Source organism: Scyliorhinus canicula, chromosome 6, assembly GCF_902713615.1.
Source record: "Scyliorhinus canicula chromosome 6, sScyCan1.1, whole genome shotgun sequence".
NCBI classification, from domain to species: Eukaryota; Metazoa; Chordata; class Chondrichthyes; order Carcharhiniformes; family Scyliorhinidae; genus Scyliorhinus; species Scyliorhinus canicula.
Window position 1 is genome coordinate 71414207 of NC_052151.1, and position 144179 is coordinate 71558385.

At 45.0% G+C, this 144179-nt stretch overlaps 1 protein-coding gene across 4 annotated transcripts; it reads right to left on the reverse strand.

The window, feature by feature from the left end:
* Window positions 1-15292: 15292 nt before the first annotated feature.
* tfap2d (transcription factor AP-2 delta (activating enhancer binding protein 2 delta)) lies at window positions 15293-120605 on the reverse strand. 4 transcript variants are annotated; one of them, XM_038799478.1, is made up of 9 exons: window positions 119770-120605; window positions 119300-119440; window positions 116535-117032; window positions 113602-113662; window positions 82863-83028; window positions 49380-49498; window positions 34199-34340; window positions 21475-21588; window positions 15293-17360 (listed from the first exon to the last, which is right to left on the reverse strand). In XM_038799478.1, the coding sequence occupies exons 2-9, from the start codon at window positions 119366-119368 to the stop codon at window positions 17141-17143; spliced, it is 1389 nt and encodes a 462-aa protein (XP_038655406.1). In that variant the 5' UTR covers window positions 119369-119440; window positions 119770-120605; the 3' UTR covers window positions 15293-17140. The 4 variants fall into 4 exon arrangements, with proteins under 4 accessions (XP_038655406.1, XP_038655405.1, XP_038655407.1 ...); XM_038799477.1 differs by lacking the exon at window positions 119770-120605 and having other exon boundaries at window positions 119300-119594; XM_038799479.1 differs by lacking the exons at window positions 119300-119440; window positions 119770-120605 and adding an exon at window positions 118443-118524.
* Between the last annotated feature and the right edge of the window lie 23574 nt (window positions 120606-144179).

The window sequence follows — 144179 nt, forward strand, 5'->3', positions numbered from 1 at the left end:
TCCAGCTTGGTTCACTGTCTGTGTGGAGTCTGCACATCCTCCCCGTGTGTGCGTGGGTTTCCTCCGGGTGCTCCGGTTTCCTCCCACAGTCCAAAGATGTGCAGGTTAGGTGGATTGGCCATGATAAATTGCCCTTAGTGTCCAAAATTGCCCTTAGTGTTGGGTGGGGTTACTGGGTTATGGGGATAGGGTAGAGGTGTTAACCTTGGGTAGGGTGCTCTTTCCAGGAGCCGGTGCAGACTCGATGAGCCAAATGGCCTCCTTCTGCACTGTAAATTCTATAATCCTGTAATGCGCTCACCATTTAAAACAGTGGATGAACCATCCACAGAAATCCTCAGGGGTGCACATGTGTTTGGATTGAAGTTCCTATCTTCCTGGGGGGAGCCTTTGCAACGAAAGGTCCTGTATTGTGAAGTGGGGATATGATCTCACATTCATGGGGTTTTCCTGGGTATTTGAGGTTATCTGCTAAAAAGGTGTGTGTCTTTGTCCGTTTCACAGTGATGTCCCGTCCCTGTACAAGAAGGGTCCATCTAGCTGCTCTGATTTGACTAACTGAACCGTCCTTCAGTCGTCCGTCCAATAGAAGCTGTGTGGGGGTGTGTTCGGTCAGAATCATTATGGGGTTGAGTCCGGTAATGTACGAAAAGTACTGTACTGCCCAGAATACAGCGAGCAGGTGCCTCTCGCAGGCTGAAAATCCTTGCTCTACTGGACCTAAGATTCTAGAGGCATAAGCCACTGATCATAGCTGCTCGTGCCGTTCCTGAAGGAGCACGGCCGAGAGGGTCAGATCTGTGCTTGCTACCTCAATTGCATAGGGGGAAAGCGAGTCTGGAACTTGGAGTGCAGGGACTGCGCTAAGGGCTCTCTTTAAATCGTCCACAGCATCTGTATGCTGCAGAAGCCATTCCCAAGGGGCTCCTTTCTTAAGGAGGTCTGAAAGGGGGGCTGCCTTTGTCGCAAAACCATCAATATGGTTCTGACAGTACCCAACCAGTTCTAAAAATGACCAGAAGGCTGAAACATTTTGTGGAAGGGGCAATTTGACGATCAAGTCAATTCTTTTGTACTCAATCTCGCGTTTGTCGTGCGTGATGATTGTACCCAAATACATCACTTTACTCTCCAATATTTGGGCCTTTCTGGGGTTCACTTGACATCCAATTGCTTGTAGAAGTTGTAGGAGTTCAGACAGAAGCGTTATGTGCTCTGCCTTGGTGTCTGTCTGCAGTAGTAGATCGTCCACATACTGGACCAGACATTCGGGTCGGGAAAATTTTGATAATCCATTTGCCAGCTGTCGGTGGAAAATGGAGGGGGAATTGTGGAATCCTTGTGGAAGGCATGTCCACGTGTATTGCTGACCTTTAAAAGTGAATGCGAATTTGTACTGGCACGCCTTCGCCAATGGGATGGACCAGAAGCCGTTGCTAATGTCCAAAACCATAAAGAATCGTGAATTGAGTCCCTGCTTGAGAATGGTCTCGGGACTTGTGGCTACAGTGGGGGCTACTGCGGGGGTGACTTTATTGAGTTCCCGATAATCGATGGTCAGTCACCATGATCCATCGGGCTTCCTCACTAGCCAAATCGGGGAATTATTACTTGAGGCTACTGATCAGAGTACGCCCTGCTCTAATAAGCTGTCTATAACTTTCGTGATTTCTCCCTCTGCCTCTTGGGGAAATCCATATTGCCGTTGGGGTCTAGGGTCAGGTCCTGTAATTTGAACCAATCCAGTCATTCTGCCGGAGTCATGCCTGTGATTGGCAAATGCTGATCTGTTGTCTTTCAAAACTGCCCTAACCTGTTTGCCTGTGCTGAGCGTGGTCGGATCAAAGCAATACTCTCCTACTGCGCTAATCCTGTTTTCATACTCACCTACTGTGAGCATTGCGGGGGCTCTTTCTGACCTTGCCATTCGCCAGACACACTGATTGACTGGGTCGAATGACAGGCTGTGTGCATTCATAAAATCGATGCCTAGTATGTGTTCTGCTGTGTGGGGCAGATCAACTAGAACAACGGGGTGTCTGGTGGTGATATTCCCTAGCTGGATGGGTACAGGGGCTGTAATGTGTCCCTGCTGAGTGTGATTGTAGCTGTAGTGGGCCACGTGTACGTCTGTTGCTTAGTGGAGGAATTTATGGTCGTGCAGGACCCTCCTGTGTCCCAGAGTAATTCTATGGGCTGTCCCCGTACCTTTGCTGTGACTACTGATCATCCGGACCTGTCCCAGAGGGTGTCACAGACCCAAATGGGGGAGCCCGAACACCGTCAGTTTGTTCCGTCAACATTTGTCTGTCCTGACTGAGTCCCTATACTGTGAATGGGCTTTGCCCTATTCCTGTTCAGAGTGCCTGTCTGTTGGCCTCTCTGAGATTTCTGTGGGGCGTTGCATTCTCTTGCAAAATGTCCTAACTGTCCACAGTTAAAACATTCCTGTGGCTTCTGTGGGGGGTTGTTCTTTCCTTCATTCACCCTGGCGGGGTTTTGGTGTGCTCTGACTGCCTGAATATCAGCCTCTGCTTGCTGATCTTCGGGTTTTCTAGTGGTGGGCTTACTGTGTACCGATTGCTCCCAAGCGCGGGACAACGTTTTCAGTACCCATTTTTCATTATGCACGTCTTCTGATGGGTCATAATTCGCACACGCTTTCTGTCCTGCCTCTGTAGCATGGAAGATAAGAGTGCGGGTCCATTTAGCCATGTTGTCTGGAGGTAGATGGACGCGATCTAAGTTCCCAAATACTGCCGTAAAATGTATCCACAGCCTTCCTGCAAATGCTGTGGGGTGCTCGGTCTTCTTTTGCCTACACTTGTTTAGGCCTTCTACGGGGTCACCTCTGTTATATCCTATCGCATCGAGAATCGATGTATGCATCTCTTCTAGGGTGCCTCCTCCAACGTTCTGTGGGTCTGGAAGTGCTGCTACCACTGAGGGGTCTAGACTTAAAGGTGAGCGTCACCGGCTCACGCTCATCCAGGCCGTACATGGTCGCCCTGCTGTTTTACTCTCGCGAAGAATTGGTCAGGATCCCGTAATTGGGTCACGGTTAAGGGGGTGGTGTAAGTGAAATCGGGTGCGCCGTCTGCGGATGCTTTGCGTTGGGTGGTGATTGGGTTCATGGGTGTGTGAATTGCGCTTTCACGTATCTGATCGTCAGTCCAGAAGTAAAACACTCGAACACGTCAGTAACGAATATTCGTTTATTTACGGCCGGGACAAATCTCTAAGCAGTCGGGTAACTACCTTCGAGAAGTGCCAAAATCCCAGAATAAGGACTGTATTTTTATACATTTTACAGCTTAGGGGTGGTCCCCTTAAATTCCTAGATACACCTATGATTTGGCAAGGATCCAGAACATGTACATATATGGAATTATTTTTCGAGGTCGGGAGGTTATTTTTGACATAATCATTAGCACAAGTCACTATTAATATTATTACAAAGGTTTTTGTATCCCATGGCCATCTGGCTTAACTCATTCCAAAGCCCATTCCTTTTACATTTCAATGTTTATTTGTTCCAACTGGTCAAACGAGCTTAATTACGCTATCTCTGCAATAAAGTAACGCTTCCCATTCATTCCATTCTTTGACTTTTTGACCTCTCTGCTTTCACAGATGCGGTCAGAACATTAAATAGTACTAAAGCCACACTCCCCTCTTTCCATCCCATAACCTTCTGACATCTCTGCTTTCACAGATGCCGGTCAGAACACGCTCCCTTTATTTCATCCCTTGACCTGTTGACATCTCTTTCACAGAGCTTTTCAGAACTGTTATATTAACCCTATCAGCGAAGTTCCAAATGAAATCCACTTCTACAGGTGCGGGTGCTATCTGATCTGTGGGGGGTTGGGGTGCTTTCCTCTTCTGCTGCTTTTCTAGCGCAGATGTTCCCTGAACATATTGCTGTGCTGTCTCGTTCAATTCCTGCCAATCAGGGGCATTTTCGTCCTCTAATTGTGTCCCAAATGTGGTTTGGAACCCATTTTCAACAGAAAGCAGAGATTGTAGTTCCGCAATCTGCTTCCGGCATTTAGCGTGGTCCACTGAGCTTTGCCTCTGCTCTGTGGTGGCAGCATGGAGTGCTCTTAAAGATGCCTTCAGGTCGCTGCATTGTTCCTGTAATGCCTCTACCTGCTTCCTCTCTTATCAAGACTGCGCGCTGCATTTCCTGATAGGCCTTTTCAGATTGTGTTTGGGAGCTGCTTAGGTGCGCCAGACAAGACTGGTGTGCCCTCTTGGCATCATCCACCTCTATATCTTTTGCTGCAAGCCTCCTTCTTAACTCTACATTCTCTCTTTCGACATCACTGATGTCCACTTTGCTCATTCTATTTCTCTCTTCTAAATCTGCGCGGAGCGTCCTGACGACCTCCTCTGTGCCTCGCAATTGTGCCAAACAGGACACGATTGCCATCGACTTACGTGCTTTACTCAAACTCTTTTTGTGAATCTCACACAGGTTCTCCCACCAAGTATGTCCTATACTCCCGGGACCTGTTTCCTCATTCGAACAAAATTCGCTCCAAAGGGGCCATCCCTTCCCTTTGAGGTATTTTCTGATCTCCAGTTCCCAAACGGGACACTGTCCTACTCTGCTGGTCGCTGCGACCACGAATTCCTGGGGGTGCATGAGGCGACACATTGCCTGCATGGCCATCTCTCCTATCTCAATGCTCTCTCTTAAATTTAGAACGAGGGTACAAAGGCGGTGCTATAAATACGGGTACGACTTTCGCTAATTTCCGAAGTATAAACTCCCGACAGTTTTTCGCAACAAATCTCTCAGTTTTACCTTATAATCCTGTTAGTTACGCATGCAAAAACACACTTCCGAATTATGAGGATTGATGTGAACTACTTGAACACTTGTGGTTTTTCCTTTTCCCAATTTGATTTCTGATTCAAATTGCTGGGTTCTCTCGGAGTGGGGGGGGGGGGGGGGGGGGGGGGGGGGGCACTTCTAGTCGAGTCCCGTCAGAGTTCGCAACTAAATGTTGCTCATTCTGGTGAGTGTGCTTTACACTCAATTGGCTCTGTTTTATTCCTTAGCTCTAAAGTCGCCAGGTATCCTTATGATACCGCCACGAGGTTCAAGTTCAAGTTCAGATCAATGACTCAATACACCAGTTAGTAAGGTTCAATCAAACACGTTTATTATTTACACAGTAAATCGATACTCATGCCACTAATACTAGCGGACTAAACTATTCCTACCACTATAAGCCAATACTTATCTTCTATAAGGGAACCCACTGGATCAGGGAACAATGGCCTCTTGTTCTGACACTACAGGCTTCCCAGTTGGTGCAGGCTAAGGGGTCAGGAGTGTCTATTCTCGTAGCGAGCGTTGGTTGACACTTACTTGTCGGTGTAGCTATTGGCCAGGCTTCTCCTTCTCACGGTCAAGTTCTTAGAGAGTTGCTGCAAAGGTGTTCTGCTGGGAGGGCCGGCCAAGAGAGCGAACTAAACTTGGGACCTGACTTTTATAGGTCCCAGGGGCTTTGCGCCCTTTTGGGCGGACCCCGAGCGTAATTTCAATCGATTGGATCTCATACCAATCGATTGGTATGAATCCCCCCAATACTGAGGCTGTCCCTCGATCGCGGGGCGGTTCTTCCTGGCTTATTTGTCTCCTTTATTTCAGACTCCCCTTGGCGCCGGAAAGTCTGACCTGCTATAGAATGTCCCAAATGTAGCTAATCGTTGTATCCATTGTTCCCGGGGATCGCTTCATTAATATGCAAACTGCTGGTTTCGGTGCTGTCTGCTTTCTTTGCAGGCAGAATACACAGGAAGATTCTGCAGCCTGCTTGTCTTACTTAAAGTGTCCAATTTTCCCTGCGTGCTTTGTAAATCGCCATTTTGAGTCAGGAAGTGGCCAACTTCGGTGGCTACAGTGCGGAGTCTGCACGTTCTCCCTGAGTCTGCGTGGGTTTCCTTCGGGTGCTCCGGTTTCCCCCACAGTTCAGAGATGTGCAGGTTAGGTGGATTGGCCATGCTACATTGTCCTTAGGTTTGATGGGATTGCTGGGTTTTGGGGATAGGGTTTGGGTAGGGTGCTCTTTCCGGGGGCAGTTTCTGACTCGATGGGCCGAATGACCTCCTTCTGCACTATAAATTCTATGATATGATGATACTCCATTGCAAGTTTTTTTTTTTAATTTAGAGTACCCTCTTAATTTTTTCCAATTAAGGGGCAATTTAGCGTGACCAATTCACCTAACCTGCACATCGTTGGGTTGTGGGGGCGAATCCCACGCAAACACGGGGAGAATGTGCAAACTCCACACGGACAGTGACCCAGAGCCGGGATCGAACCTGGGATCTCGGCGCCGTGAGGCAGTACTAACCCACTGTGCCACCGTGCTGCCCATTCCATTGCAAGTTAATTATTCTGAGATTGTGTTCAAACTAGACACGGGAGCAGCTGTAATTTAATCAATACCTTTGATTTATCCCAACTATCATCGTCCTTAGATTCAAGAAACTGACTGCCAGTTATGTGACTACAATGGTAACACGATTACATCTTTAGGGTCATGCTATCTCTTAGTGATGTAATTGTCATATCTTTGCGGTTCAAAATTGTTGAAGCTAGACGTTCATCACTATTAGGTGCACAACCCTGTCAAGACTTAAACCTTGTGAAACAAATCTACTGCACTGACACAACTCTTCCACCTGTGCAGGAAAACATTGAAAGCATACTAACAAAGTTTCCTCAGGTGTTTGAAGGTATGGGTACTCTTCCTTCCCAATACAAAATTCAACTTAAAGCAAATGCTAAACCAGTGGTACACCCTCCAAAAGAGTTTCTGCTCTATTACATGACCTTTTCAAGCAAGAACTGGAACAAATGCAGCACCTTGGGATTATTTCCAAGATCATAGAATACACAGATTGGATAAGTTCGATGGTGTGCGTGGAAAACCCAATGGTGACCTCAGGATTTGTTTTGATCTGAAATGCGAGGAAAAACTACTGAAATGGCTAATGTCAAGATATTTTCCAAACGATGTTTTGAGAGGTTTTTAGTATGCGTATCAGTATTTCATGTGATATCATTACTTGTATTATACTGTTTGTTACTGTACAAATGTCTAAAAAAAAGGGGGATGTAATGATATGTGCAATGTAAGGAGTGTAAAGGGTTAACAAAATGGTGTTCATGTATCTCAACATTAAATGGCACCAGAGTAGTCTTATAAAAGGCTGCGTCTACATGTATTCTGGGAGAAGGTTATGAAGACCGATAGTGAGAGGTTGAGATAGATTGTTAGTTGTACTAAAAAGGTATTATAGATTTCTGTGGCATGGATTTTATACTGTTGTTTTATTGGCTATTACTTAGTGACGTGTGCAAACCATTTGAAGTAGTGTAAAATAAACTTGCTTTGTTTCAAATGCATAGCTTCTTTGTCAACTTTTAGCCATGACTTTTAGCCATCTTGCAGAAATGTACAAGGAACATCACATTCCCCTTAGCATGTTTCCTCCTGCTTGGGATGAATTTCTGTTGTACGTCCCGAATAACCCCCCAAAACCACTGCCATCACTGTTCCACTGGCTTCCCTGCTAGGCTCCCCTTCCAATCAACTCTGACCAGCTCCTTCCTCATGTCTTTGTTACCCTTATTTAATTGTAATTCCGTTACATCTGGGGCGAAATTCTCCGAACCCCAGCAGGGTTGGAGAATCGCCCGGGGCTGCCGAAAATCCCACCCCCGCCGTGGCAGAAATTTTCCGCCACCCGGGAATTGACGGGGGCGGGAATCACGCCCCGCCGATCGGCGTGACATCCGCTCCGATCGGCGAGGCCCCTGCGGCGATTCTCCGGCCCGCGATGGGCCGAAGTCCCGCCGCTGGGAGGCCTCTCCCGCCACCGAGGTTTGAACCACCTCTGGTGACGGCGGGATCAGCGGTGCGAGCAGGCCCCCGGGGTTCTGGGGGGGGGAGTGGGGCGATCGGACTCCGGGAGGTGCCCCCACAGTGATCAGGCCCGCGATCGGCGCCCACCGATCGGCGCTGGGCGGCGGGCCTGAAAGGTCGCTGGTGCCGGTTTTGGTGCCAGTCAGCGTGGTGCCAACCTCTCCGTTGCAGGCCAAGCCCCCAAAGGTGCGTTGAATTCCGCACCTTTGGGGAGGCCCGACGCCGGAGTGGTTGGCGCCACTCCCCTACGCCAGGACCCCCCGCCCCGCCGGGTAGGGGAGTATCCCGCCCCTCATTCCAGTTTCTTCCTCTCAAACTTCAGGGTAAATTCTATCATATTGTGGTCACTTCCCTCTAATGGCTCCTTCACCTTAAGTTCCCTAATCAGGTCTGCCTCATTACACATCAGGAAATCCAGAATTTCTTGTTCCATAGTGGGCTCTACCACAAGCTGCTCCAAAAAAATCATCTTGCAGACATTCATCAAATTCCTTTTCTCGGGATCTGCCGCTAACCTGATTTTCCAAGTCCATCTGTTTATTGAAGTCCCCCATGGTTATTGCAATATTGCCTTTCTTGTCGGCCTTTTCTATCTCCTGATTTATTTTCTGCCCCACATCCTGAGTACTGCTAGGGGGCCTGTACATAACTCCCATCAGGGTCTTTTTACCTTGGCAATTCCTCAACTCTACCCACACAGATTCTATGCCCTCCGATCCTAGATCTCTTCTTGCTATTGATTTAACTTCATTCCTTACTAACAATGCAACCCTACCTGCTCTAACCATCTGCCTGTCTTTTCGATAGGACACATATTCTTGGTAAAAGATGTGGTAGTTTCTCCACTCCGGGGAAGTACTGGACGACGAATGGTACTCTGTTGGTCGTGTCCGTTGTTTGTCTTCTGAGGTGTGATAAAAGTTGTGAAGACTTACCGACCTTACCTACTACTGATCAATAGGTCACTCCTACTAAAAGCCCCAAATCCGACGCTGGGGAGCGTTCTTATCTGAAATACCTTACTCTCAGCACTTTCAGTTTCTTAATTTCGTGAAAATTGAAGATCGTGATTGAAAAAACTTCAAACAAATTATTTGGAATAACTAATTCTTCTTTTAAATATAACCTTTGTTGAGTGTTCCTGATTAATCACTTATTGAAAGTTTGCTTGGGCCTGAACTTCTGTGGAGCGGCTATCAGAGTCGGATTGTCACTCCAATTCTGCTTTCTTACCGCCTGTTAGACTGCACTATATTATTGCCACTGAAGCATTATATCATGTAGTATAATATAGTCCATCTCACACAAATCTCTCTGCTTCTGTTTCTTTCCTACTTTATAATTTTATATTTGTGCTAAGTTCTGTCTGCCAAATGTGCTTTCAGCTGTTCAGCCTCAAACTTTGGAACACCCCCACTAAACCTTCCACCTCTTCAAATCCTTCTCCTTCTTTACTAATTGCTTGAAGCCCACCTTTATCACTGAGGTTTTGTCACATCTCTAAATGGGTAGAAATTATTCATGGTTCATTTTGAGCCTAGACATGACACTGTAGAGTAAGTGTATGCCTTAACCTAGACAGTTCAAACAATGAGAGAAATTCATCCTTTGCGTATAAGTCCCAGTAGGGGACTGGAGCAGGTTAGGCAACTGCAGAACTCATGGAATTTGTGGTGCAATCATGCACCTCCTGGTTCTATTTGAGTATTGAAAAAATTCTTAAACTTACTTTTGGTTGATGGCTGCAGGGGCTCCTGATGAATCTACATATCTGCTCCACTCATTGGAAACTAATTTTGCAAACAGGTTCTTCAGAAGGAATTGATCTCTCAGGAAATTAATCAAGGTGCCTAGAGTGTCTACTTTAGGCACCTGCCCTGGATAATAGAAATACCCCACATGAATTTAACATTGGAACCAATACCTGTGCAACTCAGGTAGAGACTGATAATTTGATATGTTTTTCACTGTTTTGCAGCTGATAAACATGTGAAGCACATACTAATTTTTATTCCAATGGCCTCTTCAGTGACTTGTCTCCATTTTTGTCTTGTTATGTTTCTGGAAAGTGCGTTTGGGCAGTTCTCCTTGATAACACTTCTATATAAATGCAAGTTTTTATGACTTGTTGAAAATGAACTCGGCATACTAACACCACACTCAATGATGTTTCACTGCATTTCTTTGGATAACATTTAGAACTTTTGATTTTTATTTGTGACCAAGTGCACACATATATTAGATTACAAATACAACAGTTCATGTACAATACATATTATAGAATGCAACAGTAGAAAAGAAAACAGCCAGTGCTGTGCAAGCTGCTGCATTTCTTCAATTTACAATAAGAAAACCAAGCTTTCAGTCTGCCAAAAACCCTGATTACCACTGTGTGCATTCACCAAATCTCATAGGAAACTCATCAGATCACAAGCAATTTTTAACCCTTTCTCTTCTGGATATTTATTAACCTATAAAAGAATGTAGTATCATCTTATACCATGTAAAAAGTTACAAGTCTAATGTTGATGTCAGATATGGCAATATGTCCTCTGCTGTTTCTGAAATATTTTATTTACATTTTTCTTTAAGTCATCTCCGCTTTCCCTTGGCTCCATTGGCCTGTGTCTTCATGTGGGAGAAGGAAGGCAGTCTAGGCTACCATGCTTTCATGGCCATCACTAACCCAGATGCATGATGAGTGAAAAGTTGGCCAACTTAGTGGAAGGGTGGGATGAGGAGTGCCAATTCTCTGCCTTTCATGGGGAAAGACAAAGGTGCTTCACCCAGTGGCTGGAGGGTTGCTGTGTCAGATTTCTCTGGCATGTAAATCTACCATCTTTGCATTCTCTGACTGTCCTATCTGGGGCAACTGTTTAATGTACTTTGGCATGAATGCCTCATGTTCTGATAATGTAATGTAAAAGTAAAGATACATAATATTAAAGGGCATGGCTTAGAGAAAGGATAAATAAATCCAATACAGCGGGTATCTTTGGGTTCTATCAAACTTACATGCTTTGATGGTGACACCGCTAATCATGCCAAGTTAGCAAGTTAAATCAATTTTGCATGTTACGGTTTTACGAGGTGATTTAATTTAATAAGCCATTGGATATATGAGTATATAATTGGTACAAGACATTGGTGATGCTCACCCCTTACTTCCACGTGACAAGATATTTCAAGGAAATAATCTCATTCGGCAGGAGATACAAAGTAGCAAAAGAGGGGGGAACTATTTGTCATTCAGAATTGTTTCTTAAATGTTCTTCAGTCCACAGATATTAAAGTGAAAAAGCCCCATTTTTCCAGGTCCAAGAGTAGGCCATTCAGCCCCTTAAGCCTTTGAAATAAAACAAAATGAACTCAAGTAAAATAAAGATTGATGAATAGCCTAGAAAGGTTCTAAAATATCATATATTATTCCCCCCGTTAAAGTTTAGTGCTGACATGGCATGCAACAGATGATGTTTTAGCTCGGCATAAATAACATGGAACATTATTATGAGAATTTTAAAATGGTGGGATTCCTTTCAGTACCTAGACATGCATTGCTGAAGTATGTTTTTATGGTAAGAAGTAAGTAGTTGCTGATGTTTTAATGATACTTATGGGGGTCTATTTCCTATTCACTGCAGTCGGACTCAAAGGGCAGCTCCACACTGCACTCTCCATTATTTTCCAGTTACCGTTCTCACCTCCTGAGCTGTCGTTAACAGAGATGACTGAATAAGTAAGCAAGACAATTCAGGTGGACATAGGGCTGCGTCGTGCACTGACACAGGAAGAGCACAGTGGGGAAAGGTAGACTGTTACTTCAAGTTATATTTTATCCATCTCTTCCCCTCTCTCAAGGTCAATCTGCCACCTCATTGCCAAAAGGCAACCCATCAGCCCCCACCTCATTGACCCTAATAACTGAGTATGACTTGCATATTCAAACGTCTAAGGCGGTATTCTCCTTCCTGCCAGCCCCATTTTGCGGCGCAGCGCCCCCCACTCTCACCAGCAGCGGGATTCTCCATTCCCGCTGCCGGCCAATGGGTTTTCCATTGTGACCACCCCACGCCGTCGGGAAACCTGCAGGCGTGGGTGCGCTGGCAATGAAGAGGAGATTCCTGCTGACAGAGAATCACGCAGCACATCTTATAATTGTGATTACAGGGTAGAAAAGCCCCTGGCTGTGAGGCATTACATTTCAACAGATTTATATTTGGTGAAGTGATTATTCTCACTTTTCAGATAGGAATGGGTGGAAAATATGCAGAATGAATAATAGAACTTATCTTGCTCTTAAAGGATATTGGATCCAAGCATTTGCTGTAGAGATGGTGAAATCTGAGTTAAATTGATTGCACCAGATTACTTCAAACAACAGTTTGCATTTGTGCAGTATCTCTATGGACAATATTCTGTTATGCTTTACTCAGGATAGGGTTAGGGGAATGGGAAAGGAGGAGACAAGTAATAGAGAAAGAGAACAAAGTTGTGGATGCAGCAAGATTTAGATATGACTTAAATTGTGGCTGAGAAGATGGGTTCCTGGATGGATTTTAAGGTGCAGAAAGAAGTCGGGAAGGAAACAATTTAGCCAGGAAATTCCAGAACATTGGATTGAAGGATGTGCCACCAATGAAAGGATGGAAAAACACAGAAGTCCAAAGATAGTCAGCTGAAGAGCATGGAAGGCTAGAGTGAAAAAATGAGGTAAATCCAGGATCCAGAGATTCTAAATATGGAGGCAATGTTGGCCAGTGGAGATAAGGGCACTGGGTGAGCAGAACTTGGTGTGGGACATCATACAGGGAGCTCAATTCTGGAGAACTGGGGGTCATGGATACTGGAAGACAGCAGATCAGGATGGAGGGCAATGTAGAAGGAGTCCATAATTGACAAAAAATGTTGATGTAGGGTTTAGACGTGGGGAGGTTTAAAAAGGGTTGGAGGCAGGCAGGTTTACGGAAAGCTTCGTGAGTCATATGATCCGGGGCAGATGCTCAGTTTTGGGTCATTTAGGACACCACGGACAGGATTGTCCGACCCTCTGCCGCGTTGGAGAATCCCCGGGGCGCAGAGTGAATCCCGCCCCGCCGCTCCGACACCAGCTGCTGTAGTCTCCAGCGCCGGTTTTATGGTGGGGGCGGGGATCACGCCGCCCCAATCGGGGACGGTTGGGAGTGGCCCCCCGGCAATTCTCCGGGCCCCGATGGGCCGAACGGCCATCGTTTCCTGGTCAGTCCCACCGGTGTGGATTAGACATGGTCCCACATGGTGGGACCTGGTAGGTAAATTGGCTGGTGCAGTCCTCGGGGGGGGGGGCACAGGGGGGTATCCAATCCCGGGGGTGGGGGTTCCCCACGGTAGCCTGGCCCGTGATCGGGGCCCACTGATCTGCGGGCGCGCCTGTGCCATGGAGGCACTTCTTCCTTCTGTGCCGGCCCCTGTAGGGTTCCACCATGGCTGGCGCGGAGAAGACACCCCTCTGCGCATGCGCCAAAATACGCTGGCCGGTCTGCACATGCGCTGAACCACGCCACGGTTCTGCACATGCGCTAACTCGCACAGACCCTTCGGCACCAACTCCTCCGCCGCTGGCCTAGCCCCCAGAAGTGCGGAGAATTCCGCAACTTCTGGTCGGCCCAACGCCGGAGTGGTTTGTGCCATTTTTTACGCCGGCGTCGGGCCATCGCGCCGATTCAGGAGAATCCTGCACCACATATCTGCATGATCAGGTTCAGCTTGAGCAGCTGGCCATGGAGAAGGATAGAGATATATCACAATTGAGAACAGTTTATATCAAGGAATGAAATTGATGATAATGAATTCAGATACCCTCTCTGACTTGAAACTAACTCAGGAATAGGTCATTTTTGCTTACTATTTATTCTTCCATGGAATATGGGCATTGCTCACTAAGTGAACATTTATTGTCCATCCTTAATTGCTCTTGCAAAGATGGTGGTGAGCCACCGTTTAGAACCACTACAGTACGTATGATGTAGGTACACCCGCAGTGATGTTAGGAAGGGACTTCCAGGACTTTGACCGAGTGACAGTGATGGAACAGTGACATAGCTCCAAGTCAAAATTGTGTGTGGTTTAGAGGGGAACCTGCAGGTGGTAGTGTTCCCCTGCATCTGCTGCCCTTGCCCTTCTAATTGATAGAGGTGGTGGGTATGGAAGGTGATGTTAAAGGAGCCTTGGTTAGTTCCTGCATTGCATCTTGTAGATGATATATACTGGTGTCACTGGGTGGTGGAGAGTGTGAATGCTAAAGGTGTTGAAAGGGCTGCCAATCAAGCAGGCTTCTTTGTCCTGGATGATGTTGAGGTTCTTAAGTTTTATTGGAGCTACACACATCCAGATAGGGGCTGCTTTAGCAAAGTGGGTTAAACAGCTGGCTTGTAATGCAGAATAATGCTCGCAGCACGGGTTCAATTCCCGTACCAGCCTCCCCAAACAGGTGCCGGAACGTGGCGACTAGGGGCTTTTCACAGTAACTTGATTGAAGTCTACTTGTGACAATAAGTGGTTATTGTTATGTGGAGGGTATTCCATCACACTCCTGACTTGTGCATTGTAGATGATGGACTGGCTTTGAGGAAACAGGTGGCGAGTTCTTTGCCATAGAATTCCCAGCCTCTGACCTGCTCTTGTAGCCACACTATTGCAGCACTTTTGAAATACTTTGAGAGAATATTTGAATTCTGTTCAGCTGAAAACTTCAGATGAAATCCCAGATTTTAATTTGTTTTATAAAATTGTGGACCAAATTATCCAGACATTTCTTACAAGTCAAATAATCTGCAAATCATTAGGTCTGGTGAATAAAAGGAAAACAATGACCTGAATGTACTTTTATTCTGAAAGAAAAGATATTGGTGGGATTCTCTGTCAGCTGACACTGGAATGGCGGAACCCGATTGGGTGGGGAATCGGTTTTGAGGCTGAAATGATGACAGGCACCGGTTTCACGTCAAATTGCAGTTTTCCCGTGCCCGAACAGCGGTGTCAATGCGGCTTGCAAATCATTAGCGGGCGTGACCCGTATTCTTTGGGGCCTCAGCGATTCTCTGCCTCCACTTTGCCGAATTCCCAGTTGCGAGGTTCACTTAAAAATCATGAAACAGGCAGCGAGGCTTCTGAGTAAGTGTCCAATATCGTCTTAGTCTGCTGACAGTTGTGCCGCTGGTCGGGGGATTTCTGCCAGGGCTGGGGGGAATAGTGGGGGCATGGCCAGGACTTGGGCTGTGGGGTCGGGAATGACACCATTGCCGCAGCCTGCAGCCTGCTAGACAGCCATGCAGCTGCACACACAGCTGACTACCCTCTGTGAACCCCCACGCATGCGTGGAAAAAGGCCGGTCGTTCTGCGCATGTGCAGAAATACGCCGGCCGGTCTGCGCATGCGTGAGCTCGCGCCGGCCCTTCGGCGCCGGCTGGATCAGTGGGGAGGACTCTGGTGGCAACCTATCCCTCTAGAAAGGTGAGAACTCCTCATTTTCGAGGACCATTGAGGCCGGAGTCATTGCCGCCGGTTTTCCCACCGGCATGGGGACATAGCCCCATTTTTAGAGAATTCCACCCTTAGTCTTACGAAGGGAGAATTCCGCCACTAAGGTTTCTAAAAATGCACGGCATTGGTTGGAAAAAAGTTGATGGATAAATGTTTTAAGGTGCGATCCTGAATACTGAGACCAAAAGACCATAAGACATAGGAGCAGAATTAGGCCACTCGGCCCATCGAGTCTGCTCCATCATTTAATCATGGCTGATATTTTTCTCATCCCCCTTCTCCTGCCTTCTTCCCATAACCCCTGATCCCCTGAGGAAAGGACACATCAAGAATAGGAACCCTTCATTTTATCAAATGTTGCTTGACCAGCTGGACATTTTCCCCTTTTTCTTATTTTCTGTATTGTCTGGATCTGACTTTAATAGGTAAGATAAACACCGGCATGGGGGCATAGCCCCATTTTTAATACTTTTAAAAAAGTATTTTGTGCATTTTACTTTTTTGAAAATGCAAAACTAACATTGATCTAATAATCAAATTCGATTTTATGTCAAATAGTAAATAGCTTTTTGTAGCTCAAATTGGAAAAAGAAAACATAAGAAGAAAATAAATAGGAGCTGTTGAAGGCCATGTAGCCCTTTTAGTCAGCTCTGCCGAGAAATAAAATCATGGCTGATCTGATCTCATCACAGTTTGCTGCCAGTCCTCCATAACCCTTGATTTATCTATGGTTCAATAATCAGTCTATCTCAGCCTTGAATATATTCAATGACTCACAATTGTTCAAAAACTCACTAAGGTTCGCATATGCTGAGATATCAATACTAAACTGTGTTACTGCCACATATATAACAATACCACAAGATGCACAGAAACCTAACCTCATTTTGCCAAAAATTCAAATAATGTAAACAGGGGATTGAATTAAGCTTGTTGTGAAAATGGATAGAGGATATATCGCCAGCCATGAAATATGAATATTTTTTTATAATCCATGTCCTAGTTTAGTCTGGCAAATTGAGAAATTTATCATACCACATGGCTCGCAATGACAATGTGGATTTATAACGCGATCAGTCAGGAAACTAATTTGAATAAGCACTTCAGCAGCTTTTGCTTCTCTATGCTGCCACAGTACATTATTTAGATGATATACCACTGGAAATTTGATGGGCGACAAAAGTCTGTAGCCATTTGGTTTACATCTGCCATAACCTTGACAGACGTCCACCAGAATTGTGGAAATTAGGTCAGAATTCAAATACACTGGGTGTAGGTTGAAGCCACTCATGCAAAACCTGAAGATTTCTGGATGTTAGGAGGAGACTGGAACCATCATGTTCCCCAGATTCATGTGATGGCGCAAAATAGTTACATGAGGTAAATAATGAGCAGGTTTCATGCTGCATCATGTCGACTGTTATCTGCGAGAGAATTATGCACTTTTGAATCCAGTGATTAAATTGTTTAGTGTATCTCTATAAACATTATTTAAACAGCACAAACGTGTGCAGTGAACGTCCCAGTGTTGTAAGATAAGTGACTCCCATGTTGAGCTTTTGTTGCCCCCACCCTTCCAGTCTTCCCACAAGAGGAAAAGAAGCACCTTGTTTAAAATGTGGACTTCAGCAGCAAGAAAGCTCTGGTGACTTTAAAGTTCATTCACTGAGTTCATTCTGTCTTCTCAATTTTGCCATCTTTTTGAGGTGACTCCAAGCACTTCCGCAGTAATGCTTTGTCTGTGTTCCCATTGCCCTGGCCATTCTCTGGCGAGCCTCCATTTTTAGTGGCCGTGTGCTTATCCAGGTAGTTGAGCATTTCACTGAGGACAGTTTGGAAGCTGCTCAGGGCTGCACAGATGGCTGGGGTACCAAATCCATGCGTGATCAGGCTACATCAGATTTAGAAAACAAGAAATATTAATATTTGTGTCCGAGCATACTCATGTCAAGCAAATCTGTTATTACTGTTAACTACTATTAGCTATGCATAATTGTAACCCACTTTTCAACAGAAAAATAGAAAGAGAAGGAAAGACTTGCATTTATTACTTCTGCTTTTCACGCTATCGGATATCTCAAACCACTTTACAACAGTAAATTATTTTTGAAAGGTAGCCACTGTTGTAATGTGGGAAACATGACAGCCAAGTTGCAGCCTGAAAACCTCGTCAAACAGCAACGTGATAATGAGCAGGTAGTCTATTGTAGGCAGCAAAATTCTCAAGCTGAGTAGAGAGTAACTGCTTGATGGGAAAATATGTTCCTTGTAACTAATGTTACAGTTGAAAAATTAACTTTAAATCTTATTCATGACACTGGTGGCGAAAACACCTTGGCTGGATCCAGAGACAGAAGGAAGTGGATCTTTGGTTTGTGAATAAGTTGGGGTGAAGATTGGATGAGGAGGAGTGAGTTGCCTCCCTTTCTATTCAACCCCCTTGGTGGGTCACAACAAATGATTTTATTTTGTATTCCCCCATAATTGTATTTTCAATCCAAATGTACTTACTTTTAATAAGGAGACAATCAAACCAAGTTGTCTTGAGTCAAAGAAAGAATAAGTTCAATAGTTACTAAACCCGAGAAAGAAATCATAAAGATGCTTCGACACACATATACAGATACCAGACGCAAAGAAGTTAGAACCCATTAAAAAGTTAAAAGGACATACGGCTAAGTATATCGTTTCTCTCTGAGGTGCAGATTATTGAACATTATGGATATTTGATGTTAGTTGGTTTGCTGTAGAATTCCGAGTTGACTTGGTTGAAGACACTCTTTTAGCTTGAGAGAGAAAGAAAAACGATATTTCCTGCTCTCTTCCAGCAGCATTTTCAGATGAATCTGTTATTTCTTTCTTCTCTTGACAGAACCAGTTTTTAACATTCTCCTAGATATTCCCAGAAAGCAATTCAATGAGCATCGCCTGCAATCATTGTTGCAGATCACGTAATCCCATTTTTGATTTCGTTCATTTCTGAAAATTTGACACATTTCAGGATTAAAACCAACAGGAGATGGGGTCATTTCATTCCCAACATGGGGTTTTGAATGTCTGATGACTATCTTGGCTGGTTAGCATTTTGCACTGTCTTTATAGAACTACAGCGGATCAAATCCAGCATATTATATTATTATTGTCTTCCTCTCAAAAAGTCCTTGTTTGAAGTGGAGCTTGACACCTCTCGGTGTGAAAATCCATGCAACAGGTTTGCAATGAAATTCATGCAGAAAATTTCGAGATAAGTGGTTAACTTGCAATATCAGGCATCAGGTGACTTGTGGCAGCCATTTGTAGTTTGTCTTTTCTTCTATTTATATTTTAAAATTGGTCTTTTTAAAGCAGTTTAAAATGCCTGTGAGTAGCTGGTGAAATTGTTGGCAGCTCTCACTCCATCAGTTTCCTGTTCATAAGTTCATAATGCATTTTCTCCATTGCTATCTTAATTGCACAGTTTTTTTAGTTGTCCAAGATACTCAACAGTGGAAGGCGGAGCAGAGACCTCATATATTTATGGGAATCCGGGTCATTGTGACTCAGTTACAACTCCAATGTCATTTTCACAAAAATGCAGAAGGTCCTTCCCTCAGCCCAACTGGCTTAGTTAGATTGATCGTTCAGCTCAAGAATAATTAAAATAAGTATCTACATGTTACTGGATCATGGCCCAATGACCTCCACAGTCAAGAGGAGTGGGTTTGCCATTTGCAGCACTGGTTGGCTTGCTTTGTATCCAGAGTATTACAGACTACACAGGACAGGTCTTCAGAACATGAGAGTACCAATCACTGCAGTATTTTTGAATAGGAATGCTCCCATTCTATTAATGTCCTTTCGTCACCTTTCGTCGCATGTTTGTTCAAGAAAGTCTGACTGCTTTCACAATCCATTTATCTTGCAGCGTCCTACCATCTCATCAATACTCAACCCTTCCATAAGCAAGATAGAGTGGTTGTGATCTTGCTGAAGCAGAGCTTCAGATGTCTCAACAGGTCAGTGGGAGTGCTGGCATTCCTTACAATATGCTCAGAAACAGTCTCCTGCCTACTGCATCATAGAGGCATGCTGCAGCCAGGCCACATTGGGAGGCTGACATTTGAAAGAGGCACAACAGTGGAAGAAGCTGCCACTGGATGAGACAGGCCAAGATGAAAGCGTGGAAGTGGCAGAAAATGGAGCGTTGCCTCACTATCCTGCAGAAAGAGGTGTGAGGAGTATTAGTTGCTCAGATATTTCAGTAACTTGATCATTCTCCTGCCCTGAAAAGTGACACAGAGCACATCCGCATAAAGTTGCAACCCATACCATTCCTTTCATTCTGTATTAAAGAACATGGAAATCAATCAGCCAATCATTATATCAATGATATACTAACATTACAAATTCAAAAGCAGTTATAGAATTGCACTGCAGCTCAAAGTGCCAAATATGGATAAGATGATGAATTTAAGCCCCAGCATAATAGTTGGCTGATGCTAATTTTTCATCCAGATGTCAACAAATAGTGCCTTTCTTATTGGATTTACCAACTCCAATGCTCCAACATTATCCCCTCCTGGTAACCTCAGCTCTGCTGATTGGATGGTTGTTTATCGTGAGGGCTTCATTAACCAATTGGATGACACTTGACTGTCAGGCTTTTCATGCCGATGGGAACTTCGATCACGCCCACGGCGAGACCCCGCTGTGGGCTTCCCAGTGCCATGGGTTCAATCCAATAGGAAATCCCATTGACAGCGGCGGTACCAGAAATCCCCGCTGCCAACCAATGGCATGTTGCCTCCCGCCACCGAGGGGGTGCCAGAGAATCTCACCTAGAATTTTTAATATCCCAATGATTTCCCTCCAGGGCTGCATACAGTGGTGACGATTGATCTTCAATTCCCGGGGCCTCCAGACTAATGCAGGAGGGTTATCAAACCTTCCCTCTTGGTGTTTGATATTCTGAGCATCCAGCTTCAGGCTGTTGCACATTGGCAGCTGCCAGTACCATCTGGCTGAGCTGACTGGCTGGCATAGTGATAGATATTGGTTAAAGGAGATGGTGAAGCAGCAGGCAGGTGTGAGATGTCACTGACACCTCTTTGGAGCTCAAGATCCTCAATTTCACTAACCTGTGAGAGAGGAGATTTGACAAGATGAATTACTCCTTGAAATACATTTCAGTGGTTTGAGATTGCAGTGAAACTGAAAAGACTGATGGCACTGAATCACTTTGTGAGGAGCTGACCACAGTGTCTCTGCGGATATCACACAGATGATAGGGGCAGACACCTCATATTTCGAAGTGAAGTGCTGAAACTCCTTGGAGACCATGTTCATGGTTGTTGTAGATGAACACTCAAAGTGGCCTGAGGTAGTTGGAATGAAGTCAACCACTGTGGAACAAAGCATTGCGAAACAACGAGAACGTTGCGAGATTCAGACAACCTGTGGAGGAGTGACTTCTTCTGCAGGGTCGAGACGCTGAATTTATTAGAGGAAATTAAAAAGGGGCAAAGAGTTGGAGGAGGCACAAAGAAGTGACAGGTTAATAGATGGCAGTCTTGAGACTATAGCTTGAAATTGCGAAGATGTTTGAACATTAGCTGAGGTGCATGAAGGGTTGAAAGTAGTATGTAGACACCTTGCTCAGGTAAGCTGTCAACCTCATCTTCTCTGATGTTTGTGGCTTTCCCAGGCCACCAAAGCTCAGGTCTTCTTGCTCCACGTGAGCGAGGGTGTGTTCTTCCCAGCAACTTCGTAGTAAATCTACTGTGATGGGTGCAATATTTGGTGTTAGGTCACAGATCGGCCATGATCTCATTGAATGGTGAAACAGGCTTGAGAGCTATGTGGTCTACTCCTGTTTCTGTATTCCTTTGTACTTCAAATACCAGGCGGTATAGTATGGTTTAAAACAGTGTTTTTATCAAAAGCAGAGTAAATGACTTGCTCATACAGTATCAGGCAACTAAGACTTTTAGTGTAAGTTCAGTCAATATAATAAGAAGTAGAAATACCTAAAATGTGTTAAATGTCTCTGAATATCGAGGTCTAGAATTGGAGTTGGCCTTGACGAGCCCAGGGGTGATCTTTCTTGACTTAATAGGTCCTGAAATTCCTTACAGATTTGCCTGCAATATAAAAAAAAGCACAATTTGTTAATATATTGGATTTAATACGCCTTCTGCCGGTTTGTTATTTGGTAGCTTCCAAGGATCTTGGTGAGGTACAACCTTGAATTGAACATTGCAGGAAAGCTCACCAGTCTGAACTGGAAAACAAAACAGTGTATAAATCAAATGATGTATTGGAACCTCTCACATGGCAGAAAGAAAGAAAGAAAGAAAATTACAGCACAGGAACAGGCCCTTCGGCCCTCCAAGCCTGCACCGACCATGCTGCCCACCTGAACTAAAACCCCCTACCCTTCCGGGGACCTCTATTCCCAACCTATTCATGTATTTGATATTACAATCACACAACATGTCCCAACCCTTCTTTTCTTCCATGCATATTCTGTTGTAACATTAATTCTTCAATTATTTTACCCTTCTTCTTTAACCGTCCTGTATCATACACCTACGACCACCTGCAGCCAGAAGTGCCGAGTGGATGATCCAATTTGGCCTCCTCCTAAGGTCCCCAGCATCACAGATGTCAATCTTCAGCCAATTTCATTCACTCCATGTGCTATTAAGAAATAAATTAAGGCACTAGATACTCAAAAGACTATAGGCCCTGACAACATTCCAGCAGTAGTACTTAAGGCTTGTGTTGCAGACTTAACCATGCCTCAGGCCAAGCTGTTCCAACACAGCTATAACACTGGCATCTACCCAGCAAAGTGGAAAATTGCCCAGGTAAGCCCTGTCCACAAAAAGCAAGATAAATCCAATCTGGTCAATTACTGTCCCATCAGTCTAATCTTGATCATCAGAAAATTAATGGAAGGGGTCGTCAACAGTGCTATCAAGTGGCATTTCCTCAGCAATAACCTGATTACTGATGCTGAGTTTGGGTTTTGCCAGCTCCTGACTTCATTGCAGCATGAGTCCAAAATGGACAAAAGAGGTGAACTCAAGTGGTAGGATCAGAGTAATTGCCCTTGACAACAGGGCAGCATTTGACCAAGTATGGCATCAAAGAGCCCCAGCAAAACTGGAGTCAATGGGAATCAGGGGGGAAACTCTCCACTGGTTGAAGTCATACATTCCACAAAGGAAGGTGATTGCAGCTTTTGGAGGTCAATCATCTCAGTCCAAAGGACATTGCTGCAGGAGTTGCCGAGGGTAGTGCCCTAGTCCCAACAATCTTCAACTGCTTCACCAATGACCTTCCCTCTGTCATTACATCAGAAGTGGGGATGTTCTCTGATGACTGCACAATATTCAGCATCATTCACCACTCCTTACATACTGACTCAGTCTGTGGACACATGCAATAAAACCTGAACAACATTGAAACTAGGATTGGTAAGTGAGGCAATGACCATCTTCAACAAGAGAGAAGCAAACCATCTATCCAAGGATTTCAATGGCATCACCATCACCAAATTTCCTCACTATCAATATCTTGGGGATTACCAGGAAGTTAACTAGGCCAGCCACATAAAAAGTGGAGACTATTCCATCACATTCCCGAATTGAGTCTTGGAGATGGTGGACAAGCTTTGCAGAGTCAGGAGGTGAGTTACTCACTGCAGAATTCCCAGACTCTGATTTGCTCTTGTACCTGCGTATTTGTATGGTTATCAAATTGGCTGGTCCAGGTGCTTTCTGGTCAATGGTAACCCCATGGGATGTTGATGGTAGGGGATAAATGATAATGCAGTTCAATGTCAAGGGGAGATCGTTAGGTTTTCTTGTTAGAGGTGGTCATTGCCTGGCACTTGACTCGTGTGACTGTTACGTATATGTCCCGTACCAATGGATCCACCATTCACCCATTGGTATTTGAGAATTTTATCAGGGTCTTACACACAGTATAGAACTCCAATACAAATTGCTTAGTCAGGATCCCACCTTTTGTCAGAGCCTGTGCAACGTTCAAGGCCAATGGGTCTGAGTGCCAGTTTGTGATGAAAAATAAAGACTTGCATTTTTATGGTAGTTTTCTTGACCTCCAGATGTTACAAGGCACTTTCCAGCTAATTAACTACTTTTGAAGTGCAGGTATTATTGTAATGTAGGAAACCTGACAGCTAATTTGCGCACAGGAAGCTCCGACAAAGAGCAATGAAATGAAATGAAAATCGCTTATTGTCACGAGTAGGCTTCAATGAAGTTACTGTGAAAAGCCCCTAGTCGCCACATTCCGGCGCCTGTCCGGGGAGGCTGGTACAGGAATCGAACCGTGCTGCTGGCCTGCTTGGTCTGCTTTAAAAGCCAGCGATTTAGCCCAGTGAGCTAAACCAGCCCCTAAATCGCTTATTGTCACGAGTAGGCTTCAATGAAGCCACTGTGAAAAGCCCCTACTCGCCACACTCCGGCGCCTGTCCGGGGAGGCTGATACGGGAATCGAACCGTGCCGCTGGTCCGCTTGGTCTGCTTTAAAAGCCAGCGATTTAGCCCGGTGAGCTAAACCAGCCCCTAATGTATTACCAGATAACCTGTTTTTGTGATGTTGATTGGAGGGACAACTGTTACACATAACACTGCAGGTAATTCGTCCTTTCTTCATTGAAATAGTGCCGTGGGAGTCTTTGTGCCAACCTGAGAAGGTAGTCCAGCCCTTGGTTTAATGTAACATGAAAGACAGTGGACATGATTTTTCAGGTCCGTTAGTGGCAGGCGCAAATCCCGTTATGGCTGCTGAACCTCATGAGAAAGCCAAAATGGATTTGCGCTGACCAGACTTTGGTTTGCTAACAGGGAATTGGGGGGGGGGGGGGAGCAGTGAAATGGGTGGGAAGGAGGGGAATGGGAGGTAGAGGGCAATTAGGGGGGCAAAGGAGGGATTGCAGAAAGTGAAGGGGCTGGGGGGAAGGAGGGATTATAGGGAGTGGATGTCCTCCTCCTCCTCCATGGGGTGCCAAGTCTGTGAGGACGTGCACAGGTGCCGCACTGTCTCACTCCTCACAGGAGTTTAAAACTTAAGCTGTATTGATTTAAGGTCAAATGAACTGAAAGCATAGTTTTTATTCCTATCCCAAATTAATGAAATGTCTGGGGCTAATATATCAACATATAACCCTCAGAAATAAATGACAATAGTTACACTGAGAGACAAATGCACCTTCTGGGGTGATATTGAGCAATAAAGACCAGAAAGCTCCAGGTTCAATGGCTGCCCTGAGGTGGATTTGCTGACCTCAGCCAGAACAGAACCAGGACATATCTTTGGCTTCAGTATCCTTGGATTAGAGAGGGGGGAATGTCAACTACACCTGATTGTAATTCACTGTCCTTCCTGAAAATTGTCAGTGTGTAACATTGCGCCGGGTAGTGTCTGTTTTTTCTTTTTTTTTAAAATAATTTTTATTGGAATTTTGTGAAAAATATATAGCAACAAAACAATAATAATAACAATAATAAACACCCCTCGGCACCCGTAACAACGCATGTAACGAACCACCCCACCCCCCCAACCCAATAAGCAACAAAATAAATTAACAATAAGCAATTTAACTTAAACAATACCCCCCTGAGACCCCCCCCCCCCCCTTTCCCCCCCTCCCCCCCGGGTTGCTGCTGCTGCTGACCTAGTTCCTTATCGTTGAGCCAGAAAGTCGAGGAAAGGCTGCCACCTCCTAAAGAACCCTTGTACCGACCCCCTCAGGGCGAATTTGACCCTCTCCAGCTTAATGAATCCCGCCATGTCATTGATCAAGGTCTCCAAGCTCGGAGGCCTTGCATTTTTCCACTGCAGCAAGATCCTCCGCCGGGCTACTAGGGACGCAAAGGCCAAAACATCGGCCTCTTTCGCCTCCTGCACTCCCGGCTCCACCCCAACCCCAAATATCACGAGTCCCCAGCCTGGCTTGACCCTGGACCCAACCACCCTCGACACCGTCCTCGCCACCACCTGCCAGAATTCCCACAGTGCCTGGCATGCCCAGAACATATGGGCATGGTTCTCTGGGCACCCCGAACACCTAATGCACCTGTCCTCACCCCCAAAAAACTTGCTCATCCTCGTCCCGGACATATGAGCCCTGTGCAGTACCTTGAACTGGATGAGGCTAAGCCTCGCACATGAAGAGGAGGAGTTCACCCTCTCCAGGGCGTCCGCCCATGTCCCCTCCTCAATCTGCTCTTCCAGCTCCAATTCCCACTTAGCCTTCAGCTCCTCTACCGATGCCTCCTCCACCTCTTGCATCACCTGGTAGATGTCATACACCTTCCCATCCCCAACCCATACCCCCGAAAGCACCCTACCCCTTACCCCCCACGGGGGCAGCGAAGGGAACCCCTCCACCTGCCGCCTAGCAAATGCCTTGACCTGAAGGTTCCTGAACATATTCCCCGGGGAGAGCTCAAACTTCTCCTCCAGTTCACCCAGGCACGCAAACCTCCCGTCAATGAACAGGTCTCCCAACTTCCTAATGCCCGCCCTGTGCCACCCCAGGAACCCGCCATCCATGTTCCCTGGGACAAACCGGTGGTTCCCCCGCAGCAGGGCCTCCACCGAGCCCCCCACTTCCCCCCGTGTCGCCTCCACTGCCCCCAAATTTTGAGGGTAGCTGCCACCACCGGGCTCGTAGTGTACCTCGTTGGAGGAAGCGGCAACGGCGCCGTTACCAGTGCCTTCAGGCTCGTGCCTCCACAGGATGCCATCTCCATCCGCTTCCATGCTGCCCCCTCCCCATCCATTACCCACTTACGTACCATCGAGACATTAGCCGCCAAAAGTACCCCGAGAGGTTGGGCAGCGCCAGCCGCCCTCTATCCCTGCCCCGCTCCAAAAAGACTCTCCTCACCCTCGGAGTCCCGTGCGCCCAAACAAATCCCAGAATGCTGCTGTTCACCCTCCTAAAAAAGGCCCTCGGAATGAAAATGGGGAGGCACTGAAACAAAAACAAAAACCTCGGGAGCACCGTCATTTTAACGGACTGTACTCTACCCGCCAACAACAGCGGCAGCATGTCCCACCTTTTAAACTCCTCCTCCATCTGCTCCACCAACCTAGTAAAATTAAGCTTGTGCAGAGTCCCCCAGCTCCTAGCCACCTGAACCCCTAGGTACCTAAAACTCCTCACTGCCCTCTTTAGCGGGAGCCTACCAATCCCCTCCTCCTGATCTCCCGGGTGTACAACAAACAGCTCACTCTTGCCCAGGTTCAATTTATAGCCCGAGAAACTCCCAAACTCAGCAAGAATCTCCATCACCTCTGGCATTCCCCCCACCGGGTCTGCTACATACAGCAGCATACATCGTCCGCATACAGCGACACTCGGTGCTCCTCCCCACCCCGCACCAGACCCCTCCACCTCCCCGACTCCCTGAGACCCATGGCAAGAGGCTCAATTGCCAACGCAAAAAGCAAGGGGAACAGGGGGCACACCTGCCTCGTCCGATGGTGGAGCCTGAAGTACTCGGACCTCCTCCCATTTGTCGCTACACTCGCCATCGGTGCCTCGTACAGCAACCTCACCCATTTAATAAACCCCACCCCAAACCCGAACCTCTCTAACACCTCCCACAAGTACCCCCACTCAACCCTATCAAAGGCCTTCTCCGGATCCAATGCCACCACAATCTCCGCCTCTCCTTCTGCCGCCGGCATCATTATCACATATAGCAGCCTTCGTACGTTCGTGTTCAGCTGCCTCCCCTTCACAAAACCCGTCTGATCTTCATGTATCACCCCCGGCACACAGTCCTCTGTTCTAGTGGCCAAGATCTTCACCAGCAACTTGGCGTCCACATTCAGCAGTGAAATTGGCCTATATGATCCACACTGCAGGGGGTCCTTATCTCGCTTCAGGATCAGGGAAATCAGCGCCCGTGACACCGTCGGGGGTAAAACACCCCCCTCCCATGCCTCATTGAAGGTCCTAACCAACAGGGGGCCCAACAGGTCCGCGTATTTCTTATAAGATTCAATCGGGAACCCATCCGGTCCCGGCGCCTTCCCCGACTGCATGTGGTCAATCCCTCTGACCAGCTCCCCCAACTCGATCGGCGCCCCCAGTCCCTCCACCTGCTCCTCCTGCACCCTTGGAAATCGCAGCCTGTCCAAAAAGCTCTCCATTCCCACTCCCACCACCGGCGGCTCCGACCGGTACAGTTCCCTGTAGAAGTCCCTGAAGACCCCATTGACCTCTGCCCCCTGCCGCACCACATTCCCACCCCTATCCTTCACTCCATCAATCTCCCTAGCCACGTCCCACTTACGAAGCTGATGCGCCAGCATCCTGCTCGCCTTCTCTCCATACTCGTAGACCGCTCCCTGCGCCTTCCTCCACTGTGTATCCGCCTTTCTGGTGGTCAATAAATCAAACTTGGCCTGCAGGCTACGCTGCTCCCCCAGCAATCCCTCCTCCGGGGTACCTCCTATCTACACTCAACAGCTCCCCCACCAGTCTCTCCCTCTCCCTCCTCTCCCCCCCTCTCCCTATGGGCTCGGATGGAGATCAGCTCCCCGCTAATCACTGCCTTCAGAGCCTCCCACACCATCCCCACAAGGACCTCCCCAGTATCACTGACCTCGAGGTACCTCTCGATACATCTCCGGACCCTCCTACACACCTCCTCATCAGCCAACAACCCCACGTCCAAACGCCAAAGCGGACGCTGGTCCCGCACCTCCCCCATCTCCAGATCCACCCAATGCGGAGCATGGTCCGAAATCGCTATAGCCGAATATTCGGCCTCCTCCACCCTCGGGACCAGTCCCCTACTCAGGACAAAGAAATCAATACGGGAATAAACCCTGTGCACATGGGAGAAAAAAGAGTACTCCCGAGCCCTCGGCCTCCCAAACCTCCAGTGATCCACTCCTCCCATCTGGTCCATAAACCCCCTCAACACCTTGGCCGCCGCCGGCCTCCTGCCTGTCCTTGAACTAGAACGACCCAGTAGGGGATCCAGCACCGTATTGAAGTCCCCGCCCATGATCAGGCCCCCCCACCTCCAGGTCAGGAATGGGGCCCAACATACGCCTCATTAAACCAGCATCATCCCAATTTTGGGCATACACATTTACCAACACCACCCTCTCCCCCTGCAGCTTACCGCTTACCATCACTTATCTGCCGCCACTATCAGCCACCACCTCAGACGCCTCAAACGTCATCCTCTTCCCCACCAGGATCGCCACTCCCCGGTTCTTCGAGTCGAGCCCTGAATGGAAAACCTGCCCCACCTACTCCTTCCTCAGATGGACCTGGTCCGCCACCTTCAGGTGAGTCTCCTGGAGCATGGCCACGTCCGCCTTCAGCCCCTTCAGAGGCGAAAACACCCGGGCTCGCTTAACTGGCCCATTCAACCCCCTCACCCCGCCCCCCTCCCCCGTCGACTAGCCATGGCCCATCGACTGCTCGCCCCTGGCCAGCACCCATTCGGCCCATTTCCCAAGGCGATAGAACCTCATCCCGACCCCCCCCCCGACCCAAACCAGCTCCTCCCTGGCCAATCCAGCAGCAAAGAAAACTAACAGGCAGAAAGTGATTGGAGAGTGGCGAATGTCATGCCCCTGTTCAGAAAAGGGAATAGGGATAACACTGGGAATTACAGGCCAGTTAGTCTTACTTCGGTGGTAGGCAAAGTAATGGAAAGGGTACTGAGGGATAGGATTTCTGAGCATCTGGAAAGGCACTGCTTGATTAGGGATAGTCAGCACGGATTTGTGAGGGGTAGGTCTTGCCTTACAAGTCTTATTGACTTCTTTGAGGAGGTAACCAAGCATGTGGATGAAGGTAAAGCAGTGGATGTAGTGTACATGGATTTTAGTAAGGCATTTGATAAGGTTCCCCATTGTAGGCTTGTGCTGAAAGTAAGGAGGCATGGGATAGTGGGAAATTTGGCCAGTTGGATAACAAACTGGCTAACCGATAGAAGACAGAGAGTGGTGGTGGATGGCAAATATTCAGCCTGGATCCCAGTTATCAGTGGCGTACCGCAGGGATCAGTTCTGGGTCCTCTGCTGTTTGTGATTTTCGTTAACGACTTGGATGAGGGAGTTGAAGGGTGGGTCAGTAAATTTGCAGATGATATGAAGATTGGTGGAGTTGTGGATAGTGAGGAGGGCTGTTGTCGGCTTCAAAGAGACATAGATAGAATGCAGAGCTGGGCTGAGAAGTGGCAGATGGAGTTTAACCCTGACAAGTGTGAGGTTGTCCATTTTGGAAGGACAAATATGAATGCTGAATACAGGGTTAATGGTAGGGTTCTTGGCAATGTGGAGGAGCAGAGAGATCTTGGGGTCTATGTTCATAGATCTTTGAAAGTTGCCACTCAAGTGGATAGAGCTGTGAAGAAGGCCTATGGTGTGCTAGCGATCATTTGCAGAGGGATTGAATTTAAGAGCCGTGAGGTGATGATGCAGCTGTACAAAACCTTGGTCAGGCCACATTTGGAGTACTGTGTGCAGTTCTGGTCGCCTCATTTTAGGAAAGATGTGGAAGCTTTGGAAAAGGTGCAAAGGAGATTTACCAGGATGTTGCCTGGAATGGAGAGTAGGTCATACGAGGAAAGGTTGAGGGTGCTAGGCCTTTTCTCATTAGAACGGAGAAGGATGAGGGGCGACTTGATAGAGGTATATAAGATGATTAGGGGAATAGATAGAGTAGACAGTCAGAGACTTTTTCCCCGGGTGGAACACACCATTACAAGGGGACATAAATTTAAGATAAATGGTGGAAGATATAGAGGGGATGTCAGAGGTAGGTTCTTTACCCAGAGAGTAGTGGGGGCATGGAATGCACTGCCTGTGGAAGTAGTTGGGTCGGAAACGTTAGGGACCTTCACGCGGCTATTGGATAGGTACATGGATTAGGGTAAAATAATGGAGTGTAGGTTACCTTCTTGAGGGCAGCACGGTAGCATTGTGGATAGCACAATTGCTTCACAGCTCCAGGGTCCCAGGTTCGATTTCGACTTGGGTCACTGTCTGTGTGGAGTCTGCACGTCCTCCACGTGTGTGCGTGGGTTTCCTCCGGGTACTCCGGTTTCCTCCCACAGTCCAAAGATGTGCAGGTTGGGTGAATTGGCCATGAAAAATTGTCCAAAATTCTATGATTAACCTAGGACAAAAGTTCGGCGCAACAACATGGGCCGAAGGGCCTGTTCTGTGCTGTATTTCTCTATCTCTCTATCTTTCTAACCCGGTATCCCAACCCCCCCCCCCCCCCAGGCTAGGACCCCTCCCAGCCATGACGCTCCCTCCATAGTACTCCCGTGAGCCAGCTGACTTCTGCTGACCCCGGCAGCTCCCGCCCTAACTCCGACCCCACCCGATATGAGGTCACCCCTCCCCCCCTGCATCAGCTCCTTGGCACCGCTTCAGCGCGGGAAAACAGATCTGATATCCATGCCTCTTGCCACCAGCTCCACCCCCCTCGTCCCGCAGCGCGGGAAACCAGAGGAAAGCCCGCACTTTTACACTGCCCCACCTCACCTCCCCAACGCAGCTCCCAAATAGCAGTCCCAACCCATCCACCAACCCTGTACAAACAAAAACAGATCAACCACAAACCCCAATACCCCCCTTAAGACACAAAACCATAACCAATATCATCTGAAAGCGAGAGAAAAAAAACCAAACAGAATAACCAGCAACAGCATAAACAGTGATACAAAAAAAACTCCCACAGCCCCCAATCCCTAGTTCGAGTCCAACTTTTCAGCCTGCACGAAGGCCCACGCCTCCTTCAGGGACTCAAAATAGTAATGTCGGTCCTTGTAGGTGACCCACAGGCGCGCAGGCGGCAGCATGCCGAACTTCACCTGCTTGCCGTGGAGCACCGCCTTCGTCCGGTTGAACCCGGCCCTCCGCTTGGCCGCCTCCGCACTCCAGTCCTGGTAGACACGCACTACCGAATTCTCCCACTTGCTGCTCCTCACCGTCTTGACCCATCGCAGCACACACTCCCGGTCACTGAACCAATGGAACCGCACCAGCACAGCACACGGGGGCTCATTCGCCTTAGGCCGCCTGGCCAGTACTCTGTGGGCCCCCTCCAGCTCCAGGGGCAGATGGAAGGATCCTGCCCCCACCAGCGAGTTCAGCATCACGGCCACATAGGCCGGCAGGTCCGACCCCTCCAGCCCCTCCGCGAGGCCCAGGATCCTCCTTGATCGAAACTCCATCTCCTCGAAACGATCCTGCCACTTTTTGTGGAGTGCCTCGTGCATCTCCAACTTCCCCACGAGGGCCGAAACCTCATCCTCACGCTCAGAGGCCTGCTGCTGCAACTCAAGTATCGCTGCACCCTGAGTTGTCTGGGTCTCCAGCAGCTTACTAGTCGTTACCTTCAGGGATTCCAGCAACTTCCCTTTCAGCTCCGTAAAATAGCGCAGAAGGGCCGCCTGCTGCTCCTCCGCCCACTGCCTCCACTCCTCAGGGGCTCCACCAGCCGCCATTTTGTCCACCTTCCCCCACTTTTCCAGGGGAGCTGCTGCCGTTTTTCTCCTCGCCCCACTCTGGGTCCGCACCATAAATCCCGGGGGGGTTTGCTCCAGACCCCTTTATCCACCGGGAATCGTCGAATCAGCGCCGTTTGGGGCCCTTAAAAGAGCCCACAAGTCCTTTTAAAGCTGGAGCTGCCGAACGTACGGCTTAGCTCCGCATAGCCGCAACCGGAAGTAGTGTCTGTTTTTTCAAGCATTACATGATCTCCTGTGTTCCTAAAGTAATGGGTAAGAAGTGTGTGACTATTTCAGAAGTGCATGTCCACCATGTTGGATAAGGCAATCAAAAAACAATTTCAATTTCTACCCATGCCTAAAGTAGGCCAGTTGCACATACAAGTAAGGTGTCTGCTGCTTGCTTCAGGTCAGTGCTGTAACCTTGTTTTGACCTGATGGCTGCCTCATGGAAAGCCAACCCTTAAAAAAGACTAATTACTTACAACAATCACCGCTGCTCCCTCTCGATCTCTGACATGCCCCTCAATCTCCACCCCGATCCTCACACCACAAAGCATCAATACCACACCACTTTGGGCCTGACAACCAGATGTCCCAAATGTTCATTGCCTGACGTCAATTTTGAGATCCTCAATCCACTCGCCAGATGATGCCGCCCGCCACAGTGTGGTGGCATCTTAAGCCCAAAACTGGGGTTTACTTGAGGCTCACCATTATGTGATGGAATAAGTGCATGCTCCTGAATTAAACCCCTTCAGTGTCAAATTAAATAGCACAGGTTTGATTGTGATGTCCCCAATGTCAAATAGCCAGCAAAATACACCATTTTATGGCCACACAGGGAGATGTGGGTAAAATCTTCTGGCTGTTCACGCCAGTTGGGTCGTCCAGTCCCACCAAGGGTGCACCCCCACCATGGGTTTCCTGACAGCGTGGGGTTGGTTCAGTGGGAAATCCTATTGACAGTGACGGGACCAGAAGATCCCTCTGCCAACCAAAGGTGGACTGCCTCCTGCCACCGAGAAAAATGCCGTGAGAAGGTCAGAGAATCTTGCCCAATGGAGAGCTGCTGATTCTAACAAAGACATAAATCACCAGTGTAAACAATGAGAGGAATGTGGGTGGGTTCGGAGGTGGTGGTGACGGGGTGGGGGGGAGGGGGGATGAGATTACGACCCATATTAGTGTGATAATATGTGAACAATCATCTGTGTACATAATAACCAAACTGGATATAAACATGCATGCCTGTATGTATAGATTACAATTCTAGCATCCGACCACTAGATGGCATGAGCAGAAAGGAAAGTTACTGGGACACACCGGGTGGGATTCTCCCATCCCGTGGCAGAGTGACCACGCCGTCGTAAATGCCGCACCGCTCCAGCTGCAGATCCCGGCGTGAACTGTGCGTCGTGCCAACGAGGACATGCACAGTGGCACCGGCGCCAACACGCGCATGCACAGTGGCCTCCTTCAATGCGCCGACCCCGATGCAACATGGTGCAGGACTACAGGGGCCGCCGCGTAGGAAAGGAGGCCCCCAGCCACAGAGGCCAGCCCGCCGATCAGTGGGCCCCGATCGCGGGCCAGGCCACATCGGAGCCACCCCCCCCCCCCTGGGTTCAGACCCCCCTCCCCCCCGCCCCAAAGACTGCCACCCACCCCTTACACGCCGAGGTCCCGCCAGCCCAGAGCAGGTTAGAATGGCACCAGCGGGACTTTGCTCTTTTCTTACGGCCGCTCAGCCCATCTGGGCCAGAGAATCGTCGGGCTGGCTGTGTTGAGCGGCCCACGACCGACGCCGCACCAACCATGCCGGTGCCAATCACGTGCCAGCGTTAGGGCAGCCTGGCGCGATTCGTACGGCCTGCCGGCGATTCTCCACCCTGGCGCAGGGTCGGAGAATCCCGCCCACCATGTGTGCAGGAGAATGTGGATAGCAGGCATAGAGTCCAGTCACATATCGAGCAGCTCCTTAGTCAATAGTAATTAATACCAGTTAATCATACTTATTTGTATTTAGCCATAATATCCAACTGTACTTATCGTTCACATCGTAGAAAGCTTTATAGTGTTTCATTAGTTAATAAATAGTTTTGTTCTTTAACAAAGCCGTCTGTTCTCTAATTGATTCAACCACTAAGACATTGCCATCCGTGAACATAGAGAACATTACAATTAGAATAAAACTGTAGCAGAGAATACATACTTTGTTGCTAGAATCATCTTTTTCCTTGGCGTTTGTTCTTTGGGTTCAAGGTGTTGTCGGGCTAATTGCTCCCCCACTGCTTTGGCAGGAAACTCTGTCTCACACGTGTAGCCAAAATCCCGGGCTAAGTGGAGGGCCTCACCTTATGGGGAGAAGAGAAATTACTTTTAACTCTTAAAAGGCAACGTATTTGGAGAAGTCTGGTAGTGCATTAAATGTAGTTATCGACTATATTTTTAATCTGATGAAACTCTTGAATTAAGCACCATAACATTTACAACAGGTGAATAACTCGCTCTCAATCCGATCATCTTGTGATTGTGCAAACACGCACAGCATTATTGACTGTGAAGATTAATCTATATTAGCCCTTTAATTAATGTATTATATTGCTGATGGATACACATCCCACTGTATAAATAGGTTATCTCTTCGCCAGCTGAAATACCTGAAAAATTAAAAAGATTAACTTGGCTCAGTTGCCATGTTCAAAGTCTCATATCACTATCTCGTTATCACTGGATGCGGTTAGTCCTATTTCAGTCAGGCCACTAGATGGTGCACTTGGTGATGTCAGAATGCTTTAAGAGGGAGGAAAGGGAATGTACAAAAGCCCCACAGTTTTCGCAGATATGCAACTCCCTGTTGTCTTTTCATGGAGTTTAACTTAGAACTGTCATGGCGATACTGCAGGAGAGGCTAGCCTGTTCTGCAGGTCAAAGAGAAGGTGTGGCAGTGATGGTGGCACCTGAAATAATAAAAAGCTAACAAAAATACATTATTCCAGATGAAGTTGCACCAAAACAAAACATAACGATCAATAATAAGGAGGCAGCAAACATGTTACCATGTTTATAAATACACAAGAATGGTTTTACTGAATTTAAGGAAAATGAGTCAATAACCTGTGAATAAGAAAGACTTGTATCGATACAGCACCGTTAACAACCTACAGAAAATTAATTCTGAATCGTAGCAACCTTTGTAATGCAGGAAACATTGCAGCCAATGACCAAATACTGGGCAGGTTCTCTGGCCCCCCAGCCTCGTGTTTTTCAGCGGCACGCCGTATGTTGGCAGCGGTATTCTCTCTTCCTGCCACTTATCAATGCGATTTCCCATTCCAGCAGGAAAAGAAAATCCCGACGGCTGGAGAATTCCAGCTAATATGTTTTTGTGACATTGATTAAAGGATAACTATTGACTAGGACACCAGTGATTACTCACTTGCTCTTCTTCAAAACAGTGTCACGGAATCTTTTACGTTTATCTGAGAGAAAATGCAGGGCCACATTTTAATATCTCATCCAAAGACAGCACTTCTAACATGCAGCAAGCCCTCCGCAGTACTGCTCTGGAGTGTCAGTCTAGACTTTGGCTCTCAAGGCTCTACAGTGGGACTTGAACCCAAACATTTTGACTCAGAGCTAAGTTGGTTTTATATTGAATGAGTCATGGCTGCCACCTTTTCGTGTCCTTAAACTACAGGTTTTTAAGGATGGGCAATGATCAGTGATTAACAGACAATATAAAAAGAGAAAAAGTGCTGTATTGTGAATGTGTCGGATTTGACAAGGGCTGGAATCTTGCATCACTTCAGCCGCACACTGCTTTCAATTGTGTTGGCTCAAGTGTAAGTGCCATTATGTTAGACTTTTGAACATTTTTCTCTTTTCTTCCACTTTCCTTGCTTGCTTTCGCCTTTTCGAAGGCCGAATGGCCTCCTCCTGCTCCTATTTTTTATGTTCCTATGTTTCTACACACTACTTACCTAGTTATATCAGCAACACATTCTAATCTCTTTTTAAAAAATAAATTTAGAGTACCCAATTCATTTTTCTAATTAAGGAGCAATTTAGCGTGGCCAATCCACCTACCCTGCACATCTTTGGGTTGTGGGGGCGAAACCCACGCAAATATGGGGAGAATGTGCAAACTCCACTATCAGCCACCAAATAGTAACGTTATGGTGGGGCAGGCAATAAACAAAGAAATAACTGATGCATGTAGAAATGGTACAGCAGTTATCATGGGGGATTTTAAGCTACATGTCGATTGGTTTAACCAGGTCAGTCAAGGCAACCTTGAGGAGGAGTTTATAGAATGTATCCGCGATAGTTTCCTAGAACAGTATGTAATGGAACCTACGAGGGAACAAGCGGTCCTAGACCTTGTCCTGTGTAATGAGACAGGATTGATTCATGATCTCATAGTTAGGGATCCTCTCGGAAGGAGCGATCACAATATGGTGGAATTTAAAATACAGATGGAGGGTGAGAAAGTAAAATCAAATACTACTGTTTTGTGTTTAAACAAAGGAGATTACAATGGGATGAGAGAAGAACTAGCTAAGGTAGACTGGGAGCAAAGACTTTATGGTGGAACAGTTGAGGAACAGTGGAGAACCTTCCAAGCGATTTTTCAGTGCTCAGCAAAGGTTTATAACAACAAAAAGGAAGGATGGTAGAAAGAGGGAAAATCGACCGTGGATATATAAGGAAATAAGGGAGAGTATCAAATTGAAGGAAAAAGCATATAAAGTGGCAAAGATTGGTGGGAGACTAGAGGACTGGGAAATCTTTAGGGGGCAACAGAAAGCTACTAAAAAAGCTATAAAGAAGAGTAAGATAGAGTATGAGAGTAAACTTGCTCAGAATATAAAAACAGACAGTTAAAGTTTTTACAAATATATAAAACAAAAAAGAGTGGCTAAGGTAAATATTGGTCCTTTAGAGGGTGAGAAGGGAGTTTTAATAATGGGAGATGAGGAAATGGCTGAGGAACTTAAAGGGCAGCATGGTAGCATAGTGGTTAGCACAAATGCTTCATAGCTCCAGGGTCCCAGGTTCGAATCCCGGCTTGGGTCACTGTCTGTGTGGAGTCTGCACGTTCTCCCCGTGTGTGCGTGGGTTTCCTCCGGGTGCTCCGGTTTCCTCCCACAGTCCAAAGATGTGCAGGTTAGGTGAATTGGCCAGGCTAAATTGCCCTCAGAGTCCAAATTGCCCTTAGTGTTAGGTGGGGTTACTGGGTTATGGGGATAGGGTGGAGGTATGGGCTTGGGTAGGGTGCTCTTTCCAAGAGCCGGTGCAGACTCGATGGGCCAAATGGCCTCCTTCTGCACTGTAAATTCTATGAAATCTATGAAACTGAACAGGTTTTTTCGATCAGTCTTCACAGTGGAAGACACAAATAACATACCAGCGACTGATAGAAATGAGGCTATGACAGGTGAGGACCTTGAGAGGATTGTTATCACTAAGGAGGTAGTGATGGGCAAGCTAATGGGGCTAAAGGTAGACAAGTCTCCTGGCCTGATGGAATGCATCCCAGAGTGCTAAAAGAGATGGCTAGGGAAATTGCAGATGCACTAATGATGATTTACCAAAATTCACTAGACTCTGGGGTGGTCCCGGTGGATTGGAAATTAGCAAACGTGACACCACTGTTTAAAAAAGGAGGTAGGCAGAGAGCGGGAAATTATAGGCCAGAGAGCTTAACTTCGGTAGTAGGGAAGATGCTGGAGTCTATCATCAAGGAAGAAATAGCGAGGCAATCGGATAGAAATTGTCCCATTGGGCAGACGCAGCATGGGTTCATAAAGGGCAGGTCATGCCTAACTAATTTAGTGGAATTTTTTGAGGACATTACCAGTACAGTAGATAACGGGGAGCCAATGGATGTGGCATATCTGGATTTCCAGAAAACCTTTGACAAGTTGCCACACAAAAGGTTGCTGCATAAGATAAAGATGCATGGCATTAAGAGTAAAGTAGTAGCATGGATAGAGGATTGGTTAATTAATAGAAAGCAAAGAGTGGGGATTAATGGGTGTTTCTCTGGTTGGCAATCAGTAGGTAGTGGTGTCCCTCAGGGATCCGTGTTGGGCCCACAATTGTTCACAATTTACATAGATGATTTGGAGTTGGGGACCAAGGGCAATGTGTCCAAGTTTGCAGATGACACTAAGATGAGTGGTAAAGCGAAAAGTGCAGAGGATACTGGAAGTCTGCAGAGGGATTTGGATAGATTAAGTGAATGGGCTAGGGTCTGGCAGATGGAATACAATGTTGACAAATGTGAGGTTATCCATTTTGGTAGGAATAACAGCAAACAGGATTATTATTTAAATGTTAAAATATTAAAGCATGCCGCTGTGCAGAGAGACTTGGGTGTGCTAGTGCATGAGTCACAGAAAGTTGGTTTACAGGTGCAACAGGTGATTAAGAAGGCAAATGGAGTTTTGTCCTTCATTGCTAGAGGGATGGAGTTTAAGACTAGGGAGGTTATGTTGCAATTGTATAAGGTGTTAGTGAGGCCACACCTGGAGTATTGTGTTCAGTTTTGGTCTCCTTACTTGAGAAAGGACGTACTGGCACTGGAGGTTGTGCAGAGGAGATTCACTAGGTTAATCCCAGAGCTGAAGGGGTTGGATTATGAGGAGAGGTTGAGTAGACTGGGACTGTACTCATTGGAATTTAGAAGGAGGAGGGGGGATCTTATAAAAGCATTTAAAATTATGAAGGGAATAGATAGGATAGATGCGGGCAGGTTGTTTCCACTGGCGGGTGAAAGCAGAACTAGGGGACATAGCCTCAAAATAAGGGAAGTAGATTTAGGACTGAGTTTAGGAGGAACTTCTTCACCCAAAGGGTTGTGAATCTATGGAATTCCTTGCCCAGTGAAGCAGTTGAGGCTCCTTCATTAAACGTTTTTAAGGTAAAGATAGATAGTTTTTTGAAGAATAAAGGGATTAAGGGTTATGGTGTTCGGGCCGGAAAGTGGACCTGAGTCCACAGAAGATCAGCCATGATCTCATTGAATGGTGGAGCAGGCTCGAGGGGCCAGATGGCCTACTCCTGCTCCTAGTTCTTATGTTCTTATGACAGTGACCCGAAGTCGGGATCCAACCTGGGATCTCAGCACTGTGAGGCTGCAGTGCTACCCACTGCGTCACCGTGCTGCCCTACATTCTAATCTCTTAATGTGCCACTATCAGCACCCTTCCTAGCCTTAATCAGCCCTATTACTTTCCCTTTGTCTTTCTGCCCACGACATTTTGTCAATCTCCACATATCACTGGCCCTCTATCCAGCCCCACTGTTCCACGCCTCCCCCTTCCAATAGTATAAATCTGACCCTATTTTCAGGTTTCACAAAGAGTCATCCAGACTGGCAGGAGCACTTTGTCTCTGGATCAGTACCAATAAATCTGTTGTGGTGATGTTGGTTGGGGCGGAGGAGAGGTGGGGCCGGGCAGAGGCGGTGTGAGGGCTGAAAATTGGCCTGGACATTGGAGAGAATTTACGGCTGTTATTTAAAATAGTGCAATGTGAATATGACATTTGGTGAGGGCAGTACGGTGAAACTAAGTTAAAACGGTTAAGGAAAATAATAGGTCTTTCAGCAGGCGTGATAGGCTGATTGATCTCTTTCTGTCATCGACGATTCTCTGGTCATGTTTTGGTGTCTCATCCATGTAATCATTCTTTTGGTGTGAGCTTCGACAGAACAAAGTATTTGACTGGGTGAATCAAAGCCAAATCTAATTTTGTCTTAATTCCATATACTTTGACACGCTATTCAGGAGGGATCATTGCAAAGCTGATAGCTTGAAGTATCCAACCACCACCCTGGTGGAAAGTGTTCAACACAACAGAGACCATATACAATTAGGAATCTATTTGTCTCAGTTACTCAGAGTTTAAAGACAATTAACCTTTGGGAGAAGTAAACTTTTAGATGTAAGCAAAGAGCTGACTGTCCCCTCACATTAAAAATATGGCAGGTTTAGATTCTGAAGGGCAGATGGTGACTTTGTGCTGTAAGTGCCTGTTTTGCATCTTTCCCGATTATTGAACTCTCAGACCTATCCGTGTGAAGGGTGACCAGCAATGTGTCAAGAACGCGGAAGCTTCAGCGGTGTTTTTCCGTTATTTTTAAAAGTCCAGCTGCTGCATTTGCATCTGGATTCTGGGTTTCCTCACCAATTACAGTGAGCAGGCATGATGAAGTCTCACCTTAATCTACCTCAGCTCCAATAGTTAAAGGCACCCTCCAAGGGTCAGAACTGAAGTACTGTAGATGGTTTTGAGAGACCCATGAACTACATTGACAGAAATGTAATACGGTAAGACAGTGCCACGCTTCAGCAATGTTTCTCTGGATATAATGCTGTAGGCTAGGGAGGCCCACAGAGGGACTGTGTCACCTTCAGAGCACAGACAGGGATTGCATTAGGTGGCTGAGGAGGTTAGTGATATGACTGTCCACTACTGGTAGCATGTTATGTTCCTTGTATTGTTCTCCAAGATAACCAAAGTTGTAGTGTTGACAAAGAACATAAAGCTATATGTTTAGATCCAAACTAGTTTATTTTACACTACTTAAATTGGCTCGCACACTCTACTGGGTAACAGTTAACAAAATAATAGTATTGAATCTATGATACAGTAATTAATTATCTCTCTAATATATAATCTGCACTCTAACTCAATGTCACACTATCCTTCTACATCAACTTCTCCAACAGTTTCTCCCAGAATGCCTGGAGACGCAACCTTTTATAAGACTACTCAGTGATGCCATCTAGTGTTGTTATACATGAACATCATCTTGTTAACCCTGTACTGTCCTTAGATTATACATATCATTACAGTCAGCAGCAGAAGCATCCTCCCTTGCTCCTGGATACAGTGTCTTTGGTGGCCTGATCAGGGCAGGGAAAGTTTACAACTTAATTACAAATCTGGTGCTCATGGGTCTTCTGTTTTATCATTCCTGGGTGTCAGCTTTTGGGCTCCTCACAGGTGTCATCATCTTCAGAAGGTAGCTCTTCTCTCCAATGAGCCATCCAGTGTCTCGGTTTCGAGGTATGAATATTTCTGCACAACAAGACTGGTGCAGGGTGAGTACACCTTGGCAGTTCCCAGGTAACCTTGGGCACACATGCCTGATAATATATTGGTGGTTGGAGATGAGCTGAACATTAATGGAGTGGAATCCTTTCAGTTGATGAAGACTCCTTGGGTGATATGGGGGCTCCAAGTAGGCAATCTGACTCCCTAGATTGGTGAGAATGCAGCCAACGCAAAAAATACAAGTACACGCCTTGGCAACATTGGCATCCTTTCCTTTGAGATCACTTGTGGGTAGCACATTATGAGATTTCACAAATAGCACCAGCAGGTTCCTGGAAGGAAGCAGAGAAATTCAGAGCTGCGGTGACCTTGACTGCCACTGGAAAGACCTGTCTGTTTGGTCCACTTGGCAGAAAGTCATCTTCCAGGAAACTGTAAATATTAGCAGCCATCTGACAGGGAAGTCTGATGCTCAATCATGTATGGAAAAAGAATCCTCTGTGAGCCCAGTGGTGGGGGTATTGCCTCTTGCCAGCTGGAGCTCCGTGCTTAGTTTCAGTGTCCTGTGGGTGGTTTGGCAGAAGTCAGCTGTTGCTCCTGCAGGTGTTGCTCCTTTTGATACACATCTGAAGTCTAATGTGAATATAAGGCTTGGTGGCACTGTGGTTAGCATTGCTGCCTCACAGAGCCAGGGACCTGGAGTTCAATTCTGACCTTGGGTGGCTGCCAGTGTAGTGTTTCCACATGCTTCCCATGTCTGTGCGGGTTTCCTCTTGGTGCTCTGGTTTTTAAAATAGTGCCACCAAGCTGTCAAATATGTGCAGATTAGGTGAATTGGCCATGCTAAAATTACTCCTTAGTGTCCAAAGGTTAGGTAGGGTTATGGGGATAGGGCGGGGGATCGGGCCGAGGCAAAGTGCACTTTCATAGGGTTGATGCAGACTCGATGGGCCAAATGGCCTCCTTCTGCACTGTACAGATTCCATGATTCTAAGGCACAGATGCATAAAGTTTCTCCCATGCACTAGCTTAGAGCTGGGAGGTCCAGAAGCAAAAAACTCCAAGCTTCATGGTGGATCTGACCTCCAAAGTATTGGAAATCATCTCCAAGGCAGTGAAAGCATATGCTCAATACAAGTCCTATTTTAAAAACGCTTCAACTTAAAGAAGGAAGCAGACGTCAGATTTCAGGGTTTAGAGCATTGCTTTACTGTCAATTGCTCATCCCCCCCGCCCCCTCAAATCCCTCTGGTCTCTCACTTGGTGTTCCCTAGTGAGTTCCATGAAGATTGGGAAACCCATGCACACAGAATTAAAGTCAAGATCCTGGGTTAAAGCAGAAGCTAATGATTATTTTACATATGTAAATGACAGACACACCGCCTATCCCCCTGGGGTCTTGCCGACCACCAGACACATCAATATTTTCAGCTTTTTCAAACTGCTGCCAATTTTGACATTTTGCCCTGTAGATGTTAAAATTATTCAGCATCACTCAAATGTCCAACCCTGGCTGTGAAGGTCTAGGCATGAATGGGAGTATACGTGGACACAGTTCACTTTCCTGACCAGAGAATGATATGAAACCGGCAGTACTATCCAAGTCCCAATTTTCTTTCCACATCTAGTGATGCACTAAAACAGACTTTCATCTGTTTCCATAGCTAGTAATTCCCGGAACAGATTGCTAGTCTGTTACCAAGGGCTGAGAGCCTGAGGGGCACCACTCCCGACAGGCGTAACTGATCAGGACTCCCTCCCTCTCTTATTGCCAGCCTTTGGCATTTTTGGAAGAATTTACAGGTTTAAACGCTCAACCTGATTGTCTGCGTTATGAATACACCTTCCTTGGACATCAAGTTCGAGGACAGGACACAGACCAGGAGCTAATGTCTCAGAGGCATGGACGTTACCCACTGCGCCACAAGACTGCCTCGGCAGTTTAATGAGTCAACAATTATACCTCCCTTTATAGTGGTCCTGAAATTAAAAAAAACTAAAAACAGCTCTAAAGTGCAATAAGATTAGTTTGGTAATACTCAGCTGCCTTTACTATTGATATATTATCCTGCCAGTTATACTGCCTGATGTAAATGTCTGAATGTCAGCACACTTTTAGCAAAATGGTTTAATCCTGTTGCCCGAAGGTTGAGACCAAGTCAAACTACAGTATTTAGTCCCTCGACTGGCTTAGAATCAACCTTTGGAGCCAATTTTTAATTAATCCAGGGACGATGTAAATTGGTATTGATCAAGACTGGATCCAAAATAGAATGCAGAAAGCTGAGAAACAGATAAGAGATTTATTTAAACTTAAAGAAATATAAGGTACTTAACAACAAACAATTTTTAAAAATGTAGATTAGAAATATTATGGGAGAAAATCTGATTTGGGAAGAAGGGAAAAGTGAAGAGGAGCAGAATTAAATTGAAAGGGCAGAGACTGGGAGAAAGCATTTAGACCTTTGCGTGTCAAGATTTTAACTCTTGGTTCTCATCTGCACATGCCAGACGGTTTCCCATCCAAAACTGGTTGGAAGTAGCAACTGACCAGTGGAAGGACAGGGGAATGCAATGTGAAGCAACAGGGTCCTTTTATTTCGACATGGCAACAAAACCACAATCCCGTCCCTACTCGGCCCAATAGATAAAATAGCAATCCAGTCCCAATAGCATCACCTTTATATTGAAATTAGGACCACATTAGTGGCTGTAACACATATTAAAAATGGGAATCTGTGAGAATTCTGCCAATGATTCCTCCTGGCTATTTTAACTACTTGTCCACTTTGTTTCAGAGAGCAGCAAAGTTAAAATCACCCCTTGAGGTTTTTGAACCAAATTTAAATTTAAAATAGCTAAAATTCATCTTCTTTTTATATCACTATCACAACAATAAACCTATTTCTGATACCATGGGTTGGATTCTCTGATTTTGAGGCTATGTCCGGAGGAAATATCTAGTTCTAAGCTGAAAAAATGGGCGAGGCCCCAGCACCAACCCTCTGACCAGTGAGTGGCTGGCAGCCATGCCATGTAAAACACAAGGCCTTCACAAAATAAACAGCCTGAGAATTGCCGGATCCGTGGCCGCGCAAACGCAAGGCGACGACCTGCAGCGGTCGCGCCATACAACATGGCGCCAGCCGCGCATGGACCTGACCTGCTAGGCATTGCCTCGCCACCCCCCGACCACCACCTACCAGTCCCCCCAGCCCTTGCTGAAGCCCACGCACCCCCCCCCCCCACCACGGCCAGCAGCACGGCTCCCCCCCGACTGTGGTCACAGCCGCCATGCCAGGTTCACGAAAACTGAGAGCACAATTGAACAGCACCGTCATGAACTCGGCCCATCGAGAGCAGAGAATCGGGGAGGGCCTTCAGATAATAAACTGAGGCCGCCCCAACGGCGTACGCCATACTCCCCAATGACGCCGTTTTGGAGGGGGCGAAGCATCTGAAAAAAGGCGCCACCCCGATTCGGTTGTGAAAAGAGATTCTCAGCCGATTACGAAATTGGCATCGGCAAGCGGATAATCCCACCCCCTTTCTTACTTTCATATTGGAGCTCGTGCACTTGTCATTCTGTCTACAGACAAATACAGGAAGGAGGAAGCCCAGAGGTCCTTGAAGCCAAAGGAAACTTAAGGGGCGGGATTCTCCGGCACCCCACCGGTTTGGAGAATGGCCCGGGGCCAGTGTCAATCCAGCCCCCGCCGTGTACCGAATTCTTCGCCACCCGAGAATCGTCGGGTATAGGAATCAAGCCCCGTTGGTCAGTGGGTACCTCGCGGCGATTCTCCAGCCCGTGATGGGTCGAAGTCCCGCCGCTGACAATCCTCTCCCGCCGGCGTGGAGTGAACCACCTCTGGTACTGGCGGGATTGGCGGCGCGGGTGTGCGCTGGGGTCCTGGGGGGGGGGGGATCTGACCCCAGGGGGTGCCCCCACGGTGGCCTGCCCCGCGATCGGGGCCCACCGATCGGCGGGCAGGCCTGTGCCGTGGGGGCACTCTTTTTCTTCCGCCTTCGCCATGGTCTTCACCATGGCGGATGTGGAAGAGACCCCCTCCTCTGCACATGCGCCAGGTTGACTTCAGCAGCCGCTGACTCTCCGGCGCATGCGCGGACTTATGCAACCAGCGAAGTCCTTTCGGCCCGTGGCGGAGCGGAAGTCCTTTCGGCCCGCTAGCGTGGCGCCAAAGTCCTTTCACGCCAGACGGCGGAGCGGAAACCATTCCGGCTCAATGTGAGGGCTTGGCCCCTAAAGGTGCGGAGAATTCCTTGGGGAGGCCCGACGCTGGAGTGGTTGACGCCGCTCCAATAAGCCGGGACCCCCCACCCTACCGGGTAGGGGAGAATTCCGCCCAAGAATTACCAGAAATAAAATCAATGGGAGATACTTTTGTTGTCAACGATCCATATTTCCCGAGAAAGTGCCCCAATTCATCTTCTAGCAGATCTTTTTAGCCGATTGAGAAAGAAAGCTCTCATCCTGCCAGTGTGAATTGGATTTGAAGCAAGAAGTTGAATGACACAATCCTGATCCATCCTTCCATCATGCATCAGAAACTTACATTATCTGCCATTTCCAGCAAATCTTTCTTTGAAGTATTAATCAAAAGTGCCCCAGCTTGCCTTCCGAGATCAAACAGGGCAGAGCAATGTCAGATTTGGACACGTTGATGATGTCAATCAACAGCCTCTTCTTTTCAGTAAGTAGAGACAGGACTAAATGTATTTTTTATTGGTGAAAGATCATTGTGTCTGTAAAAGCAAATGCTTTTTGCTTGACTTAACTCAATTATGCCATCGTTGATTAATCACAAAATCATTGTTTTCAGTGTAAAGCAGGGGATTGTTCAGTGACCTCGATGCAACCGAAAATCTCAGGTGATTTTGAGCATATATTTCACTTTTCTGAAATTTCTATTGTCTTCCAAAGCACAGTCAAGTGGGAAAAGTCTACTGAGTCTATCAAAGCTAATTACTGGTAAACTAACTCTCCCACCACATTAACCAGTTGTGTTGTCAATAACTCAATTCGTTCACTAATTTCAAAATCCTCCAAGACACTGAAAATATCTCAAACATTGCAAGACAAGTTGACATGATTTTTTAAAATGATTTTCTTTGGTTAATACTACTAGTAAACATTAATTTGCTACTTCAACTGGGGGCCGGTTTAGCGCAGTTGGCTGGACAGCTGATTCATAATGCAGAGCAATGCCAACAGTGCGGGTTCAATTCCCATACTGGCTGGGTTTATTCATGAAGGCCTTGCTTTCTCAAACTTGACCCTTGCCTGAGGTGTGGTGATCCTCAGGTTAAATTAGATCTCCCCCTCAAAGGGGAAAGTAGCCTATGGTAACCTGTTTTACTTTTATTCTTGCGAGTTTTAACATTCTCTGCTTTGAGACAATTAGTATACTATTACTGGACTAATATTCCATATTGTAATTAACTGGACTAAATTTTGTGTTTTCCTTCAGTTATTCTTTAGTAATTCTTTCACAGAATCTGGGCATCACTGGCTCAGCTAGTATTTATTGCCCATCCCTAATTGCCCTTGAGAAGGTCGTCTGAAGCTTCTTCTTGAACCACTGCAGTCCATTTCTACTCCACCAGAAGAAGTGTAGCAAGGTAATATCTCTGCCATTCTTTTGTGTTCTTGATTCAACCCCATTGTTTTTGGCATCAGTGTTTTTAAATATCTCAGGTGGTTAATAGTTGCCATCCTTTACAAGTGGGCAGGGAGAAAGGGTAACTTCTCACAATATAAGTGGGCCCCAGTGATATCAAGAATTATTTGCAGAGCAAAACTGGTGTTCTTTCAATTTTAAGCCCTGATGCCAGAGATATACAGATGTCCCTTCATTTAGGGTTGCCAAGGCACCAATGACACATAACATTTTTTACGATGCATTTACTTTATTTTGTGTCATCAGAGTAAACTCTGTCCATAGATGGTGAAGTGACGTGAGGTAAGAGTAACTGCCTTTGACATCAAGGCAGCATTTGACTGAGTACGGTATCAAGGAACCCTACCAAACTGGAGTCAATGAGAATCAGGGGGAAACTTTCCGCTGGTTATAGTCATACCTAGCTCAAAGGTTTTGGTTATTGGAGGTCAATAATCTTAGTTCAAGGACTTCATTGCGGAAGTTCCTCATGGTAGTCTCCAAGGCCCAACCACCTTCAGCTGCTTCCTTAATAACCTTCCTTCCATCATAAGTCAGAAGTGGGTATGTTCGCTGATGATTGTTCAATGTTCAGCATCATTCACGACTCCTGAGATACAGTCTATGTCCAAATGCAGCAAAACGTGTACAAGATCCAGGCTTGGGCAAATGCCAGGCAATTCCAATTTCCTATAAGAGGGAATCTAACCCTCTTCCATTGATTTTCAATGGCATTACCATTGCTGAAGCACAACTACCAATATCTTGGGGGTTTCCATTAACCAGAAACTGAACTGGACTAGCCATGTAAATACGATGGCTGCAAAAGCAGGTCAGAGGCTGGGAATCCTACCATGAGTAACTCACAAAAGCTACAATCTGGCGCAAGTGAGGAGTGTGATGGAATATTGTCCACTTGCCTGAATGAGTGTAGCACCAACAATTCAAGAAGCTCGACACCATTCAGGAAAATGCAGCCTTCTTGACTGACACTCCATCCAAAAACATACACTCCACCACCTACGTACAGTGACAGCAGTGTTTACCATCTACTGCAGGAACTCACCTAGAGTCCTTCGTGATTAAACCCATGACTGCTAGAAGGACAGGGACAGCAGATACAGGGGAACACCAACACCTTGGCGTTCCCCTCCAAGCCACACACATCCTGACTTAGAAATATATGGCCACTCCTTCACTTTCCCTTGGTTGAAATTATTGAACTCCCTCCCTGACAGCTCTGTGGGTGTACCTACAGTACATGGACTGTACCAGTGTAAGAAGCAGCACGCCACTATCAGCAACTTCAAGGACAATTAGGGATGGGCAATTAATGCTGGCCATTTTTACACTCCCGTTTTTACTCCGGCGTCAGCACATAGCCGCCCGTTGAGAGAATCCCGCCTGTTGACTCTGGCTGATTACCTTGATTTTATCTAAGTGCCCAGCTACTAAACCTTTAATAATAGCGTCTAACATTTTTTCTTTGACAGATGTTAAGTACATTGCCTATAGTTTTATGCTGTCTATCTCCCTGCCTATGGTTTAATGCTGTCTGTCTCCCTTCTTTTTGAATAAAAGGAGTTATAATTGCTATTTTCCAATCTAATGAAACCTTCCCCAAATCTAGGAAATTTGGGAAAATTTGAAACCACCACATCAACTCTCATACCAGTTATCTCTTTTAAACCCTAGGATGAAATCCATCAGAACCTGAGCACTTGTCAAGCCCAGTTCCAACAATTTACAAAGTACCACTGCCCTGGTGATTACCCGAGCTACTCCCTCCCTTCCAATTCCATATTTACACCTATTTATAGGATGTTGCTTTCATCCTCCACAGTGAAGACCAATGCAAAATACCTGCTGAATACGCCTGCCATCTCCTTATTTCCATTATTAGGTCATCTTCGATTCACTTTCTATCAGGTCAATGCTCAATTTGTTGACTTTTCTTTTTAAATACCATTCGAAAACAGTTTTCATATTTCTAGCTAGCTTCTTCATACGCTAATGTTTTCCCTCCTTATTAATCTTCTAGCCATCCTTTGCTTTTCTTTAATATTCTGCCCAAATTTCTGACCTGCCAACCATCTTTGTGCACTTATGTGTTTCTTTTTCCAATCTTTAACTTTATTAGATAACCACAAGAGGTGTTCCCTCCCCTAAGAATATTGAAGCAGAAAAATTATTTAATATTTCTGCCATCTCCAGAAGAATGAGTAAAATGTATGGGTTGGATGATTCATGAAGGGAGCAGATCAGGAAGCCATCACAGACTAAAAAAATTTAAGCTATTTTTCCTATGATCAGTCTCTAGTGTTACTGATTGTACTTCTCTCAAATTGTATTTGAAAAGATGAATTTACCATTACTATTTGTAACCATGCACTAGATGGTATATAAAGAATGATTCCAGTAATTTAAATTTTTAACTGCTGAAGTTAAGTTTTAAAAGTACACTTATAACTTTACAACTTGTGACATATTGGGGTGTTTCCTGAGTTCCACTGAAATATGTCATGAATTTTGTCCATTCCAATTTCATCTGAACTACGCTTTAATAAACCCACAAAAAGTAAAATATAACTTACATTTGGCATGAATAATTCAATGGCACAGATTCTTGCTGAATGTTGGCCTTACCTTCAACGAGTGAGGTTAGCAAGGTGACGTTGGCTGCTTTCCGTCTGCCAGCCGGTAAGTTCAGTCCCAATCGGTCCAACTTCTCTCGTAAACACCGCCCCCCATTCTTAGATTTTGCTCTGTAGATAGTAATATTATTTAGCGTGTCATTCACAATGAAAACCAGTACCACTGAGTGAAGCTCACCAAGACAGATACACTGATCCTTCAACAATGAGGCAAGTTATGCCTTACAATGTTCAACTAGCCAATTTTTCCCTGCCTGACCTAACAGTAAAATAAAGGATTAGGAGCTGATTTTAATATTTGGTGTTGATGGAAAGCAGGCAGAAGCATTTTGGTTGCCCTTTATATGCCCTGCCTGATCTTTGAGTCAATGGAAATGAAAATCAGGTGGTTTGTATGACAGGGAACCAATCTATTACCACCTGTGGTTCACCACCGGCAAAAGTTAAAATGGCCCTGTGGTAACTTTAGTCGCAAAGAAGGTAGTCAAATGAATTGTTTAAAAGAAAGAACTTCTTTATACACAGAAATGCACAATAAAGTTTGACAATAACAGTAACTCAGCAGAGCAGTAGTACGATAATAACTATGAGAACAGGAGCATTAGTAAAAACATATCTTGCTTATGGGTCACCCTCTTGAAGACTGAACAACCCGCCAAAGCCCACACTTGCTCAAAACCCACGACAGATGCAAGGGAAACAATTACACAGGAAAAAGGCTTATAAGAACACTGTACTCAAACTGAGACTCTGTAACACTTCTCCCCTAAAATTCCAATCCCCCATCACAACAGAAATATGACAAAAGTAACGTCTTAACTATACGGAAGTCTGTCAAGAGCTTTGCGATTGCATAGCAACCTATGCAATACCAGCAGTGAATCTTGTAATGGTTGATCTGGGATTGTAGGTGAAGAGGTAGATTGGAAATCTGAACATGAATGTTCCTCTTCCATTCCCCCAGCAGAATCAACTGGCAAACATGGAAACCCAGGAACCACTTCCTGGTGAATAGCAATAGCAGCATTACCTCTGCCATGTTATCTGTACAGTAAGAAGTCTTACAATACCAGGTTGGACAACACAAGACTTCTTACTGTGCCCTCCCCAGTCCAACGGCAGCATCTCCACATCATGTTATCGGTAACAATTTTTAAAATTAATTTACAGCATGTGGGCGTCGCAGGTTAGGCCAGCATTTATTGCCCTAGTTGTCCTTCAGAACGTGTTGGTGAGTTGCCTTCTTGAACCGCTGCAGTCCATGAGGTGCAACTGCACCCGCAGGGTTGTAAGGAAAGGTGTTCCAGGATTTTGCCCCCGCGACAGTGAAGGAACGGCGATATATTTCCAAGTCAGGGTGGTGAGTGACTTGGAGGGGAACCTCCAGGTGGTGGGGTTCCCAGATTTCTGCAGCTCTTGTCCATCTAGATGGTAGTGGTTGTGGGTTTAGAAGGTGCTGCCTAAGGAACCTTGGCAAGTTCCTGCAGTGCATCTTAGAGATGGCACATACAGTTGCCACTGCTCGTCGGTGATGGAGACACTGAATGTTTGTGGAAGGGGGAGCAATCAAGCGAGATGCTTGCAGATGGTGTCAAGCATCTTGAGTGTTATCGGAGCTCCACTCATCCAGGCAAATGGTGAGTATTCCATTACACTATTGACATGTGACTTGTAGATGGTGTACAGGCTTTGGGGACTCAGGAGGTGAGTTACTCACTGTAAGGGTCCGAGCCTTTGGCCTGCTCTAGTATTAATGTGGTTAGTCCAGTTCAGCTTCTGATCAATGGTAACCCCCAGGATGTTGATTGTGGGGGATTCAGCGATGGTAATGCCATTAAATGTCAAGGGGCGATGGTTAGATCCTCTATTGTAGGAGATGGTCATTGCCTGACACTTGTGTGGCGTGGAAGTAATTTGCCACTTGTCAGCCTAAGCCTGGATATTGTCCAGGTCTTGCTGCATTTGGACAAGGACTGCTTGATTATCTGATGAGTCGTGAATGGTGCTGAACATTGTGTAGTCATTCTCAAACATCCCACTTCTGACCTTATGATGGAAGGCAGGTCATTGATGAAGCAGCTGAAGATGATTGGGCCTCAGACACTATCCTGAGGAACTCATGTAGTGATGCTCTGGAGCTGAAATGATTGACCTCCAACCACCACAACCATCTTCCTTTGTGTCAGATATGATTCCAACCACTGGAGAGATTTCCCCCTGATTCTTATTGATTCCAGTTTAGCTAAGGCTCCTTGATGCCATACTCAGTCAAATGCTGCCTTGATGTCAATGGCAGACACTCTCACCTCACCTTTGAAGTCCGGCTCTTATTTCCATGTTTGAACAAAGGCTGTAATATGGTCAGGAGCTGAGTGACCCTGGTGGAACCCAAACTGAGCGTCCGTAAGCAGGCTATTGCTGAGTAAGTAATAGCATTGCTGATGACTGCTTTCATCACTTTGCTGATAATGGATAGTGCAGTAATTGGCTGGGTTGGATTTGTCCTGTTTCTTGTGTACAGGACATACTTGGGCAATTTTCCACATTGCTGGGTTGATGCCAGTGTTGTAGCTGTACTGGATCAGCTTGGCTAGAGGTGCAGCAAGTTTTGGAGCACAAGTCTTCAGTGCTATTGCTGGAATATTGTCAGGTCCCATAGTCTTTGCAGGATCCAGTGCCTTCAACCATTTCTTGATAGTACATGGAGTGAATCATATTGGCTGAAGACTGACATTAGTGATGATGGGGACTTCCAGAACACACCAAGATGGATCATCCACTTAGCACCTCTGGCTGAAGATTGTTGCAAATGCTTCAATCTTGTCTTTTACACAGATGAGTTGGGCTCCTCCATCATTGAGGATGGGGATATTTGAGAAGCTTCCTCCTCCAGTGAGTTGTTTAATTGTCCATCACTATTCATGGCTGGATATGGCATGACTGCAGAGCTTAGATCTGATGCTTTTATTGTGGAAGTTTTTAGCTATGTCTATTTCTTGCTGTTTGATTGATCCCCTGGCTTGGTGGTAATGGTAGAATGGGGGTATGCCAGGCCAAGAGGTTGCAGATTGTGGTTGAATACAATTCTGCTGCTGTTGGTGGGCCAAAGTGTCTTATCGATGCTCAGTCTTGAGTTGCTAGATCTGTTCAAAGTCTATCCCATTTCGCATGATGGTAGTGCCACACAACATGATGGAGGGCATTCTCAATCTGAAGATGTGACTGTCACCACAAGAGCGTGGTCACTTCTATCGATACTGTCATGGACAGATGCATCTGCAGCAGGCAGGTTGGTGAGGATGAAGTCAAGTATGATTTTCCGTCTTTTTGGTTCCCTCACAACCTGCTGCAGTCCCAGTCTAGCAGCTATATCCTTTAGGACCCAGACAACTTGGTCTGTATTGGGAGGCGCTTTAGCTTAGTTAGCTAGACAGCTGGATTGTGATGCAGAGCAAGGCCAGCAGCGCGGGTTCAATTCCCATGTCGGTCATGAACCTTGCCCCTCACCTGTGGTGTCATGATTCACAGGTTAAATCACCATCAGTCAGCTGCCGCCCTCAAAGGGGAAAGCAGCCTATGGCCATCTGGGACTATGGCGACTTTACCTTACCTTACCGAGCTCGGTCTGTGTTGGTATTACCGAGCCAATCTTGGTGATGGACATTGATGTCCCTGCACCCAGAGTATTCTGTGGCCTTTCCACCCTCAGTGCTTCCTCCAAGTGGTGTTCAACATGGAGGAGTACTGATTCATAAGCTGATGGCAGCCGGTTCGTGGTAATCAGCAGGAAATTTCCTTGCCCATACCTGAAGCCATGAGATTTCATGGGATCCAGAGTCGATGTTGAGGACTCCCAGGGCAACTCACTCCGTCCATATACACTGTGCTGCCACCTCTTCTGGATCTGTCTTGCCAGTGAGACAGGACATACCCAGAAATGGTGATAGTGGTGTCTGAGACATTGTCCGTAAGGTTTGACTCTGAAACTTTTCCAGACTCTGTGCCACAGCGTAAACAAATATGGTCTCAGTGTCTCCGAAGACCTCTTCCGTGTTGCAGTCACATGACCCAAGATACTGGGCCATTTTGGTTTAAAATTATTCCCGGTCACCACGTCTGGTCACTACCAAAATTCCCAATGTGAACCTGACCTTCCAGTTTGAACTGCCTCTCTTTGGCGTAAAAGTCCTTTACCTCCTGCTGCTTCTCTTGTCTCCTGCTCACTTTTGATCTGAGGCATGAATGAAGCAGATCCAGATGAGACTTCAGCTTTCTACCTAACAACAATTCCACTGGAGAGAGTCCAGTTGTGGATTGTGGTGTGGTATGATACTGGAATAGGAATCTTAAGAGCTTTATACTCAAAATGTAATGTGGCAATCTCTTCAATCCCTCCAGCTCGCTGGGGAAAACCATTCATAACCAGATAAAACAGTGCAGATCGCACATGGCGTCTCTTATTCTTTTGCATGAATTCTTAAAATAATTCACTTGTAAATGTGGTTCCATTATCCAAAACAAGTGAATCTGGTAGACCATGAGGTACAAAACTTTGACACAGTTTCTCCATTGTCATAGGAGTTGTAATATTACTCATGATATATGCTTCCAACTATTTGAATGCACATCTATAACAACCAAAACATGGTTCATGAAAGGTCCTGCAAAGTCCACATGCAGTCTGGACCTCAGCCAATTAGGCAACTCCCAAGGATGAAGTGGTGCTAGTGGTGCCATCTTCTGGGATACCTGACATGCCGAGAAGGATTTAAGGATTTCATCTTGTTCTCCAAGTACAGACCTATCTTAGGCCAATAAACATATGACCTGGCTAGACTTTTCATTCTAGATGTAACTGGATGAGCCTCAAATTTCATCCATGCCTTGCAAATGACCAGGGAGTGGAATGACCACTTTTTATCCCCACAGTATGCATCCAACCTGCACACTTAACTCATTCCACACTTCACATAAGGTTTCAACTCATCATCTTCTATGATAGTTGGCTAACCTTGCATCAGAAATCTTTTTACCTGTGACAGAATAAGATCTCTATCCGTCCACTGTTTAATCTACTTCGGACTTACTGGAGAATGTTCACGTCTCTCGAGTAAGAAAATTGTCTCATAATATCTTGTACAATATCTTGGATGGCAAATCCGGTGAAGGGAGATAACACAATGCATTCACATTTACGTTATCTTCCCCTGCTCTGTACATGATGCTGCACTGATAAGCCAACAATGTGTGTGCTCAGCACTGTATTTTTGCTGAGGCCATGGAAGGAATACATTTTGATTCACTGAAAAGACTCGTCAACAGTTTGTGGTTGGTACATATGGTGAACGAACGACCATACAAGTACTGATGGAGTCCTTTCACCGCAGAAACAATAGCTAGAATCTCTTTGTCAAACTATAAATATCCCTTTTCGGCCTTTGTTAGCATCCTAGATTAAAACCGATGGGTTATTTGCATGCTTTCTCAATTAAATGAGAAAGTAGGAGCCTCAAACCACAGGGTGAAGCATGACACGACAGGATAAGTTCCCTGTCTGGATCAAAATGGAAAAGGAGATTAGTCAATTGCAGCAATTGATAGTCTTCTTCAGTGTGGACTCCCACTTGCATTTGGTGTCTTTGTGCAGAAGTAAGTACAAATGGAGCCAACACTGTTGACAGCTCTGACAAAAACTTTCCATAATACTTTACCAAGCCCAAAAATGACCAGAGCTCCGTCACATTCCTGGCCACAGAGCTTCCTTAATGGCCCAAATTTTCCTCTTCACAGGAGATAAGCCCTGTGCAGTGATTCTGTGGCCTGGATACTCTACACTCGTACCTGAAAAATGTACTTGCTCCTCTTCAGATGCAGTCCCGCCTCTGAAAACCTTTTTAAAACTTGGTCCAGATTGCTGACATGCTCCTCCTCAGTCTTCCCTGTAATTAAGATGTCATCCAAGTAGACTGAAACATGAAGGAACGTCTTGCAACAGGTTGTCCATCATCCTTTGAAAGATCACTGAACTGGAGGATATACCAAAAACGGTTATATTGAACAACCCTTCATGCATGTTGATGGTCATATACTGCTTCGAATCTTCCTCTAGCAAGACTTGTTGATTGGCCTGACTCATGTCTAATTTTGAAAATGCTTGCCTCCTGCAAACTAATCTTTCGCCCTAGGTAATAAGCAACTAACTTGTAAACCTGGTAAAACTTGTAAAACTTGTAAAATGGTGAGATTGTAGTTATCACATATGGGTACCGTACCATCACTTTTAAGGTCAGGAATGATTGGAGCTTCTCAATGAGAAAACAGGACAGGCTCAATGGTTCCAAGCCTTTGCAGTTGTTCCAATTCCTCCTTCACTTTCCCTCTCCATCTCTGTCCTGGGCTTGAAAAAGCAATGAGTAACTTGAGGATTGACATACAGCTTCACAGTAGGACCACACAATATACCCAGTCCGTCCTTGAACAGATCCGGATACTTCTTGACAACATCCTAGATCACCGCTGTGTGCTTGATTTCACCCCACTTCAATGGCAGTTTGCTGAGCCAGCCCTGGCCGAGCAAACTCAGGCTCTTCCTTTCACCATAAGGAGGTGTGCCCTTGCTTTTTTACCATTATAGGCAATAAAGATTTCCAAAGCCCGGAGCATAGGTATGGACTCTCCGATGTACACCCGAAGATTAATCTCTGCCGGAGGGAGGGCTGGTTCGAGTCCCAGGTCAACTTGTAAGTCTCTTCACTACTTACGGATGTGGATTTGATTTGGTTCCCATTGACCATCTCTGTAGTAAAAGTGACTCTCCTCGTGCCTCATTCACATTAAACATGCCTTAATCTTGCTCCACCGCCTGCTCTTACCTGTCCAAATACTGCATAACTGATTGAGGCACCTTGAAATTTTCATGCTCAGCCTTGCACTTTTCACTCCTGCATTTCTTTGTTAAATGCCCCTTCTTGTTGCACTGAAGAAAAACAGCATTCCCAGATTTGCATTAATTCACATAGTGCAGCCTACCACACCTAAAATACTCCACTGCTTTCACCATTTTGTTTGCAACATCTTTCTTCATTTGATTCAGCACTCCAGCCCAGGCACTAACATCAGCCTTCTAAATATCGTTAGCATTCCTGGGAGCCATTTTCATGGTCTGCGGAATTTCCAGCGTTTCTTAAAAGTCAGTGCGGTTTCACCCAACAACCAATGCTGAACTCTGTCCTGGTTAATGTTGCAGACCAGCCTGCCGCTGAGCATATCATCACAGTGTTCTGAAAACTGGTGTAATTCTGCCACAAGATTAGTTAGCGATTGTCCTGCTTTTCGAAAATGTCTCTGAAATTATAATCTTTGAAAATCACCAAGGGCTCAGGGTTATGGTAATTCTGGACCAGAGCAACTAAATATGCAAATGTGGGAGGCGATGGCGTAGTGGTATTGTCACTGGACTAGTAAACCAGAGACCCAGAGTAGTGCTCTGGGACGCAGGTTCAAATCCCGCCACTGCAGATGGTGAAATTTGAATTCAATAAACATCTGGAATTTAAAAAAAAGTCTAATGGTGACCGCAAACCATTGTCGAAAAATGCATGTGGTTCACTAATGTCTTTTAGAGAAGGAAATCTGCCGTCCTTACCTGGTCTGGCCTACATATAACCCCAGACCCACAACAATGTGGTTGACACTTAACTGCCCCCTCACGGGCAATTAGGGATTGGCAATAAATGCTGGCACAGCCTGCGATGCCCACGTCCCATGAACAAATTTTTAAAAATGTAATCTCCCCTGGCTTCCATGTCATGGCCAGATTCCTCAATAACATATAAGTCACTGTTCCACACACGCTCAGGAGAATCAAACGCTGTTTAGCCTCAACCTGTTTCCATTTGCTGAAAGGAAATGATGCAATCTCTCTACAAATTCAGCCCAGTCCTCGCTTCTCTCATCAAACTCACCAACTGCCCCGAACATAGACATAGCGCTGCTAACTTGAAATTTTGATGAATAAACCCACAATGAACATTAGCTACTCTTTCAATGCAGCGTTGTGTTGTCATGCTGAACATCGCACACTTTGCCTTATTTTCTTGCCGTTTTCTCCTCGTCGCCAAAAAGATGTGGTAACTTGAGACCACAAAGGAGGCGGTCAAATGTGTTGTTTCAAAGGAACTTCTTTATGTAAATAAATAAATAACAAAATTTGAAAATAACAGTAACTCAGCAGAACAATAGCAACAGTAATAACTATGAAAACATGAGCACTAGTAAAAAGTTGTGATTACAGGTCCTGTTGCAGACTGAAAAACTTGCCAAAGCTCACACATGCTCAAACATCTCTACAGACACCAAAGAAGTAATAACATAGGACAAAGGCTTGTAAGAACATTCTGTACACAAAATGATGCTCTGTAACAGTCCCCTTTAAGCATTAGCCACTTCCCATGCTCTGGTAAATAAATTCATGCATGTACAGGTTTAAGTTGTGTGAAAATAATATGTCCAACTCAAAAAGTAGATGCCAGAGCTTCTCTTCATTAATGCTGATATTAATGCTGAATTTTGAATAAAAAGATCACCGGATAGAGGTGGCCTGGCTTTCAACTCTGTGAACATATACATTTAGCCCAGACTAATCTGATGAAGTCTCTTCTGCCTGCTGGTAACAAGGATCTGATGCGAAATTAATTTTGTCCGTTTCAGTCCAATTCCTATCGAGCATGAGCCTCCATTACATATCTGTCCCTAATTATAAGGCGGGAAGCACCATGTATATCCTTGAAGCACCCAAAATTATTTCACAACAAATACATTACTTTTGAAGCTTTGTTACTGTTGTTAGAGTGGGAAAGCATGACAGGCAGTTCACTCACAGCAAGTCATAGAATCCTGTCAATGCAGAAGAAGGCTATTCAGCCCATTGAGTCTGCACCAATCCTCTGAAAGAACACTCTAACTAAGCCCATGCCCCCACCCTATTCCATAACCCACTAACTCCACCTATCCTTTTGGATACTAAGGGGCAATTTAGCATGGCCAATTCACCTAAGCTGTACATCTTTGGACTGTGGGAGGAAACCGGAGCACCCGGAGGAAACCCACAGAGACACAGGGAGAAACTCCACAAAGACAGTCACCCAAGGTTTGAATTGAACCTGGTTCCCTGCCGCTTTGAGGCAGCGGTGCTAACCACTGTGTCACCGTGCCACCCAACATCCACAAACATCATTGAAGGAAATGAATACAGCGAATCTGTTTTTATTGTTATTGTGATTCGGAATAAATATTGGCTCGGGCACGAGAAGAACTCTGATGGCCCTGCTTCAAATTGTGGCACGGGACCTTTTGTGCCCATTTAAAAGTTGGACACAGTCTTAGTTAAATGTCTCAATTGAAAGAGAGCAACTCCTCAGTAATATACTGAATTGTTCACCTAGACCCTTTCACTTGAAGGGTCGGAGAATCGCCCGGGGCTGGCGTCAATCCCGCCCCCGCCGTGTCCCGAATTCTCCGCCACCCGGGCAGGCCTGTGCCATGGGGGCACTCTTTTTCTTCCGCCTTTGCCATGGTCTTCACCATGGCAGAGGCGGAAGAGACCCCCTTCCCTGCGCATGCGCCGGTATGACGTCAGCAGCCGCTGATGCTCCGGCGCATGCGCAGCCCTACGCCGGCCGCAAAGTCCTTTCGGCCCCAGCTGGCGTGGCACCAAAGGCCGTTCACTCCAGCCGGCGGAGCGGGAACCACGCCTGCGTGGGCCTAGCCCCTCAATGTGATGGCTTGGCCCCTAAAGGTGCGGAGACGTCCGCACCTTTGGGGCGGCCCGAGGCCGGAGTGGTTCACGCCACTCTGACACGCCGGGACCCCCCGCTCCGCCGGGTAGGAGAGAATCCCAGCCCATTTTGCTAGACAGTCTCCTGAAATCTCATGTAGTTCTCCTGACTATTTTTATGCTTCTTATTTTTGAATCACTGGCAAATTTTGCTGGAATCAGCTATCTATAAACTGGGAATGCCATTTCCAATGTGTCTTAAATTTATGATTGGAGATGCCGGTGTTGGACTGGTGTAAGCACAGTAAGAAGTCTTCCAACACCAAGTTGAAGTCCAACAGGTTTGTTTCGAATCACTAGCTTTCGGAGCACTGCCTCTGGATTACTGGTCCAATGGCATTACCACAACATCACCGTCTCTTGCCCTTGTGGCTTCTCACCATGTCAAGAAGACGGAATAGGGGCTCAGCCAGAATAGACTCAATGAGGCAGTATTAAAAAAAAACCTTGAGTTTGCTTGCAGGCCAGGATAAGAAGCTGGCACCATTTTGTACGGCGCAACCGCTGCAGATTGTCAGCCATGCGCATGCATGGCCAAGGACCCGGCCATTCTCCGGGCGTTTACAGCGCGGGAGTCGAGTGTATCACCTGGCGCTGCTGCTAGCCCCACACCAGTCCCGGAATCAGCGACGAGTTGGTGTTGATTTTCCATCGTAAAACAAATTTTCAATCGCCCGCGAATTCTCCTTTCAAGCCGGCACTTAGCAACTGAAATGGAGAATCCAGCCCAAACTGACAAGGGTAACTTATGTACAGGCATAGGGGGCTGGAATCTCCTATTTTGAGGCTATGTCCGGAGGATCTGTGGTGTTTTACGTAGGGAAAATAGGCGACGCCCCACCTCCAATCCTCCGATCGGTGAGGTGGTAGCAGCCATACCATGTAAAATGCCCGTCTTCCACAAAATAAATGGCCGGAGAATTGCTGGGTTTGTGAATGTGCAAGCGCACGGCGACGAACTGCACCAGTCGTGCTGTACAACATGGCGCCGGCCATGTGCTGACCGACCTGCCAGATAGTACACCCATGGGCACCCCGTTGCCACCCCCTGGCCACCCCCACCAGTTCTCACAGCCCTCGCTGAAGATCCCCCCCCCCCCAGTCAGCAGCATGGCTCCCACCCAATCGTGGTGTCGCTGGACATAGTCCGCAGCCACCATGCCGACCACTGAGACCACACGTCAACCGCGCGGTCAGGAACTCGGCCTAACGGGTGCGGAGCATCGGGGGAGGGCCTTCAGGTGACGTTCTGAGATTCTTACTATGCTGCGATTATGCTGTTTTGGAGGTTGCGGAGCATCCGCAACCTGCGTAAAAAAGGCACCGCCCCTCATTCGCTCCTAAGAATGGATTCTCTGCTCAATCGGCGATTGTGAAATTGCGTTGGGAAACGGAGAATCCCGTCCAGAGTCTCTGTGCAGGTGTTAACACTCTGACCCCTGGGCTCCCTCCGACAAGAACCATGGGCGGGATTCTCCCCTACCCGGCAGGCGGGGGGTCCTGGCGCTGAGGAGTGGTGTGAACCACTCCGGGGTCGGGCCGCCCCAAAGGTGTGGAATCCTCCACACCTTCAGGGGCTAGGCCGGCCCCGGAGTGGTTTGCACCGTGCCGGCCGGCGGGGAAGGGGTTTGGCACCACACCAACCGGCGCCGAAGGGCCTCCACCGGCCGGCGCGAGTTGACGCATGCACGGGAGCGCCAGCATGTGCTGGCATCATCCCAGTGTATGCGCAGAGGGGTTTGTCCCCGCACCGGCAATGGCGGACCGATGCAGCCGCTGGTGCAGAAGAATAGAATGCCCTACGGCTCAAGCCCGCCTGCGGATCGGTTGGCCCCGAACGCGGGCCAGACCAACGTGGGGGCACTCCCCGGGGCCTGATCCCCCCGCGCCCTCCTGAGGTTCCCGCAGGCCACCTGTGCAGCCAGGTCCCGCCGGCAAATGCCTGGCGTAAAATGCACCGGTGGGACTGGCCGAAAACAGGCAGCCACTCGGCCCATCGCAGGCCGGAGAATCACACGGGGGGCCGCTGCCAGCGGCTGCCGACCGGCACAGCGTGATTCCCGCCCCCGCCAAATCACTGGCGCCGGAGAATTCGGTAGCCGGAGGGGGCGGGGTTCACGCCGCCCGCCGTCAAGTCTCCGACCCGGCCGGGGGGGGGGGGGGGGGGGGGGGGGGGGGGTCCCGCCCTTCTCCGGGCTCATGCTGTTCCTCATTGGTCAGTGTTTGCGCACTCCTGCACAATAGGTCACATGGACCACGAAGGCACATCTCTTAAAGGCGCAGTGCTACCAGATCTATTCCCACTTAAGTACCTCAATAACGTATAAGTAAATAAGCTATATACAATATCTGTATGCACAATATAAGGCTGAGGAACCAAAGCGGCAGAGAGTCCAAAACAATCCATCACAGCATTAATCTATCGGGAGCTTTCCTGAGTCTTGCGAAATGCCTAAATCCCCCAACTGGCTCCTCCAACTTGGAGGTGATGACATTGTTATCCTTTGCAGAATGTCACTGGGAGTCAACCACCCTCCAGGGTTATTCCCTTCTGGACCTTGCTCCAGGCTCAACGATGGGGACACCTCAACACTCCTCTGTTCCGGCTTCACCACAGGGGTATTGATGCCGGCTCCAATTGTTCCAAGATTGGTATTGCGGTCCCTTGGCTTCTCACATGGTCAATGTGTTTCTTTACTGTCTTGCCACTCAAATCCAGCACGTATGAGACTGGGCCTGACTTGAACACAATTTGGCCTGGTAACTATAGTGGGCCTGACATAAAGTTTCTGGCAAGGACTAAGTTACCTGTTTGGAATGATTGTTACTGTTGCCACCGAATTGTTTGGAATTGTCGTTCCCATCTCTTGTACCTCCAAACACTTTGAATGGGTGTCAATCAAAATGAGGAACATCTTGACCAAGAAGGCACCAGCAAAGTCCACATGTACCCTCGTCCATGGGTGTCCAGGCCACTCCCATGGGTGGAGGTTGGCTGTAGGGAGCAGGGTTTGCTGTGTCTGGCAAGAGTCGCACTGGTGCACCAAGTGTTCAATGGATGGATGGATTTGTTTATTGCCACATGTACTGAGGTACAGTGAAAAGTATTTTTCACTGTCTGTTGAGTTTGTACTTTCTCCCAATGTCTGCGTGGGTTTCCTCCGGGTTTTCCGGTTACATCCCACTGTCCAAAGAAGTGCAGGTTAGGTGGGATGGCCATGGTAAATTGCCTTTAGTGTCCAAAAGGTTAGGTGGAGTTACTGGGTTATTTAGAATTTAGAATTTAGAACAGTACAGCACAGAACAGGCCCTTCAGCCCTCGATGTTGTGCTGAGCAATGATCACCCTACTCAAACTCACGTATCCACCCTATACCCGTAACCCAACAACCCCCCCTTAACCTTACTTTTTAGGACACTACGGGCAATTTAGCCATTTTAGCAATTTATGGCATAGGGTGGAGGTGTGGGCTTAAGTAGGGTGCTCTTTTCAAGGGCCAGTGCAGACTCAGTGGACTGAATGGCCTCCTTCTGTATTGTAAATTCTATGATTCTATAATATGTCCTTGTCTATGGCAAGCCACCAGATGTAGCTACAAATTAGTATTTTCATATTTGTCTGCTTCAGATAGGCATAATGCAATTCTTGCAAAAACAGCTCCTCGGGCTGGGGGGTCATACTACCACTCAGGATTCCCAGAGTGTGACTACATCCCCACAATTCAGTTTGTCATTGTGAGTAAGGTACGGTCGCAATTGGTCAGATTTATCATGATGCTGCCCGGTTAAAATCATGTATTTTACTTTAGACAGGACTGGGTCCCATTGTATCCAATTCTTTATGTGGCCAGGCAAAATTGACAGGAGGCTGGATTCTCCACACCCCGACGCCGAAATTATGTCCGGCAGCGGGGCGGAGAATCCAGTTTCCCACATGAAATCGGGCCTGGTGCTAGTTCCGCGATTCGATGGCCCTCAAAAAGCGGCATACTCCCCGAGAATCCACCACCTGAGGCCATTGCCTGAGGCCCGGCCTGCTATTCTCCGTCCCTGACCGGCCGAATTCCGATGGCATATTTCTAATGTGGTCCTGCCAGTCGGCAAACTCGCATGCAGGCTGCTACTCAGTCCACAGCTGCCACACTCGGGAGCGGGCCGATCAGAGGGCAGGGTGACCCTCATTCGGGGCTGGGGTTTTTTTGTGCGGCATTCCGGGGTGGGCGAGCGGCCGATCGGGGGCACTATTTCCGGCGTCCAGGTCCGCGGACTGAGTCCGCCAGCATAAAAGACCACAGTTTTCACAACGGCATTGGTACATATTCCCGAAAATGGAGAATCCAGCCCCTGGGGGGGCAATTCTCCGAGCCCCACGTCGGGCTGGAGAATTGCCGCAACCGCGCCACGACGCCTGCGCGATTCTCTGAGGTGCGGAGAAACGACGCCATTTGCACCGGCGCATTTGACACAGTGGCTGCTGTGGGCTGCTGGAATCGGTGGGGCCCCCAATTCTCCAGCCCAGATGGGCCGGGCGGCCGCGCAGATATGACAGAGTCCCGCCAACGCCATTCACCCCTGGTCGCTGCCGGTGGGAACTCTGCATGAAGAGCCAAGGGACGGCCTGTGGGGCGGGGAAAAGCGATCCTTCACCGGGGGGGGGGGGCCTCCGAGGGGGTCTGGCCCGCGTTCGGGGCCCACCAATCGGCGGGCCGGCCTCTCCCCCCCCCCCCCCCAGGCTTACATTGTTGGGCGGTCGGCCCCTGAACACCGACGCCATGTTGAGTCGGGGCCGGCACGCAGAAGAAGGCCCCCGCGCATGCGGAGGTTGGCACAGCCCAACTGCGCATACACGGGTTGGCGCAACACCCATTTTGTGCCGGGAAGGGAAGCTGGAGCGGCGTGAACCGCTCCAGCGCCATGCTGGCCCTCTGTGGGGGACAGAATCGGTCGTACCCGGGCCCGGTTCACGCCGTCGTGAAACGCGACTGCGTTCACGACAGCGCAAACACTTGGTCTCCATTTTGGAGAATTGCTCCCCAGGTGTTAAAAAGGTTCAATGTCAAAATAATCTCTTGAGATACTAGTGGGAGAGTCAGGTTCTTTGGAAGTGGGAGCCAACTCACTGCATCAACATTCAAAATCTTTGTACCTGGCCTATGCTGTCATAGGCTGCCAGCAACAAAGCCCACCGTTGAACTCTGGCAGAGACGATTAGTGATTGCAGCTTTTCTTCATTCAGGAGCCTCAGCAGGGACTTGTGGGCCTTTATTATTGTGAAATGTTATGTAAATATACTGCTGAAATTTTTGGATGTCATAGACTACGGCAAGGCCTTCCTTCACAGTTTGAACATATTTACGCTCAGCATTAGAAAGCATTGTAGAAGCGAAGGCACTTGGCCATTCTGGGCCATCCTGCAGTGTACAGATAGAATTGCCCCTATCCCAGACAGTGATGTATCGCAGGTCAGAATGGGTGGTTTTCTAGGGTCAAAGTAAACCCTTGATGACTGTAAGACCTGCTTAACGTATTGGAAGGCTTGCTTTCTGTGGATCCTTCCAGCTGTGGCACTTTATTAAGAGCATTAGTACCGGTGCCAATGTCGTTGCTGGGATCGGAATAAAATGACCGTAATAATTTATTATCCCTAAAAGGGACTTTAATTCTGTCAGGATCTTAGGTGCTGGGACTTCTCTTATGGCTCTCATTTTGTCTTCAAGTGGGTGCGGGCCATCCACTCGAAGTGATGTCCACTTTGAACACTAGGCAAGTGACCTCACTCGCTTGGAAAGTACACTTCTTACATTTCAGTCGGATTCTCACATTTCTGAATAGCCTCAACTTCTTCTAAGCTTGCCAGGTACTCCTCATGTGATGTTCCTGTTACTAAGACATCATCTAAGTAGATCACAACATCTTCGGGATGCCTTGGCGGAGATTCTCCATTGTGCGCCGGAATATCGCACAAGCCAAGGAAATACCTAAAAGCAATAATCTGGTATATTGAAACAGGCCTTTATATATGCTAATCATCGCAAACTTTCGTAAATCTTCATCCAGTTCTAACTGCAAGTACGCATGACTGAGGTCACATTTGGAGTATGTGAGGCACTCTCTTTAAGGTTTTCAAGTTATGGAATTGGGTATTTATCTACTTGGGCTGCCTGATTGATTGGAAGCTTATCGCCCCCGGATATTCCAACGGAGCAGTCCAGTTTTAATGCAGGGATGATGGTAACTGCCCATTCTGAAAACTGCATAGGTCTGATAATTCCCAGTTCTTCCAGGCGTTTAAGTTCAGCTTCCACTTTTTGTGCAAGGCATAAGGGACCAGTCTCACTCTGAAAAACGTTGGCGTTGAGTTTCAGTGGACTTTTCCCCAGAAACAGGGGTCAAATGTGATTTTTATTAAATAAATTTTATGTGTGTGGGTCCCTCGTTTCCCTTCAGAAGGTGGTGGTGAGTTGCCTTCTTGAACCGCTGCAGTCCCTGAGGTGCAGCTACACCCACAGCGCTGTTGCAGGATTTTGACCCAGTGACAGTGAAGAAACGGCAATATAATGTAGACAAAACTGAGATATTGTATCAGCAGTAATAACTTGTATTATTGTCTTAACCTAGAAAAATGCCCAAGCTACTTCACAGAGACAAAAGATAAAATAAATAATTTTTCTTTCATTTTTTTGATTTGATTTATTGTCACAAGTACCGAAGTATAGTGAAAAGTATTTTTCTGCGGCCGAGGGAACGTACACAGAACATAGAACATTACAGCGCAGTACAGGCCCTTCGGCCCACAATGTTGCACCATCCTGTGAAACCCTTCTAAAGTCCCTCTACACTATTCCCTTATCGTCCATATGCCTATCCAATGACCATTTGAATGCGTTTAGTGTTGGCGAGTCCACTACTGTTGCAGGCAGGGCATTCCACGCCCTTACTACTCTCTGAGTAAAGAACCTACCTCTGACATCTGTCCTATATCTATCTCCCCTCAATTTAAAGCTATGTCCCCTCGTGCTGGACATCACCATCCGAGGAAAAAGGCTCTCGATGTCCACGCTATCTAATCCTCTGATCATTTTGTATGCCTCAATTAAGTCCCCTCTTAACCTTCTTCTCTCTAACGAAAACAGCCTCAAGCCCTTCAGCCTTTCCTCATATGATCTTCCCTCCATACCAGGCAACATCCTGGTAAATCTCCTCTGTACCCTTTCCAATGGTTCCACATCCTTCCTATAATGTGGCGACCAGAACTGCACACAATACTCCAAATGCAGCCGCACCAGAGTTTTGTACAACTGCAACATGACCTCATGGCTCCAAAACTCAATTCCTCTACCAATAAAAGCTAACACACCGTACGCCTTCTTAACAACCCTCTCAATCTGGGTGGCAACTTTCAGGGATCTATGGATATGGACACCGAGATCTCTCTGCTCGTCCACACTACCAAGAATCTTACCATTAGCCCAGTACTCTGCCTTCCTGTTATACCTTCCAAAATGAATCACCTCACACTTTTCTGCATTAAACTCCATTTGCCACCTGTCAGCCCAGCTCTGCAGCTTATCTATGTCCCTCTGTAACTTGTAACATCCTTCTGCACTGTCCACAACTCCACCGACTTTAGTGTCATCTGCAAATTTACTCACCCATCCTTCTACGCCCTCCTCCAAGTCATTTATAAAAATGAAAAACAGCAACGGCCCCAAAGCAGATCCTTGTGGCACACCACTAGTAACTGGACACCAGTCAGAGCATTTCCCATCAACCACCACCCTTTGTCTTCTATCAACTAGCCAATTTCTGATCCAAACTGCTAAATCACCCTGAATCCCATGCCTCTGTATTTTCTGCAATAGCCTACCGTGGGGAACCTTATCAAACGCTTTACTGAAATCCATATACACCATATCAACTGCTTTACCCTCATCCACCTGTTTGGTCACCTTCTCGAAGAACTCAATGAGGTTTGTGAGGCACGACCAACCCTTCACAAAACCATGTTGACTATCTCTAATCAAATTATTCCTTTCCAGATGATTATACATCCTATCTCTTATAAACCTTTCCAAGACTTTTCCCACAACAGAAGTAAGGCTCACTGGTCTATAGTTACCGGGGTTATCTCTACTCCCCTTCTTGTACAAGGGGACAACATTTGCTATCCTCCAGTCCTCTGGCACTATTCCTGTAGACAAAGATGACTTAAAGATCAAAGCCAAAGGCTCAGCAATCTCCTCCCTAGCTTCCCAGAGAATCTTACGATAAATCCCATCCGGCCCAGGGGACTTATCTATTTTCACACTTTCCAAAATCGCTAACACCTCCTCCTTATGAACCTCAAGCCCTTCTAGTCTAGTAGCCTGTATCTCAGTATTCTCCTCGACAACTTTGTCTTTTTCCTGTGTGAATACTGACGAAAAATACTCATTTAGCACCTCTCCTATCTCCTCGGACTCTACGCACAACTTCCCACTACTGTCCTTGACTGGCCCTACTCTTACCTTAGTCATTCTTTTATTCCTGACATACCTATAGAAAGCTTTAGGGTTATCCTTGATCCTACCTGCCAAAGACTTCTCATATCCTCGCTTGGCTCTTCTTAGCTCTCTCTTTAGAGCCTTCCTAGCTAGCTTGTAACTCTCAAGCGACCCAACTGAACCATCACGTCTCATCTTCACATAAGCCTCCTTCTTGACAAGTGTTTCAACTGCTTTAGTAACCCATGGTTCCCTCACTCGACCACTTCCTCCCTGCCTAACAGGTACATACTTATCAAGGACACGCAGTAGCTGTTCCTTGAACATGCTCCACATTTCCATTGTGTCATTCCCCTGCAGTTTTCCTCTCCAGGCGATGCATCCTAAGTCTTGCCTCATCGCATCATAATTGCCTTTTCCCCAGCAATAACTCTTGCCCTGCGGTTTATACCTATCCCTTTCCATCGCTAAAGTAAACGTAATCGAATTGTGGTCACTATCACCAAAATGCTCACCTACCTCCAAATCTAACACCTGTCCTGGTTCATTACCCAGTACCAAATCCAATATGGCCTCGCCTCTTGTTGGCCTATCTACATACTGCATCAGGAAACCCTCCTGCACACATTGGACAAAACGGATCCATCTAAAGTACTCAAACTATAGTGTTTCTAGTCAATATTTGGAAAGTTAAAGTCCCCCATAACAACTACCCTGTTATTTTCGCTCCTATCCAGAATCATCACAGTACGTACATAGTAGACAAAAAGAATAATCAACAGAGAACATTGACAAATGGTACATCGACAAACAGTGATTGGTTACAGTGAGGAACAAGGGGCCAAACAAAAGCAAATAAATGAGCAAGAGCAGCATAGGGCATCGTGAATAGTGTTCTTACAGGGAACAGATCAGTCCAAGGGGGAGTCGTTGAGGAGTCTTGTAGCTGTGGGGAAGAAGCTGTTCCTATGTCTGGATGTGCGGGCCTTTAGTCTTCTGTACCTTCTGCCTGATGGAAGGGTCTGGAAGAATGCAATGCCTGGGTGGGAGGGGTCTCTAATAATACTGTCTGCCTTCCTGAGGCAGCAGGAGGTGTAGACAGAATCAATGTGGGGATGGCAAGCTTGTGTGATGCGTTGGGCTGAGTTCACCACACTCTGCAGTTTCTTGCGATCTTGGGCCAAGCAGTTACCATACCAGGCTGTGATGCAGCCGGATAGGATGCTCTCTATCACACATCTGTAGATGTTTGTGAGAGTTGATGCAGACGTGCCAAATTTCTTTAGCTTCCGTAGGAAGTAGAGATGTTGTTGGGCTTTCTTGACTGCTGCATCAATGTGAGTGGATCAGGATAGTACAGTAAGAAGTCTTACAACACCAGGTTAAAGTCCAACATGTTTGTTTCAAACACTAGCTTTCAGAGCACTGCTTCTTCCTCAGATGAATCTGTGCTCTTACTGTGCTCACCCCAGTCCAATGCCGGCATCTCCACATCATGGATCAGGATAGACTGTTGGTGATGGTGACCCCCAGGAACTTAAAGCTATCTTCAAACGTTTTTACACTAGTCTTCATCTAAAACAACTGAGAAGTATCAAAATTTTATACCTAAACATTCAGGTCATCACAACTGAATGTAAGGCCATCGACACTGCAATTACAAATGTGAGTCTGTGAAGGGATCAACACTTAAAAATATATTGTTCCAACACAACTCTGAATGATCAGTCCACACAAGTTCATTTGGCTGCCTTCCAACTGAAGTTTTCTGTGAGAATCTGAGAGTGGTGAAAGAAAAAAAGTAGGAAAACTGGGGACCAAGTGTTATTTTTTAATTGAGGGAAAATATGAATTTTGTAATTGTCTTATTGATATATTGATATTGAATTTGAGTGATATTTATCATTAATTGTTTTTAAATTAGGTTTCTCTTTGAAATAATTCACAGACAGACATGTCCTCAGTAACTGCAAATGCTTGTCCGTGCTATATCCAAATCAAATATAACGCACGTTTACTAAATTATCATATGTCAAATGGAACACATATATATATGTTGTACGTTAGCACATTCAGCTGATTGGAACAAGTTACAGGTTCATAGGTAGATATAACCTGAGTCTGATTTCAGAGTAAGATTCCGGAGCCAACAATTTGAAAACATTTTGTCAGCTATGGCTATGTAGGCAACGTATTCACCTCTGCGTTAGAAGGCTGTGGGTTCAAGTTCCACTCCAGAATTTGAATGCAAAACCTAAGGCATACATTCCTACACTGATGTACTTACTATCTTTTGGATGAGGCACTAAACTGAGGCCCTATCTACTCTCTCAGGTGGATGTAAAAGATCCTATGGCACAACTTTGAAGAAGAGTGGGAGTTATCCCTGGTGTTCCGGTCAATATTTATCTGCCCAATTAATGTCACAAATACACATTATCTGGTCATTATCGAATTGCTATTTGTGTCAGCTTGTGCACAAATTGGGTTTCCTACTTTACAACCATGACTACAGTTCAAAAATATATAAATGGCTGCAAATTAATTTGGGACATGCTATTATTGTTAAAGATGCTATATATATAAATGCAAGATTTTAACAACTGACATTCTCCTATAAGACCATAAAACCATAAGAAATAGGAACAGGAGTAGACCATTCAGCCCTTCGAGCCTACTCTACTCTGTTCAATAAGATCATGGATGATATAACACTCACTACGTCAACTTTCCTGTCTTTTCTCTGTAACCCTTAATTCCCCTAATGATTAAAACCTTATCGATTTCAGTCTTGAGAATGTTCAAGGACTCGGCTTCCACAGCTTCCTGGGGTAAAGAATTCTTCCACAAATCCGACTTAAAGGAGCACCCCCTTATTCTGTGACTGTGCCCCCTAGTCCAACACTCTCCGATCAGTGGAAATATCCTCCTGTCTAACGACCTAAGAAACATGTATGTTTCAATCATATAAACCTATAAATCAAATCATAAGGGTGATTTGACATGGCCTAATGGCCTGCACCAAGTTCTTAAAAGAAATAGCTGCACAGAAAGTGGATGCATTGGTTGTAATCTTCCAAAATTCCCTCGATTCTGGAAAGGTCCCAATAGAAAACAGGAAAATATAGGTCAGGAAGCCCAACATTTGTCATTGGGAAAATGCTATAATCAAATATTGACGAAGTGATAGATGGACATTGAATGAAGGTGTTGACTGTGTTGTGGCCATATTTTCTGATAATACAAATATAGGTCGGAAGAGAAGTTGTGAGAAGAACACAAAGAGTCTTCAAAGGGATAGAGAGAATTTGAGTTGGGATTCCCGCCAGGCCGGTCAGGGGCCATTAACAGCGGCCCCTCCAGTGATTCTCCGGGCCCCGATTGGCCGAGTGGCCGTCAAGGTTTGCCCAGTCCCGCTGGCGTGAATTACTCACCTCACACATGGTGGGACCTGGCAGGTAAGTGTGCGGGGGCCAATTCGGGGGGGGTAGCCCACAGTGACCTGTCCCGCGATCGGGGCCTACCGATCTGTGGGCGAGCTGGTTCCGTGGGGGCCTTCTTTCCTCTGTGTCGGGCCCCTGTAGGCCTCCGCCATATTGCCAGGGGGCCGGCGCAGAAAAGGGAACCACCGCGCATGCGCAGAAATACGCCGGCCGTTCTGTGCATGCGCGAACTTGCGCTGGCCATTCGGCGCCGGCTAGAGCTGCGGGAACCACTCCGGTGTCAACTTAGCTCCCGAGAAAGTGGATGATTCCTCACTTTTAGGGGCCGTTGACCCTGGAGTGGTTGGCGCCGGTTTTCACGCTGGCGTGGGGACATAGCCCCATTATTGCAAAATCCCGCCCCTCATCTCCCGGTTAAGCCTTCCGGTCTCAACATCGAATTCAACAACTTCAGATAATTACCCCGACCCCACCTGGTCCCATTTGTTTCATCCAATTTCATTTTAACTGTCTTTTGCCAGTTCTTTCTCTCTTGTCTTACTTTATATATATTTATCCCCATTTTATTCACCTTTCCTTTCTGTTTTTCCCCATTGCTTCCCCTTCCCCTCCCCCCACATCTACACCTGCCACAGTTCACCCTCTGTTGTTAGTTTCTCTGCAGTTTGGCCTTTCACACTGTTTGTTCTCTCCGGTGACTGCCATTAGCACTCTTTCCCCTTGCTTTCAGTGGCAATTAGCACCCCGTTTCCCTGGGTTTCTGTGGCTATGACTCATCTTTCATTCTCACTCCACAGTATAAATATTTCCCACCTTCTTTGTCTTTTAACTTTGACAAAGGGTCAGCTGGACTCGAAACATTAGGTCAGAATGGAAAGGATGTATTAGCTATAGTTGAATTGAGTTTTGAACATCATGATTTCTTTGCAGACATTTTCCAAACTTTCCAGATGTGGTTAAGCACCCTGGAAGAATCAGCACTGGGCCTCCAATTTCAATATTGTTATAGCCACTCTTCCCACAGCATGCAAGTGTAATGACAGAAAGACAAATCCTACATTTGTACAGCACTTTTCACAGTGTCTCAAATCGCTTTACAGCCAATTAAATACTTTTAAGCTGTAGCCTCTACATAATACAGACAATGTTATCAAATGGTGGAGCAGACTTACTCCTTACTTATAGAACTGAATAACTGACTCCTCTTCATATGTATGTTCATATGTGATTCTGGATGAATGAGATAAGCTGGGATAATGACCTTTGTCATCTCTAATTATCTTGCAGAGGGTGCAATTATGGCTGGAGTTCTGTTAATTTTGTTGCTAATGGAAATGTCCTGTGAGCAGCCATTGTGGGGTGAAAATTGCCAGGGGAGAAGTGCTTAAATAGCTCATCATAAGTCAGTAACCTGTTTTATCCTGCAAATGATCCTCAGAGTCTTCTCCATTAATTTAAATTTTGTCCTTTTATTAATTTATCTATTATCCCACTCTATCTTGGTGCCTTTGCACCATGACATGGAAGTTCCGATCCAAGCCATACACCATTCTGACTTGGAAATATATAGCCTCAGCTGTCACAGGTTCAAACTCCTGGAACTCCCTTCCAACAGCACTGTTGGTGTATCTACACCACATGTACTTCAGCAGTTCAAGCACATGGCTCACCGCCACCTTCTCAAGGGCAATTAGGGGTAGAACGCAAAACATAGAACATAGAAAAATACAGCACCGAACAGGCCCTTCAGCCCACGATGTTGTGCCAAACTCTTGTCCTAGATTAAGAACAAATTAATCTACACCCCAAATTTCTACCGTAATCCATGTACCTATCCAATAGCCGCTTGAAGGTCCCTAATGTTTCCGACTCAACTACTTCCACAGGCAGTGCATTTCATACCCCCACTACTCTCTGGGTAAAGAGCCTACCTCTGAAATCCCCCCTATATCTCGCACCATTCACCTTAAATTTATGTCCCCTTGTAATGGTTTGTTCCACCCGGGGAAAAAGTCTCTGACTGTCTACTCCATTCCCCTGATCATCTTATAAACCTCTATCAAGTCGCCCCTCATCCTACTCCTTTCTACTGAGAAAAGGCCCAGCACCCTCAACCTTTCTTCGTAAGACCTACTCTCCACTCCAGGCAACACCCTGGTAAATCTCCTTTGCACCTTTTCCAAAGCTTCCACATCCTTCCTAAAATGAGGCGACCAGAACTGCACACAGTACTCCAAATGTGGCCTGACCAAGGTTTTGTACAGCTGCATCATCGCCTCATGGCTCTTAATCCCTCTGCTAATGAACGCTAACACACCATAGGCCTTCTTCACAGCTCTATCCACATGAGTGGTAACTTTCAAAGATCTCTGAACATAGGCCCCAAGATCTCTCTGCTCCTCCACATTGCCAAGAACCCTACCGTTAACCCTGTATTCCGCATTCATATTTGTCCTTCCAAACTGGACAACCTCACACTTGTCAGGGTTAAACTCCATCTGCCACTTCTCAGCCCAGCTCTGCATCGTATCTATGTCTCTTTGCAGCCAACAACAACCCTCTTCACTATCCACAGCTCCACCAATCTTCGTATCGTCTGCAAATTTACTGACCCACCCTTCAACTCCCTCATCCAAGTTATTAATGAAAATCACAAACAGCAGAGGACCCAGAACTGATCCCTGCGGTACGCCACTGGTAACTGGGTTCCAGGCTAAATATTTGCTATCCACCACCACTCTCTGACTTCTATCGGTTAGCCAGTTCGTTATCCAACTGGCCAAATTTCCCACTATCCAAAACCTCCTTACTTTCTGCACAAGCCTACCATGGGGAACCTTATCAAATGCCTTACTAAAATCCATGTACACTACATCCACTGCTTTACCTTCATCCACATGCTTGGTCACCTTCTCAAAGAATTCAATAAGACTTGTGAGGCAAGACCTACCCCTCACAAATCTGTGCTGACTATCTCTAATCAAGCAGTTGCTTTCCAGATGCTCAGAAATCCTATCCCTCAGTACCCTTTCCATTACTTTGCCTACCACCGAAGTAAGACTAACTGGCCTGTATTTCCCAGGGTTATCCCTATTCCCTTTTTTGAACAGGGGCACTACATTCGCCACATCACCAATCCCCTGGTATCACCCCTGTTGATAGTGAGGACGAAAAGATCATTGCCAACGGCTCTGCAATTTCAACTCTTGCTTCCCATAGAATCCTTGAATATATCATGTCAGGCCCAGGAGACTTGTCTATCCTCACGTTTTTCAAAATGCTCAACACATTTTCCTTCCTAACAAGTATCTCCTCGAGCTTACCGGTCTGTTTCACACTGTCCTCTCCAACAATATGGTCCCTCTCATTCGTAAATACTGAAGAAAAGTACTCGTTCAAGACCTCTCCTATCTCTTCAGACTCAATACACAATCTCCCGCTACTGTCCTTGATCGGACCCACCCTCGCTCTAGTCATTCTCATATTTCTCACAGATGTGTAAAAGTCCCTGGGGTTTTCCTTGATTCTACCCGCCAAAGATTTTTCATGTCCTCTCTTAGCTCTCCTAATCCCTTTCTTCAGTTCCCTCCTGGCTGTCTTGTATCCCTCTAGTGCCCTATCTGAACCTTGTTTCCTCAGCCTTACATAAGTATCCTTCTTCCTCTTAACAAGGCATTCAACCTCTCTTGTCAATCATGGTTCCCTCACTTGACCATCTCTTCCCTGCCTGACAGGGGCATACATATCAAGGACACGTAGTATCTGTTCCTTGAACAAGTTCCACATTTCAATTGTGTCCTTCCCTGACAGCCTATGTTACCAACTTATGCACTTCAGTTCTTGTCTGACAGCATTGTGTTTACCTTTCTGCCAATTGTAAATCTTGCCCTGTTGCACGCACCTATCCCTCTCCATTACTAAAGTGAAAGTCACAGAATTGTGGTCACTATCCACAAAATGCTCCCCCACTAACAAATCTATCACTTGCCCTGGTTCATTACCAAGTACCAAATCCAATATGGCCTCCCCTCTGGTCGGACAATCTACAGACTGTGTTAGAAAAGCTTCTGGACACACTGCACAAACACCACCCCATCCAAACTATTTGATCTAAAGAGTTTCCACTCAATATTTGGGAAGTTGAAGTCACCCATGACTACTACCCAGTGACTTCTGCACTTTTCCAAAATCTGTTTCCCAATCTGCTCCTCCACATCTCTGCTGCTGTTGAGGAGCCTATAGAAAACTCCCAACAAGGTGACTGCTCCTTTCCTATTTCTAACTTCAACCCATATTACCTCAGTAGACAGATGCTCCTCAAACTGCCTTTCTGCAGCTGTTATACTATCTCTAATTAACAATGCAAACCCCCCCCCCCCACCTCTTTCACCACCCTCCTTAATCTTATTGAAACATCTATAACCAGGAACCTCCATCAACCATGTCTGCCCCTCTTCTTTCCAAGTTTCAGTGATGGCCACCACATCGTAGTCCCAAGTACCGATCCATGCCTTAAGTTCACCCACCTTATTCCAGATGCTTCTTGCGTTGAAGTATACACACTTCAACCCATCTCCGTGCCTGCAAGTACATTCCTTTGTCAGTGTTACCTTCCCCACTGCTTCACTACACGCTTTGGCGTCCTGAATATCGGCTACCTTAGTTGCTGGACTACAAATCCGGTTCCCATACCCCTGCCAAATTAGTTTAAACCCTCCCGTAGAGTACTAGAAAACCTCCCTCCCAGGATATTGGTGCCCCTCTGGTTCAGATGCAACCTGTCCTGCTTGTACAGGTCCGACCTTCCCCAGAATGCGCTCCAATTATCCAAATACCTAAAGCCCTCCCTCCTACACCATTACTGCAGCCACGTGTTCAACTGCACTCTCTCCCTATTCCTAGCCTCGCTATCACTTGGCACCGGGAACAAACCAGAGATGACAACTCTGTCTGTTCTGGCTTTTAACTTCCAGCCTAACTCCCTAAACTCGTTTATTATATCCACACCCCTTTTCCTACCTACGTCGTTGGTACCAATGTGCACCATGACTTCTGGCTGCTCACTCTCCCCCTTAAGGATCCTCTTGACACGATCCGAGACGTTCTCGGCCCTGGCACCCGGGAGGCAACATACTTTCCGGGAGTCTCGCGACCACAGAATCTCCTATCTATTCCCCTAACCATTGAGTCTCCTATCACTATTGCTTTTCTATTCTCCCCCCTTCACTTCTGAGCCCCAGAGCCAGACTCAGTGCCAGAGACCTGGCCGATAGGGCCTTCTCCCGGTAGGTCATCCCCCCAAACAGCATCCAAAACGGTATACTTGTATTGAAGGGGAACGGCCATGAGGGATCCCTGCACTCTCTGCCCATTCGTTTTCTTTCCCCTGACTGTAACCCAGCTACTCTTATCCTGTACCTTGGGTGTGGCTACCTCCCTGTAACTCTTCTCTATAACCCCCTCTGCCTCCCGGATGATCCGACGTTCATCCAGCCCCAGCTGCAGTTCCCTAACACAGTCTCTGAGGAGCTGGAGTTGGGTGCACTTCCCGCAGGTATAGTCAGCGGGGACACCAGTGGTATCCCTCACCACCCACATCCTACAGAAGGAGCATGCCCTAGCCTCCATCCCCTCTTACCTTACAGAATATAGCTGCACTGTGGAGCAACTGGAACTCCGCCCTCCGACTTTGCTCCCAGTCAGCTGCAGTCTCTGTAAACTCCCGCCTCCCTTCACGCTCTGAGGAAATGTAGGAAATGAAATGAAAGGAGCACCTTACTCCCTCCCACCAAACTCTCACTATAGCACTCAAATGCACCCAAATTCAGCACTCCCTCAGTCACCAAACTCTCACCATAGCACTCAAATGCATCCAAATTCAGCTCTCCCTCAGTCACCAAACTCTCACTATAGCACTCAAATTCACTCAAATTTAGCACTCCATCAGTCACCAAACTCTCACTATAGTACTCAAATGCACCCAATTTCAGCACTCAGTGCAAACAAAGTCTGCACTGTAGCTAGCTCAGATTTAAACTGTGACTCTAGCCTCTGAAAACTGGCCTAATCCAATTAACTAATTAACAAGCTCCAGCTACAAGTCGCTACAAGTAGAACCTTTGTTTAAAGCTGATTGAAAATTCACATTCTTCTCAACCAAACAGCAACTTTTAAGTTAATTAACTGAATAAAAGAAAGACTAGACTTTAGATAAAAATGAACCTTATTATCCCTCAGTCACCAAACTCTCACTATTGCACTCAAATGCACTCAAATTTAGCACTCAGTGCAAACTCGATGCATTTGAGTGCTACAGTGAGAAACTGGACAGAATAACGACATTCGAGCTGCTGTACATAGTTTTAAGATGTTCTTTGCACTTTTTAATTTGCACTATGGTTAGGTAGAGGTTTTTAATCACCATTCTCACTGATGACAATTTTTTTTTTGCTATAGTGAGAGGTAGATAATAAGTGTTGGCCTTGTCAGCATTTTCCACATCCCATGAAAGAATTTAAAGAAATTTAGAAAAGAAACGGCACCATAGGCTGAATTTTCAAAATGGGATTGGGAACGTGATGCGCTGATAACATCTAGGTCCTGATCCTGTCACACTATCTGGAAATGCTCTAACTGAGTTGAAGTCAAGCACAATACTCAATTTGTGTCACTAAGCATTACCAGGATGTGGGAGCTGCCTGCAGAGTATAAGCAACAAAGGTAGACAGCAGCCATCATAGGACCCACACCTTGCAGAAGAGAGCAGGATACGCCTCAAAGTGTCACATTACACATAAAAGTTACTAAATGGTCAATTTGTTTTAATATTCATTCATGGGATGTGGGCTTCACTGGTTAGGCCAGGATTTATTGCCCTAGTTACCCTTCAGAAGGTGGTGACGAGTTGCCTTCTTGAACTGCTGCAATCCTTGAGGTGTAGGTTCACCCACTGTGCTGTTAGGGAGGGAGTTCCAGAATTTTGCCTCAGCAACAGTGAAGGAAAGGCAATATTTCCAAATCAGGGTGGTGAGTGGCTTGGAGGGGAACCTCCAGGTAGTGAAGTTCCAGGTATCTGCTGCTCTTGTCCTTGTGGATGGTCGTGGTCTTGAGTTGGGAAGGCGGTGTCTAAGAAACCTTGTGCGTTACTGCTGTGCAACGTATTGATGGTACACATGGCTGCCGCTATTCATCAGTGGTGGAGGGTTTGAATGTTTGTTGAAGGAGGAGCAATCAAGGGGACTGATTTGTCCTGGAGCTTCTTGAATGTTGTTGAAGTTGCACTCATTCTGGCAAGTGGCGAATATTCCATTAAACGGCTGACGTATGCCTTGTAGATTGTGGACAGGCTTTGAGGGGTCAGGAGGTGGGTTACTTGCTGTAGGATTCCTCGCCTTTGACCTTCCCTGGTAGCCACAGTATTAATATGGCTAGTCCAGTTCAATTTCTGATCAATAGTAATCCCCAAGATTTTGTTTGTGGGGTATACAGCGATGGTAATGCCATTGAATGTCAAGGGGGGGATGGTGAGATCTTTTCTTGTAGGAGATGGCCTGGCACTTGTGTAACTTACCACTTGTCAGCCCAAGCCTGGATATTGTCCAGGTCTTTCTGCATTTGGACATGGATTGCTTCATTATCTGAGCAGTCGGTAATGGTGCTGAATATTGTACAGTCATCCGCAAACATCCCCACTTCTGACCTTATGATGGAAGGAAGGTTATTGATGAAGCAGCTGAAAATGGTTGGGCCTCAGACACTATCCTGAGGAACTCCTGCAGTGATGTTCTGGAGCTGAGATGATTTACCTCCAACCACCACAACCATCTTCCTTTGTGCCAGGTATGACTCCAACCAGCAGAGTTTCCCCCCTGATTCCCATTGACTCCAGTTTAGCTCAGGCTCCTTGATGCCACACTCGGTCAAATGCTTCCTTGATGTCAAGGGCAGACACTCTCACCTCACCTCTGGCATTCAGCTCTTTCGTCCATATTTGAACGAAGGCTGTAACGAGGTCAGGAACTGAGTGACCCAGGCGGAACCCAAACTTGACCAAGTGTCAGCAGGTTATTGCTGAAAAGTGCCGCTTGATAGCACTGTTGATGAATCATTCCTTCACTTTGCTGATGATGAACGTAGGCTGATAGGGTGGTAATTGGCTGGGTTGGATTTGTCCTGTTCCATGTGTGCAGGACACACCTGGGCAATTTTCCAAATTGCCGGGTAGATGCCAGTGTTGTAGCTGTACTGGCACAGCTTGGTTAGGGGTGCCGCAAGTTCTAGAGCACAAGTCTTCAGTACTATTGCCGGAATATTGTTAGGCCCCATAGCCTTTGCAGCATCCAGTGCCTTCAGCCATTTCTTCATATCATGTGAAGTGAATTGTATTGGCTGAAGACTGACATCTGTGATGCTGTGAGTCTGGGCACTCTGTAGGAGACCGAGATAGATCATCCACTCGGCACTTCTGGCTGAAGATTGTTGCGAATGCCTCAGCCTTGTCTTTTGCATAAATTATCTGGGCTCCTCCATCATTGAGGATGGGGATATTTGTGGAACCTCCTCCTCCAGTGAGTTGTTTAATTGTCCAACACCATTTACAGCTGGATGTGGCAGGACTACAGAGCTTAGATCTGATGCGTTTGTTATGGAATCACCTTAGCTCTGTCTGTTACTTGCTGCTTATGCTGTTTGGCACACATGCAGTCCTGTGTTGTAGCTTCACCAGGTTGACACCTCATTTTTCGGTATGCCTGATGTTGCTCCTGGCATGCTCTCCATCACTCTTCATTGAACTAGGGTTGAACCCCTGGCTTGGTGGTAATGGTAGAGTGGGGATATGCCGGGTCATGAAGTTGCAGATTGTGGTTGAATACAATTCTGCTGCTGTTGATAGCCCACAGCGCCTCATGGATGCCCAATCTTGAGTTGCTAAATCTGTTTGAAGTCTATCTCATTTAGCACGATGGTAGTGCCAAACAACACGATGGAGGGTTTACTCAATGTGAAAGTGGGACACAAGTACTGTGCGATGGTCACTTCTACTGATACTTTTATGGACAGATGCATTTGTAGCAGGCAGATTGGTGAGGATGAGGTCAAGTGTGTTTTTCCCTCTTGTTGGTTCTCTCACCACCTGCTGCAGTCCCAGTCTAGCAGCTACATCTTTGAGGACCTGGCCAGCTCGTTCTCTGGTGGTACTACTGCACTTCTCTTGGTGATAGGCACTGAAGTCGACCGTCCAGAGCTTATTCCGTGTCCTTGCCACCCTCAGTGCTTCCTTCAAGTGGTGTTCAACAGAGAGTACCAATTCATCAGCTAATGGTGGCCGGTACGTGGTAATCAGCAGGAGGTTTCCTTGCTCATGTTTAACCTGAAGCCATGAGACTTTGTCGTTTCCAGATGCGATGTTGAGGACTCCAAGGGCAACTCCCTCCCGACTGTATACCACTGTGCTGCCACCTCTTCTGGATCTGTCCTACCGGTGAGACAGGACATACCCGGCCGGGAATGGTGATAGTGGTGTCGGGGACATTGTCTGTAAGGTATAATTCTGTAAGTATGACTACTTCAGGCTGTTGCTTAACAGGTCTGTGAGACAGCACTCCCAACTTTTGCACAAGCATCCCCGAACAGGCGCCGGAATGTGGCGACTAGGGGCTTTTCACAGTAACTTCATTGAAGCCTACTCGTGGTGGAATCGAACCTGAGCCCCCAGATCATTATCCTGGGTCTCTGGATTACTAGTCCAGCGATAATACCGCTACTTAATCGCCTCCCCATGCAAATGCAAGGTAAAGAACACAATTTAGAGCAAGAACACGCAGCCTCTGAAATGTTTCAACATTTACTAAAATCTTTAACTTTTATCTGTTTGAACCTGACAAATGTGCATTATTGTGCACCGGGCTGTTTGAGTTTGGCGCTTCCAGCTTTGAAAATTGCATTCCTGCCCTCTCCAGTCCAGTAACAAACTTTTCAAGGAATTTAATGGGCCATTGATCAGAAGCAAGTTGGTTTCCCGCTCTGCACCTCCTTGCCTTCCCTTTGAAAATTGCGTGCAATTACCGAGGTGCTGGGATCGAGTGCGATCTACAGGAACATAATTTTCAAATTCTGGCCAAACCCTTTCCCAATCCCACTGGCAACTGAAAGTGGATTAGAAGAATATCAATTTTACCATACATCTTACTGAGCTCTTCTATGTAATAAACAAAATAACTCTCACAGCCTTCACATAGATAGTACAATACCTACTTGTTTCAACTCATTTCATGCCTCTCAATTGCAGATATAACATGTGCTGTTTCTTATGTCTGATGTAACAGGGTAACTGCCTGTGCTGACTATACCTGGGCATTTTAATCTGGTTTAACTATCAGACACAAGATGCATGGAAATGATATATCACTATAGTTCAGTTAGAATAGAGTATTCAATTAGATTAACAAAAGAGGAGTGGGGAGTACAAGACTAGTGATAATAATAATCTTTATTGTCACAAGTAGACTGACATTAACACTGCAATGAAGTTACTGTGAAAAGCCCCTAGTCTCCACACTCCTGTGCCTGTTCGGGTATACAGAGGGAGAATTCAGAATGTCCAAATTACCCAACAGTACGTGTTTCGGGACTTGTGGAAGGAACTGGAGCACTAGGAGAAACCCACGCAGACACAGGGAGAATGTGCAGACTCTGCACAGACAGTGACCCAAGCTGTGCGTCAAACCTAGGACCCTGGCGCTGGGAAGCAACAGTGCTAACCACTGTGCTACCATGCCGCCTCCTAATGCACATTTTGGCCTGAATTCTCCAGCCCCTACCCCGACTCCAACCCCCAGTCATGAGAAATATTCATCCTGCACCTACCCTATTGAGCTGCACAAGAATTGTGTCTGCTTCAATAAGGTTTCACTCCCATCAATGATAACACCAAGGTTCTTGATTTAAGATAAAGCAGGAACCCAATTTTTGTGAGGGCCACAAAGAATCCATCACGAGTTTGTAGAGTCAAACAGAAAGTAACTTTATTCACAATACATACACAGCAGCAGTGGTTTATTACTGCTTCCTTCTCCAGCTGGTACCACACTGGCCAGCTCTATTTATGCAGCTGCAACTATTAGTGACTGGCCTGCCATCCCACCCCCACCTCTTTGGGGAGCTCATATTCCTCATATTCACAGAATAACCAATTGTCCCAGCCAATAGGATCCATGCAGGTTACAACACCAATCTTAACTCTCAGCAATCTCAACCTCAGAAGAATGTCATAGAGTTTTACAGCACAGAGAGAGACCGTTCGACCCATCGTGTCTGCACTGGCCATCAAGCACCTATCTATTCTAATCCCATTTCCCAGCCCTTGGTCCGTAGTCTTGCTCCTTATTGTAATCGTATGAATGCATTTTTACTATCCCAACTACCTAATGACATGTCATCTCTTATAAATTGGATTGATTTCAACCATCTGACAGAGGGAAAACCTTTGCCATCAACATTGATTGCTACATGGCCCCCAAGGCAACAAAATGGTCCTCAGGTTCTCTCTGTACACTTTACCGTGGTGCTTCAATGAACATCTTAATCGATTGAATACAAGAAAAGTTTGGATGAGAAGAGGCTATTTGGCTTAATAAGACATTTGGTGTATGTGCGCTGTAGGATTTATCTTTCTGATAGGTTTGACGCAGATTGTTGTTTGGCATTAAAATTTACCTTCGTAAGATGCCTCCTAAAAGAGAAGCATTGAGACATTCCGGTGGTGACAGGCGCCTTTTCACTTCTGCAATGGTCACTTTATATTTGGAAGTGGAACTGAGTAGAGACAAACGTCCAGGAACAGAACAAAACAGGTCTGTGGGATTTACAACACAGGTGCTACCTGGAAAACATGAAACAGATTATGAAGTATGCATCTTGTGATTCTTTTTGAAGTACGCAAAGTTTAAAAATGTGTGCACACGAACACATTTTACATGAAATATTTCAAAAATTATTTTGCACATGAATTGGAAAATAAGCATTGAAATATCCTGAAACTGGACAAAGTGCTTACTTTTAAATTGTGCTGATGATGCAGATTTAATCACACACAGGATAACTGAGTTATTATTTCATTGGTGATCAACAACATTAAACAACAAAGCAGGCATCTCAAGTAACAAACATGAGCAAGGAAGCTTCATTTGCAGATGTTGCACCAAAACTGTTACAAGGCCATCATAGATGGACTTGATTTCTTTGTTGACAGATTATTGTGATTTTTCCCACTGACAGTTCTGGCAAAATCCTCTATTTCACTACTATTACACTGCAGTGCTCAAATGTAATGTGAACCAAACTATATCCAATACATCTCCCAGTGATTATTTGCACGATGTATTATGGGACTCAATCAGACAGAACAAAATTCTCTACTTGCCCCAGTCTGTGGTCAATTTGTTCATTTGGGCCAGTGCAGCACCAAGAGTGCTAGAACTCGCTTGTAGACCTTCCAATTTAGCCCAATTTTGAAGTAGCACGCTAATTTCTGAGCGATTCAATGTTTTCTTTATGTATTTACACGTACACTCTCAGCAACTTTATCCAGCGAGCAGATGAATCAAAGAGACCCAAATTGTAACCCTGTGTTGAATTAGCTGATACTAATAAAGGTAACAATATGACTGTAACAGTGGCCTTCAGCACTCCTATGTTAGGAAGGGCAAATATAGCAATGTTGGTGCCCATGATAGCTATGCATCAACCTTTGTTGGAACTGGACATATATAAGCTTTGAGTGAGGACAATGTATCTCAAAGAGCAAAGACTTTATGGTGAAACAGTTGAGGAACAGTGGAGAACCTTCCAAGCGATTTTTCACAGTGCTCAGCAAAGGTTTATACCAACAAAAAGGAAGGACGGTAGAAAGAGGGAAAGTCGACCATGGATATCTAAGGAAATAAGGGAGAGTATCAAATTGAAGGAAAAAGCATACAAAGTGGCAAAGATTAGTGGGAGACTAGAGGACTGGGAAATCTTTAGGGGGCAACAGAAAGCTACTAAAAAGCTATAAAGAAGAGTAAAATAGATTATGAGAGTAAACTTGCTCAGAATATAAAAATAGATAGTTAAAGTTTCTACAAATATATGAAACAAAAAAGAGTGGCTAAGGTAAATATTGGTCCTTTAGAGGATGAGAAGGGAGATTTAATAATGGGAGATGAGGAAATGGCTGAGGAACTGAACAGGATTTTTGGGTCGGTCTTCACAGTGGAAGACACAAATAACATACCAGTGACTGATAGAAATGAGGCTATGACCGGTGAGGACGTTGAGATGATTGTTATCACTAAGGAGGTAGTAATGGGAAAGCTAATGGGGCGAAACGTAGACAAGTCTCCTGGCCCTGATGGAATGCATCCCAGAGTGCTAAAAGAGATGGCTAGGGAAATTGCAGATGCACTGGTGATAATTTACCAAAACTCACTGGACTCTGGGGTGGTCCCGGCGGATTGGAAATTAGCAAATGTGACACAACTGTTTAAAAAAGGAGGTAGGCAGAAAGCGGGTAATTATAGGCCAGTGAGCTTAATTTCGGTAGTAGGGAAGATGCTGCAATCTATCATCAAGGAAGAAATAGCGAGGCATCTGGATGGAAATTGTCCCATTGGGCAGATGCAGCATGGGTTCATAAAGGGCAGGTCATGCCTAACTAATTTAGTGGAATTTTTTGAGGACATTACCAGTGCGGTAGATAACGGGGAGCCAATGGATGTGGTATATCTGGATTTCCAGAAAGCCTTTGACAAGGTGCCACACAAAAGGTTGCTGCATAAGATAAAGATGCATGGCATTAAGCGTAAAGTAGTAGCATGGATAGAGGATTGGTTAATTAACAGAAAGCAAAGAATGGGGATTAATGGGTGTTTCTCTGGTTGGCAATCAGTAGCTAGTGGTGTCCCTCAGGGATCAGTGTTGGGCCCACAATTGTTCACAATTTACAAAGATGATTTGGAGTTGGGGACCAAGGGCAATGTATCTAAGCTTGCAGGCGACACTAAGATGAGTGGTGAAGCAAAAAGTGCAGAGGATACTGGAAGTCTGCAGAGGGATTTGGATAGATTAAGTGAATGGGCTAGGGTCTGGCAGATGGAATACAATGTTGACAAATGTGAGGTTATCCATTTTGGTAGGAATAACAGCAAAAGGGATTATTATTTAAATGGCAAAATATTAAAATATGCTGCTGTGCAGAGAGACCTGGGTGTGCTAGTGCATGAATCGCAAAAAGTTGGTTTACAGGTGCAACAGGTGATTAAGAAGGCAAATGGAATTTTGTCCTTCATTGCTAGAGGGATGAAGTTTAAGACTAGGGAGGTTATTCTGCAATTGTATAAGGTGTTATTGAGGCCACACCTGGAGTATTGTGTTCAGTTTTTGTCTCCTTACCTGAGAAACGACGTACTGGAGCTGGAGGGTGTGCAGAAGAGATTCACCAGGTTAATCCTAGAGCTGAATGGGTTGGATTACGAGGAGAGGTTAAGTAGACTGGCACTGTACTCGTTGGAACTTAGAAGGATGAGGGCGGATTTTATAGAAACTTATAGAATTATGAAGGGTATAGATGCAGGCAGGTTGTTTCCACTGGCGGGTGACAGCAGAACTAGGGGGAATAGCCTCAAAATAAGGGGAAGTGGGTTTAGGACTGAGTTTAGGAGGAACTTCTTCACCCAAAGGGTTGTAAATCTAAGGAATTCCTTGCCCAGTGAAGCAGTTGAGGCTCCTTCATTAAATGTTTTTAAGATAAAGATAGTTTTTTGAAGAATAAAGGGATTAAGGGTTATGGTGTTCAGGCTGGAAAGTGGAGCTGAGTCGACAAAAGATCAGCCATGATCTCATTGAATGGCGGAGCAGGCTCGAAGGGCCAGATGGCCTACTCCTGCTCCTAGTTCTTATGTTGTATGTTCTTATGTTATCTCGAGTCAAATATGAAGAATGGTCATTTGGATAATACTAGAACTGAGCAATCAATAAGTATAGGGCACTTGTTATCATCCATTGGTTGCTTAGCTTGAACCGTAATACCTGTTAGGACTCTAATCTGCAGGGCTTTCTGGAATAGAATGGTAATAATCCCCTGCCTCGTACTTCCCTGAACTAGCTCACCCGCTAGTGTGGTGCACCCCCCCGCTCCCCTCACCAGGGTCGATCTATACCTCCCTCTGACTGATGCGTACCTCTTCCTCCACTTTCCTCCTCCTCACCCTCTCCTTTGTCCTATTGCTTTCACTCCCTCCTTTCTGGGACTCAACATCAAACTTGAAGAAAATGCGGTACAGTCCCATCCAAATGGTCTCTACATTTTTTGTTCTTGACCTATATATTAAATGTCTGGTTCACTGATGGTCTCATTGCCTTTCCTTGTGCACAAATTCATCTGATTCCGATGGTGCGGTGAGATAGTACTCCCTGCCCTGGAAAGTCACTCAGAGCTTGGTAGGGTACAGCATTCTGAACCACACATTGTTCCTGTAAAAGGTCGCCCTGGCTTTGTTAAAATCCACCCAGCGCCTGGCCAGATCTGCCCCCATGTCTGGTACACCAGGAATGAGTGTCCCTCCCAATTACAGGACCTTGTATGTCTTGCTTAATTCAGGATCTTTTCCCGGACTTGGTGCCGGTGCAGTTTCATAATGATGGCCAACGGCTCCTCCCCGGCCTTGGGCTTTGGTTGTCGTGACCTATGGGCTCTGTCCACTTCTGGGGGTTTGAGGAAACTATGCCTTCCAACCAGTTTACCCAGCATCTGGGCCACGTACTCCGTAGAGTTCCTACCCTCAGTGCCCTCCGGTGGGCCCACAATGCAGAGGTTATGGCGGCACAATTGATTTTCTTGGTCTGCGATCTCCTCCTTTAGCGTCCCTTGCGTCGCCACCAACCTTGCTATCGCTGTCTCCAGTAAAGCAATCCAATCACTCTGGTCAGTTTCAGCCATCTGAAGCTCTCTGATCATTGCCTCCTGCATCTCTAGATGCCATTCCGTCTTTTCAGGCGCTGCTTGCAGGGTGGCCAACGCCTGCACTACCACTATTTCACCGTCGCCATTATTTCACATTTATGGCGTGCTTGAGCTCTTGGAGTTACTGTGTTAGGAATTCCCTCTATTCGTTCATCGGAAGGCAGCCCGGCATATGTCCTGGTAGTCCATCCCATTCGGGTGTGGCCGTGTCCTCGTTGTCCCGTGTGTTCACCATCACCTCAGTCTTTCTCTCCCGGCTTTTACTGCCTCTGCCATCTCTTTGGCTCCTGCTGGGTTGTTGTTGTTTGGCGTGTTTATTTTATTGTGATGGTGCTGGAGGTGGGTGAGGCGGCGGGCTATTTCGGGTTAGAAGTGCCTAATTTTGAGTTTCCAGGAGTAGAGCCACCTTTTGTGTGTTCGCTCAGCACATCCCTGTCACCAGAATTCGAACCACTTCAATATCAAACTTATTTCCCGCAATTGAGAATAATCACCAACAGGTCATTGGAATACTGCCAAGTATAGGCTTGGGCCCTTGATGGTAGAGTAGCAGGTAACAGGAACATTTCATGAGAGTAATGATGAATAGCAAAACACACCATAAAATGTCTGAGTCTATGTTGCTTTCTACTGAACCATACTATGGACATACACTTTATCCCTATAAAACACGGTGTCACTGTATGAAGATGTACGATTTCAGTAGACTCTGCTTTCTCTATGAACCTTTTAAATGTCATTCAATTTTGCAATCCCATTTCAGGCCCATCCTTCCTCAGATCGAAGCTTATTGCTGAAAATATGAGATCAGTCGTATCTAATGACTTGCAATTCATTTTGCATAATTAGATTAATTAGAATTATCTTGGGCTTAGGTCTAAAAAATATATGAACCATACTTGAGATAATTGAAACTGTGATTTATATATTTAGAAGAATAAAGTAGAAATGCTGGTCCTATGCATTCCAAATTTATTGAGCAATCAGCAACTGGGTAATTAGTAATGCCGGTTTCTGAAAGGCTAAAAGATTCATTTAAAGGAATGATGAAAGCATGGGAATATATTTTGAGCTCATTAGTATGTAATTATTGTGAGAAAATGTTAATGTCTTAGCCACTTTCGTTAGATAGTGTGTAAGAAATTACATTTGGAAATATTAGTATAAGATCTATTGACGCATTTGCTTTAAATAAATGAGTTAATGCCTGTGCTAAGAACATGAACCAAAGAATTTTATAGGAACACACTGAGTTGCTGTCAAGTAATCTTGCTAACAATCTGTGTCCTTCTTATGGGCTTTCTACTTACACATCAATAAATGCACTTATGTATGAAATGAAATGAAATGAAAATCGCTTATTGTCACAAGTAGGCTTCAATGAAGTTACTGTGAAAAGCCCCTAGTCGCCACATTACGGTGCCTGTCCGGGGAGGCTGGTAAAGGAATCGACCCGTGCTGCTGGCCTGCTTGGTCTGCTTTAAAAGCCAGCGATTTAGCTGAGTGAGCTAAACCAGCCCCTATGGATGTAAAATAAAGGGTATTTTTGAGACAATGGTTTAAATACAAAATTGAGCGACACACATAAGTTAACACATTCTCAAAGACTGTGGATAATAACTAGTGATATTATCATCAGTCAAATATAACTGAAGTATTCGTAAAATGGAGCACTTTCCAAATATTGCAGCATCATAGAAAATAGAGACACAATGGAGTCCCTTCTGCAGGAAATTAATTGTACGGCTAAATATCATGAATTATAAGCACTTACCTTGGGATTAAATCCAGGCAAATGCAATAAATTATAAATTCTTGCCCATGAAGAGTATTGTAGGCTTAGTTTAATTATTTGCAGTTGAAACACTTCTTCTAATGAAGAAGGTAAATACTTACTTCTCTCCAAAATTAATACCTACCAACAAAATTCTGAAAAATTCTACATTTTGCTAAAATCAGAGTGGCTCATTTTTAACATTTATCATTGGATGAAAATAGTTAAAATTACCTCTAGATATTCCTATATTTTGTTAGAAGAACATTGTTTAATAAGAAAGTAGGGCAGGATTCATTTGGGAGTGCTTCTCCGGTCTTCTTGCGCTCTTGCTCGAACCAAATGAGACCGGTGAATAGCGGGAGAGGCCGAAAGTGAGAACCAGGCCAGGTGTCAAACAGTTTATGATGCAACCGGCCCGCTCCCGTCGGCAAAATTGGGATCTCGGTGTAGAATGGTGAGAAAGCAATTATTATCACTTAAGGTCTATTTCCATACAATTAACGAGAGCCACCCCATGTCCAATGGCCTCCCCAGCAAGTGCTCACTCTGGCGCCAATTAATACGCCTTTTGTAAAAATGTGAACCTGGCGGATGAGCTTCGGTGGGGAGCCGTGGAGGTGGGTTGCCATCTTTGCTCACAGGCAAAGAGCCCGGGGGCGCTGGGGTTGCTGCTCCTGTGCTCGGTGGGGGTTGGGGAAACCTCGGCTGAATGGGATGGCATCTTCCAGAGGGATGGGCCACCATAAGAAGGGGCAGAGGAGGGGGAAGGGCTGAGGAGCACCGCTCGCAGCACCAGCATGCAAGCCCCTGGATTGTGTGTACCCATTCCGGGGGCAGCCCTAGTCCCTACCCGACTGCCCCACTGACCACCCATCACCCCCACCGACTGCCGAGGCCTCTGGTCATACGACTGAAGGCTATTGCTCATAGGGAATTGCCAATCGGAGTTAAGTGAGCAGTTCACACAACCAAAATGGATTCTCGTGCATGGGCGGACCTTGTGGCATGTGGGAGTCATTAACTAGCATCCTAATCACACCTTGATGCATGGACACTGTGCTTGAAAACTGCGGGAGGCAACACCACACATGCAGCCAACATCCGAACATCCAGGGGATGTGACACCACTCTGGGAACATGTCCACGGCCTAAGGGTGAATGAGTGCTATGGGGAGGGGCAGATGCCTGGAGAGATGGGTCAAGGGTTTGGAGGCCGGCCCGCGTCATGCTGTTTGTGGTCAAGGGTGTTTATTGTGTTTTACAATTCCCCACTTTCCTGATGGTGCTGCCCCTGCCCCAACCGCCCCTCACCCCCTCCCTATCCCGCCCACCAGTGCCCTCAGTGATCCTCGACCTGCTTTGCCTTCCTACCTCTACCGCTATGTCGAGGTGTGTCCTCAGGGTGCACATCAGAGGTTCAGGCAGCCAGATTCTTGCCTAATCCCGTGGCTTTCCATGCTTTTGGCAGGTGTCCTCTGGGGGCTCTGGAGCCAGAGGGCCCCAACGCACTTGCCGACGACACTTGCACAGTCGTGCCGCTCTGACCTGTGCTGACCTCGAGAAACAGCCGCATCAGAGGGTGGTTCTTGACGGAGCTGGTGGCCACCGTCGCTACTCCATGGCATGAGTCAGGGTTAACACTCAGTGCCCCCGCCTCCCGCTTGGTGCCCATAGAGCCCCGGGGCTTACCTTTGGAGGGAAAGGCAGCTGGTTCAAGTATCGGCACTATCTGGCTCTGCCCGCCCTGGCAGCTCCCTGATGCCTGCACCATAGTGTCGACACCCTCAGCTGTGCTCCTCAATGATTGGGGCATGCTTTGCAGTACCTGGGCAATGCCCACCTGTGACTGGGACAAGCTCCTCAGTGCCTTGGCCATTGCCATCTGTGAGTAGGAAATGTCCCGTAAAACCTCATCAAGGTCAACCTGGTATTGGGTCACATGCCCCAGCGAGTAGGCCATTCAACGGAGACCCTCAGTCATGGCTGTCAGCAAAGGTGCAATGCCTTCGATCCCTTCACTAATGGTGCCAACATCATGCATCAGACTCTGTATTGCGGTCGCCACCGTAGCAGGGCTGGCGTCTGTGCCATGCATTGCCGACGACATCTCGTGCATTCGTAGCCTCTAGGACTCCTCCAATGAGCTATGAATCTGTTGGAGTGGTGCTGACATATCCCTCTGAATGCCCTGACCGCTCCCTATCATCTCGGTCAGCTCCGGGTGTACCTCTTCTACAGGCTCAGCATCGACCTGGGACCCAGCTGGGCCCTGTGATCCAGCACACCTCCCACAGCTGTCTCACCTGGGGTTCTTGCCTCCAGTTGATGTACATCAGCAACTGTATGATGCTCACCAGATTGTGCCCCAGGAACCTGACAACTAAAGTTTCCCACCGAGGTGCGTGTATCTGTGCTGGTGGAGGGTGGGGATGACAGCTGTTTCGCCTCGATCATGTCTTCCTCAGAGCTCCCCTCTGAGGTGGTCTTCTGGGAGTCAGGCGAGGGGGCCACCCGGGATGGACAGGTGCAGTCGGCTGAGCACCTACAGGAGAATCAACATGTGGTCAGTGGGTGGGGTCAGTCAGTAAGGCAAAAACAACTCACGTTTGACAGGTTGTCCGAGTGGACAGTGGTTCCTCACCTCTGCGGCGTCCATCAACCTCCACATAGGTGACCGCCCTGTCTCCGCCTCCCCAGTCACTGCCAGGGCCCACTCTTCAAAGAAGGCCCAGTCTGGGCCCTCTCCTGGTGATTGTGGGTATTTGCCTGAGGAGACACAGAGAGGGCATCATTAGCCACATGTGTGGTTCACAGTGGTGGTAAAGGGGTGTGTGAAGGAAGTGTTGGGGTGGTTGGTGGGAGAGGCGGGGTGAAGGGAGGGTTGGGGATTGCACCGAGAGTTGGGGGCTGTGGATGCTCTCGTCGGGGCGGAATGGTCTTGGGGGTGGGGTGGGCGGGGGCGTTGGTGTCTACTCACTCTTGCTGCCCGTTGTAGGTCATTGACCTTTTTTGGATTGGAGGCCAGTCCCCCTGGTCACACTCCTGAAGCTTACAGCTGCCGCCACCTCGTCCCAGGCAGCACTGGTTGCCTGTGGCTCGCCCTCCTGGACCATTGGGGGAACAGGACATCTCTCCTGGTCTCCACCACATCCAGGAGCCTCCCCAGGTCTGCATCACCAAATCTTATAGCCAATCTCCTGGGGGCCATTGTTGTGAGCTGGCTGGAGTTGACTGAGCAAGTGCTGCTTAAGTGTGACTCATCCTTGTTAGGAGGGGCCTGTTGAACTCAGTGTCGGCGAATCGGCTGGCTATACTTTATTTGCAGCGAGAAGCCAGTGGGGCCTCATTAAGTGGACCAATTAATGTTGAATAGCATTGTCAGCAATGCTGGGCTGAGCATCAGGAAGCTCGCGGCAATTCCTGCTCGCCACCACACTTAGAAATCTTTCCGGAGAATTCCGCCCCAAGCGTTGATGCTGGGACCGCATTGCATGCGGTTCACGTTCCCATTGGGTCTTTGTTCAATCAGTGAGTCAGGACATGCAAAGGCGCCAGCACTATGGTGGCACAAATTCCGAGCAATTCCGGCCCACCGGGCATTCTAACCACTGGGGCCGGAGTGAGCACATAAGACCCTGGCAGCTAGAGCTGTTTTTCAGCATCACACTTCACATACACTCACTGCAGACACCATGATGCTCACAAAAGACCTTCCCCTCGAGGACGGGAATCCTCGGTGGACCCACAGTTCCATGTCAGTGAGGTGCGGAGGAAAACCAACTTCCCCAGTTGGGCCACAGGTGCAAGCCTGCCTTCCTGAACAACGCTTGGGAGTTGGTGACAGAGGCAGTCAGCGCTGCCAGCTACACCAGGAGGAGATGGTTGGTGACCCGGAGGGGTGGGGTCACTGGTGTGCCCTCTGCCCTGAGAGGGGCAGAACCAGGAATGGTTCCAAAGGTTACAGTGCAGCTGTCCTCTGGTTGGGGTGAACTCTGCTTCCTCTGCAGTGCGGCAGCGCTTCTGAGAAATGCCAACACTTGGTGGCTGTCATAATATACACACAGGCATATATATGATGGTGCACAGACAGGCAGTGATTGGCACACAGGATGGCCAATGAACACACAGAACACAGCAGCCAATCACCAGACAGGACACGACCACTATAAAGCCAGAGGGCAGAAGTTTTCCCGCTCTCTCGGGATCCAGCCTCTGAGACAGTCAGAGCCCGTGAGCAACAACTAGAACATACACCATGTGGTAGTCAGATAGTCTGGTCAGGTTAACATCAGGTCTCCAGTCAAGTCAGGATAGTGTCAACCCACAGTTAAAGTATGTATGATAGTTAAGATTCAATAAAATCGAGTTGCATTTATTCAAGTGTTGGAAGCCTGTCTCTCTTACTCCTGCAGTAAACGCAGTCCTCGCAGACCCAGCTTACCCAACACATCATGGTACCAGTGAGTCATGCTCGAGTTTGACGGACCTACCTTGAGATAGTCTGCCTTTGACCAGCGATCAGCCATCCGGTAACATGGACGGCGTCCGCCCTCCCCCGCCGCTCCGCATCGCCGGCAACCTCGGTGCCAACTGGAAGATTTTCAAGCAGAAGTTTCAGCTGTATCTTGAAGCCACCGACCTCGAAGCCGCATCGGATGCCAGAAAGATTGCTCTCTTCCTCTCTACAGCCGGGGACCACGCTATCCACATTTTAAACTCCCTCACCTTTGTTGAAGGTGAGGACAAGACAAAGTTTAAAACAGTCCTGCTGAAGTTCGACAGCCACTGTGACATCGAAGTCAACGAGAGCTTTGAACGCTACATGTTCCCAGCAGAGGCTTCAGGGTAAGGATGAACCTTTTCAGTCCTTCTTCACCCATCTCCGTATCCTCGCGCAGTCCTGCAACTACGGCTCCACTTCCGACTCAATGATCCGCGACCAGATCGTTTTCGGGGTCCACTCCGATCCCCTTCACCAGCAGCTCCATAAAGTGAAGCAGCTCACCCTTACCATCGCCATCGAGACGTGCGTCCCGCATGAGCACGCTAATAACCGGTACTCCCATATCAAGGCGGCAGAGATGGCACGGCAAGGCCCCCACGATGCGGAGTGGGTGCAGGCCATAAAACTGCTCCAGGGCCTGAGTCTGGATGAGGGCGGCCATTTCGCACGCTTTTCCCGGGCTCCTGCGCATGCACGGAACGACCGAGGGGACGGCGAGGCTGAGGACTGAATGCGCGGTGGCGCACGGAGCATCCTGACGCGGCGCCATGTCGTGCAACAACTGTGGCTCTGCCCAAATCTCGACGCTGTCTCCAGTGTGGCAAGCTTGGCCACTACGCAGCCCTGTGCAGATCTGTTCAACTGTCCAACACGCAGCGATCCCAGCGGCAGCGTAGGAACGTCCTGTCAGTACAGCAACCCGTTGCAGACTCCGATTCCGACATGGTTCCAGATCCCGACACCGAGGGCCTCACATCCCCATTCCGGGTGGGTATCATCACCAAGCATATGGTACTTTCAGCCAAAAAGGTGAAACAACTCCCAGTGATGAGCATTGATCCAGATGACGAGTTGTGAGCCACCCTTACGGTCAACAAGGCTCGCATACGCTTCAGGCTGGACAGCGGTGGTTCAGCGGACCTCATTTCAAAGTCTGACCTTGATACCATCCACGTCAAGCCAAGCATTCTTCCACCGGCCTGCCAGCTTCTCGACGACAATGGCAATGCCATTGCTGCCAGTGGCTCATGCCGGCTTGCGGTATCCCATCATTCTTCAAAAGCAACCCTGCGTTTTGAAATTGTAGGAACCAACAGAGCATCCTTGCTCAGTGCTCAGGTCTGCAAAATCTTGAATCTTGTGCAGCGGGTTCACACCATGTCGCCCGCTGAGGCAACAGCCTCACCAGATGTCAACTTCCAAACCCAGTTAGATGACATCATAGCACAATACCACAGCGTCTTTGAAGGAATGGGCACACTCCCCTACCGATACAAGATACTACTGAAACTGAATGCCACACCTGTGGTTCATGCATCGCGTTGGGTGCCGGCACCCCTTAAGGACCGCCTCAAGCAGCAGCTGCGTGACCTCCAGGACCAGGGCGTCATTTCTAAGGTCACGGAACCCACGGACTGGGTTAGCTCCATGGTTTGTGTCAAAAAACCGTCAGGAGAACTTTGCATTTGTATCCACCCCAAAGATTTGAACCGTAACATCATGAGGGAACACTACACTATACATAAACGAGAAGAGCGCACCAACGAAATGGCTCAAGCCAAGTTTTTCACGAAGCTGGATGCCTCCATGGGGTTTTGGCAAATATAGCTGGTCGCGTCCAGCAGAAAGCTGTGCACCTTTAACACCGCGTTCGGTCGTTACTGTTACAACAGGACACCCTTTGGCATCATCTCCGCCTCGGATGTGTTCCACAGAATAATGGAGAAAATGATGGAGGCCATTGAGGGGGTGCGAGTGTACGTCGATGATATCATTGTCTGGTCCACAACTCCTCAGGAGCACATCGATCGCCTCAAACGAGTGTTCCATAGGATTCACGAGCATGGCCTCCGACTCAAGTCGGAGCCAAATGCTCGTTTGGTCAATCAGAAATAAAGTTCCTCGGTGACCATATTTTGCAGTTCGGTGTGCAGCCAGGTGCAGATAAGGTGTCGGCGATCAATGCTATGAAGACACCAGAGGACAAGAAGGCGGTCCTCCCCTTCCTAGGGATGGTCAACTTCCTTGGGAAGTTTATCCCCAATCTTGCATCTCACAGCACAGCTCTCCGCCATCTTGTTAAAAAAACTACCGACTTCCAGTGGCTCCCTGCTCATGAGCGAGAGTGCCGTGAGCTCAGGGCGAAACTCACCAAGGCCCCGGTACTGGCGTTTTTCGACCCCTCGATTCTAGAGCCTTGACATCTACTGAGCAACGATATGCTCAGATTGAAAAAGAGTGCCTGGGCCTCCCCACAGGGATTGACAAAGTCCATGATTACATGTATGGACTCCCCAAGTTCATGGTCAAGACGGACCACAGGCCATTGGTTCACATCATCCAAAAAGACCTCAATGACATGACGCCATGGCTACAACGTATCCTCCTCAAACTCCGCCGCTACGATTTCGACCTGGTCTACACCCCGGGCAAGGAGCTCATTGTGGCCGACGCACTCTCTATGGTTGTGAGCAGTTGGACTTTGTCTGTCGGATAGACGCTCAGGTGAAGTTTTGTGCATCCAACTTTCCAGCCACTAATGAAAGGGTCGTGCAAATTCGTCAGGAGACGGCCAGGGATCCTTTACTCCAGCGGGTCATGCAACATCTCACTGATGGTTGGCAAAAGGAGCAGTGCCCACAGCCCGGTTCGATTCCCGGCTGGGTCACTGTCTGTGCGGAGTCTGCACGTCCTCCCCGTGTGTGCGTGGGTTTCCTCCGGGTGCTCCGGTTTCCTCCCACAGTCCAAAGATGTGCGGGTTAGGTGGATTGGCCATGCTAAATTGCCCGTAGTGTCCAAAAAATAAGGTTAAGGGGGGGGGGGGTTGTTGGGTTACGGGTATAGGGTGGATATGTGGGTTTGAGTAGGGTGATCATTGCTCGGCACAACATCGAGGGCCGAAGGGCCTGTTCTGTGCTGTACTGTTCTATGTTCTAATGTAAAGGATGATCTAGCGGTAGTGGACGGCATACTAATGAAACTGGACAGGATAGTAATCCTGCACAGCATGCGAGAGCTGGTCCACGGCCAAATCCACGAGGGTCCCCTGGGGGTCGAAAAGTGTCGCCATCGAGCCCGAGCGTCAGTATATTGGCCAGGCATCAGCCAGGATATCGCCAACACGATCCTCAATTGCCCAACTTGCCAAAGGTTCCAGCTGGCTCAGCCGAAAGAACTCTGCAGCTGCATGAACTGGTCTCCTCCCCATGGTCCAAAGTTGGTATTGACCTCTTTCATGCAAAGGGCCGAGATTATGTCCTACTCGTGGACTACTTTTCAAACTACCCTGAGGTGGTCAGACTGACTGACCTCACATCAGCTACAGCCATCAAGGCATGCTAAGAGACCTTTGTCCGTCATGGCATTCCACTTACAGTTATGACTGATAATGGCCCGTGCTTCGTCAGCCAGGAGTGGACAGATTTTGCCCGGCAGAACATTTTATGCACGTCACTTCAAGCCCCCATTACCACCAATCGAATGGGAAGGCTGAAAAGGGGGTCCACATTGTTAAAAGGCTGTTGTGCAAAGCTGCTCACTCGAGTTCGGATTTTAACCTGGCGCTGTTAGCCTACAGGGCGACTCCTTTGTCCTCTGGCCTGTCTCCAGCACAGCTGCTAATGAACTGCACACTGTGGACGACGGTGCCGGCTATCCACATCCCGGACCTTGACAATTTTCCGGTCCTGCAGAGGACGCAACAGTCTCGGGCCCAATGCAAGTCGGTGTATGACGCCCACGCCACCGATCTCCCTGATCTGGTCCCTGCTGACCGGGTTCGTGTTCAGCTGCCTGGCGGTGGCTGGTCTGCCACAGCTGTGGTGGTTAAACAAGTGGCCCCGAGATCGTTCCTCGTTCCCATGCCTGATGGCTCCTTTCTTCGGCGTAATAGGCGGGCACTGCGGCTACTTCCACGCTCGCCACCTGAACGTGATGTCCCACCTCACATGCTGGCTCCTCAGGACGCGCCCTTCCACGAGGCCACAGTTCTGCCAGTTCTTTTACCGACCTCTACATTGGAGGCAGTTCCGCCCGTTCCAGTGCAGGCGGCCCCTGACCCACCCTTGAGGCGGTCAACCAGAATTCGTCGCCCGCCACAGAGACTGAATTTATAGACTGAATGTTGCATTACTTTGTGATCTGTTTACACATCTGTACATATTATTTCTTCCTAATTTGTTATCTGCCCTCTATCTGCACTAGACACCTTCCCATGTAAATACGTTCACATACTTTATATATAGTCAGGCTCCTACACACACACACACACACTAACTATTTCTTGACCTATACACATTTTTTTTAAAAGGGAAAAAAAAGGGGAGATGTCATAATATACACACAATTATATGATGGTGCACAGACAGGCAGTGATTGACACACAGGATGACCAATGAACACACGGAACACAGCAGCCAATCACCAGGCAGGACACGGCCACTACAAAGCCAGAGGGCACAAGTTTTTCCGCTCTCTTGGGATCCAGCCTCTGAGACAGTCAGAGTCTGTGAGCAGCAACTAGAACATGCACCATGTGGTAGTAAGATAGTCTGGTCAGGTTAGCCTCAGGTCTCCAGTCAAGTCAGCATAGTGTCAACCCACAGTTAAAGTATGAATGGTAGTTAAGAGTTCAATAAAATTGAGTTGCATTTCTTCAAGTGTTGGAAGCCTGTCTCTCTCACTGCTGCAGTAAACGCAGTCCTCGCGGACCCGGCTTACCCAACACATCAGTGGCCACCTGATTGAGTTTGGCCACACCCATCCTCTTGACGCACCAGCTGGGGTATGAGGTTGCGCAGGGGGGCAGCTACGGTGGGCTCCCAGATAACCAGAGGCCTCCTGTGCATTTAAAGGACACAAGAAGCACTCAGCAGAGTGAGCAGCCAGGAGCTTGTCAGTAGCACCAAAGGGGTGCGTTTAAAAGACAGACTGCAGCAATGGCGGTCTGAGGCAGACCACCTGATCCCGAGAGGGACAACCAGAGTCCACGGACTTGGCATCAAGTTGCTCCTCGCTGCTGCCCCGGCCTGAGCAGGCACTCTCCAGCAAGCCTGCCAGTTTTCAATGGTTTTTCAGTGTTTAGCCTCCCACTCCCGCCATGGCGTCCACTTCCCATCTGCAAATACTTGTAGTAATTCACTCCTGTGAGACAGCCGCTGGAGAGGCGCGGACATTGCGGATTGGCCAGCATGAAGTGTCCAACCCGCTAATCAAATTTAAATGAATGTTAAGCTTCTTTTGCATGCCCCAAGTGACGAAAACTAGGTCATCTGATGGGCATAGTCTATAAAATTGGCAAATTTTCATTGAGTATCTGAATCCACGTCATCAGTGTAAATTAGAAATGTGTGTTGTCCAATATCTATCCTGAAGGCAGCCCAGGCAGCACTTCTCCCCACCCCAGTAAAAACCCCACTCCTTTAAAAAGTATTGTCGCTTCCCAGGCTTCAGCCAATTTCTTATCCACTCTCAACATCTACCACAGAATCCCCAGAGTTTTCAGATCAATAACTGCAACCAGAAAATGCAATGCCCCTTCGCATTGTAATGCTTTCCTCATGAAAGAGAATAGTTGAAAAAAGTTAGGGTGGTGTTTTTTTAATAGTATTTTGGAGTACCCAATTCTTTATTTTTCCAATTAAGGGGCAATTTAGCGAGGCCATTCCACCGAGCCTACACATCTTTGGGTTGTGGGGGTGAGAGCCACGCAGACACGAGAGAATATGCAAACTCCACATGGACAGTGACCCGGGGCCAGGATCAAACCCGGGTCCTTAGCGCTGTGAGGCAGCAGTGCTAACCACTGATCCACCATGCTGCCCAATGTCACGGAGATGTTAAACCAAGGCTACAAAAAGCAAAATGATGCAGGTGCTGAAAATATGAAATAAATTCAGAAAGTGTCTCAAACAGTCAATAGACAGCAATGGTGAACCTTTCAGGCCAATTGACCGTTGGGCAGAACCATAAGGTGTCATCACAAGGAAACTCTCTCGGCATGTGTGTGTGTATGTGCCTTGTAATATTCGTGCCTGTTTTGATATGGATCACAAATTACTGCTCGCAGCGGTTTTGAAAACAGACAAATGATATTTGCTTTGTAAGTAAGTATATCTCAGGGCGAATCTTTCAACTGACATTATCCAATGCATCAACTCCATGGTTTATTTGCTGCAATTTTACAGAGAAAATTCCACGCAGAACAGCTGTAAATTGAAATATCATGGAACCATTTAAAACAAAAACTTCAGTCTGCAGGATTATGAAATGTTAGGCAATTGTCATTTACAATGTATGCCTCTAAAATTATCTCCCCCAGCAGAAGCACCTCCATGATCATGATTCCCTTTATTGAAACTTTCTTATTAAGCAACAACGTCCTTGTCTCGACTGTTACAAACGTATCTACACACCAAGAATTCCACACATCTTTAACAGATCATCACACTTGCAATGGTTATTGAAGTAAATGTCCACCTTGGACTGATTCTACCATGTACCAATTTTAAAGGAACGTTTTCATATCCCCATCTTATTAAACGCTGTATTCTTCACCAGCGGGATGCTCCCTTTTGCCAGTAGCCCGGGGATTTCCCGACGGTGTGGGGCTGCCCCACAATGGGACCCTCCATTGACCCGCCGGCGGGGTGAAACAGCAATGTGGCACGGCGGGGCAGAGAATCCAGCCCAGTTACCATCTCTCGTTGAAAAGGCAGATTGCTGCTACTAATGTTATTTTACAAGCAGCCAGTTGGAAATATCTAAAGTTGGTCTGGTATGACATTGGCAATTTCTTCCTCAGCGGAAGAAATTATTTCAGCTCATATATTGACAAGAACACAAAGAGAGGTCAAAAGTAGCCTGCAGCCAACAACGCAGGGTCACAAGAGTCCTCAAAAATACTAAACCTAGCAGGCAACGCCCTTGATCATCTTTGCATTTTTCCTTTATACCCAGCATGTGGCCAAATTGGCAGCCTAGCCAATGGCTTCACAGGAAAACCGGCAGCAGGAGGCCATTCCAGGGTGCCTTAGGAGCGGTCTATGACAGTATCGGGAGGCAAGAATGCGAGACATTGTGACTGGGGGTGGAGTGCAAAGCATGGTCAGCTACTTGCCGCTTGGATAGAGCGGTACGATGCTCAGCAATCATGCCAGTGGGGAGAGTCTGGGACTTACATTGGGAAGGCTGAAGGCATATTTGCGAAATGAGGGAGCACTTCAGCTCCTCCTAGCCAACAAGGAGTGCTTGTGGAACTGATGACTGCCGTTGATCCCCTTAACCTTGGGAAATGCATGAGGCAACTGTTAAATTGGAATTAATCTCCCAATTGTACTATGGCAGCCTGATTTAGAAGCGTCATGTCTCCATGACAGAACACCCATGTACCACAACTTATAATTCCCCATGAGAATGCAATTGAATTTGAATAAATAGAAATTACAAACCCACGAATTAGGAACAGGAAGAGGCCATTCAGCCCCTCAAGCCTACTCCGCCATTCAATAACATCATGGCTAATCCGATTGTAACCCCAACCCCACTTTCCTGCAAATGCCCAATATCTAACATCCCCTTGTTAATCACAAGCCCATCTAGCTCTGCCTTAAAAATATTTGAAGACTCTGCTTCCACCGCCTGTTGAGGAAGAGCATTCCAAAGACTCATGACCCTCTGTCTTAAATGAGGACATTGAGTATATACCAGCGGGTGATGGAGGAGGAGACGGGTTCTGTTGAGGGTGTGAATGCAAAGTGGACGGAGGAGCATGGAGTAGGAGGTTTGGAATGAGGCATTGAGGACGGTAAAATCGACCTTGTCCTCATCCAGTTTAAAGTGATGTTTCGAGCACACCTTATGAAGGCTGGAATGAGTCAATGTTTTGAAGAGGTGGATGATAGATGCGATAAGTGTGGGATGCCTGGCACATCATGCGCACATGTTCTGGTCATGCTCAAAGCTGGCGAACTTCTAGAACTCCTTTTTTGAGACTTTGTTGGCAAACCTGAACATTGCGTTGGAGCCTTGCTCATTGGTGACGATTTTGGGGGTTTTGGTTGCACTACAACTCCGGTCGGAGGTGGGGCAGACATCCTGGCCTTTATCTCACTGGTGGCAAGGAGGCAGATCCTCGTGGGTGATTACACCGTCAAGTGCCTCGCTTGGCTGGGAGACTTGATGGAGTTTTTACATCTCGAGACGTTTATTATGAGAGGGTCAATGGAAAGGTTTTACCGCAGATGGCAGCCATCTATATTGTACTTTAAAGAGCTCGTCATTGTTAGTTGTTAGGACGGGAGGGACAGGGTGGGTGGGTGGGTGGGGGGGTTTAATATCTAAGTTTTACTACTGTGAGGGAAGAGGGAGTGGGGGAGGGGACTCTTACTGTTCAATTGTTATTCTGTGTTTTTGTAGGTTTGGTATTAAAATTGTTAAAACATTTTAATAAAAATATTTCCAAAAAAAATGAATGATCCTTCATTTTTCAACAGTGATTCCTACTTCTAGACTTTCCCACAAGAGGAAACATCCTCTCCACATACAACCTGTCAATACCCCTCAGGCTCTTAAAGGTTTCAATTAAATTGCAGCTGACACCTCTAAATGTGTGCGTATACAAACCTAATCTCGCCAACTTTTCCTCTTAAGACAACCTACCCATTCCTGATACTAGTCTGGCAAACCTTATCTGAACTGCTTCTAACATGTTTACATCTTTACTTAAATAAGAAGACCAATACAGCGCACAAAACTACAGTGTGGTCTCACCAGTGCCCAATATTCAAAACATAACGTTCCCACGACTGTAAATTCCGCTCACAATAAACAATAACATTCCAATAGCTTTCTTAAGTACTTGCTTTATCTGCACACTAGCCTTTTGTGATTCATGCAACAGTACACACAGATCCCTCTACACCTTAGAGCTCTACAATCTCTCGCCATTTAGATAATAAACTCATTTTTTAATTCACATTTTACCACTATATAATCCATATGACAGATTTTAGTCCACACTTAACTCATATATGTCCTATTCTAGCCTTTTTAGTTCCTCTTCAGAATTTACTTTTATATTTTTATAATCTTCATTGTCACAAGTAGGCTTACATAATATGAAATGAAAATGAAAATCGCTTATTGTCACAAGTAAGCTTCAGATGAGGTTACTGTGAAAAGCCCCTAGTCGCCACATTCCGGCGCCTGTTCGGGGAGGCTGGTACGAGAATTGAACCGTGCTGCTGGCCTGCCTTGGTCTGCTTTCAAAGCCAGAGATTTAGCCCTGTGCAAATCTTTGCAAATGTCTACGCTAAAGGGTTTTGGATGCTGCATATTTGAATATATTTAAGGCTGAGAGAGATTATTGTTCTCTCTGGGAATCAAGGGATACAGCAAGTAGATGGGAATAGTAGAACTCATAGAATCCCTGCAGTGCAGGGGGAGGCCATTCAGCCCATAAGATCTGCACTGACTCTTCCAATAAGCACTCTAAATATGTCCAGTTTAGGCAAAAGATTAGCCATGATTGTATTAAATATCAGGATAGACTCGCCGAGCCAAGGTCTTCTCCTGCTTCAATTTCTTATGCCAAAATTTATTTTACATTTGACTTATCATGATGGTAAAGGAAACCTTTGCATCTTCTGAATTCAGCCTTGGTTAGAGTTGAAGGCAGGGACTTGAATTTAAAGAGACAGCCAGTCTCTTTAACTGGAGGAACAACCAGTTCCTACCGTGAGGGGCCTCACGGTGGCATGGTGGTTAGCATCAATGCTTCACAGCTCCAGGGTCCCAGGTTCAATTCCCGGCTGGGTCACTGTCTGTGTGGAGTCTGCACGTCCTCCCCGTGTGTGCGTGGGTTTCCTCCGGGTGCTCCGGTTTCCTCCCACAGTCCAAAGATGTGCGGGTTAGGTGGATTGGCCATGCTAAATTGCCCGTAGTGTAAGGTTAATGGGGGGGATTGTTGGGTTACGGGTATACGGGTTACGTGGGTTTAAGTAGGGTGATCATTGCTCGGCACAACATTGAGGACCGAAGGGCCTGTTCTGTGCTGTACTGTTCTATGTTCCTCCATTCCAACCCAAATCAATTACATATTTGAGCAATATAATGCCACATCAGTCTTCAGTCTTAAAAATAAAATTAATTTTCAGTACAGAAAATGATAACTGAAATGCCAAATTTTAAAAACATCTGCTGAGTTATGGAGGCTGGAGCGTTCTGATACTTTGTAAAATGCAGCACCCTCATTCTCATGCATCTCTACAGCAATGTGTTTTTAAATGAAACCTGTTGGAAATAAATCTGTGCCTATAATGCAATATGAGCTATCCATGTATGTGAAAGTAGCCCCCCACAAAACTTTCAAAATACAATCCAAAGTTAACAGCAGCAGAATGTCATTTGCTAGATCCTGGCATCTTAGCATTACAGAGCAACGACAATATAAAGCTACAGTGCTTTTAGAAACTGATTGATTTAAAAGCTGAAGGAGCATATGAACATACAAATTAAGAGCAGCTGGAGGCCACTCAGCCCCTCGGGCCTGTTCACCCATTCAATAAAATCATGACTCATCTGATTACAACCGCAACTCCACATTCCTGCCAACCCTCGGTAACCTTTCACTCCCTTGCTTATCAACAATCTGTCGAGCTCTGCCTTACAAATATTCAAAAATATTTCCTCTGATTGTTATTTGTTAGTCACATCATTGACATCAAAAGGAAATTAATCTGTTATTTCAAATAAATTATGACAACATCCAGAAATCTCTATTTATGGTTTCACTGGAAATAACAATCAGAGGTATCTTTGCAGCATCATTTTGACATTGTTAATCGACTCACTCCAGAGAAATCTTACCCCGTCCTTGTGTTAAACAAATATGTATTTTTGTTTCAAAATAAAATGTCAAAGAAGTGACAATAATTTAATTTCTATAAATTAAATTAGATCACATATAAATATCTCACAATTTTGTGTGGAACATGTTGGACGCACCAGGTTATATCAGTAAAGTTGACTAAGTGTTATTGCAATGTCGAAGCAGTCCAGTTAATTTGGGAGTTAAAACGTCATTTGAAAAAAGATAGCATTCGACTCTTTAGTTAAATATTCCCATGCAAATAAAGAATTCCAAAATTCAAAGCTAGGATGGCAGGAAACATTTTATTTTACATTTTAATGTATTCCTTTTCATCTTCAGCTTTAAAGTAATGAATATTGAATAGATATTTAATTTCTCTTAACTAATTCTAGTCTTTCTTATAAATTCTGATGTTTGTTAAAACTAGATAATCTACCCAGTGGTTCTAATCTCTTTGGGGGAAAAAAAATTTCTGGTCACAAAGTTAAACAGTGTCATAAACACATTAATTTTTAAAGCACTTATGAGCAATTGTACTTGCGAGAAAATTCTTCCTATTATGTATTTTCCATTTAGTGCAATTAACTTATTTAGAGAAAGGTTTCCATTAGTATTGTTCCTGATATTCTACGCACATGCATGCACATGTATGTGCCGACACACAACCCCATATACACAACAAGCCACTCAGGTATGACTTATTAAAAATTGCAATCATTTTGTTTAAAAAAATTAACCTAGGTACCTGAACATAATTTTAAAAATACACGTGGCACTTATTTTAAAATGGGATTGCAACGGTGTTACTTTGATTATCACTAATATCACTGTTAACATTTCCTTCATTTTGGCAGTATTCGCTTGCTCTCACATACATCAAACTATGGTATGATGCCTTTGTAAATGAAGAATCCAGTTGACTTATTGCCAAGGCTATTTTGTTTTAATGTGAATGAAATTTGAAATTTAACTTGCTTCTTAAAATATTATTTTTTTGTAAATCTGGGCCCCATGCATTAATTTACAAACTTGTTGAATGAAAAATTAATGAAGAAAACAAATGTCTGTATTAATGCTAATTAAGGCTAATACGAACAAATCTTCCACATATTACCCCTAAAGCCCGGGTATTCAAACGACTTTCAGCACATTGAGAAAACTAATATGTGCATCAAACTGTTGCCACATTTAGGTCCAGATATTTTGAGAAAATTATTGTGATTCATCCTTCTCAAATGATTGGAATGTTGTACTCAATGGGAATTGAAATTAAGGCAATTTTTTTTATCATCAAGACTGCAAAGCATTTGGAAATGCATTACCATATTTAATAACTTGCAAATCAAAAATTTTAATTATAGTTGGTGTTTTCTTAATTGTTAGCTTCTTGCATTGTTGAACAAAAGGGGTAACTCCTTGAATTGCACGTCTCCCTGTCAAATATTATGAAGACAGACCATAATCATGCAACACTTCAACATGAAGTAAATTCACATTCCTTCTTCTGAAGTGATTTGTAGAATGAAGCAACGCATAAAATAAAACTGCTTTTTGAAGATTGTATTTTAAATCTTTAAATTTGAAAAGAAATTACACATTGCTGCTTTGTACATTGAATATGAAATAAAAAAGAAGGAAAACATTGGTGAATGTGTGTTGGTAAAAGTGAAATTACACTTTGTAAATCAAACCAGATGTGGGCTCTTCCTTTAAAAGGGACAAAAACAGAACAAAATGAAAAGGAAAATAAAATACTTTGGGTCTAACAAGTGTTGTTGAATTATAAATGGTACGAGTTTGAAATTAGATTTGATCTGGCATTATTCCACGACTAGGTGTAAAATCCATGCATGGAATTATTTGACAAGCCAGACACTCATAAAGTGCAGAGTAGCAAGCAGGGTTCAACTCATATTAATTCCAAAAATGTTTTGATTCAAAGTAGTTTGTATATTATGTTGCCAAGAGCAATCGAAAAGTGCTATTGCCGGCAGTCTGGTCCTTTTTGCATGGCCCAGGGGCTATAGTAGTGTTTAAGCTGCTGAATTTGCCTGGGGCAGCAAGCCTGAATGATCACAAGGCGAATCAGGAGCTTTTTTAGGAATTTGCCATCAAGATTTAAAAAAAACACATGGACCAAATGTCACTTTGTTACCCCTATAGCAAAAATATTGGAGCATAGACCACCTAACATCCCTTATGGCTGCACAATAGCAATATGCCTTCAAAATACGCCTGCTGTCAAGTTTAATTTCTGAAATTTTATACAAAAGCACCTTTCTTAATTAAAGATCCAATCTTAAGCCTGATCAGTTAGCGTTTTAGAAAGTTGAGATGAATTGTTAGTACCAAGGGTGATCAGAAAGGATGCGACTTCAGTAAATAGGAGATGGTTTTCTTTTGAAAGCAGGAGATCTGAATATTCATCTAAGTGAAGCACCAGTCCGTATGAACAACATTAATATGATCTCTACTGAATTTGGTACTCAAAAATATTAGCATATCAAAGCAGATGCCCCAGGCAAGAGAAGCTATCGATACTGGGGCACTATGCAATGTAAAGATTATTGGTTCTGATGGTTGGGAGAGTGCGGCTTCAGGCTAAACACTGCACACCATTAACTGAAAGTGATAGCAGAGGGATTTCAGCATCAGTGCTATACCACAATAATACCAAGTCTTTACTTTTAAAATATAGATTTGGAATAAGTGTAAAAGTTTATTTTCAAAATTACACTGTGGAAAAGTAACAACTCAAATAAAATAAGCCTAGAGAACTATCAATTCAACATTTCTTCAATAGAGGCTAACCTTCCAAGACGCACTTCCAAGATGGAGAAATGATTCTTTTTGAACCTTATGGCTTTATGCACTAAGTCTATATCTAATAACTGGGGACAGGTGTCCGAAAGTAAGTGAACAGGCGTAAGACAGTGTCTTGAGGAAAAGGTTTTAGTTTGTCTTAATGTATTAACTCAAGTATCATATTTCCCATTCAAATTTATTCAGTGGAACTTTGACAGAAGCCAGAGATTTTTTTTTCACAGTCAGCTGGATGCCTGATAGCTGTAGATGCTCATTGTTATCGCAAAAGGTCTTTAATCGAAATAATTGGGAAGCACACACTTTTGGATTCTACATTAGCTGAAGACCTTTAAACATGATAATGATTTTCTCACATGTTATATCCATATGGAAGGTGCACTTGTACTCTGCATGGAAACACATGCTCAAGTTAACCTAAGTTAACTTAAGTTCAGGTATACAATTGCCAATAGTTAGATACTCCCAAACTGTGTTACATAGAAACATAGAAAATAGGAGCAGGAGGAGGCCATTTGGCTCTTTGAGCCTGTACTGCTATTCATTATGATCATGGCTGATCATCCAACTCAATCGCCTAAACCCACTTTCCACTTATATCCTTTGATCCGCTTCGCCCCAAGTGCTATATCCAACTGCTTCTTGAAAGCATTCAATTTTTGGCCCCAACTACTTCCTGTTGTAATGAATTCCACAAATTCACCACTCTCTGGGTGAAGAAATTTGGGGTGTTAGGGTGTTGAATTAGCTGAGATTGGATTCCACTCTCCATGTTTTAGTTACGAACTTCATGCGTGGGCCATTTGCATGCCCGGCAATAATGAGGGATGGAGGAAGATAATTTGGACACGTGTCTTATGTAACACAAGCTGGTTTAGCACAGGACTAAAGAGCAGTCTTTTAAAGCAGACCAAGGCAGGCCAGCAGCATGGTTCAATTCCCATACCTGCCTCCCCGAGCAGACGCCAGAATGTGGCGACTCTTTGCTTTTCACAGTAAGTTCATTTGAAACCTATTTGTGGCAGTAAGCGATTTTCATTTCATTTAATTTGGAATTTTTATGTAATTGATAGTATTATAGGACTAAAGGACCAAAAAATATAGGAACAGAATTAGGCCATCCGGGCCATCAAGTCTGCTCCGCCATTCAATCATGGCTGATATGTGTTTCATCTCCATTCTCCTGCCTACTCCCCATAACAATTATCCCCTTATTAATTAAGAACCTATCTATCTCTATCTTAAAGACACTTGGCCTCCACAGCCTTCTGCGGCAAAGAGTTCTACAGATTCACCATCCTCTGGCTGAAGAAATTCCTCATCTCTGTTTTAAAGGATCGTCTCTATTATTGGAAAAATCCTCCCCAAGTTCATTCTATCTAGGCCTCTCTGTATTCTGTAAGTTTCAATGGGATACTCCCTCATCCTTCTAAACTCCCTCAAGTACAAACCCAGAGTCCTCAAAATTAAAATGAAAATCGCTTATTGTCACAAGTAGGCTTCAAATGAAGATACTGTGAAAAGCCCCTAGTCGCCACATTCCGGAGCCTGTTTAGGGAGGCTGGTATGGGAATTGAACCATGCTACTGGCCTGCCTTGGTCTGCTTTTAACGCCAGCTATTTAGCCCAGTGTGCTAAACCAGCCAAAAGCTCGTCAAATGACAAGTCCTTCATTCTGGGGATCATTTTTATGAACCTCTTCTGGACCCTCTCCAACGCCACCACATCCTTTCTTATACATAGGGCACAAAACTGCTTACAATAGTCCTAATTGGGTCTGACCAAGCCTTATACAGCCTCAGCAGTAGATCCCTGCCCTTGTATTCCAGCCATCTCAACATGGATGCTAACATTGCATTTGCCTTCCTAACTGTCAACTGAACCTACATGTTAACCTTAAGAGCATCCTGAGCTAGAACTCCTAAGCCTTTTATGCTTCTGATTTGTGAAGCTTTTTTTCCCATTTAGAAATAGTCTATGCCTCCATTCTTCCTACCAATGTGTACGACTTCACACTTCTTTTACATTGTATCCATCTGCCACATCTTTGCCCACTCTGGTAGGCTGTCCAGGTCCTTCTGCAGCCTCTCTGCTTCCTCAACACAATCTGTCCCTCTACATGTCTTTGTATCATCTGCAAACCTAGCAACAATGCCCTCAATACCTTCTTTCAGATCATTCCTTTATATCGTGAATAACTGTGGTACCAACACTGACTGCTGTGGAACATCACTAGTCACTGGTTGCCATCCTGAAAAGGACCTCTTTATCCCCACTCTCTGTTTTTGCCAGTCAGCCAATCCTCTATTCATGCACGTACCTTTTCTCTAACACCATGGGTCCTTATCTTATTTAGTAACATCCTGTCCATCACCTTGTCAAAGACCTTCTGGAAATGCAAATAGATCATGCCCACTGGTTGTCCTTTGTCTAACTTCCTGGTTACCTGGGCTAAATCGCTGGCTTTTAAAGCAGACCAAGCAGGCCAGCAGCATGGTTTGATTCCCATACCAGCCTCCCTGGACAGGCGCGGGAATGTGATGACTAGGGGCTTTTCACAGTAACTTCATTGAAGCCTACTCGTGACAATATGCGATTTTCATTTCATTTTGCATATTCTAACAGATTTGTCAGGGCACTCTTGATGAATCCGAATGACTCACAAGAAGGGAAAGTTTAAAATATACTTCATAGTCCCAAAGAATTGTATTCAAACTAAAGTTGGCATTTACCACAACTCCCAGGAACAAATATGGGTAAACATTGGAATAGATGCATCTTGTATTTTTCAATCAATACCTTCATTCTTTTTGCATGAGCCACAGTGGAGCAATACTTAACCCTGTGAGGAACAATTACATAATCTCATTGGATAATTCATTTCAGGCCATGGCCACCAAGAAGCACAACCATTCTTTCAAAAGTACACAGGACACGTTTCCAATGCCATTCGTTATGATGCCATCAAACATAGTACTGATGAAAAGAACTTGAATTTATATAGCACCTTTTATGATCTCCTTTTAAGATTCCCCAAAGCCCCTTACAGCCAATTAACATCTTTTGAAGTATAATCACTGTCGGAATGCAGGAAATATGACAGATAATTTGCAGGTCCCAGCATCTAACAAACAACAATAAGCTAATTACTCAATAGTATCTTTTAATGATGCTGGTTGAGGGATAAATATTCACTATGACATCCGTGAGCAATCCCCTGCTCGTTTCTGTATCCTGCCTTGGGAATGTTATCACCCACCCGAGGGGAGATATGGAGTCTTGCTTTAAAGCACCACTTTTGTGAGAAATAGTCACTCAGTCTCCTATCTACATTTATGTGAGCGTTGGATCAGGAATACACATGCTGGGTAAAATCCAGACTTGACCATGTAGTCCCATAGCTTTCAATGCTCTTAATGTGTTGCAAGAGACGCTAGGTCAAATTCATTTCAAACTTTGATGAGTGCAGCATATGTGGATTTTGTAAGATCATGCGACCATAAGACATGAGCAGAATTAGGCCATTCGGCCCATCGAGTCTGCTACGCCATTCAGTGATGGCTGACATGTTTCTCATTTTACATAGATGTGGTTTCTTTCACCAACATAGACAATGCCACAGCCTGCCCCATACATCTTTCATGAGAATAAGTTCCACCCTGCTTCTTTCTGGTTGCAGAGTGGACTTTCAACACTTCCAATTGTTGACCCAAAAAAAAAAGAATCTTGGGAGGCACTGATATCCGCAAGACACCTGTGTGATTTTCGGCTTCAGAAGGTTATGTCTTTTGTGGATAGAAAGAACACCAGTTGTGCTCTGGGCACCAGAGTGGATAGGTGCTTCAAACAGAATCATATTCCCCAGTCTCAGAAAGGCAAATCCAAAGGGAGTCAGCGATTCCTCGCATTGATGTGTGAGATCATTAGCATTCTCCCTTCCTCTTAAAGTAGCTTTTAGGAATTCTAGATAAATATCACCCAGATTTGACGGCCTTTAAGGAACTATTACTTATTTATTGTCATACGCCATAGTCCAATAGCCCAGAGAAAGAAAGCCAAAAGATTAGTCTGCTCAATCGCAAACAAAACTACAAAGGTTGACTAACAACTCACTGGCTAACATCATCACAGTCCTCATGAAAATATTAAAAGGTATGAATTCAAGATTCGCGGCGCCTATTCTGAATATTATATGGAATGTTTCAGCTGAGATAAACACGAGGCTAACACGAACACAGTTAAGGTAGGGACTTTTAGAATTCATGGGTGGTTTGAATTCACATTTTGTGGTTATGGACTCTGAGCAAAATCAGCGTCCCGCCGATTTATGTGTTTTTATTTAGTACACTCGATATAAGGTTATTCCAAATTTCAATTCAAAAAATACGGATCATTAGCCAATACAACGCACCATTTTCACCGGAAAATATATGGTGGTTTGAAAGGTGCTTGACGTGAATAAGGATTAAAGCGAAGGGAGCTGTTTTCAGCACCAACTGATATTCTTTTGTTCTGGCCCTATTTCTGAATATATTGAGATATTACTATAAATCAGTATAGATTACACGAACAATTTTTAGAATAATGGCATTTAATTTGTACAAGTCACGAATAGCCATTTGAGCCGTGAAATATCAGAAAAGCTAATGAAGTACTTGCAAAAATGTCCGTTACAATGAAAAGCGATGCGCCAAATATCGACAAGATGAAGTATTCCTTATTATCGGTCGTGCTAATAATATGTGTAATCAATAATGATTATTTCATGTGTTGTTAAGATCTACAGTTTCATATTACATTGCATATTACACGAGAAGGTATTTTGCAACTAAATATTAATCATCTAAATATGTTCTCTCTGCTTCAATGGACGATTTTAAAAACAAGTCATTTGTAGATTCAAACTATCTTAAAAGCACTATGACAAGAGTTCTTCTCTGGACAACGTGTTAGAAACTTCTCAAGGTCAGCAAATCTTCAAACTTTCATATGGAAAGGCTTAATGCTAAATTCAAATTGCCAGTTACACGGAGACTATAATTCCACTAACTTGCACACAGATTTCATGGCGTTTCTAAGTACCGCAGTTGGCTTTTTAAAAAAATACTTGGGGATTGCAAATCTTTTTTTTATAAGGCTCCTCCAAGTAACATAAGCGAGATACTTTCACCTGACAAAGAGTAACATAGATGCAATCTATAATTTTGGGAAATCCGTCACGGTTAAGGTTTCCATGCTGAATACGTTCAAAATATTGCAATAATGAAAATGAAAAGTCTTGCGATTCTGTGATTTTTAATACTTCCTGTTTTAATTAGTAAACCAAATATATCGTAATTTAAATTCATGTTAATTTTTCTTCACTCGTTTTTAACATGACAGCCCTCCACAATACCCAAGGGTAGGAAACGTGGAAAGCCAATTTCTGTCACATTTGCAGTTCGGCTTTGAGACGTGTCCAACATGGATGGGCAATGGGGAAATTGAGTCATTTATCGGAGATACTCAGAAACAGGAGGGGGAAAAAACACTCGATCGTAATTCTACCTTGTGTTCCTGTACCTTTAAGATATTCCAAAGAACCTCAATGTGTGATCATTGAGACATGCACATCCCGGTAACATCTGCTGCCTCACGATGGTAGAAACGAGCGGAGTGTGCTCTGAAAGTTTAATTCATTCCGTTGTACAGCAGCAACAATCAACTTAATTTTACACCATTTGCTCCTCACTTGATCCCATATTTGGGTCTTTTTCGATAAGTAGGGCCATGTACTATCTCACAACCCCAGTTGTTTGAAGAAATGTACCAGCAGTAAATGCCACATGATGTCAGGGATGTTCCCAACTGGGTTACAGGGCATTCAACATCAGCCGAGTAAATTTGAAAGCAAAACACATCCTTGTGCAGACCAAAAAAAAGGGCCACTTGCCAGTTCTGTAACAACCTCCAGTTGCTCTTCAAATTACGGCTAATCAGATATTTAGCATTATAACATTGTTGGTTCCGGTCGGATTTCCAAGAGTCTGGGCAATCCGTCCGCAACAGCAGAACAGGTCAAGATCTCAGCGCGTATATTCGTGTGTTTTGCTGTTCTCCCTACTCCCTGTGACAACCGGCTGGCTACCTGTGCCACTTCAGGGCTGATAAAAGGTAGTGCGGTTTGCATCCGCATGAAAGGCCGGCTCACTTCTGGGGGAAAGCACTTATGCCTTGGCTATCTTGTCATACTCCAAAGAAACATTGAGACAAATGACTTACCTCTCCGTATTACACCACCTTGACCGTTTAAAACTAATCCACACTGTGCCTCTACCGAGTTCTACAAATGAAAACACAAAAGACGAGATAAGGAAGCTGCTATTAAAACAAATGAACCGTCTATCATTTCATCAAAAGATCGCCGACAAGGTTTAATGTTGCTAGGCGCTCACTTCTCCTTTATGGGTCGGTTTTGATAATCTCATCGTTTTTTCTTTCTCCAACCAAAATCTATTTTTTTGCCCTCCCACTTTGGTCTTTTGCATACCCATATATTGCACAAACATCTGGCCTTGACGTGATTATAGAAGATTCTACGTTTAATTATACATCTCATTAACCAGGAAAACTTACTGGTAAATATACTTTTATGAAAAATGGACAGCATTGCTACATCTAGTTCTTGCCAAGCCGCCTGTTTAGCAAAATGCACAATCTTCGGTCGAATCCTTCAGCCAAATGAAGCATTTTAATTCTGTGAAATACTCTCCCCTTCACCAAAAGTACAATTAATTCAGGGACATTAACAGGCAGATCACAGCTAAATCCATAAATCCACGGAAGCTTGAAATGGTTTTACGGTTTGGGGGCTGGAATTATTATTTATATATTAATGATAAACATTTATTTTGTTTACGCACGGATTTCCAATTTCTCTAAAAATAAAGCTCCTTGGCCTGTCTAATCCATGGAGAAGTTTGAAAAGGATTCTGAGGGAGGTGTCGCATACTAAAGACCGCTCGAATTTGCCTTGCTGCGGTTTTTCCTCCTCTCCTGTTTCAGCTCGATTGACGCGCTCTTGTAAACCTTTAGAAACTCGCGGCCCTTTTTTTTCCCTTATGTTCTGGGGTTAAAGTGATTATAAAATCAATATAAAAAAAAAACTCCTGGATCAAGCATAAATTAAACTCGTGACGGGGAAAAGGTGTGACAGTTTCTTTTGTTCGCCAGAACAAATCTTTTTAGGGAGCTCAAAGATACGTCCACTGCCGAAAGAGCGTTTGCATCTGTTCAACTGTTTAAGCAGTCAATTTGAGTTCAACAAATTGGCGAGGATGCGAGCAGAAAACTGGAAGCCGGCGTTTTTTGCGGATGGGAATACAGGAACAGAATTGAGTTGTTTTTAACCACAGAATTCACACAAGAACGAAAACTTAGCCGGATAACAGACATGTCCGTTGGCGATAAACCTTTCACTCGGCTCTCCTCTCTTTTCTTTTACACATGTCCCTTTCTTGTTTTAAAGAAAGGGAATAACTCGTCTGGTCAGATGACGTTGCATAAGTAAATAGCTGGGTGACATAAAGTCGAAAATTGGATAAACTACGGTGCTCGCGCGCATTGCATTTTCTTATTGTTTCCCGCTTGCAAATTCCCTAATCCTCCCTTTAACAAAAAAACACCACGCTTTGTGTGCAGAAAAAGAGCCAAAAATGCACACGTATAAAATTCAGCACCAGACGTGTTGAGTAAAGGGAAAAAAACAACATAAAGGGGGTTTAGTTGAGCAGAATGCCTTGCATTGAATTAAGGTTTTCCAAGCCCCAATTTGAGAACTTCTCTCTAATGGGGACGCCAACTCTATCCTCTGGTTTTCGGTCTGATATTCTGCTATTTCATTTATTGCCCTAGCTTTGATAAACTAACGGAGAAAGTCACGTTTTACGTGCATTAATCGTCTTAATATCCTTCCTGATGCAGGAGATAAGTTTTTTTTTTAAATATCGTGTGTGCTGAATATACAGTGTCTGAGAGGGAAATGCACAGAGCACTGCAGCGGGCGAGGTATCCTCGGAAAGCCTTGTTCATAGTCTTACTTTTACTGCACTGGTCATTAAAAATAGAGGAACATCAGTCCTGCAAACGGTAAACAAGAAATCTAGGCGGAATTTAACGTGAGTATAATGTTCGAATGTTGCCCATTAGAAATACAATTTTTAAAAAGAGAGAATGATGTGAATTCCAACTAGTTTGTGGGGTTCAGTATTTTGAAAACAAATCAGTGCCACAATATAGACTCCGAAATTCGGTGGAAAAAGTACTTTTTTTTAGAATGAAAGAGTTGATTTAATTATTTCGTGCAATAAACATTTCTCAAAACCCGATCCTTCATCTTAGCTTTATTTTTAAACCGCACTGGAGCGCATTTACTTTTATTTCCCTCGATCATTTCAATGTCATTTCTTTATTTGCTTTCTATTCATGCTGTTAGATTCGGAAAGTTCCTGGGAGGAGTTTGAGGACACGTTACACAGCAAGGAATGTCCACCGACCAGCTAGTATGTTTTATTTGTAAGCAATAGGTAAAATGTAAAATAGACGAGTTGAATATTCATGGGAGGCGCATGGGGCAGCTACACTTCAGGATTGTGTTTTGAATAAACTTTGGAGCAGCTGATATTAAAAAATGACAAAAAGAAAGACCATAATAACGGCTGTATAATTATGTTCGCCACACTGCCGTTCTTACTTCTTTCGGCTCAGTTTGTAATGTCCACCGATGCAAGTCAATGGTGTTAAGTGACTGCACCTCCATGGTAGAGAAACCACGGTTGTTTATGGAGTATCAGAAATGGACTTTTTAAAGTTATAATATTATCTTTTGTTCAGAGTTTGGACAGCGATACAGGAAATGTATCAACACCAATGAGATGGTGTTGTGCATTGTACCGGTCAGTTCCATTGGTTGTGAGTTGCTTTAGTTTGACTGCCGCAATCTTTGTCTGCTCTGCTCCTTTCTGAACTAGCGAGAGCAGACAAAGACCACCGGATAGTTCATTTCGCTATTTTATTGGGGGAGGGGGTGGGAACATAAAGCGGACCCAAAATCGGCAGGATTTGAAAATTGAAGCCGCGAGGAAGAACAACGAATCCATATTTTCTTATTGGGCAGTTTGGAACCGCTCGATCATTAGTATTAATTCTAATTTTACCTGCATGTCATCAGATCCTGGAGGCTGTAGCCCTAGATTTGGACCTGGTAGAAGTCTCTGCTCTGGGAGCATGCTATATTGGGAGCCATGGCTCATAAGAGACAGGTCATGTCGGCGGTAAGCTTCCAGACAGCCCAGCTCTCGCCTCTGCTCATCCAGGCACGAGGATTTGAGAGTGCGGGCATTGTGAAGATTGATAAAGTCTGCAGGCTCTCCATGGTGGATCTGTTGGTAATATTGTTGGGTGTGGTGCAGGCTATTCAATGAGTAGGCATCTGGGTTGACTGTCGGGTGGCTGTGCTGGAACTCATAGTGGAAGGACTGGTGGTGGAGAGGGGTGTACTGATGGTTGGTGGAAAAATAAGGTGAAGTAAAATCGCTTCCATTCGCCGAGTACGTTAAAGGGGATGAGGATGAATAGGCGACTGTAGAGTTTGCCACTGATTCCAGACATCCCAGCTGCATCAGGCGATAGCTGTTTGATCCATCGTGACGTATCTGAGAAAAAGAAAAGAATAGAAAACAAATCTGGTTTGACATTTCATATACCTTCCAGGTACGAAAATGCGATCAATCCAACCAATCGCTCAAACACTATAAAGCCTTCGAGAAACTGTAACCGTAAACGTCTTAAACCTGTCCATTACCAATGAAAAACGTTCAAATCCCTTCAAACAATACACGGCGCTTTATCGAAATCTGGCTCCTTAACTTTCCATTTTTTTTATAGGGAAAACATTTTTTCCCCATTCTGGCAACTGTTGCCTTGTAACGAATGTCACAGACGACAGATGTCATAACGAATAAACGTGTTCTTAAAGCCAGGAAAAGTAACTTTTAATTGATCACAACAGCTTCAGAAATGTAATAAAAACAAAATATCGTCAGCATAATCAAAATACCTCGGGATCATGGATCAGACCCGGGAACGTTGTTGACATGTTCAATCCAAAGAGGGGTTTCAGTGCGAGCAGGTTCAGAAAAAAACACTCAACTTGCCCCCAAAATGATATTCTGTCGCTACACCCCAGAAAATTCCGTCTATTCCAGGCGAAATAACGTTTCCTCTGCACAAAAGCAACTCCCTGTATCACATTTTGTACTTGTCGGGTTTTTTTTTTCTGAACTGATGGCGTAGGTCCCTTGGTAATATATAAGTTTTGAAAATTAAGCATCAGCATTGAACTGGGAAGACAATAGACACAAGCGCTGCATCCCTGGAGACGCGGAATAAATATAGTATCTTCTCCTCATCACAGCCGAGCTCGCTCTAAGTTGTTTAATTGTACAGGGGAGTTTTTCGTCCTTTTCTCCGGTAAGGGTGGATTTGCGATGCCCAATCTTGTCTGCCTTTATTGCAATTTTCGAAGGCGAGGAGTGATATTTTTTGTCGGATCTATGGCATCATGCCTGCTTAAAGTAAGTAGAGATTTCACCCGCGATAGCCAAATACAAAACCTGGCATTATTAAATCGGCAGTATTCTGAATAGTGATGTGGCGACAGTGATTTTGGAACGAAAACACCCAGTTTTGTTAGTGATGCGGACGAATTTGGCATATCTAGAATTATCCCACTACATAATGGCTCCGATATATTTTACATTTTAAAGAAAAACGTGATAGTTTTGTGTTCAAACAAAACTCTGCGATTATTAGCTTTAAAGCAAGAAATACACGTTTTTAAAAAAAAAAGATCAAGGAAAACATTTATACCAGGTCGAAACCCGGGAGTGTTGCATATATTTAACTTTGTTCATTTTGATTGGTTTTCTCATATGGCAGTGGACAGGAAATATATTATTACTCATGATTTAACCCTCGTCGCGGGTTCTTATTAACATGGGTATTTCATATTTATCTCAATTTTTATCATCTTTAACACGCCCTGCAAATATAATTCAATTCACCTATTTTCGTTATATTTTCACACTGCTGCAAATAAACTAATGCTCGTGTTTGGTATATATAGCTGTGTGATTGTATTAAGTGCGGTATCATTCACATTTTAAGAAGACTTCGGTTAACTTGCTGGAACTTTTCCGACTTGAATGTATCAAATGAGATCACAATAAAATGAAAACGTTGTCCTTTCTTATTACTGAGTGTGAACGGGGTAATTGGACGGATCGACACTCCCATCTATGATGACGCGGTTATTAAATAGCCCACTATTTTTACTGTTTCAGTAACTACCGTAGGAGGGAGATGCATTTTACAATCTGGAGATTAGAATATTTCACTGCATGGATGATTGAGAGTTGCTTATCGTGTTCGGGGCATGTGTTTGTTTTAAAGTTAGGTTATTAATTTAGCCTTTTTAAAACATTAAACTTTAAAAAGCACTTTTTTCCCTAAAATTCTACCGTCCAACAATATAACTCATTTTAATTCATTTTTGAGTCAGGATTTTCACTCAGCATGTATGTACAAACTATCATCATATCATCCAATTGTCATTGATAAATTTGTACTGAAAACAACATGCATTCTGCTAGAAGGCTGGGACAGGTTCAAGAGGACAATGTGCATGTCCTGTTTCCTGGTAGTTATTAAATAGAGCCTGTGCAAGACTCAGAAATAGGATATTGTGTTTTAACGAGCAGCAGGCGATCTAACATTGAACTCTACGGAATAATAAAAAAACAAGTTTTTGGTGTGGGGGGTTGCCAGACTATTCGGCTTTGCTCATGCAGACTAACCAGAGTTGTCACCCTGGCCCCTTTTCCTTTGTACAAATCGACAAAGGCACACGACTGCTATTTACCTCCATTGTGTGAAGTCCAAGTGTGATCGCCCAGGCGTGGAGAAAGGTCAGTTTCTTCTCCTTCAACATTACATTAGCTCTGTTGAATGTATTTATAATCTTCTCCACATAGAGAAACAACAATCAAAATAAGAAAGGATCCTGACAGAGAAAGGGCCAAGTTTCATTATTATCTCATTATTGGTTTACCATGTGTACATTATTGCTTAGTAAATATGTGTTTACCATTAGGCATACATAAAATTACTTTCCCACATATAATTCTACAGTTTGGGAGTTTTGCACAAAATATCTATGTATCCATAAATAACAGCGATACATATTTATGTAGCCATAAATATCACATTATGTTCTTCACTGTTATTTATGGACATATATATATATATATAGATGTCACTTTGTTGAAATGAAATTGTTCACACTTCATATAGGTCTGCTACTTCATACCACCGTGTTGCTTCAATATCCACCTTGCAATATCAGTCCAGTTCGCTTCAGTCATCTTGCAGAGGTAATTGACTTGCTCCCTTCTCAGTAGATGTGCGCTGTCAACATTAATAACATTTAAAAATCAGAGGAAACAAGTCAGTACTTTAAGCAATATAACTGAAACGGTTCTGCCCAGGTGTCGGTATGGTTACATAAGACTTCAATAAAAGCCAAGTTGCGATTTGAACGTCTGATAATATTTAGTGTTGTGTTGCGTGTGTCTGAAAATTGTGTAGTGTTGGGGAGAAAAGTAATGTTTTGAATTCCAAACATTTTGATTTCGCTTTTGAAAATAGTTTCAGTTCTTGCCAATGGACTTATACAGACTCTGCCTCTCCAGCATTTCCACAACAAACGCAGCGGCTCTGAAATTGGCTTTAAGTATCCATTATCTCGGGCAAAGCCATCTGCTAGAAACATCTGAAAAAGAAAAATCTCAGAAATGTCACTACAATTGCAATCTGACAATATAACTAGGCTGTCTTGTTACGGTGTGGAATTCCGTTAACATTAGGAACAGAAAGTGAACAGGTTGATACAATAAATTATTTGCCAATTTGTGAATTTGCAAATTATCTCGAATACACATGAAGATATAGTTAATATTTGGCTGGACTGTATATTCCAGTTTCGATTGGAAGTCGTAATGTGTAATTACCAATTGGAATTATTCTGAAAAAACACTACCTGAACGTTTTACCATTGACGAGCAATGCATTCTATTGTATTTCGCTTTTGCACAATTCAGTTGCAATTGTACAGTACGCATTCAATAGCCAATTGCAGTGAGTTTGCGAGGAGTGTTCAGTTAATCCTGAAGCTATCCTAAGAATATTACACATGAGTTTTTTGCCTAATGAACCTATTTGTGAATTTGTTTTTTCACGTCTTAATTACTACTTAATCTTTGCTCAGATTCAAGCTTAATTCTGTCTTTTAATAAACCGCAAACCATCTGAAGAGATGATTACATTCTTCAGCAACGCACCTAATCACCATTACAGTCTGCTGTGTCAGACGTTTTAAATTTGGCGGGCACACTGCGTAGTTAAACGGAAGGGAATTCAATCCTACACAAGTCAGACCTACCAGTTGTACCAGATGCACAGTAATACTCAAATATTATGTTCCATCTGTTGTGATTTCTGATGACCCCTCCTTGTACTAATAGATAAACTGAAATATATAGTTCTTTGTGTATACTGAATGGCTCCAGACGTGTAGCAGTTACCGTGTGAATAGTCTTAGACATGTTGCTTTTGTATGGGCGCGGGGATTAAAAAAAGACGTGGCGCATGGATGCTGTGTAAAACTGTAAACTCTGTTAATTATACGCACTATATGCCATTTGTTGAGCGCCACATTTCCAAATGATTCAAAAAGGAAACGTTCACAACCTGCCCATAAAAATTAAATTTGGGTTAAAAATAAGGCAATGAGTGTTACCAGGGTTACCAGGGCAATTGCAATCTTGTTTTACAGTAGATAGTTATGTAGGAAACACGCACCAATTTATAAATCGAGACTGCTATTTCTGTATTATATACGCAAATCAATATGCAGATTTCATTGCTGTTGTAGAACAGAACCCTTGAAACGTGTTTACATACATTTAACTGGTACATTTATCAATATTGTGAGAAATCCAGTAGTAAGCTAGTTGATAGACAACATGTTTGCGAAATAAATTAAGGAATAATTGAAAAAATATGAATATATACATAAACGATTAAGTTTGGTGTCCAGTTATCCTGGGAGTCACCGTGAAATTAATTTAGAAAAACAATGGTTGGATTCAATTCATGAATTTGTTCTTCAATGTGTAAACAAAAATGCACGTCTCACAAGAAAAACAGGTATTGCAATGAATCCCCAGTTTGAGTTGCCAATTTCCCACACATCCTAAAACGGAGCCAGGGCGTCCTCATGTCTTATTTGGTTAACCGCAGGTACACCGTATCAACATTGCAGCGTGTCTTACAGCAAATGTATCTGATCACTTTAGTCTCAAAAACGATTCATAAAGCACCCAGTTCATGAATGGGGGTTGCCTGCTCTTCCAGATACTTTACTGCAATCAGCTGAGTTCATCTTTATTCCTGTATTATGCACTAACTTTAGAAATTATAGCAATAAGGAAACAACTTTAAAGGCAGAAATATTGCAGGTGTAATAATCTGCCTACGGTTTTTATTGTGTACAGAGAACAGTACAGCACAGAACAGGCCCTTCAGCCCTCAATATTGTGCCGAACAATGATCACCCTACTTTAAACCCACGTAACCCGTATACCCGTAACCCAACAATCCCCCCATTAACCTTACACTACGGGCAATTTAGCTTGGCCAATCCACCTAACCCGCACATCTTTGGACTGTGGGAGGAAACCGGAGCACCCGGAGGAAACCCACGCACACACGGGGAGGATGTGCAGACTCCACACAGACAGTGACCCAGCCGGGAATCGAACCTGGGACCCTGGAGCTGTGAAGCATTGATGCTAACCACCATGCTACCGTGAGCATAAGGAACTCCACCTCCACTCTAACCACCCCCCCCCCCCCCTTAAAACACATGATTGCTATGCTTTGGCTTTCAGTAGCACAGAGCTTTTTTTTCTTCCTTACAGATCGCTTGACAATAAATATAACCGCCTATGCGATTCACACCTGCCGCGAATTAAGTAGCTACTGTCACAACTTAAACGTTCAAGGCATATGTTCCACTTTAATCAGCTCACATGCTCCCAGGCTGCAGATCACAGTGTCATAGGACATTGAAGCAGTTCCGAGTTTCATTTTGAGCTTCAATGCGCTATTATAAAGTGTACTAACCGGCATTTAGACCAGATCATATCACTTAATATCAGTAAACACATACTTGAGCATATAATCCAAACTGGAACTTTATTGTCCGACGGAGAGAGGACTGCTCTGTCCGAGGTGTTGCCTTTCGGGCGGGATTTGGACTGAGGCCCTCCAGTCCCCGAGGGCAAAAGTAAAAGATCCGGCGCTATTATTCAAAGAAGACCAGGAAGTTATCAAGATGCACTGGTTTAAAAAAAAAGTATCCTTTCTCCAACATTTTTAAAACAGATTTCCTGGCCATTTATCTCAGTCTGCAATGCAATAGTGACTACCATTCGCTCTGAGGAGCTTTAGAAGATCCTGGAAAGCTCTCCGAAATATTGATTTAAAGTTTTTCAAGTCACCTCTGATTATCCGTGTTCCTCAGATGACCACAGTTAGCGAGGTTAGCGTTATCACAGGCCACACACACCAGACCCTTGGATCGATCTTTAAGAACCAAATACAAAAGTTGTCATGATGATTTAAAATGCTGAATCTGATAGATTTTGTTCGCCAGAAGCATTTGAAAACATTAACATAGCTACTGTTGGCAACTGTAAATATATTAAGTAACCAGCCCATGTAAAAAGAATAATCTTTGTTATTGCCATAAAGACTTACATTAACACTGTAATGAAGTTACTGTGAAAATCCCCTAGTCTCTACATTACAGCGCCTGTTCGGGTACACAGAGGGGTAATTCAGAGTGTCCAAATTACCTAATAAGCACGTCTTTCGGGACTTATAGAATTTACAGTGCAGAAGGAGGCTGGTCGGCCTATCAAGTCTGCACGGGCCCTTGGAAAGAGCACCCTACCCAAGCATACACCTCCACCCTATCCCCGTAACCCAGGAACTCCATCTAACGTTTTGGACACTAAGGGCACGGGGAGAATGTGCAGACTCCGCACAGACAGTGACCCAAGCCAGGAATCGAACCTGGGACCCTGGAGCTCTGAATCAACTGTGCTAACCACTGTGCTACCATGCTGCCCCGACTTGTGGGAAGAAACGGGAGCATTCGGAGGAAACCCTGCAGACACAGGGAGAACGTGCAGACTCCGTACAGACCGTGACCCAAGCCGGGATCTTATCTGAGACCTTGGAGCTGTGAAGCAATAGTGCTAACCACTGTGCTATCTTGACGTTAGTTCCAAGATGTGTAACCTCTCATTCAATCTGATGCTCCATGTGTGAGTTTCTGTATGTACAATTAACATTTGGCACCCTAATACCTCAATACTGCGCTCCAAAGTCAGTCTTGGTAATTTTTAAAAAAATTGAACTAAAGTAAACTTTTCTTTCCACTGTCACATGTTAAGATTGTCGTTTTAGATAGGATAGCAGCAAAGGATCAGAAGCGACATTCACAATCAGGTCCATTGTGCCATCACCAAGTGTGGAAACGGCACGCCCCTTCGGAACTTAATTATTTCAAGATTGTACTTCTGCAAATTTTATTTCGGAATGACAATGCTTCCGTGTAGATTTTAGCAGCATTACAATACTGAATAATTGGGTTATGGTCGATGTAATGCCGAGAGGTTATTTCCTAGACCGGGTGATTTGGCGGGTGTGATCATGTTGATCCGAGGCAGTCGCACTCCGGCGCAGTTGTGTCTGCCAAGGTTATCCCACGTTCTTCCTGATGCTGAATATCAAAAATATTTAACTATTATGAACAACATCGGGTGAAATAAGAAACAAAACAGAGAAAAAAAAGGTTTTGTAAAATTAGTTAAATTTTAAAGACAAAGAAAGAAGAAATTGTGAAGTCAGTTGGAGTTAAAACTTCCGCATCTTTAACTGGGTTAATGTCTAATTCAGCAAGCAGTTTTATAATATGGAGACCCAGTTCTGGTGCAGAGCATGTTCTACAGCCTCTGATAGTCCAAACCTTCCTCCAGTCCTAACTGTAAGTCTTTTTATTGTAGGTAATCTCAAATGATCAATAATTAGATTATGGTCGACGTGCTGACGATAGGTTATTTGTTACACCGGGTTCTTTGCGGACAGTAGCTTGCTTAAAACGAACTTCATGCATTTTTCCCCAACTCTTATTAGGTTTAGAAGAATTGTATTAACTGTACTCCTGTTGGTCCTCAAAGAGCGAAGGACTCGGTCACAGCTTGTTGTCTGACTTTAGCACCGTCTTCGTTGAATCAAGCTTCGCCTTGATATGACCAAGTTTAATTAATAGGAAGTAATTTACACCCAAGACAGCGTTACCACCAGCAGGTCTGAAGAGCATTATTTCTTCACCAACACTATAGAACATTAATTGTGTATAACCGCATTGCTTTAAGGCAAGTAGGGTTGGACATGATTGAGAGCATCTTTCCAAGATTCTGTCGTGCATTTTTGGTTGCAACTCCTTATTCATGTTTTAAAATAAAAATTCGGGAAGTGGACAAGAATTTCGCAGAGCTGTGGCTGCAAGTTTCGCCTGACGTCATTGGATAATAGCTTTCTCTTTGCAGATTGGGCATAAATTTAAAAGTTAGATATGTGTCTGGTCAATGGCCAGACAGGCACACAGGCTGACTTAAAATAGGAAAACATTATTGAATTCATATAAGCGTGCCCCGAACAGGCGCCGGAATGTGGCGACTAGGGGCTTTTCACAGTAACTTCATTGAAGCCTACTCGTGACAATAAGCGATTTTCATTTTTTTTTCATTTTCATGCTGAAAAAAGCGGAAGGAAAGAAGTGCATCGAAAAGAGGTGGGAATGTCAATAGGTAAAAACTGCAACAGGATGGGTAGAAAGGCAGATAATCGATTGGCCAGTGATCACAGAGTTACACGTTCAGATCTGCAACCTGAGTTGATTCACGTGTCCAGCTAGATAACCGAGTTTTTAAAAAATAAATTTAGAGTACCCAATTATTTTTTTCCAATTAAGGGACAAATTAGCGTGGCCAATCCACCTACCCTGCACATCTTTGGGTTGTGGGGGGTGAGACCCACGCAGGCACAGGAGAAATGTGCAAACTCCACACAGGCAGTGACCCAGGTCTTGGATCTAACACGGATCCACAGCATGGTGAGGCAGCAGTGCTAACCACTGCGCCATCTTGCAGCCCTTTAGATTCCTGAGGTATACTGACACTTCAAAATCTCTCCCAAGTAAATCTTAAACTTAATAAAGATGCTTAACTTACAATATAATGGACCATAAATTATGCTTCAATGAAGGTTCGTTAACACATCAGTGAGGGAGTAAATTAAAATAAATTATTGCACAATCAGGAATTAGCACAGGGCTAAATAGCTGGCTTTTAAAGCAGACCAAGGCAGGCCAGCAGCATGGTTCAAATCCCATACCAGCTTCCCTGAACAGGCACCTGAATGTGATGACTGGGGCCTTTTCATAGTAACTTCATTGAAGCCTACTTGTGGCAATAAGCCATTTTCATTTTTTCATAGGAGCAGACATAGGGCATCCTCCCTTTAACTAGATCATAGATGATATTCTACCCAACACTATCTTTCTGCATAATCTCCCTATTCCTTAACATCATTGGTGTCTAGAAATCTATTCACCTCTGCTTTGAACATACTCAATGACTGAGTCTCCACAGCCCTCTGGGATAGATAATTCCAAAGATTCCCCTTCTGACTGAAGACATTTCTCCTCACCTGTGTACTAGACGGCCTACTTCTTATTCTGAGACTGTTTCCCTGGTTCTAGAACACCTCCCCCACCCAATCAGGGAAAACATCCTTCCTGCATCTGCCCTGTCAAACTCTGTAAGAATTTTATACACAGCAACAAAGACAGAAAGTTGGGCATTTTAGAATGGCAAACTGTAACGATTGGCGTGCCACACGCATCATTGCTGAGGCCACAATTATTCACAATATATATTAATGACTGAAACGAGGGAAGTGAATGCACCATTGCCAAGTTTGTAAATGACATAAAATAGGTGGAAGAATAAATGGTGAGGATAACACAAAGAGTCTACAGAGTGATGTAGACAGGTTAGGTGAGTGGGTAAAAACTAGGCAGATGGAATACAATGTGGAAAATGTGAAGTTATGCACTTTGGTGGGAAAAATAAAGGACTGAATATTATTTCTCTGTTTATTATTACAAGTAGGTTTACATTAATACTGCATTGAAGTTACTGTGAAAATCCCCTCGTCGCCACATTCCAGCGCCTGTTCGGGTACACTGAGGGAGAATTCAGAATGTCCAATTCACCACAACAGCACATCTTTCGGGACTTGTGGGAGGAAACCGGAGCACGTGGAGAAAACCCATGCAGACACATGAAGAACCTGCAGACTCCGCACAGGCAGTGACCTAGGCCGGGAATCGAATGTGGGAATCTGGAGCTGTGAGGTAACAGTACTAACCACTGTGCTACCATGGCACAGACTGCAGAAAACCGCAGCATGGAGGGATTTGGGGTTCTTGTGCTAAACCACAAAAAGCTAACATGCAAGTTCAGCAGATAATTGGGAAGGCAAATTGAATGTTGGCCTTTATTTCAAAGGGAATGGAGTATAAAAATAGGGGTGTCGTGCTAAAACTATATAAAACCACCCTGGATTTCTGTGAACCATTTTGGCCCCCTTGGCTAAGGAAAGATATGTTGGCAATGGAGCCGGTCCAGAGGAAGATCAATAGGTTGATCCTGCTTTTGGAGGGATTTTCTTATGAGGAGATTGGACCTGTATCATTGGAGTTTAGAAGAATGAGAGGTGACCTTCTTAAGACATATAGGACTTGATAGGGTAGATACAGAGAGGTTGTTACCCCTTGTAGGAGTGTCAGGACCAGTGGGCATAATCTCAGAGCAAAGGGTTGCCAATTTAAGACAGAGATGAGGAGTTTCTTCTCTCAGAGGGTAGTGAATCTGTGGAATCTTTACCGCAGAGAGCCGTAGAGGTTGGATTGTTAAGTATGTTCAAGACTGAGGTAGACAGATTTTAATCAGTAAGTGAATCAAGGGGTGTTATGGGGATAAGACAGGAAAGTGGAATTGAGGATATTAGATCAGTTGAACGACGGAGAAGACTCGATGGGCCAAATGGCCCACTTTTCCTCCTACATCATCTGGTCTTATGGTCACAAGTTTACCTCTCATTCATCTAAACTATAGAGGAGACAGACCAAGCCTGCTCAATCTATCCTCGTAGGACAATCTTGTCATTCCAGGATTTAATTTGTTGAACATTTGTTGCACTCTTACTATGACAAATATAACTTTCCTTCGGTAAGGAGACCAAAACTGCTCACAATACACCAGGTAAAGTCTCACCAAGACTACAATTGCAGCAGGACTTCCTTTTTAAAAAAAATTTAGATTACCCAATTATTTTTTCCAATTAAGGGGCAATTTAGCATGGCCAATCCACCTACTCTACACATTTTTGGGTTGTGGGGGCGAAACCCACGCAGACACGGGGAGAATGTGCAAACTCCACACAGACAGTGACCCAGGCAGCAGGACTTCCTTATTAATAATACTGAAATCCCCTAGCAGTAAAGGCTAACATACCATTTACCTTCCTAATTGCTTGCTGCATCTAAATGTTAACCTTCAGTGACAAATTAACAAGGACACCCAGGTTTCTTTAGATATGAACACTTCCCAATCTCTCACCATTTAAGAAATACCCTGCACTTCCATTCCTCCTACCAAAGCGGATAACGCCACATTTTTCAACATTATAATTCCATCTGCCATGATCTTCCCATTCACCTAGCCTGTCTGAATCCCTTTGATGCCTCTTTGCATCCTCCCCACAAATCACACTCCCACCAGGTTTTGTACCATCAGCAAACCTGGAATAATTACATTTAGCCACACATCCAAATCATTAATATATATTATGAACAGTTGGGTTCCAAGCATTATTCCTTGCAGTACCCTACTAGTCACAGCATGCCAAGCTGAGAATGGTCCATTTACCCCTCTTCTCTGTTTTCTGCCAATTAACCAATTCACATTCCATGTCAGCATATTACCCCTAATCCCATGTCTCTAACTTTGCTTAATAACCTCTTCTGTAGGACATAATCAAAAGCCTTCTGAAAATCCTAATACACACATCCCTTGGTTCAGGGCAGACAGTAGCACAGTGGTTAGCACTGTTACTTCACCGCACCAGGGATTTGGGGTAGATCTCCACCTTGGGTCATTGTCTGTGCGGAGCCTACACGTTCTCCATGTGTCTGTGTGGGTTTCCTCCAGGTGCTCCTGTTTCTCCCACAAGTCCCGAAAGACATGCTTGTTAAGTGAGTTGGACATTCTGAATTCTCCCTCAGTGTACCCAAACAGGAGCACGAGTGTGGCGACTAGGGTATTTTCATAGTAACTTCATTGAAACGTAATGTAAGCTTACTTGTGATGCTAATAAAGATTATTATTATAATTATTAACTTTATCCATCCTGCTAATAACATCCTCAAAAAGCTACAACAGGTTTGTCAAACATGACTTCCCTTTCATAAATCCATGAATTGACTCTGCCCAATCCCAGAATTATTTTTTAAGTTATCACATGCTTTATTCCAGATTCCAGCATTTTTCCTACTACCAATGTCAGACTAACAGATATGTAGTTCCTTGTTTCCCTTTCCTTCCTTTCTTAAACACTGCGTTACATTTGCTACCATCCAATCAACAGGCACTATCCCAGAATCTATGGAATTTTGAAAGATGATCAACAATGCATTCAGGAACTCTACAACCACCTCTTTCAAAACTCTGCGATGAAGATCATCAGGAAGAATCATCATAGATCATAGAATTTATAGTGCAGAAGGAGGCCATTTGGCCCATCGAGTCTGCACTGGCCCTTGGAAAAAGCACCCCACTCAAGCACACACCTCCTCCACCCCATCCCCTTAACCCAGTAACCCCAATGAACCTTTTTTTGGACACTAAGGGCAATTTAGCATGGCCAATCCACCTAATCCACACATCTTTCGACTATGGGAGGAAACTGGAGCACCCGGAGGAAACCCATGCACACATGGGGAGAACTTATAGACTCCACACAGACAGTGACCCAAGCTGGGAATCGAACTTGGGACCCTGGAGCTGTGAAGCAACTGTGCTAACCACTGTGCTACCGTGCTGCCCCAATGGATTTATCAACTTTCCATCTCATCAATTTCTCCAGAACTACTTTTTTTAACCAATACTAATTTCTTTCATATCCTCAATCTCACTCGTTCCTTGGCTCCACAATAATTCACAGATGTTTTTTATCTTTTGCAATGAAGAAAGACAAAAGCATTTGTTTAGTTTCTCTGCGATTTCCCTATTGCCCATGATAAATTGTCCATTCTCCTCTGCCTGTAATGGGTCCACATTTGCCGTTATTAAGCTTTTTCTTTTCTCATACGTGAAGCCTTTACAATCGTTTTTACTTTCCTTGCAAGTATACTTTCTTATTATTTACATTGCATTACTTTCTTATTCTATTTCATCCTTCTTAATCTATTTCTTGGTTCTTGTTTGCAGAATTTCTAATTGTTCCAAATCGTCAGTGTTAACAATGTTAAAAAAAATCTTCATTAAGCAGCCCGACCGAATTAAAGACAAACTTTCATTATTTTTGCTGGTTAATTTTATCTGCCTCTTCCTTTGATCTAATTGAATCTTTAACTTCTCCTGTTAGCCATGGTTGGATCACGCTTTCTGTTGGCTCTTTGTGCCTCAAATTCAGTAGATTTTTTGAAAACCATGTATTAATTCTTTACATGCTAGCCGTTGCTTGTCTATTGACCAACCATTTAATGGAGTTCCCCATTTACCTCAGGCAACTTGATCCTCATAGCTTCATAGTTTCCTTTGCTTAGATTTGGACTGAAATACCTAATTTCAAACTTCATGTGAAATTCATCCAATTTATGGTCATTATTCCCTGAAGACTCTTTTGCAACAAAATTATTTATTAGCCATTTTGCATTGCACTCTACTAGGTAAAACATATACTGTTCTCTAGTTGGTTCTGGAACACACTGTTCTAGAATACCATCATATATAAATTCCTCAGCATTGCTGCTAATTAGGTTTACTCAGGTTATATGTAGATTGAAGTCCCCCATTATTATTGTATTACCCTTGTTATGCATCTCTAATTTCCTGATTTATACAATGCCTCACATTACCACTACTGTTTGGAGGCCTATAAACAACTCCTATCAGAGTTTGCTGCCCTTTGCTGTTTCTTAGCTCCATCTAGACTGATCCTACATCTTGATCTTCTGATCTAAGATCCTTTCTCAATAATGTACTGACTTTATCCTTTCTTTACAATGTGACCCTCACCTCCTTTGCTTTTTGCCTGTCCTTTATAAAAGCCAAATTCCTTTGAACTTTCAGTTCCTAACATTGCTCACCCTGCAGCCACATCTACGTAATGGCAAGAGGTCATATCTGTTGCCTTTTTATGTGTGGTCAGTTGATTTATCTTGTTGTGAGTGCTGTGTGCATTCAGACAGAGTGCCTTTAATTCTGTCTTATCATTTCAACAGCTTCACAGTTCACTGGCGTTAACTGCTGGTGCACTCTTATTTTTGTACACTCTGTCCCTTCCCTTATTGTGAGCCTGCTTTCTTACCTGCTCTCTCTTTTGTGTATCGCATCTTCCCTCATCCCACTATTTAGTTTAAATACTGCCCAATTGCAAGATTCGTCAGAACACGAGTCATAACACATTAAAAGTGAAAATATGCTGAAAATGCTTAATCTGAGCCTAATGGTATTTCTAATAAACGTACATGTTTGCATAATTCGTGAAGCACTAATGCTTAATGCAGTTGACAAAGTAAACACTACTGTTTGCATGATTGGTCCTGTTTGACAACGTAACTGTGCAATGGTTTGTATCTATGAAAGCTGTTTTTAATAATTAAGTATCAAAGTAAAACATAAATGGGCATAATGATAGGGGTTTAATATGCCCATTTTATGGTTGCGCAATGGTTATGTCGCAAGACCACTAATCCTGAGAGCTAGACCAAGAAAGTAATTTGAACATCAGGATAGTTCATTATCAGGATAGTTTGAGAATTTGAGCTCAGCTTTAAAAAAAATGGTGGTAAAAGTGGTTCAGAAATTGTATGATTACCAAACAAATCCTACTGAATCGCTAATATGCATCAGGGAAGCAAAACTGTTCTCCATGCATGGTGGGACCTAATTTGGAGTATATGTGACTTCCATCCCAGCCAATGTGCTTGACTCTCACCTGCCTGTTGAGTGGCTCAGCAAGTCAGTCTGTTCGGGATGTGTAATAAATACCAGCCTTGCCAACATCTCCCACACGGCACAGTGACACAATGGTTAGCAATGCCGCCTCACTGTGCCAGGGACCTGGGTTCAATTCAGACCTTCGGTGACTGTCTTTGTGGAGTTTGAATATTTCTTTCTGTCGATTCAAAGCAGTGAAAGCATTATCAGTATTAATAGTGGGTTTCTCAGTTAAGGGGCGAAATTCTCCGACCCCCCGCAGGGTCGGAGAAATGCCCGGGGCCGCCGAAAATCCCGCCCCCACCGTGGCAGAAATTCTCCGCCACCCGGGAATTGGCGGGGGCGGGAATCACGCCTCACCGATCGGCGAGCCCCCTGTGGCGATTCTCCGGCCCGCAATGGGTCGAAGTCTCGCCGCTGAGAGGGCAATCCCGCCGCCGTGGTTTGAACCACCTCTGGTGACGGCGGGATCGGTGGTGCGAGCGGGCCCCCGGGGTCCTGGGGGGGGCGAGGGGCGATCGGACCCCTGGGGGTACCCCCACGGTGGCCAGGCCCGCGATCGGGGCCCACCGATCGGCGGGCGGGCCAGTGCCGTGGGGGTACTCTTTTTCTTCCGCCGCTGCCACGGCCTCCACCATGGCGGAGGCGGAAGAGAATCCCCCAGCGCGCATGCGCCGGTGGTGACGTCAGCGGCAGCTGATGCACCGGCGCACGCGCAAACCGGCGAAGGCCTTTCGGCCAGCCCCGGCGCCGGGCGGCGAGCGTCAAAGGCCGTTGTTGCCGGTTTTGGCACCAGCCGGCGTGGTGCCAATCTCTCCGGCGCGGGCCTAGCCCCTCAATGTGAGGGCTTGGCCCCTAAAGGTGCGGAGAATTCAGCACCTTTGGGGAGGTCCGACGGCGGAGTGTTTGGCGCCACTCCGCTACGCCGGGACCCCCTGCCCTGCCAGGTAGGGGAGAATCCCGTCCAAGGTGCCTCGTCCAGGTGATGAAGCGTCAGTGGACTCCAGTTGCGAGATGTCTTTCAGACATCCGAATTTCCTTATTAAACGTCATTTGTTTAAATTCCAGGCATCGACATTACATTGCATTTCCCTTTAAATATTTTCCTTAATATTCTTATCCATACAACTGAATAACTTCGCAGTTGTACTGTATATCACTGTAATCTGGAAATTTTCAGTTTGTTAAAACTCGGCATCAGAGCCATCAATTTAGGTAGTTCTATTTCGATTAACACACATGCTAGTGTTCTCAGACTCCTTGAGTACAGACGTTACTGAAGGTTTTAGAGAATAACGCCACATTCAACTATAATTTTACACTCTTAAGTACAACCGAATTAACGTAAGTATGTGCACCTTCCAAATTGACTGTCAAGATACCATTCCTATTTCTATTGGTACTTCACTGTACAAGGAACAGACCGACACACACAAAGTGCCCTTGACAGTTTTTCCAACACTCTGGAGAGGGGCTGTAAACCTTGGAAAACTTTCTAATGTCATCACTTACAGAGAGCACACAGAGGCACAACTAAGAGTGAGTTTGGGAATTCGAAGCTGGGTGGAGAGGAGGTGCTTTATAACCCTGGTAAGTGACTGGTAAGTAGTTTTTCCTTTTTTTTCCTTTTTCTTTTCATTGTCCAATTTATTTATTTTTCTTTCGTTTTTTGAAATTGTAGTTGTATAAGTTTACCTAAGGTTTAAGACATGGCAGGAGATCCCATACCCGTGTCATGCTCCTCGTGTGCGATGTGGGAGCTCAGGGACACGTCCACTGTCCCTGGCTCTTTCACGTGCAAGAAGTGTGTTCAGTTGCAGCTCTTGTTAGACCGCTTGACGGCTCTGGAGCTGCGGATGGACTCACTTTGGAGCATCCGCGATGCTGAGGAGGTCGTGGATAGCATGTTTAGCGAGTTGGTCACACGTTACTGAGGGAGATAGAAAATGGGTGACCAAAAGACTGAGCAAGAGTAGGAAGGCAGTGCAGGTGTCCCCTGCGGTCATCTCCCTGAAAAACAGATATACCGCTTTGGATACTGTTGAGGGAGATGGCTCACCAGGGGAAGGCAGCAGCAGCCAGGTTCATGGCACCGTGGCTGGCTGTGCTGCGCAGCAGGGCAGGTAGAAAAATGGCAGGGCTATAGTGATAGGGGACTCGATCGTAAGGGGAATAGACAGGCGGTTCTGTGGATGCAATCGAGACTCCAGGATGGTATGTTGCCTCCCTGGTGCAAGGGTCAAGGATGTCTCGGAGCGGCTGAAGGACATTCTGGGGGGGGGGGGGATGGGGGGTGAACAGTCAGCTGTCGTGGTGCACATAGGCACCAACGATATAGGTAAAAAACGGGCTAAGGTCCTACAAGCTGAATTCAGGGAGTGAAGAGTTAAACTAAAAAGTAGGACCTCAAAGGTAGTAATCTCAGGATTGTTACCAGTGCCACAAGCTAGTCAGAGTAGGAATGTCAGGATAGATAGGATGAATGCGTGGCTCGAGAGATGGTGCAAGAGGGAGGGATTCAAATTCCTGGGGCATTGGGACCGGTTCTGGGGGAGGTGGGACCATTACAAACCAGACGGTCTGCACCTGGGCAGGACTGGAACCGATGTCCTAGGGGGGATGTTTGCTAGAGCTGTTGGGGAGGGTTTAAACTAATGTGGCAGGGGGATGGGAACCGATGCAGGAAATTGCAAGGTAGTAAAACAGGGACAGAAGCAAAAGGAAGTAAGGGGGAAAGTGCAAGGCAGAGAAGACATAGTCAAAAATCAAAAAGGGCGACAGTACAAGGTACAGTGACTGAGGGGAGCTCAGTGAATAGGCCCAGTAATACTAAAAGGAATAAAACTGGAGATGTTAAGATTCAAAACAGAGGTAAAAAACCAACATAAGTGTACTTTACTTGAATGCTCGTAGTATTCGGAATAAAGTAAATGAGGTGATGGCGCAAATCATCATGAATGACTATGATTTAGTGGCCATTACTGAAACATGGTTAAAGGATGGTCATGACTGGGAGTTAAATATCCGAGAGTATCAAACTATTCGGGAGGACAGAGTGGATGGTAAGGGAGGTGGCGTTGCTCTGTTATTTAAGGATGACATCCAGGCAATAGTAAGGGATGACATCGGTGCTATGGAGGATAAGGTTGAATCCATTTGGGTGGAAATCTCCTTCTTCCATCGGGCAGGAGATTCAGAAGTCTGAGAACATGCATGAACAGTCTCAAAAACAGCTTCTTCCCCACTGTCACCAGACTCCTAAATGACCCTCTTATTTACTGACCTCATTAACACTACACCCTGTATGCTTCAACCGATGCCAATGCTTATGTAGTTACATTGTATATCTTGTGTTGCCCTATTATGTATTCTCATGTATTTTCTTGAATTTTGTTTAATTCCCTTTTCTAATGATCTGTTGAGCTGCTTGCAGAAAAATACTTTTCACTGTACCTCGGTACACATGACAATAAACAAATCCAATCCAATCCAATCCAATCCAAATCAGGAATAGTAAGGCGAAAAAGTCACTGATAGGAGTAGTTTATCAGCCACCAAATAGTAACGTTATGGTGGGGCGGGAAATAAGCAAAGCAATAACTGATGCATGTAGAAATGGTACAGCAGTTATCATGGGGGATTTTAATCTACATGTCGATTGGTTTAACCAGGTCGGTCAAGGCAACCTTGAGGAGTTTATAGAATGTATCCACGATAGTTTCCTAGAACAGTATGTAATGGAACCTACGAGGGAACAAGCGATCCTAGATCTTGTTCTGTGTAATGAGACAGGATTGATTCATGATCTCATAGTTAGGGATCCTCTCGGAAGGAGCAATCACAATATGGTGGAATTTAAATACAGATGGAGGGTGAGAAGGTGAAATCAAATACTAGTGTTTTGTTTTTAAACAAAGGAGATTACAATGGGATGAGAGAAGAACTAGCTAACGTAGACTGGGAGAAAAGGCTTTATGGTGGAATAGTTGAGGAAGTGGAGAACCTTCCAAGCGATTTTTCACAGTGCTCAGCAAAGGTTTATACCAACAAAAAGGAAGGATGGTAGAAAGAGGGAAATCGACCATGGATATCTAAGGAAATAAGGGAGAGTATCAAATTGAAGGAAAAAGCATATAAAGTGGCAAAGATTGCTGGGAGACTAGAGGACTGGGAAATCTTTAGGGGGCAACAGAAAGCTACTAAAAAAGCTATAAAGAGTAAGATAGAGTATGAGAGTAAACTTGCTCAGAATATAAAAACAGACAGTAAAAGTTTTTACAAATATATAAAACAAAAAAGAGTGGTTAAGGTAAATATTGGTCCTTTAGAGGATGAGAAGGGAATTTTAATAATGGGAGATGAGGAAATGGCTGAGGAACTGAACAGGTTTTTCGGTCGGTCTTCACAGTGGAAGACACAAATAACATACCAGGGACTGATAGAAATGAGGCTATGACAGGTGAGGACCTTAAGAGGATTGTTATCACTAAGGAGGTAGTGATGGCCAAGCTAATGGGGCTAAAGGTAGACAAGTATCCTGGCCCTGATGGAATGCATCCCAGAATGCTAAAAGAGATGGCTAGGGAAATTGCAGATGCACTAGTGATGATTTACCAAAATTCACTAGACTCTGGAGTGGTCCCAGTGGATTGGAAATTAGCGAACGTGACACCACTGTTTAAAAAAGGAGGTAGGCAGAGAGCGGGTAATTATAGGCCAGTGAGCTTAACTTCGGTAGTAGGGAAGATGTTGGAATCTATCATCAAGGGTGAATTAGCGAGGCATCTGGATAGAAATTGTCCCATTGGGCAGACGCAGCATGGGTTCATAAAGGGCAGGTCGTGCCTAACTAATTTAGTGGAATTTTTTGAGGACATTACCAGTGCAGTAGATAATGGGGAGCCAATGGATGTGGTATATCTGGATTTCTAGAAAGCCTTTGACAAGGTGCCACACAAAAGGTTGCTGTATAAGATAAAGATGCATGGCATTAAGGGTAAAGTAGTCGCATGGATAGAGGATTGGTTAATTAATAGAAAGCAAAGAGTGGGGATTAATGGGTGTTTTTCTGGTTGGCAATCAGTAGCTAGTGGTGTCCCTCAGAGATCCGTGTTGGGCCCACAATTGTTCACAATTTACATAGATGATTTGGAGTTGGGGACCAAGGGCAATGTGTCCAAGTTTGCAGATGACACTAAGATGAGTGGTAAAGTGAAAAGTGCAGAGGATACTGGAAGTCTGCAGAGGGATTTGGACAGGTTAAGTGAATGGGCTAGGGTCTGGCAGATGGAATACAATGTTGACAAATGTGAGGTTATCCATTTTGGTAGGAATAACAGCAAACAGGATTATTATTTAAATGATAAAATATTAAAGCATGCTGCTGTGCAGAGAGACCTGGGTGTGCTAGTGCATGAGTCACATAAAGTTGGTTTACAGGTGCAACAGGTGATTAAGAAGGCAAATGGAATTTTTTCCTTCATTGCTAGAGGGATGGAGTTTAAGGCTAGGGAGGTTATGCTGCAATTGTATAAGGTGTTAGTGAGGCCACACCTGGAGTATTGTGTTCAGTTTTGGTCTCCGTATTTGAGAAAGGACGCACTGGCACTGGAGGGTGTGCAGAGGAGATTCACTAGGTTAATCCCAGAGCTGAAGTGGTTGGATTATGAGGAGAGGTTGAGTAGGCTGGGACTGTACTCGTTGGAATTTAGAAAAATGAGGGGCGATCTTATAGAAACATAAAATTATGAAGGGAATAGATAGGATAGATCCAGGCAGGTTGTTTCCACTGGCGGGTGAAAGCAGAACTAGGGGGCATAGCCTCAAAATAAGGGGAAGTAGATTTAGGACTGAGTTTAGGAGGAACTTCTTCACCCAAAGGGTTGTTAATCTATGGAATTCCTTGCCCAGTGAAGCAGTTGAGGCTCCTTCATTAAATGTTTTTAAGACAAGATAGATAGTTTTTTGAAGAATAAAGGGATTAAGGGTTATGGTGTTTGGGCCGGAAAGTGGAGCTGAGTCCACAAAAGATCATCCATGATCTCATTGAATGGCAGAGCAGGCTCGAGGGGCCAGATGACCTACTCCTGCTCCTAGTTCTTATGTTCTTATGTTCTTATATTCTTACAGTATCTGAAGTATGCTGTTGCTTGAATCACTGCGGCAAACACAATATTAGATTTAGAGTTAATTATTTTGGATTGAAGCAGGAACTGTGAGAACATGCAGAAGATTCTGTGAAAATCTGGCTTGCTTCCTGGAACTCCAATGCAAATCCACCACACACACTACAGATGCATCTGTATGGTATCTGTGCCCTCAGAAACCATCAGGATCATGTTGCTATTTTGCTTTCTCAACCATGATTGGAAAGAGCTGAAACCTTTTACATCACCTAATGAAAAACACAAGTGAAATCCATTTTCGGCTACCTAATAATTTAGTATTTATTTTTTCCGAGATTCCCCATTATCAACTATTTAACATTTATTTTATATCTTTCATTCTTGATTTCAACTCCATCATTTGGTTGTCATTTTTTTCTGTGTCTACCCACATATTATGGAGAAAGTATGAGATTAGGCTCTGGTTTTAATGGGGTCAATTGACTGGAAGAAGATATACTGAAAAACAATACAAAATGCCTTAAAGGTGTATAGCATTTGGTACACATTATGAAATATATCAATTATCGAATTTCCTGGGAGACATTTGCAAATCATTTCTTGATGTTACGCTCATTAATCACTGAGTATAAATATCATAATGCAGGAAAGACACCAGCAGTCATCCTCCATGCTGACAGCTACTGACAGGATAAAAATAAATCCCAAGCTGAACAACAACATCTCATTGAATTAATAGTATATATTATGAAAAATAATAAATACTCTAGAGTAATTTCAATGCAACAGTATAATCATGGGGTTGGGATGACAGTTATAAACCACTTGAGCTTCACTGCAGAGTTGATGATATGAGCTGAATTATCTCATTAATATTTTCTTTATTGTAGTAATTGGGAGCCAAATTAACCCATTCATTCAGACCTTGCTTTCCATTCTGAGTGAATTAATTTTTCTGCCTTCACAAAATTGAAACGCCTCTTGGCTAGGTTTCCGATCTCTGCAGGCACCCACTGGAACTCTGTTCTTCATCCAGTACCACTATAAACAGCAGCTGTAAACCAAACTGAAAATAATAATAATAATCCTTATTAGTGTCACAAGCAGGCTTACGTTAGCACTGCAATAAACTTACTGTGAAAATCCTCTAGTCACCAAACTCCAGCGCCTGTTCGGGTACACAGAGAGAGAATTCGGCATGCCCAATTCACCAACAAGCACGTCTTGCGGGACCTGTGGGAGGAAACCGGAGCATCCGGAGGAAACCCCGCAGACATGGGGAGAACGTGCAGACTCTGCCCAGACAGTGACCCAAGCCGGGAATCGAACCTGGGATCCTGGAGCTGTGAAACAACAGTGCTAACCACTGCACTACTGTGTGACCCAACTAAAGTTCTTATTAACACGAGTGACTGGAACCTTCCACTTATTTCTTTCCAGGTAGTGAGGTAGGTTCAATACCGCTCCTATGCAATGCTTCTCTTGCGATCAGAAAAGTTGAAAAGAATGCTAAATGCCTGAAGCAATTGTACATATGCATGTCAAACCTTGCATTGGACAGTTATTTCGAAAAGTGCCGCCAACCAAAGATGGAATTGGTGGGGAAATTAATTATCTATAATTTTATGCAAAAAGGATAACTATTAGTGTACAAGTGTTGAATGAACCCAATATACATCCTAGCAATGATGAATTACATATATAAATGCACAATACACACCAACTATTTATGAATCATGCTTCTAATTTATTCAACAGCAGCCTGCAGCACTGACTGGTCTGGGCATTAATCAAATTCACTGATTTTTTAAAAATCTGCTGATTCGAGGTGGACTAACCACAATGGTAAAGGGAACTCAGTGAACTCCTGGAATAAAGAACCATTGCAATTGGAGCTCCCTGTTTGGGAACATTGGACATCTAGCGTTGCTGCAAGGTCTAAAGAGCAACAGATGTCTTACCTTCTCTACTTGACAAATTTATGCTTTCTCGAGTGTCGCAATTTGTTTGAAAAAAATTGACCCTATCATCGCTTCGCATGTATCTCCAGTTAATATTTAGGAGTCTCATTGATCAAAATTATGCATAAAAAATGTTAATGTACCATTTCCACGATTTCCCATCCATTTATAAGAGTTGAAATAAACTGTAGGAGTTTTCTTTGCAATCACTTATAGATGTTACAACAAAAATAAAGCACACTGCAGTGTAAAAGGACTATATTCCTCACAAGTAATGTTTTCATGTTTACAGAATGAGAACTGCTAGAACGAATGTTTAGATAGTTCATCAAATTGTTGGCCCTTTTATATTCTCTAATAAGTAGTAAATGTTATGTCTTTCACTGGTTATAAACAGCTCTGAATAACTTATAAAATCCTACATCATTCCATAAAGCTTTATCTTCTAAATTCCAACATTATACAAATTACATTCTGCGAGGTGAAATAATAATCTATGCACAGCATATCATTAATCCAGCCCAGCAATTTGCATTGGTCAATATCAATATGTGCTTAGAGAGTAGCAGACATCCCAAATGGGCAAATGCCCTAATGGGTGGCACGGTAGCACAGTGGTTAGCACTGTTGCTTCACAGCGTCAGGGACCCAAGTTCGAATCCCGGCTTGGGTCGCTGTTTGTGAGGAGTCAGCAAGTTCTCCCCGTGTCTGCGTGGGTTTCCTCCGGGCCCTCCGGTTTCCTCCCACAAGGCCCGAAAGACGTGTTTGTGAGGTAAATTGGACATTCTTTTTAAAAATAAATTTCGAGTAGCCAATTCATTTTTTCCAATTAACGGGCAATTTAACGTGGCCAATCCACCTACCCTGCACATTGCGGGGGTTGTGGGGGTGAAACCCACGCAAACACGGGGGGAATGTGCAAACTCCACACAGACAGTGACCCAGAGCCGGGATCAAAGCTGGGACATCGGCACTGTGAGGCCGCAGTAATAAATTGGACATTCTGAATTCTCCCTCAGTGTACCCGAACAGGCACCGGAGTGTGGCGGCAAGGAGATTTTCACAGTAACTTACCTGTGGCACTAATAAAGATTATTATTATAATTATTATATGTTCACCACTAGAGGATAGCAACAACTTGCATTTCCAAGTAATATATTTTGAGGTGTGTGAGTCTCTAAACACATATTAATCATTTTGTTTTTCAACCTCCAGTTGGTGAGGTGTTTACCCACTGCTGTATCTACACGAGATATTATTGCTTCCTTGGGTGGCCTCATCCAAATGGCAAATATTCAGATGCAAGGATTCGCACACTGTAAAATGACAATGTGTTTTACTGGTCCAAGTATATGTCAATACTTGGTATGATAGTTGAGCACTATATCGCTCAGAGGAACTGTCGTGACAAAGCTATGGATTGATCAAAGTCATTGAGACATAACTGAGAGAAAGTAACCAAGGCTCTTGAAGTTATTTTAAGCATTCTCCCACTCCATCATCTTCCAAGCCAATTATGAGGATCATGTGGATTTTGGAACCTTCAATATTGAGACTACCCACTTAATTGCCTCAGAATCTTCCACCCACAATTCTACCTATCTCTCCTTCCAGCTCTGACCCATATTACTGTGTCACCTCCTCTCCATCTCTCCCCAGCCCTCACCAGAATATTTTGATGCATGAAACAGACTTCCTTTTCCTTAAGCCCTCCAAACATTAAACCTCTTTCTCAACTCAGTGCTTGTTAATGACTCCCTTTGTCGAGGCATTATTTTCATCCAATTCAAAGCATGTTCATTGTATTTAATTGTATGTGGTTGGTGGGCTTTAATTTGGGATTCATCGTATCCTTATAAAAAGGAATAGGCTGCAACTGTGGTTGATGAGCATGAAGATGTAATTTGTACCACATATCTATGAAAAAAAATGTATAAAATGTGTAAAGGTTGGTTTCAATTCTATCCTTCACCACCTAATTGTCGGGATTATGCAAAGCAGTCATTATCAGTACCGCCTCAAAAAGCCCGGCTTTCAATGCTTTGCACTTTCCAACTCTAATTCGATCTGTGACTTTTCTTATCCACCGAAACGCATTGAACACAACTCTGGTTACTGCCCTCCACAGCATTGAGATTGTTCATAGAATCATAGAATTTACAGTGCAGAAGGAGACCTTTCGGCCCATCGAGTCTGCACCAACCCTCGGAACTCACTCCACTCAAGCCCACACCTCCACCCTATCCCCGTAACCCAGTAACCCATCCTAACCTAACCTTTTTTGGACACTAAGGGCAACTAGGCATGGCCAATCCACCTAACCTGCACATCTTTGGACTGTTGGAGGAAACCGGAGCACCCGGAGGAAACCCTGCAGACATGGGGAGAACATGCAGACTCTGCATAGGCAGTGACCCAAGCCGGGAATCGAACCTGGGACCCTGGAGCTGTGAAGCAACAGTGCTAATCAGTGTGCTACTGCGCCACCCATTGTTCTGATCAAAGTGACCACTGGCACTCACTATGACTATAACCTTCATTCATTACATCTTATTAAACTTTTGGCCTCTCCATGTAATTCACTGCAGTCAACCATAACCTTCAAAACCCACAAACTCTATCTCCTTCTGTGACTTCTCACTCTAGCTGCACCTATTGGTATGAGATCCTGAGCTGAACTTTAACTTTCATATCCCACAATTCACCAAAATTGCCCACTTTCAGTACTGTAACATCAAACTTGTCTGCTTTCACCTCATCTTATTGCTGTCGAAGTTTTTATATGTCGGTCGGTTACTTTCCAGTTCATCTTCGAAAAGACCTTCCTTGATGATATTCTAAATTTTGTTTTTCAAAGAATTGAACAAGTCAATAATTCTGCTCCCTCCCATCCCACACTATGTCCTAAGCACCTCTCTTTTCATGGGCTCTGACAGTCTTATCATCCCCCTGTGCATTAAATGCAAAATCGATTACCATGTTTACAAATACTCCCATTGCGTCACTCTCGTAGCTGTGTAATCAGCTCCAATCTTACATTAAACCTTGTCCTACACTCTTCCTCCTCTACCTTGCCCTCTTTCTTGAAACATAATTGTGTTTTAAATGTTCAAGATTTCAGCTAGCTTCATCCTACTCTCTTGAAATTTACCCTCAAGACTCGTCACCTTACTACTTTTCTCCATTCTTCAAAAACTTTAAAACTTATTTATTTGATCATGAATTTGACCATTTTACTTAATCTTTTACTTTTCTGTATCTGTGTGTGCGAAACACGACCGCATGGAGTACCCCTCCAAGTCACTCACCATCCATAGTTGAAATATATCGCCGTTCCTTCACTGCCGCTGGGTTAAAATCCTGGGATTCCCTCCCTAACAGCACTGTGTGTGTGCCTACACCTCAGGAACTGCAGCGGTTCAAGAAGGCAGCTCACCACCACCTTCTGAAGGGCAAATAGGGTTGGGCAATAAATGTTGGCTTAGCCAGCGACACTCACATCCCATAAATGAATTTTAAAAATAAATCTTAGGTGGCTGTATATGGAATATATTATACAAATATAAACTGTTTTATATTCGGAGATCCAATTGTTACGGCTAACATCTTATCAGGCAATGGTTTCTGGTTAATGCCCTACCACCAGGAGAGTTCTCTTGGACTATCATCAAACCAAAACATTAACTCTGCCTCACTTTCTCCACAGATGCTGCTTAATCTGTTAACTGTTACCAGTATTTTTATTTCAGAATTTCAGCATTTGCAGTATTTTCTTTTTGATTTGTCATATAAGTCAAATTCAATTAGGTGCTCAGAATCATAGAATATAATTATAGAATCCCTACAGTGCAGAAGGAGGCCATTCTGCCCATCGAGCGCACCGACTCTCCAAAACAGCACCCTACCTAGGCCCACATCCCTACCCTATCTCCGTAACCCCACCTAATCGTTTGGACACTAAGGGGCAATTTAGCATGGAAAATTCACCTAACCTAACCTGCACATCTTTAAGAATTGATTATGTTATCTGAAAAAGTTCCAAATCAAATGGCCTAAAGAATGAAGTAATTTAAATTTATAGAGCAGGATTTTCATGCATCCTTTCACGTGTTTCGCAGCAGTGGAGCCAGGCCACCATTGGCCGGCAATGAGGATCTTCTGGTGCTGTCCTTGTCAATAGGGTTTCCCACTGAATGCATCCCCAGCTAGAAGGAAACCCATGGCGGGGGTTGCA

What these genes read in the sequence shown, in the direction of transcription:
- tfap2d (XM_038799476.1), bottom strand. Translation starts at nt 117,715, where the DNA reads ATGCTGATGCTTAATTTTCAAAACTTATATATTACCAAGGGACCTACG. An exon ending in GTCTGATCCATGATCCCGAG is followed by an intron (nt 117,033 to 117,436) that starts GTATTTTGATTA and finishes TCTTTTTCTCAG; the next exon opens with ATACGTCACGATGGATCAAA. An exon ending in AGGTGGTGTAATACGGAGAG is followed by an intron (nt 83,029 to 113,601) that starts GTAAGTCATTTG and finishes CATGTTTTCCAG; the next exon opens with GTAGCACCTGTGTTGTAAAT.